The following is a 130,595-nucleotide window of genomic DNA, read 5'->3' as shown; positions in this document are numbered from 1 at the left end:
TTTGCATAGTACTGACGATGCCATGCATAAGTTCTTTATTCTTATGGGATAGCATTTTGTTGGCATAAAGAACCATTGGGGAAATCATCTTAAAACCAAAAGACCAAAATTTTATGTTGTTGTAAGGGTAGAATAATAAGATTCTTAATGATGTATGCTGCTTATGTTGTCTTTCAAGGTTTAATAATCTCTAAAGACTTCAAATGTGTTCATTATTTAAAAAATATTCTTTTTATATTGTTGAGTTCACCTTTATGGGAGGTTGGATTGATAATAGATTGAATACGGGTCAGTTACTGTCTGTGTTTCGATTACATGATCAATAAAGTCTTTGACATTGTTAATGATATTATTTATTTAATTTTTATGTTTGTCTCTATTTATTTTTTATTTTATAAATATTATTTACTTTTATAAGATTTATATAATTTTATTTGTAATTTATAAATCCTGTATAATTTTATCTTTTATCATTTTATTTATTTAATTGGCCTTTTAATTTTATGTGAATAAAATTCAATGGATCGTGGTGCACGGGGTTGATACTAGTGTTAAGTAAAAATCAAATTATGCTATTCTCATTTATGTGATATATTTCGAGAATACATGTAGCGCTCCATCCATCCAAATACGTGTGAATTTTTAATAGTGGGCACATACTAAGGATTTGTGCGTTATGTTTAAAACAAAATGATTTCACTATCTTTGCACCAATTTGTGATTAAATAAATGTTCCATTTTTATGAGCCATTTTAATTTTTTGAGACGCCCCGAAAAGAGTAACGGGCATTAAAGTCTTCCTAAAGTAACTGCCAAAATTTGTGGAAAATGTTTGTGGAAAAAATTACATAGCCCTCAATTGTAGAAAACTGTAAACATAATTTGATTTAGACGGCCTAATTTAGACTTTTTAAAACATACAGAAGACTTCGTCTTATCTTTTTAATTTATTTATGGAAAAAAGAGAAGGCAACTTTAATTAGTTGGTATTTAGCTGAGCTTTATAAAATATTTAAGAGTTCATAAACTAATTGAAAATTGTTTGATTAAATATATTTCAAATAATTTAAGTTATTATTGTCACTTTACAAATATTTCCATTATACTCCCTCCGTCTCATAAAAATATGGGCACCGGGTATGGCACGGGAATTAAGACAAAATTGATAAAGTAAGAGAGACGAGGAGAATAGTATGGTAAAGTAAGAGAGAGGAGTAGAATAGTATGGTAAAGTAAGAGAGTGGAGGAAAATGGTAGTTAAAGTTGAGTTAATGGTGAGACCTACATTATTTAATTGATATAATTTTCTAAAAATGAAATGCACATATTTTCGTTGGACGGATGAAAATGAAAAGTACACATATTTTTTTGGGACGGAAGGAGTATTTTGTTATTTCTAATAATCTCTCTCTATTCAGTAATTATGATCAATTCTCTTCATTTCATAATCAATTTAAAAAATAATTTCATTGTTTTTTTCAATAAATACTACTCCCTTCGTTTCTTACTAGAAACTAGAAATTAGAACTTTGGAGATGACACGAATATTAATGTAAAATTGGTAAAATAAGAGAGAAAGAAAAAAATAGTGAAATTAGTGGTAGTAGATTGTAGGGTCTATTTCTTAAAATGTAAATTACTTTTAAGAAACAGATAAGAAAGAATTTTTATTTTTACAAAACAGAGATAATATTATATACATGTCATATCTTCCTAATTTTCTCTACAATTCACAATTTTCTGTTTTAAAATTTTAAACTCGCATATGATTTTTTGGTAATTTATAACCTGGTTCATTTCTTTGTGGATATCTGCAGGAAAAAGAAATTGCCAGAGAAATTAATAGAGGTCCAAATAATCCATGGTGATTCTTTCATAACAGCTTGAAAGTATGCTTGGAACGCTTTACTCAACAATAAAGAAATTACGACATATTAATTCTAAGTAAACACTATGACTAGAGTCTCCACTCTCCACTCTCCATATATAGTGGTTTGGGGCAGTTATTTGAATTAAATTCGAAATACATTATTATTAATAATAATAATAATAATAATAATAACAATAATAATAATAATAATAATAATAATAATAATAATAATAATAATAATAATGATAATGATAATAATAATAATCGATAATTTTTTGTAAGATGTGCTTAATAAATTAATAATTGAAAATACAATATTAAATTAATAATATTCAATATTATTCCCATGCTTCTTTTACCGCTGAGATTTGAGAAGTCATCCATCAGCGACTGGATTTCTGTCTGGCCCGAAGATTGTGCTTGTGACTATTTAATGTTAACACAGGGAGCTTGTCAATGCATCCTTGAATGCCCAAACATTGCATGTCATTGCCCGGAGGGATCAACCGTGCATCGGCGTCGAGGAAAGTTGATCGATGATTAATACTTGTAACATCACCAACATGCCAAACCACATATACACAGGCAATTACCTTCTTCACTTCTCCAACGGAACCATCTCCATCCTCTTTCAACAAAAAAGAATCAATCTCGTTGCTCAACATTGTAATATCCACCCTATCATGCTCCACAGTTGACGTTTACTTTTAACCAAAATTGACCTTTACTCCTGATTGATTAAAATGACTTTACTCTTGATTGATTAAAATGAAGGTCTCCCACACATTTGGGATATAATAATATCTTATTTAAATATAGTAAATCAAATATAATAATATCCTAAGCAAAAGTATGGAAAAGATGTAGAATTTTATTTTGGGCCAAATATCTTACACTTTAATGGGCTTTCTTGAGATAAGAGATGTCAAAATAATAAGGGTTTTTTTTAATCTTTATTTGTTTCTTCAGTTACAGTGTTCTTTAGAGCATTTCATTGAATACATGTGGCACGAACTGTTCTATTGAGTTATTTTGTCGGAAATAATCAAGGAAATTGATAAAAAAAAAAAAAAAACATTGTTGGAACAATTTATAATGCAAAACCTAGTTTATAGTTTGAACCTAATCCTGGTTATTTTATAGTTTGAATTTTTAAAAATTACTACAAATGTAACTTCATGCTTGGAAAAAATTGACAATGGAAATTTTATTTATTTTAAAGAACATATTATAGCATAATACTCCTCCATGTCACAAAAGGCATCCTATTTAGTTTATGCACCAACTTTGAGAAATATAAAGAAAAATGGGTTAAATTTTTTTTTTATCATTTTTGTAAGACGAAATTGGGCACTGTATTTAAGAAAAAAAATTCCTTTTGGGCTTAAAAGATATGGTTAGGAAATTGGAATTTAATTTCCTTTTGGGCTTAGAAGATATGGTTAGGAAATTGGAATTTAATTTAGGCTGAATTCCTTACAGTGATGGGCTTTCGCGAAATTGGAAATATTAAAAATATAAACGAGCCCAATTTGTACTTTAATTATATGACCTTGAGAAAATATTTGGTAAAAGAAATACCGACATACTGAAGTCGAGAGACAATCTTTTGAAAGAGAGATTCAAGAAAATACATAATAATTAGTAATAAACTCAACGAAGAGAAAATAAAATAGGATTGATTATTTAAAAGTCATATGGCTGTTAAAAGTTTACATAGGAATAGAAAACACAACTCAAACAAAAGTTCTTATAACAACATATAAAACACAATGTTCTCTTTTTGGCTTAGCATCAAGTTCCCCTGCGTGTTGGTGCTGGTGAAGCTTTGTTGCGTGTCTTCTTTGTCTTATATTTATAACCAACTCCAAAAAAGAATTCCAATAACCATGTTGGCCTTCCACTCCTTATAATCATGTATCCAAATCCAATCCCAACTACTGAATCCACTTCCATATCCCATCACCACACTTAGCCAACCAAATCCATCTATGAACTCATATTCATCATCACCCTCTTCTGCTACAGACTGCATCAATTGCCCATCATCATCTTTGCATTTTCTTGTCAACGGAAGTTCACACAATCCCAAGTTTCCCGTATATGAATCATTCCCAAATGTGGAGAACTAATTGGATCGCGGTATTTGCCCAACAAGATTGTTTATTAAAAGGTTTAATTTCACAAGAAATGTTAACCTTGTCAATTCACTTGGAATTTCTCCATCCAGTTTGTTTATTGACAAGTCCAACGATTCGAGTTCACTCAACTTTCAAAGAGATGAAGGTATATGTCCTGTGAGGCTATTGTGTGACAAGTTCAAGTATTTGAGAATCTTAAGATTTCCTACGGAAGGTGGAATACTCCCAGAGAATCTACTGGAGGACAGATAAATTGTTGTAAAGGTTTCAATAGTCTCTTAATTAACTGATCCCGACCTTTCAAGTTGAGCCTCATCTCCACGTTACTTAGAAACACATCATATTCAATTTTTACTGGCTCAATCATAGCCATGAAATTCTTGATTATGTTTGAGGTAGAGAGCTTAGAAATTCATTAAGGGATACATCAAAAACTTCCAATCTAGGAAATGGAAACTTGGTTCGTGAAGGAAACGACATTCTACCACCAAACTTGTTAGACCTCAACATTAGCACTCGAAGCTCGCGTAGGCCTTCCATCCAAAAGGGAAATTCTTCTTGTATTCTATTATTTCCAATGTTGAGACCCATTAGACTTTGGTAATTGATTAAGGATTTAGGTAATCGTCTGTGTAATTTGTTATCACCCAAAGTGATGGAAATAAGATTGCACTTCTTACAAAAGGTAGATGGAATGAGGCCACTAAATTGATTTTGGTTTAGACGAAAGATGGTCAAAGATCCACTGAAGTTCTCAAAGCATTTTGGCAGTCTTCCTTCCATAGTATTATTCGAGAGAAGAAGATAAGCAAGGAATGACAAGTTGCAGATGGAGGATAGAATTGGACCTTCAAAGAATTTATTTGAAGATATTAACATTTTTTTGAAAGATAAAAGAAGGATATAAATCAAATTTATTTATATTGAAAAATACAATATGGCGGTTATATGCATTAGTATTACTCCCCCCGTCCACGATTAAGAGTCTCATTTTTAAATGGCGCGGATTTTAAGAAATGTTAAGAAAAGTAGGTGGAAGAAAGTTAGTGGAATAGGGGTCCCACTTGTATATATTAGTTTTAAATGATATGTGAGTGGAATGAGTTAGTAGAATGTGAGGTCTCTTTACCATTTATGGTAATTATGAACCGGGAATCTTATTTGTGGACGGACCAAAATGAAAAAACGGGACTCTTATTCGTGGACGGAGGGAGTAACATTTTACCGTAGAGGGACCACATAAAATCAAAATATCAGTTGTCAAGATGACCAATATTTCATGAAATAACTCCCATAAATCCTAATGTTTAAATAAAGTTAGCATAATTTTCAGATATAATAGTGTTGGTGAAAATATAACTATTCATCCTAATGTATGAACTTTTCAATGTCCGTGTTCAAACATATCTAGATTATTCATGTTAATATCCAGAGTAATGAAATTCAGGTCCAATCTGCCTAGCTTGCATATAGGTAAACATTATAACAAAAACAATTATAAAAATGATATAATATGCTATGTATTCTGAGAGTTATAAAAATGTCCAACAAGATTATTTAAATGTCAAGTTGCAAAGGAGAATGAGAGTTCACCATTTAATATGTTGGAAGAGAAATCTAAGGAGACTATATTTGAAAGATTTCCGATAGCAGATGGAATTGTACCTTCAAACAATTTATTTGAAATATAAGAAGGATATAAATCAAATTTCTTTACATCTAAAATTGTACGTACATTATCATGTAGTGAACTAAACTAGTACTCTATTTGTCGTATAAAATTGACTAGTTTTAACATTTTGGCTCGTCCCCCTAATTAGACTAAATCTAAATATGAAAAGTTTTAACCAATTTTACACACCACTTATCCACCACAATCCACTAATATTACTTCCACTACCTTTTCCCTCTCTCTTTCGTACTTTTTTTTATCTCTCTGTTACTTTACCAATTTCACATTAAAACCAATGTCATATAAGTTTATCTTTTTTTTTTGAGATGAATGGAGATAAAAGAACCATTTAATTTATTGGGACATATATAACCATAACTCAACGGGTTGCGTTAGTGTGCTAACTAATTTACACTAATAACTAATAACTTTCAATTTTGTGTATTAAAATTATCAACACAAAGACATAATTATATCAATACAACATGTAAATTTAAATATCAACACAAAGACATAAGTTGATCAATACAAGAATATTGATAAATTTATATTATTTTTAACATACAAAATTGATATTAGTTATTAGTTATTACTATAAATTAGTTAGTATTTGATCACATGCAATAACTCTTAAGCATATATTCTTGATTGTGGATGTTACAAGTTTTAGATATTTATATAAGAGCAAAGGTTAGTTTTGGTCCAAAACATATGGCCAAAATACGAATTTGGTCCAAAACCTTTACTTTTTGAAAAACAAGTCCATAACAAATGAAAATGTCGATGAAGTAGTCCTTTTTTTACAGTTCCATAAAAAAACTAAAGGTCAGCGCTAATTGCACAGTGGTATGATCATTAGATTTTTTACGGAACCGTAAAAAAAGACCACTCCGACAAGGATTTCATTTGTTATGGACATGTTTTTCAAAAAGTGAATATTTTGAATATAATTCATATTTTGGTCATATGTTCAATACCAAAATTAACCTTTACTTTTTATATAATGTCACATCACACTAGTATGACATCTTGCACGCGAGTAGCTATTGAATTTGGTATTTAGCCAACAAGATTACTCAAGAGCTCACCGTTTAATTTGTCGGAATATAGATTTAAGATCTTCAGATCTGTAAGATTCCAAATTGTGGGTGGTATTGGACCTTCAAATAAATTATTTAAAAGATAAATAAGAATATTATCAAAATTCTTTACTATTAAAGAAGTAGATGCATAGCATTTTAATAGCACATTTATGAGTAACGCATTGCATTGTTTTCAAAAAGTAGTATTTAATTCAAACTGATCGTTGCAAACTGTCAATGAAAAGAATAAGAAATTCACAAGGATATGCTAAGTTGCAAATTAATACTCCCTCTCCCATAATAGATGTCACACCCTCCTTTTTAGTTTATCTCACATTAATATAAATATACTATTTCCTCTCTCCATCTAAAACACAAAACATCTCTTAAAATCTTGTGCCATTTTTCAACTATGCCATCTATTATGGGACGGTTGAAGTATATTTCATGCGAAACCATTGTTACCAAGGAATATAAGCATTGTTTTCCAAGTTCCAATTCAATCGGTATTTGACTTGAGGTATTTCACCTGAAAAGTTATTGGTTGAAAGGTCCAACCCCAACAAATTTTGTAGGCTTCTCATGTCTGGTGGGATGCTGCCTGAAAATGAGATATTAGAGAGAAACAGATACTTGATGTTTGTGAGCAAGCCTATTTCAGATGGAAGTTCCCCACTGAATTCATTGTCTTGAATTTGAAGTGAGATTAGTTTTCTCCAATTCGTGATGAAATGGGTCAATATTTCACCAGTCAGGTTATTATCAGATAGTATCAAGTCAGATAAATTGCCCAGATTTGACAAGGATGGAGGCAATGGCCCCGAGAGTGAATTCTGGGATAAAGCTAAGAAGGTCAGCTTGTTACACAGGCCGAGCTCTCGGGGAATGGAGGAATTGAATCTGTTCATACGAAGTTCTAGAGTTAGGAGATTCGTGAGTAGGCCTATATAAGGAGGCATTTCTCCTATAAATGAATTATTGATCAATTCTATAATTTGCAGGCTTGGAATAAGGCTTACTGAATCAAGAATGTTGCCAGAGAAGAGGTTGTAGGCAAGGCGAAGTTCCTTCAACTCGGAGAGGTTAGTGATATTTGGTGACAGAGGGCCTTGAAAACTATTGCTGGTGAGGTTAAGATATTCAAGTTTGACCAAATTGGTGAACAATGATTCAGGAATTTGGCCTGTGAAGTTGTTTTCAGAAACATCAATAAAAGTAAGGTTGAGACAGGTGGTTATGAAGTGTGGTAATTCCGAGGTGAGTTCATTGAAACCAAGATTAAGGTGAGTGAGGAAAGGAAAAGTGGAAAATCGAGACCAGTCAGAAGTTTCAAAGTAATTAGCGCCCAAATCCTAGAAGCGCACCTTCCTCAGATTGCCAATCTGATATGGGATTTCTCCAACCATATAGTTGTAGGAGAAGCTCAGGTATCGAAGCTCTGTCAAGCGGCCGATCTCTGGTGGAATGGCGCCAGAAAGATTGGTGGAGAGGTCCTAGAAAGTGAGCCTTGTGAGGTTGCCAAGAGCAGCTGGTACGGAACCATTGAGAGCATTCCCACTGAGGTTGAAAGTGGTTAGATTCAGCAATGAAGTGAAATGGAACAGATCCAATGTCCCTGCAAGCTCTGCAATGGGGAGATCAATACCGGAGACAGATCCCTGTCGTTGCAGTGAATGCCAATCCATCTGCAGTGGTTGCTGATGTTGTTGTGGGACCAAGACTCGAGAGAAGCAGAAGATGATAGGCTGGATGTCCATCTCATCAAAGCCTCTGCTTCACTTGTGGCTGCTCTTGAAGAACACAGACATAGACACAGGGTTAGGAGAGAAAGATATGTAGTTTTCATGGCTGTGTTTTTGTCTATCTACTCTGCTTCATTCGCCTATTTATATGCAAACTAGGAGATGTCCTTTTACTCAAAATTAAAATAATATATTCCAACACTAAAAAACAACTTCAATGTGAAAAACATAATTGTGAAACACGGCAAAGTTTTGCATATGGGAAAACATCGAAATAGATTTAATAGGAAACATAATTGTGTACAAGACTATATTGTGCATAACATTTCTTTTGTTTTTTTTTTTTCTACGGAATAGTCAAGCTTGATTATTGGTGATGTGACTATAAGTTGTTTACACACAGAGTCATTTTTTGGATTTGTTCCTATATTACATTTATATTAAGACCACGTAAGGTCTAATATTACAAATACTTTATCAAAACCATTCCTATATTGCATTTACACGGTGGTCTCACAATTCATTCTACTTTCACTCTCATCACTTTCTTGAATTGCAAATACTCTCAAAAATCATCAAATTCCACAGTTCATACCAAATTCTCAAGCAAAAGAGATAGTGAATTTTTCGGCAGTTCATTTTCAATTTTTCATACAATCGGAATGGTTTTGGTGGTGAAGGAAGGGAGTACTTTTTTGTTGGACTTTTTTTTCTTGACTTTTTGAGTTAGGCCTCTTTTTTATATCAATTTGGGCCACTCTTTTTGGGCTCACTAATTAAATTGGAGGAATAAGGTGGGCTGGGATTTAATTAGTTGGGCTGGAAATAAAAATTCTTGGGCCAGTTTAATTAAATTTTTGGGCTGTTTTCAGTTAAGTAATTGTGGGGCCTATAATTAATTTAATCACTAGATTTGAAAGATTCCGGAATTGGATTTTCAAACAATTTATTTAAAAGATAAACAAGAATATAAATCAAATTTTTTTACATCTAAAAGTGCACATGCACAGCATTTTACCAAAATCCGTTTATGGCCATGCATTAATTAGGCTATAAGCTATATAATAAATTATACTCCCTCCGTCCCCGAATATTTGACACGGTTTGCCATTTCGGTCCGTCCCCGAATACTTGACACAGTTCATTTTTTTCATTTTTGGTAGTGGACCTCATATTCCACTAACTCATTCCTACTCACATTTATTATAAAACTAATACTTTAAAAGTAGGACCCACATCCCACCAACTTTTTCAACACACTTTCCATTACATTTCTTAAAACCCGTACCGGGTCAAACCGTTTCAAGTATTCGGGGACGGAGGGAGTACCACTTTAAAGAATTATTCCGTAGCCATAGTTGAATAAGACTTGTCATATTCCCGACTTCTTTTGGGATTAATCCGCTGAAATTGTTAGAGCTCAAATTGACCTCCAATTTATCAAAACTACAAATATTTTTGGGAATAGTACCTGTAGAATTAATTACAATTGGCAAGTGTAATGATCATAACATTATTAAGTAAACAATATGATTATATAGATTAAAATAATACACAATGCAAATGTATAATGCGTACATGGATTCCATAAGTGAAGGCAATGTACTTAATTACCTTTTTCGATAATGAAGGACATTAGTTGATAATCAAGAATAAGCTGAAAATTATACTATAAATTCTGAGATTATTGATATAAGATCCAACCTCTTAGATTGTTGTCATCAAGGTGTAATTCCTTAAGGCCTGTGATGTTCCTTTTTGACTTGTCGGTTCAAGTCATTAATTGTTTTGGGCATTTAAAAATATTTGGTTAAGAAAATACTCCCAGTGGGAAAACTATTTATTTTGGGCCAAATTACCTGCTAATATTTTGGGGATTTTGGAAAATTAGATTGTTCATGGAAAATATAAATGACCCCAAGTTTGTATTCTAAATATCAGGCCATAACATTTGCTCCACGACTCGATCTAACGGAATATCTTGATATTTGCATAAATTTAGAAATGTATAAGGAAATAGTAAACACAACTTTATTAAACACACAAATAGAAGAAAAAGTTAGAAAGAAAATCGACACAACTCAAGAAAGAGTTCCAAATTAAACACAAGAAAAGCACCCAAGTTTCTCTTTGATTTTCGCTCAAGTTCCCCTGCGAGTTTGCGTCTCTTCTTTGTCTTATATTTATATCCAACGCCCAAAAAGAATTCCACTAACGATGTTGGCCTTCCACTTCTTATAATCATGTAACCAATCCCAATCCCAACTACAAATCCACATCCATATCCCATTACAACACTTCGCCAACCTAATCCATCTATGAATTCATATTCATCATCTTCTTCCTCTGCAGGCTGCATTGATTTCCCATCATCATCTTTGCATTTTCTTGTCAACGGAAGTCCACACAATCCCAAGTTTCCCATATATGAATCATTCTCAAATGTGGAGAACTGATTAGATCGAGGTATTTTCCCAACAAGATTGTTCATTGAAACGTTCAATCTCGAAAGAAATGTCAACCCCGTCAATACACTTGGAATTTCCCCTTCCAATTTGTTTGTTGACAAGTCTAACGATTCGAGTTCACTCATGTTACCAAGAGATGAAGGTATATGTCCTTGTGGGACAAGTTCAAGTATTTGAGAATCTTAAGTTTCTCTGTGGAAGTTGGAATAATTCCAGAGAATCTATTGGATGACAGATCTATTGACGTAAAGGTTTTCAATAGTCTATTCAATAATTGATCCTGACCTTTCAAGGTAAGCTTCATCTCCAGATTTGCTAGAAAGCTGTCATAATCTATTCCTATTGCCTCTGTCATTGCTTTGAAATTCTTGAAATATGTTTGAGGCAGAGAGCCCACAAGTTCATTATTGGATACATCTAAAACTTGCAACATAGGAAATAGAATCTTGTTTGATGAAGGACGTGACATGTTACCACCAAACTTGTTAGACCTCAACACTAGAACTCGAAGCTCGGGAAGACCTTCCATCCAAAATGGAAATTCATCTTGTATTCTATTATTTCCAATGTCAAGCCCCTTTAGATATTGGCAGTTGTTTAAGGATCTAGGTAATCGTCCTTCCAATTTGTTGGTTCCCAAATTGATGGACACGAGCCGACAATCATTGCTAAATGTTGATGGAAGTAGACCGCTAAACTTATTCGCGTTTAAATGAAAGATCTTCATATGTTGGCTAAAGTTTCCAAAGCATTGAGGAATTGTTCCTTCCAAAGTATTGTTTGAGACAATAAGTATCTCAAACCATGAAGTCAAGTTGCAGATGGAGGATGGGAACTCACCCTCAAATTTGTTGGAAGAGAGCAATAATTCCACCAAACTTGATTGATTTCCAATGGTGGATGGTATTGGACCTTTAAACAATTTATTCGAATTATAAACATGGATATAATTTAAATTTCTTTCATCTAAAAATGCACATACATAACATATTAGCATCATGGAATAATTTACTGATTATAAGCATATGTCTGTATTTTGCATGGACAATTGTATATATTCATAGTAGTAAGATTTTAACTTATCCTCTATATTTTACTTATCAAGTTTCTAACCAGTCATTTATGAAAAACTTAGAAATCTTACCGCTTAAAACATTATTGTCACGGTATAAATCTAGCAGTATAAAAATTCCTAAAACACATTCTTCCACACATACAGCATTGAATTTTTTCATTGACGATTGAAGCAAAATGAGAAATTGAGATAGCAGGGAATAACCTCGAGGGATTTCGCACTTGCTCTAAGATCACGGATTCTGTAAACACCGGCGAGTAAAGCTGAATTAGACGACGGAAATATGGAATTCCGATGGCCGTAGGGTTGGAGATTAGGGGTTGTATGTAATTATTGTCGGTTGATTTAATACATAAATATTTTACAAGAAAGACCTTATAATATTCCTATAAAATATCCAATTAAATATACAAAAACGTATGTGTATACTATTTTTTAAAAACTAACTGAAGGAATGAATGCAAGCTGTTCGATCTATTGCTTCGGTGAATTCCTTGGATCTGAATAGCAGTAGCTTGTGTGTGGTTTAGTTACCGAACCGAAGCTAATCCTACGCAGCTATTGAACAAATCACATCAGCTGCCGTTTTGATCAAAATCTATCCCTCACTCTTCTTGCACATCACGTGTTTGATGGTTTGTTGAATCGAAGCCGTTTGATGCTAAATTCTGTTTCTGTTCGTTTGTGTGTGTTGTCAATGGATTGATACGACGAGCTTCTCGTCAAAACGCGCAAATCCCAACAGCTGCGCTTTTCTCAATTGTTTGTGTTGTTTCAAACTCACAAATCTCACACTCTTGAAGAAGCAGATGGCCGAATGAAAGAACTGTTGAGATAAATCCACCTCAATGTGGACGTTCCATAAGCCAACAATTGTTGACTAAGCTTGTGAAGATTTGCATTTATTGCAAATAGTGTTTGAAAATGGGTTTTCAACATTTGCAGTAAGATTGCTGCAAACCTCCCCTATTTCTTCTAATATTGCGGCCATAGAGGGTGGCTATAGGAGTGGAAAAACGCTGCTCAATTTCTCTATAAATAGAGCTCACTTCCATCGGTGAAGTAGAGTGCAAGAGTTGCAGATTATAGCAACTAGTGAGAGAGGGAGCAAGAGAGAGTTTCGGTGAGTGCATTTTGAGAGAAGAAAAAGTGAGGAAAAATTTCCTATCTCCCTTGAAATTGTAGCTCACTCCTCTTGTGTGTATTCCAAGTTATTCAACTTGAGATTTGTGTTTCCCCTATAGAGTGTAGGGAGAATTTTGTAAGCCCACTATATACATAGTGGAAGATTTAGACTTCGGTCTCGTGGTTTTTCCCGATTTGGGTTTTCCACGTAAAATTCTCGTCTCACGTTTTTATTCTGCACCAAATTTGTTTTCTTGGTTTGGTCCCATTATTTAATCCAGCAAGAGGGAAAAGAATTATCCTGTTTCCGCTGCGCAAGTATCAATTTATTTTTGATACTCTTTGATAATTATCACCACTTTTCCCAACAAGTGGTATCAGAGCCATCGTGGTTCTGAGGCGGATTAAAAATGGAGGAATCGTCTTCGCTTGGTGGCATGTTCAAATTGAGCGGATCGAATTACTCAATTTGGAAGCCAAGCATGTTGGATCTTCTCTACTGTAAGGATCTCTATTTGCCCTTACATGGAGATGATGCCAAACCAAAGGATATGAGTAATGATGAGTGGATCATCATGCACAGAAAAACTGTTGGTTACATCCGGTGCTTCATCGAACACAGTATCTTTCATCATTTCGCCAATGAGGAAAAGGCTGATGTTCTTTGGAAGATAATGGAAGCTATGTTCGAGAGGAAAAATGCCTTGAACAAAGCATCCATCATCAGAAAAATCGTTCGATTGCGATATGTGGAGAGTGCCAACATGACGGAGCATCTCAATGCATATCAGGGTCTTATCAACCAATCCATCAACATGAAGATTTCTCTTGATGATGAAGTGATAGCCTTATTGCTACTCAGTTCGTTGCCGGATAGTTGGGACACTCTTGTGGTGTCGATCAGCAACTCGGCTCCAGGGGGAGCGCTGACCTTGCAGATGGTCAAAGATTGTCTTCTTAATGAAGAATCCAGAAGAAGGGAGCAAGATCATTGTTCTGATACAAAGGCGATGGTTGCTGAACATAGTGATCGAGGGAGAAGTAAAAATAGAAACTCTCAAAGCACGAGAGACAAATCCAGGGGGAAGTCTAAACACAAAAAGGACTTCAAATGCCATTATTGCGGTGGTCCAAACCACTACGAGAGAGACTGCAGAAAGAAGAAAAGAGATCAAACACGGGGAAATAATGAAAATGCTGAGAAGGACACAGCGGCAGTTGCAACTGATGGCGATGTCGTCGTAGTTTGCGATGATGCCTGTGTGAGTTCGTCATGCCAACAAACGGACTGGATCGTTGTTTCGGGTGCATCATATCACATCACCCCATACCGTGATATGTATGCATCCAACACCGGTGGCAGCTTTGGCAAAGTCAGAATGGCCAACCACGGCGTGACAGAAGTTGCTGGTATAGGAGACATTCATCTGCTCACTGACACGGGATGTAAGCTCATTCTGAGAGATGTTCGACATGTTCCTGATATCAGACTCAACATTATTTCCACCGGCAAGCTCGACGACGATGGTTACATCAACCATTTCGGCGAAGGAAAATGGAAGCTGATAAAGGGCTCCCTCATTGCAGCAAAAGGTAGAAAGCAAAATTCGCTCTACTTGATGCATGCAACGTTGTCCAATGGAGAGGTGAATGCAGTCGTCAAAAATTCCTCCATTGAGATATGGCATAAGAGGCTTGGACATCTGAGCCAGAAAGGTCTGGAGATCTTGGCTAGAAGAAGCCTCATCCCTGAGGTAAAAGGAATGCATTTGAAAACCTGTGTTGATTGTTTGGCCGGAAAACAACACAGAGTCGCATTCAAGAGCTTCTCTCCCTCAAGAAGAGCTCAACCTCTTGATCTGGTGCACACAGATTTGTGCTACATGAAAGACAGAACTCTTGGTGGCGCATTGTATTTCGTCACTTTCATTGACGATTTTTCGAGAAAAGTCTGGTATTTTGCTTTGAAAACCAAAGACCAAACCTTGGAGGTATTTAAGCATTTTCAAGCAAAAGTCGAGCGGCAGACGGGAAGGAAACTGAAGTGTGTTCGTGCAGACAATGGCGGCGAGTACCAAGGCCCATTTGAGCTGCACTGCAAGAACCATGGTATCAAGCTTGAGAAAAGTGTCCCAAAGACTCCTCAACACAACGGAGTGGCAGAGAGGATGAACAGAACGATTTGTGAGAGAATCAAATGCATGCTGTCGCATTCCAAACTGCCCAAATCCTTTTGGGGTGAAGCTATGAGGACTCCAGTTGACTTGATCAACCTTTCTCCATCAACTCCTCTGGGCGGTGACGTACCAGACCGAGTTTGGTCCGGAAAAGACGTGTCTTACAAACACTTGAGAGTGTTTGGCTGCAGGGCGTTCGTGCACATTCCAAAAGATGAGAGATCCAAGCTTGATGACAAAACCAAACCATGTATCTTCTTGGGATACGCCCATGAAGAGTTTGGTTATAGATTATGGGACCCGGTTAGCAGGAAGGTCATCAGAAGCAGGGATGTCGTATTCCTTGAAGATCAAGTTCCTGATGATGCGAAAGAAAAGCCTGAATCTAATTCAGAAGTTCCTTTCAACTTAGATCCAGTTCCTTCGCTGGCGGTTCAAGATTACGGAGGAGATATCCAACCGGAGCAAGGCGATCCGGTTGATGATGGAGCAGGTGACGAGGAGATTCCACCTGCACAAAATGAAGTCCCTCCGGTCAGAAGGTCAGTCAGAGAGAGACAACCTTCTACCAGATATAGCCCACATGAGTATGTAATGGTCACTGATGGAGGAGAGCCACAGAGTTTTGCTGAAGCCATGGCGCATGACCAAAAGGAAAAGTGTTTAGAGGCCATGAAGGAGGAGATGAGCTCCTTACTCCAAAATCACACCTATGACTTGGTGAAGTTGCCAGCCAGCAAGAGACCACTGAAAAATAAGTGGGTCTACAGATTGAAGGCTGAGGAGCACAGCTCACAACCAAGGTACAAGGCCAGACTGGTTGTGAAAGGTTTCAGCCAACGAAAGGGTGTTGATTTTGATGATATTTTCTCACCAGTGGTGAAGATGTCTTCAATCAGAGTCGGGCTCGCGATTGCTGCCAGCTCAGACCTGGAGATCGAGCAACTTGATGTGAAGACGGCGTTTCTGCATGGAGATTTGGATAAAGAAATCTACATGGTCCAACCTGAAGGGTTCCAAGTCAAAGGGAAAGAGAACCTTGTATGCAGGTTGAGAAAGAGCTTGTACGGCCTAAAACAAGCTCCTAGACTATGGTACATGAAGTTTGAGTCCTTCATGACGACCCATGGCTACAGCAGGACCACCTCAGATCACTGTGTTTTCTTCAAGAAGTTCGCAGGAGGTGACTTTATCATACTGTTAGTCTACGTTGACGACATGATGATTGTAGGCCATGATGCCAGCAAAATTGTTGAGCTGAAGAAAGAGCTTAGCGAGTCTTTTGCGATGAAAGACTTGGGCGCGGCTAAGCAGATCCTTGGAATGAAGATCTCCAGGGATAGAAAGAGCAAGAAGCTCTGGTTATCTCAAGAACAATACATTGAGAAAGTTCTTGAAAGATTCAGTATGAGCAAGTCGAAGCCGGTCACCACTCCACTTGCGGGTCATATGAAGCTCAAATCTGCGCAATGCCCGACAAATGAGACAGAAAAGGAAGAGCTGCGGAAGGTGCCATATGCTTCTGCGGTGGGCAGCCTAAATATGCTATGATATGCACTAGACCAGACATAGCTCACGCAGTTGGTGTGGTTAGTAGATTTCTCTCTAACCCGGGAAAAGAGCATTGGACCGCAGTGAAATGGATATTTCGGTACCTACGAGGTACTTCTAGACTTTGTCTGAAGTTTGGCGACAACTATATCCTACTAGATGGATATACGGATGCAGACATGGCTGGTGACATAGATTCTAGGAAGTCCACGTCTGGATTCCTGATGAGACTTGCAAGGGGAGCTATCTCGTGGCAATCGAAACTTCAAAAATGCGTGGCATTATCCACAACGGAGGCAGAGTACATAGCTATGACGGAAGCTTGTAAAGACCTGTTGTGGTTAAAGGAGTTTCTGCAAGAGTTGGGCTTGAAGCAAGAGAAGTATGTGCTTTACTGCGACAGTCAAAGCGCAATTCACTTGAGTAAGAATTCGAGTTTTCACTCAAGAACGAAGCATATTGATGTGAGGTATCACTGGATACGAGAAGCACTTGACGGAAAGCTTTTGCAGCTGGCGAAGGTGCACACCGATGAGAACGGTGCCGATATGCTTACCAAGTCCTTACCCCGAGATAAGCTTGAGATCTGTAGGCAAGAAGCGGGTCTAGTTGAATCCCCACATGAGGTGGAGGGGAAGAATTGTTGAGATAAATCCACCTCAATGTGGACGTTCCATAAGCCAACAATTGTTGACTAAGCTTGTGAAGATTTGCATTTATTGCAAATAGTGTTTGAAAATGGGTTTTCAACATTTGCAGTAAGATTGCTGCAAACCTCCCCTATTTCTTCTAATATTGCGGCCATAGAGGGTGGCTATAGGAGTGGAAAAACGCTGCTCAATTGCTCTATAAATAGAGCTCACTTCCATCGGTGAAGTAGAGTGCAAGAGTTGCAGATTATAGCAACTAGTGAGAGAGGGAGCAAGAGAGAGTTTCGGTGTATGCATTTTGAGAGAAGAAAAAGTGAGGAAAAATTTCCTATCTCCCTTGAAATTGTAGCTCACTCCTCTTGTGTGTATTCCAAGTTATTCAACTTGAGATTTGTGTTTCCCCTATAGAGTGTAGGGAGAATTTTGTAAGCCTACTATATACATAGTGGAAGATTTAGACTTCGGTCTCGTGGTTTTTCCCGATTTGGGTTTTCCACGTAAAATTCTCGTCTCATGTTTTTATTCTGCACCAAATTTGTTTTCTTGGTTTGGTCCCATTATTTAATCCAGCAAGAGGGAAAAGAATTATCCTGGTTCCGCTGCGCAAGCATCAATTTATTTTTGATACTCTTTGATAATTATCACCTCTTTTCCCAACAAGAACTTGAATATCCAATCGATGACAATGACCCAATTTTTTATACAGATAAAAAATTAGTAGCTATCCACTAAACACGATCTGCATAAGCCGCTAAACTCCTACCACATTAACTACACCACTAATAACATTCCTAAAAAATAACAACTAATTTGACTTAAGAAAGATAATGGAAAATCTAGTTTGTTCTCTTCGATGAATTTAATCTATTTTTTCTCGGATATATTTCTGAAATATATTCCTCCGTCCCCAAAGAATATGCACTTTGGGTTCGCCACAGATTTTAATGTAAAATTGATAAAGTAAGAGAGAGAAAAAGTAATTAAAGTATTGTTAGTGGAGAATATGTCTCTCTCATTAGAGAGAAAAGACTTTCCAAATTTAGAAAGTGTATATTGTAGGGATCAGATTAGTCTAGATTCACTAATTACCGAGACCTCTTTGTTCTTGTACAAGAGAGCTCAGCCAAACTCTCACCCACGCGGCTGATTTACACAAGTAATACAAACTAAGATTACTATGAATCTAGTTCTAACTATTACAAGGTCTTGAAGCTATCAATCCAGCTCCACTCGTACTCACTTGCACCTGCACACTCAAGAACCAAGTTAGTAACACTAAGAAAGATCTTCTCGGATCTGAACACTAGTACACAACTAGGAACAGAGAAGAAAAAACAAGAGATCAAAGAAACTTGGCTCAGAACCCGCCACAACAACACTGATCTATTCTTCCAGAACTAGATCCAAGGGAGCACCAATGGATTGGATAGAGTTAACCCTCAGACCACCAAAACCTCCACTAATGAAACCCCTCACACCAGATCCAGATCCACCGAACAACCTCTACACACTCGGCCTTCAAGTTCTCACAAACCCTAATTCCACTCCAGTAACAAGCAATCGATGAGATTGCTTCACACCAGCACTCACAAAAGATCTATCACACAAAGAACCATGGAAGATCACCAAGAGATGGCCGGAAGAACATCGGAGAAGAAGGAAGAGAAGAGAGAGAAGCTCTGAGTTGAAAAGAGTAGAGAGAGAGAGATGATCAAAGAATGAGAACGGCTGACCACACCCATTCTCACTTAACACATACAACCTTTCATCCAACGGCTTGGAAGCCATCATCCAAGTAGAGGGGCACGTGGCAGCATCTGATGTGAGGAGCTAAGTTATTGGGCTCAGCCCAATTAATAACATCCGGGCTTAACAAATAACACAGCCCAAATAAAAGTCCATCCAAAATTTCCAACATACTCCACCTTGGACTTTTATTCTGGGAAACCAATCAAGTAATGTGGGCTAAGGCATAATCATCACAGCCTACAAGGCAGATCCCTCAGCACCAAAGGACAAGGTCCACTTGCATTTTGGGAACTACCGGCTGACACCCATTAGTCTAAAGGTCTTCATGCCTCCAGCCACCTACCACCCTTACCACAACAGATAAGGTGGCTGAGGTCTTTCCCATGGGACATGCAAGCTATCCTAGATCAAAGTGCAAAAACTTAATGTAGAAAAGAAGTTTCTCCAAGGGTAAGGGTTTAGTTCCCATGTCAGCGGGTTTTTATCAGTATGCACCATAATATAATGAAACCTTACATCTATATGCTTTGTTCTATCATGAAAAACAGGTTTTTTACATAACTGAATAGCAGATTGAGAACCAGAGAACAACACAGGAGAGGATTTCACAAACTTGAGTTCATAAAGTACTCCCTTTAACCATACAGCCTCTTTCATTACCTCAGTGATGGCAATATACTCTTACTCAGTGGTGGACAAGGCCACAATGTGCTGCAGTTGTGATTTCCAACTTATGCAAGACCTACACACTGAAAATACATAGGAGGTTGTTGACTTCCTCTTATCTCTGTCATTAGCATAATTGGAATCCACAAAACCAGTTAGTAAGACACCATCATCACATTTAGAATAACATAAACCATACTTAGCAGTTTGCGTCAAGTATCTAAGAAGCCATTTCAGAGCTTTCCAATTAACAGGACCTGGATTAGACATGTATCTACTAAGACATGACACATCATAGGCAATATCAGGCCCAGTGCTAACCATCAAGTACATAATAGATCCAATAACATTAGCATAGGGAATTCTCTTCATAGCATCAATTTCAGATTGAGACTTAGGGCACAAATCTTTACTCAACATAAAATGAGCAGCTAAAGGCACAGAAGCAAGAGAAGCAGGCTTAGCATTAAACATGTTAAACTTTTTCAGAATTTTGTACACATATGGTTCTTGATGCAACACAAGGGTGGATATACTTCTATCTCTACAGATATTAATCCCTAAGATTTTCTGAGCATCACCTAGATCTTTCATGTCAAAATTCTCACTCAAAGCAGCTTGCATACCCTTAATGGTTTTCAAACAAAGACCCATTATAAGCATATCATCAACATATAAAAGCAAAAACACAGGCACAGTATCAAGGTTCTTCACATACAAGCATGCATCAAAAGTACTTCTGACAAAACCTAACTTTTGCATACATGTATTAAACTTGATGTTCCACTGCCTAGGGGATTGTTTCAAACCATAAAGGGCCTTTTTCAACAAGCACACATGATTGGGAAACTTGGGATCAACAAAGCCCTCAGGTTGTTTCATGTAAATGGGCTTATCAAGATCACCATGTAAGAAAGCAGTTTTAACATCCATCTGCTTCAATTCCCAATTAAAATGAGCACACAAAGCCAACATCATTCTAACAGTTGTGAATTTAACAACAGGGGCAAAGATTTCTGTGTAGTCCACCCCCTCTTGTTGAGTAAAGCCTTTTGCCACTAATCTGGCCTTGTACCCAAGGCCCTCTATCTCATTTTTCAGTTTATAGAGCCACCTGCAATCAACCACAGATGCACCAAGAGGCAAAGGTACAAGAATCCAAGTAAAATTAATTTTTAGAGAGTGCATCTCCTCCATCATGGCTTTATGCCACTGACTCCAGAATTTAGACTTAGTAGCCTGCTTATAGGTTTGAGGCTCATCACCATCAGATTCATAAACATTGAAAGCCAAATTTATTAGAGCAACTAAACCAACAAAGCCATCATATGTAGAGGGTTTACTGTCATTGACCCTTCTAGTTCTATCTCTGGATAACACATAATCCTGCAAGTTAGTATTATCAATAGCATTTTGAATGCCACTAGGGCTATTTATCACATTCTGAACAGGAGTAGGAGGAGAGTTTCTAACAGGACTATCATGCAAATTGGGCACATTGTCAGCAACATTTTGGGCAGGATTATTATGCAACACATTTGGAGTTCCTTCATCAGGTGTCTCATTAGGAGTATATACTGGATAACTGTTCCAAAACTGCTGCTCCACCTCACTTGGAGCACCACTAGGATGCTCCACTCCAGTGAGTGTTTCTGTGGACTCCACCTCAGTGAGAGGTTCATTGTCCACATCTATAGGATCTGGGCTCAATGTCAGTCTTAAGCAGGGGAATTCATCTTCATTGAAGACAACATCCCTACTTATTATGACCTTGAACCCAGGTTCATCCCTTAGCCAGACTCTATACCCTTTGACACGCTGAGGATAACCTAGAAAAACACCTTTCCTAGATCTAGGCTCAAGTTTATCAGACTTATTATGCACAAAAACAGTACAGCCAAAAACCCTTAGGTGAGAAAAAACAAGAAGCTTGCCATAGAACACATACTCAGGACACTGACCAACCAGAGGCACAGAAGGAGACCTATTTACCAAATAAGTAGCAGTTAACAAAGCCTCACCCCAAAATTTTTTTGACAATCCAGACTTAGAAAGCATGCATCTCACTTTTTCAAGTAAAGTCCTGTTCATTCTTTCAGCAACCCCATTTTGCTGTGGGGTATAAGGCACAGTTCTATGTCTTTTGATTCCAAAGTTATCACATAAATCATCCATCTGATTATTACAAAACTCCAGGCCATTATCAGTTCTAATAGCCTTAATCTTCTTACCAGTTTGAGTTTCAATCAAGGTTTTCCAAGTTTTAAGTTTTTCAAAAACATCAGACTTGTGTCTCATCAAAAAACACCAAACTTTTCTTGAGAAATCATCAATCACAGACAAGAAGTAAACACATCCAGAGTGAGAGGACACAGAAGCTGGACCCCAAACATCCATATGCAAATATTCCAAGATACATTTACTCACATTAGCAGGAGCAGGGGTACTAGGAAAGGAAACTCTATGGCACACAAGAATCACAGAAAGGCAACTCACTTTGAACATCATTATCAGAAAGAATGGCATGCTTTTTCAGGATACTCAAACCTTTTGCACTCATATGACCTAGCCTATTATGCCATAACATGGTTCTGTCAGTTTTAACTACATTGGCATAAGCTTTTTCACATGCAAGAGGCACAACATTACAAACATACAAGCCACATTTTTTCTTAGCTTTGAAAAGACACATAGAACCTCTGCAAATTTTCATACAGCCTTCTCCCCACTTCCCCCTCATACCCTCATTTTCAAGAGCAGTATAGCACAGATCAGGAACATATCTGACATCCTTTAAGCTGAGCACATAACCATTTTCAAACTTCAAACACAGTGCCAATACCAAGAATTTCACATTTCTTGTCATCAGCCATTGACACAAAAGTCTTAGTTACAGGTTTCAGCTCAGAAAACACTTCCTTAAAAGGACTCACATGATAAGTACATCCAGAATCACATAGCCAATCATTTGAAGTGAATGGACATGCAGGAGAGGCATTCACAAATTGCAGGTCATGCACCATGAACACAGAATCATTGACATTGTCATAAGTAGCAACATTAACAAGGGCTTCAACCTGGGGATTGTTGTTAGGAAACTTATTCTTTTTAGGTTTAGTGCACTCTCTTATATAGTGCCCAACATCACCACAGTTGAAACACTTCCTATAGGTTTTAGGATCCTTGCTTCTAGACCTAGACCTAAACTTTTTCCTAGAGTTAGAGTAATTACCAGAACCACCACTGGGCTCATTGCCCCCTCTAGATTTAGATCTTCCTCTAACATTCAACACCTTATTATAAGTATTCTTATCAGCAGCCCTTTCCCTAAGCTCAAGTTCTTTGGATTTCAGGGAGCTAATGATTAGGTCTAGAGGAGTAGAGTCTCTACCATACTTAATGGCAGCCTTAACATCACTATAGGAATCAGGTATGACATTCATCAGGGCTATGCTTGTGTATTCATCTATTGTTTTATCACCTGACCTCTTAATGTCCTGAACTAACTTCTGAAACCTATCCACATTTGTCATCAATATCTTTAGCAAGATCAAGCTTAAATTTGAACAGTTTTTCAAGCAAATACATTCTGGAAGACATAGAGGTTTCAGTATACAGAGTATCAAGTAATTTCCACATTTCAACAGCAGATTCCTCATGATCAACTTTTCCTATCACAAAATCAGATAGATTTAACACAATGGTAGCCCTTGCCAGATCATTCATCTCATCAATTTTATCCTGAGCAATATCCTCAGGTAAAGTACCATCAACAACTTTAAACACTTTTTGTTGAATCAAAACACATTTCATTTTCTGTTTCCAAATAGCAAATTCATTTTTACCATTATAAGGAACCAAACCAACAGGTTGAGCCATTTTAGCAAGAAAAAAACAGCAAGAACACAAGAAGCAAGACAGAAACACACAGACATACACCAGCAACACAGGAACTGACCAAGAGCTTTCACACAACAGAAAGGGACTCAAATCCTTGACTGTCACGACCAAGACTGGCCAAGGCTATCCCAGCTCGCAATCACTCACTACTGGAGGGCGCAGGGGGTCACTTGGGCAGTACAAGATGCTTGGTGGTCAAGTGACTTGAGATCACAGATCACAGAGCACAAGAACCGGCGGAAGCAACACAGAGAAAAGAAAGCACAGAAGTCCTAAGTCCTTGCTAGAGACTGTGTCAACATGAATGCGTCACATTTTCCCATACCATGATATTCCCTCCGTTCCTTGTTAATAGAGACACTTTTTCGGCATAGAGTTTAAGAATAGTGTGTTAAGTGGATGGTGAATAAAGTAAGAGAGAATAAAGTTAAAGAGAATGCTACTTTTTTTCCAAAAATAGAAACTCAATTACCTTGGAACTTCGCAAGATAGAAAAATGATTCAATTAATTTGGAACGGAGGGAGTAACTATTATCATATGTCATCCATCAGATCAGTCGGGTATGTTGATGTTAACTCGGTATTAATGAAAATTAAAATTTATTAGTTATAACTAAATCATTATCTTGTCTCAAGTGGCCATATTCCTATGTTTATTAAGCTTGCACAATGTTTTTTGTATATTCTTGCAGGTCCTATACCAAAAGAGCTAGGTCGCCTTGTTAATTTATGGGAGCTGCAGTTGCAAGACAATATTCTAATAAATGGATACATACCAAAGGAAATTGGGAACATGACATCTCTTTCCTACTTAAGGCTTGCCAATAATACATTAACCGGTATGATATTTTCTCTTTCATTGTTATATGCTCCAAAAGAGTTATACAAAGTCCTCTCTCCGTTGCAATAGTAGTCCTCTTTAGTTATGACATGAGTTTTAAGAAATGAAAAGAAAAGTAGGTTGATTAAGTTTGTAGAATATGAGTCTCACTTATATATATATATATATTAGTTTTATAATAAAATGTGAGTGAAATAAGTTGGTGGAATGCGGAGCCTACTTACCATTTATGGTAAAAGTGAAATAAGACTCTTATTGTGGGATGAACTGAAATGACAAAATAAGACTCTTATTGTGGGCAGAAGAAGTAATACATTGTGTACATGTTTTACTGAACCCTAAACATACATATATTAGTGTCACAACTTCATATTTTAAGTAGCATGATTTCATGTCTCTTTATGTATTATTGGATACAAAGTTGTACTGTATTTATTAACTCATTGATGTTATGATTGCCTTTTTGAAAATTTGTACGAGTAGGTACTATTCCAAAAGAAATTGGAAACCTGAAACACCTCATTGAGTTATGGCTTCACGACAATAATTTAAATGGTATCAATACCCTCTCTCTCTCTCATATGTCAATATGTCATTCTTGATCCTTGTTCCAAATCAATTTTCAGGTCCAATACCTTCCGCCATTGGGAATATGTCAGAGCTAGATTATTTAGTACTCCCTCATAACAAACTAAGAGAGATTCCATCATCCATCTGCGACTTGAGGTTACTGACACTCCTCCATTTAGCAGACAATCATTTGGAAGGACAGATTCCAAAGTGCTTGGGAAACTTCAATAGTTCATTGTTGGCTCTTAATTTGGGTGGAAACGAAATCACAGCCCTTCAATCAACATTTGTAAAAGGTTGCAGTCTTCAGGCCCTTATTCTGTATGGCAATAAGTTGGAAGGAATAACACAGTCCCTAATCAACTGCCAACGCTTGGAGAGCATTGATTTTGGTGATAATGAAATACGAGGTGCATTTCCCTTCTGGATGGAAGCATTCCCTCAACTTCGCGTCCTCATCTTGAGGTCTAACAAGTTGAATGGTACTATGTTGGAGGATTCAAAAACCGAGCATCCGTTTCCAAAGTTGCAAGTCTTGGATATATCAAGAAATGCATTTGTTGGCTCTTTACCTGATAGATATTTCAAGAATTTTGATGGTATGATAGATGCCAAGGATAATCTCACACACGTTGAGAAGGATAGGGTCCAAACATATTTAGACTTAGGTGTCACTTTGAAGGGTTTGGGTCAGGAAATGAAAAGATTGTTAGATACGTTTACAATGATTGACTTATCTTCCAATAGATTTTCCGTGAATATTCCCGTTTCCATCGGCAATCTTAATTCTCTTAGATACTTAAATTTGTCTAGTAATACTCTCACGGGAGAGATTCCCGTGTCTCTTGGGAATTTAAGTATACTTGAGTCATTGGATTTGTCAAGGAACAGATTGAGTGGAAAAATTCCAAGTGATCTGACACGGTTGACATTTCTTGCGAAATTAAACCTATCAATGAATAATCTAGTGGGGCTGATACCACAATCTAAGCAGTTTTCTACGTTTCAGAATGATTCATACATAGGAAACTCGGGATTGTGTGGAGATCCGTTGGCAAAGCAGTGTGAAACAATTGATGTAACACCAGTGTTTCCTCCAGAAGACGATGATGATGAGTCAGGATTTATTGATGGATTTGGTTGGCGAAGTGTGGTTATGGGATATGGATGTGGATTTGCAGTTGGAATTGGAATTGGTTACATGATTATAAGAAGCGGAAGGCCAAGATGGTTAGTGGAATTCTTTTTTGGCGTTGGATATAATAATAGTAAGATGAAGAGAAGAAATAGAGCAAAAGCAACACCAAGGAGAAGGTGATTCAAGACAAATATTTTGCTTTTCTTGAGTTTCATTTGTAACACTAGCATGTTGTGTGTATGATATTTTGAATATAATGCATCTTAAACTATGCAATGTTGTCTTTCTAAGTTAGGCTACTTTTGTTTCTATTGTGTGATTAAGCAACCCTCTCATGCAATTTGCACAGATGCTAAAAAATCAAATATTTAAATGTTCAGAATGGTTAAATTCTAATTTTCTGTCTTAGACTTTGGACCAGAATATACCTCTGATATTTTGTTTCTCTTAAACAGAAGTATTTGTTCAGAACTTATGATGATTCAAATGTGTTGTGTGTTTCTATCAATACTAGCAACTTCTTTTAAACATTAATGAGGACTAATATTATTGCATCACAAACCCTGAATCTCATTCAATGCCTGTTTTCTTGCCCGTTTCACCTGTATTCCTAGAGCATTCTAAACAAACTCATTAAACTCACAAAAGTCATATAATTGGTCACAAACTATAGATTTGAATGAGTAAACTTCACATGACCGATTGAACCTATCAAAACATGAGTTTATTAGGGGTCCTCTCCTTGTCCCCTAGGATGAATACCACGATCACCATGTCTTCATCTCCGATACCAAATTGTTGGGTCTCAATGGCACACACCTGAACTCCACATTAGTATGATATTGTCCGCTTTGGGCAAATGCAAGCGCAACCACCGAACCCCAAGCCACACAGGCCAGCCCTGAACCAGGACTCTGATACCACTGTTGGGTCTCGGTAGCGCACACCCGAACTCCATATTAGTATGATATTGTCCGCTTTGGGCAAAGCCCTTACGGTTTTGCTCTTGGGTACTCCCCAAAAGGCCTCTTGCCACTCTTGTTCATTCTCCGATGTGGGATATGGTTTGCTCTACCACACAAATAATGCCTAGTGGCTCTCAATAATGACCGAACATGTGAAGAAAACGAAACCTAGATAAAGTTTCCAAATCTTCTTAAATAAAATATCAAAAAATTCATCATTCAAACGAACAATAAAGAACAACAAAAATCATACAAAGTAGAACAAATAGATAAATTCAATCTCATAAGAATTATATCCAAATTAAACTTCTAATTCTGATTGGAAGCAACTGCAAATAAATTCAATCCACATAAAACTCCACTCAAAACAAAATAACTAAAATAAAACCTAAAACTATAAAACAAGCAAAACGCACCTCTCTTACTTGAAGTCTTCATCGTACATCTTCTCGAACTCGCGTGGAAGCGCAAACACATCACACAAGGACGATGGCCTTCGCAAGTGAACTTCCCATCGAATAGGACGAGGTGATTCTCTGATAGCGATACACCCTTAATCTTGACCAAAAGCCTATCGAACTCGTTCTGATATTCCATCACCGTGTTGCGTTGTTGCAGCTTACAGAGTATCCCAAAGTTGGATCAAACCTCTCTTTCACCGCTTCCATGCAATCAGGGCACGATTTCAGCAAATTTTGCTTTTTTCAGATCCAGTGCAGGCTGCTCGAAGAGTAGTCCGACGAAGTGTAGACGATGCTCTTCCGACATTCCGTAATAGTCGAAATACATGTCAACCTTGAAAGTCAATCCCCCTGGGTCGTCTCCGTTGAATTTCGGGGGATCGTTTGCTTCTTTGGTGTCACACGCATCACTATTTGCGCTTTATGAACTTATCAAGGTGGATCCCACCGCAGATGAGGAGCCGGCAGAATCTTCCCCTGAGGTTCCCCCTGGACTTCCGCCGTGCATTCTTGCCATTCTCACCAAATTTGTCCCAGTTTTTCAGCTCCCCAGTGAGTTACCTCCAGCACAACAGTTTGATCTCAAGATCCACCTTCTTCCCAACGTCAAACTAGTGAATGTGCGACCGTACAAGTACCCTTATTTTCAGAAGAACGAGATTGAGAAACAGGTTAAGGAAATGTTGGATCAGGGTGACCGTACAGGTACCCTTATTGGTTTGCAAAAAAGACGGCACCTTCCGTTTTTGCATTGACTACAGAGCACTGAATAAGGCAACGGTTCCGGACCACTTCCCCATCCCGACAACATACGAGCTTTTTGATGAATTGGGACAGGCTCGCTTCTTCACTAAATTGGATCTCCGATCTTGCTGGGTACCATCAAATTAGGATGCATGGGTCAGACACTTATAAGACGGCTTTTTGCACGCATGATGGGCACTTTGAGTTTTTAGTGATGTCGTTTGGGCTAACGCGCCATAAAATTTTCAGTCGGCGATGAACTATATTTTCCAGCCGCTTTTGTGGAAGTCGGTGATCGTTTTCTTTGACGCTATTTTGGTGTATAGTCCGACGCTCGAATCGCACTGCGACCACCTCGGTCAGGTTTTCAAAATTTTTTAGTTACATCGATTCTTCGTCAAATTGTCAAAATTTTGGGACACTTGATCACCAAAGTCCAGTTGAAGGCCAATCCTGCGAAGATTGAGGCCATGGTCGCCTGGCCCACTCCGACTACAGTGAAGACAACTCTGTGGTTTCTTAGGGCTCACCGGATATTACCGCCGCTTTATTGCCCATTACGTGGTAATTGTAGCCCCTCTCACTGACTTGGTTAAGAAGGATTCTTTTGTTTGGACTGCTGCAACATCGGAGAGCTTCGAGGATCTGAAGCGCGCCATGACCAGAGCGGCGGTTCTTTACCTACCAGATTTCTTGCAGACATTCTACCTAGAAACGGATGCTTCCGATTTTGGAGTTGGCGCCGTCCTAATGAAGAATGGACATCCTCTTGCATTTTTCAGAAAGAAATTAGGCCCAAGGCGTCGGAGCGCCTCTGCTTATCACAAGGAATTGTATGCTATCGTTGAAGAAGTTCAGAAATGGCGACAGTATTTCTTAGCCGTGAGTTTGTAATTCGAAGCGACCAGAAAAGTTTGCGATAGCTTCTCCAACAGGTCTTTCAGACGCCCGAAGCAACATCTCTATGTCAGGAAGCTAATGGGGTACAAATTTACTATGGAATATAAATCTGGAGCAACGAATCGGGTGGCTGATGCGTTGTCCCGACGGGACGAGGAGGTAACTGATGAGGCAGTCTTATTTACGGCTTTTGCTCAGCCTATACTCGACATTTTAAGGCTTTTGAGGGAGGAAACAACGGTGGACCCATCTCTTTGCGACATGCGCTGTTAGATTGAAGCAGGTACAATCGATTCGAAATTTTTTGTGGCGGACGGTTTAATCTATTGGGGACGTCGCATTGTGGTGGGCAAGGATTCACCTCTGCGTGAAGCATTGCTATATGAGCACCATAGTACGCCGCATGCTAGCCACCCAGGGTTCGAGCGTACACTCCGCCGGTTGAATGTCTATTTTCATTGGCCAAACATGAGGCGTGATGTGAAGGCCTTTGTGGCTTCGTGTATTACTTTCAAGACGATGAAATACTCTACTCAGAAGCCTGCAGGGCTTTTGCAGCCATTACCTATACCGGCGCAAGTGTGGGAAGATGTTTCGATGGATTTCATTGTGGGATTGCCGCTGTCAAAAGGGTACACGACTATAATGGTGGTGGTAGATCGCTTGTCCAAGTATGCTCACTTCGCCCCATTACCGGCTCGAATTGATGCTTTGAGAGTTGCCCGGTTATTCATCGAGGTAGTGGTTAAACATCATGGTTTTCCCAAAACCTTGGTGTCGGATCGTGACCCCATTTTTCTAGGCGGGGTTTGGCAGGATATGTTACGTTTGAGTGGTACAAAGCTTCAGTTCTCAACGGCATATCACCCTCAATCCGATGGTCGAACTGAGGTGCGCAAGCTTGGAACAATATCTGCGCCCCTTCGCTGCAGATCGCCCGACCAAATGAGCTAATTTTCTTCCTTGGGAAGAATTGGCGTTGAATTGTTTCCACAATGAGAGCATTGGCATTTTGCCTTTTCAAGCTCTGTATGGCCGTGAACCTCCAGCCCTCGTCGCGGTGCAGCCTTCGGCAGGGGGGATTCGCGAGGAACCGGCGGTGGTGGAACTGATTGCCCAGCGGTCGGCGTTAATGGTGGAATTGAGGAAGAGCTTGGAACGTGCGTAACAAAGAATGAGGGCTACTGCCAACAAGCACAGACGCGACGTGCAGTTCCAGGTTGGTGATAAAGTCCTTCTCAAATTGCAACAATATAGTCAACATTCGGTGGTGAAGCCTCTTTCCGCCAAGCTAGCTCGTCGATATTATGGGACGTTCGAGGCTTTGGAGAAGATTGCGCAGGTGGCATATCGTCCGCCGCTACCGCAGGGATCACGAATTCATGATGTGTTCCATGTTAGCTTGCTTCGCCCTTTTGTTGAAGGAAAATCGGTCGGGGCTATTGTCTCTCTTCCGCAAGAGTTTGTAGCGGGGCGGTCCGTTGTTTGTCCGGTGCGTGTTCTGGAGTCTCGCGTGGCGTTAAAGGATGGACAGCCGGTTGAACAAGTGCTAGTTCGGTGGTCTGACGAGGAGGACTCGGCGGCAACATGGGAGCCACGGGAGGTTATGGCTCGCCATTTTCCATCACTCCTTGAGGTCAAGGAGCTTCTTATCGGGGAGGGGGTTGATACGGGTACTACATCACGGCAGACCAGGGATGAACCGGAGGTAAGTGAGGAGCATCTGGAGGATAGCAGCGATGAAGAAAGCATCACGCCAGAAAGCCCGAGAAGGACTGCGAGGTAGTCAAAGAAGCCAGATTGGTTCAAAGATTATGTTTCCCGTTAATTATAGCTACTTTCGGTTTTATTGTTTTTATTATTATTGTTGGATTATTTATTTTGGAACTTTTGAGTCGAGCATTTTATAACCTCCGTTTCGGGTTTTCTTGTTGGTCATTGAAACCTGAAGAAATCAATACACAAAACTTTACGTAATTTCGATCCTTATTTTTTGCACTCTATTTTTCGTCCAAAACCCTAGTTAGGGTTAATCTAAGGCTGTTCGACGGGAAGTTTCCCGCGAACGAACCTTCCCTACGCCGGCGATCTCTCATCGCCGAACTCGATACGGTATCTCACAGTATCAGATTGAGTTATTTTGTAGGGGATAATTGAACAAAAACAATTGTTTGTACAATTTAATAATTTATGATGCATAACCTTTTATAGTTTGAATTTTTAAAATTACCACTACAAATGTAACTTCGAGCTTGAAAAATGTTACAGTGGAAAGTTTATTATGTATATGGGGGGTGTATTTTGAAATTTGAAAATGGAATGTTTATTTATTTTTAAAATTTCCAAAGTTATACTGTTAGGTATGAAGTTCCTTAACTTGGATAATTCGCGTCGAACATCGCGGGAGCTTTTGCCCGACGATCAATCCAGCGTCAAATTTAGGGATAAACGGTAGTCGCGGGAGCTTTGCCGGTCGATCAAACCAAGAATGATACGATAAACACGTGAAAATAAAATAAAAAGATAATTGATATTTGTTGATTGATCGAATGAAGAACAATGTCCACTATTTATAATACTGGATACCCTAACTTAAAGAACAAGAAAATAATCCTAATAAATATGAAAAGATATGGTAGATCAATAACTAACTAAATAATAATATATGGAGAATATTTTAGGAGATATGCTCGTATCAACTTCCCCACGGTTGAAATCCACCTTGTCCTCAAGGTGGAAACCATGAAGCCACAGAGAGTTTTGATGAGGATTGTTTTGCGAGGGGTCCCCTCGATCCTGGATCAAAAATCATGTGCTTAAGATCCGAATGCTCTGCCTCATCTATGACATCCTTGTATGCTTCACCAACCTTATGATTCCTGAGTCCTCCTGCAGCAAATTTAGCAATCCATTTAATTTCAGACCTAGCCACAACCTTCGCAATCTTAGCATTTATTGCCAAATTTGCAATAGCGTTCTGATCATCTAAACTCGATGGATTAAGCATCCTTTGGTCTTGTTCCCTCAAATCATGCCCATCTCCACCGTAAAAGCTATCTGGACTGTCGTCAAGTGTTGGCAACTGTCTGTGGGTAAGATAATCTTCCTCATCAAGACTTGCGACGCAATTAAACAACTCCACAGCAGCATCGTTCTGCTTGATATGCAGTGCTGAGTTTTGTTGGCTGTGAGGAGTACCGGACACTCTGCCATCGTTGACACCTGCATCTCCATTTTTCAATTCATTGAGCAGCTCTCTCATAGTAAATGCCTGATTCCCTTCCACCTTGGAATCGGTCTCCACGTCCTGGTTTAAGTGCACCACGCGGGAATCCGCATCACTTAATTCGCTGGAGATTTCTCCTTTCGACGCAGAATTCGACAACTCGGGGTTCCCCGACCGCAATTCCCTTGATCTCTCAGCAGCATCAGGTGGCTGTCCATCAGTGTCGCTGGGGTTAGGCTTCTGGAGATCTGTCGAAGGTTGCTGATAGTGACCCATGTACGACGGCCAGTTGTGCGACATCGGGTAACACACCAGGGTGGGCGGTTCGTAGGTCGCAAATCCCGTGTTGATGAACGACGGGTGGCTGTATGTTGATGCCGGTTCCGAATCAGGCTGATATAACAAAGGCGGCTGGTACTTGAAGTAGGGTTCTGGCTGGTTGTCAAAGTGGGGATCAACCGTCGTTTGCCACGGCGTGACATAGGCCAGCGCCGGATATTGCAGTGGCACAGGGGCAGTTGGTGGTGGTGGCTAGCCGGTGTTGTTAACCCCAGAATTGAAGCTCGCATATGGCGGTTGTTCATATGCTGCTGCCAGTAGCTGATGGTGGCTGTATGGCTGCTCACGTTCGTCCATCGTGTCAAATCTCTTGTTTAATCTGTCGCAGATAGCCATTATCCGGTCACATAGGGAAGACAAAACGATTTCCTCGTTGTGTGAGCCATGAGTTGTCTCAATGAAAGCACCAAATTGTTAGGTATGAAGTTCCTTAACTTGGATAATTCGCTTCGAACGTCGCGGGAGCTGTTGCCCGACGATCAATCCGGCGTCAAATTTAGGGATAAACGGTAGTCGCGGGAGCTTTGCCGGTTGATCAAACCAAGAATGATACTATAAACACGTGAAAATAAAATAAAGATAATTGATATTTGTTGATTGATCGAATGAAGAACAATGTCCACTATTTATAATACTGGATACCCTAACTTAAAGAACAAGAAAATAATCCTAATAAATATGAAAAGATATGGTAGATCAATAACTAACTAAATAATAATATATGGAGAATATTTTAGGAGATATGCTCGTATCATATACTCATCAATTTTCTTGCACTACAGATTTTGCTTTTCAAAATAAAGAACATTATAGCATAATATACTTCCCAGGGAGTATTAAAGATATTAAACACAACCACAGTAGTAGCAACTGAAAAAGGTAAAAAGAATAAGAAAACACACAACAAAAATAGCAATTGAAAAGGTAAAAGGAAATAGGAAACACAACTAAAACACAATCAATAGTTCCAAATTTAACACACGAAAAGCACACAATTGTCTCTTTGGCTTTGAATCAAGTTCCCCTGCGTGTTGGTGCAGCTCTTTTGCGTCTCTTCTTCGTCTTATATATATATCCAACTCCAAAAAAGAATTCTACTAACCATATTGGCCTTCCACTTCTTATAATCATGTATCCAATTCCAATTCCAACTACGAATCCACTTCTATATCCCATTACAACACATCGCCAACCAAATCCATCAATGAATTCATATTCATCACCTTCTTCTTCTTCTTCTTCTTCTTCTTCTTCTTCTTCTTCTTCTTGCGGTTGCATCGATTTCCCATCACCGTCTTTGCATTTTCTCGTCAACGGAAGTCCACACAATCCTAAGTTTCCCATGTATGTATCATTCTCAAATGTGGAGAACTGATTGGATTGCGGTATTTGCCCAATAAGATTGTTCATTGAAAGGTTTAATTTCGCAAGAAATGTCAACCTTGTCAATTCACTTGGAATTTCTCCATCCAATTTGTTCGTTGACAAGTCCAACGATTCGAGTTCACTCATGATTCCAAGAGATGAAGGAATATATCCAGTGAGGGTATTGTGGGACAAGTTCAAGTATTTGAGAATCTTAAGATTTCCTATGGAAGGTGGAATACCCCCAGAGAATCTATTGGAGGACAGATCAATTGTTGTGAAGGTTTCCAGTAGTCTCTTAATTAACTGATCCTGACCTTTCAAGTTGAGCCTCATCTCCATGTAACTTAGAAACTCATCAGCATCGGTGTCTACTGGCTCAATCATTGCTCTAAAATTGTTGAAATATCTTCGAGGTAGAGAGCCCACAAATTCATTATGGGATACATCAAAAACTTGCAACCTTGGAAATGAAAACTTGGTCCGTAAAGGAAGCGACATGTTACCACCAAACTTGTTGGACCTCAACACTAGCACCCGAAGCTTATCTAGGCGTTCCATCCAAAAGGGAAATTCATCTTGTATTCTATTATTCCCAATGTCGAGGCCTTCTAGACTTTGGCAATTGATTAAGGATCTAGGTAATCGTCCGTTGAATTTGTTATTACCCAAATTGATGGACAAAAGACGACAATCCTTTGAAAAGGTAGATGGTATGAGGCCACTAAATTGATTTTGGTTTAGGTGAAAGATGGTCAATGATCTGCTGAAGTTTCCGAAACAATGCGGCAATCTTCCTTCCAAAGTATTATTTGAGAGCAGAAGATAAAAAAGCTGTGACAACTTGCAGATGGAGGATGGGAGTTCACCATTTAATTTGTTGGAAGAGAGATCTAAGACCCACAGATTTGTAAGATTTCCAATGGTAGATGGTATTGGACCTATAAACAATTTAATATAAAGTTAAATATGGATATAAATCAAAATTCTTATACTTTACAAAACGTAGATGCATAGCATTTTAATAGCACATTTATGAGTAATGCATTGCATCCTTTTTTAAAAGTATTAGTAGTATTTAATTCGAACTGATGTTCGTTGCAAACCGTCAATTAAAAGAATAAGAAATTCACTAAGGATATGCCAGGTTGCAAATTAATAAGCATATTGCATGTGAAACCATTATTTCCAAGGAATATAAAGCATTGTTTTCCAAGTTCCCACTTAGTTGGTTTATGACTTTGATGTATTTCACCTGAAAAGTTATTGGTTGAAAGGTCCAGCCTCCACAAATTCTGTAGGTTTCCTATCTCTGGTGGGATGCTGCCTGAAAAACGAGTTATTATGGAGTTAGCATACTTTTTAGATATAAAAGTGCAGGCAACAATATCACTATTAACCCAAATGTATGAACTTTTCAATGGCCCGTGTTTTAACATATCTAGAGTAGATAAAGAGAAAGAAGAATATAAATAAAATATTTTTAATTCGAAAAAATGTACTCCCTCCGTTCCATAAATTTTGTCACACTTTGACCGAACACGAGTTTAAAGATATGTAAATGAAAGTGATTTGAAAAAGTTAGTGGAGAGTGAATCCTACTTTTATATATTAGTTTTATAATTAGATGTGAGTGGAAATAAGTTAGAGGAATATTAGGTAAAAATGGTAAAAATGAAATGTGACAAATTTTGTGGAACGGACAGAAATGGAAAAATGTCATTTTAGCATTGTAGGCAGAGAGCTCAAAATGCAATGTGATAAACCATTGTTAGTTGTTACCAAAGCATATAAAGCATTGTTTTTCCAACTCACCTGAAAACTTATTGGTGAAAAGGTACATCGTCGACAAATTTTGTAGGTTTCCTATCTCCGGTGGGATGCTGCCTGAAAACGAGTTATTATAAAGAAACAGATACTTAAGGTTTGTGAGCAAGCCTATTTCTGATGGAAGTTCCCCACTGAATTCATTGTCTTCAATTTGTATTAAGATTAGTTGTCTCCAACTCGCGATGAAAGAGGTCAATATTTCACCAGTCAAGCTATTGTCAGATAGATCCAACAAAGATAAATTGCTCAGATTTGATAAGGATGACGGCAATGGCCCCGAGAGTGAATTCTGGGATAAATCTAAGTAGGTCAGCTTGTTACACAGGCTGAGCTCTCAGGGAATGGAGGAATTGAATCTGTTCCACCCAAGGTCTAGAGTTCGGAGATTTGTGAGTAGGCCTATAGAAGGAGGGATTTCTCCTATTAACGAATTATTGTACAGCTCTAGATCTTGCAGGCTTGGAATAAGGCTTATTGAATCAAGAATGTTGCCAAAGAAGAAGTTGTCGCCAAGGCAAAGATCCTTCAACTTGGAGAGGTTAGTGATATTTGTTGACAGGGGGCCTTGAAAACCATTGGTGTTGAGGTTAAGATATTCAAGTTTGAGCAAATTGGTGAACAATGATTCAGGAATCTGTCCTGTGAAGGCGTTTCCAGACAAATCAAGAAAAGTAAGGTTGAGACATGTGGTTATGAAGTGTGGGAATTCCGAGGTGAGTTTATTGTACTGAAGATTCAGGTGAGTTAGGAAAGGGAAAGTGGGAAATCGAGACCAGTCAGGAGTTTCAAAGAGATTGGAGCCCAAATCCAAGAAGCGCACCTTCCTCAGATTGCCAATCTGATATGGGATTTCTCCAACCATAGAGTTATCGGAGAAGCTCAGGTATCGAAGCTCTGTCAAGCGGCCGATCTCTGGTTGAATGGCGCTGGAAAACAGATTGTAGGATAGGTCCAAGAGAGTGAGGCTGGTGAGGTTGCCAAGAGCAGCTGGTATGGCGCCATTGAGATAATTCCCACTGAGGTTGAAAGTGGTGAGATTCAGCAATGCAGTGAAATGGAACAGGTCCAATGTCCCTGCAAGTTCTGCATCGGGGAGATCAATCCCAGAGACATATCCCCCGTCATTGCAGCGAATGCCAATCCATCTGCAATGGTTGCTGATGTTGTTGAGGGACCAAGACTCGAGAGAAGCAGAAGATGATAGGCTGGATTTCCATCTTATCAAACCCTCTGCTTCACATGTGGCTGCTCTCGAAGGACACATACACAGTGTTAGGAGAGAAAGATATGTAAGAAAAAGGTATGCAGTTTTCATGACTGATGCTTTTGTCTATCTACTCTGCTTCATTTGCCTATTTATATGCATACTAGGAGATGCCCTTTTACTCAAAATTAAAATAATATGTTCCAACACTAAAACAACAACTTCAATGTGAAAAATATAATTGTGAAAACACGGCAAAGTTTGGCGTGTGAAAACATCTTTAATGTGAATCACATTTTTATTTTATTTTATGGAATAGTCAAGCTGTATTATTTGTTACTCCTTCCGTCCCACTTTAGAAGTCTCGGTTTACTACTTTTGGGTGTCCCACTTTAGGAGTCCCGGTTGAAATATTTCATTATTGGTAATAGGCCCCACATTCCACTCACCTTTTCTCACTCACATTTTATTATAAAACTAATATATAAAAGTAGGACCCACATTCCACTATCTTTTTTCACCAACTTTCTTTTATATTTCTTAATACCCGTGCCAAACTCAACCGGGACTCTTAAAGTGAGACGGAGGGAGCATATGACTGTAAGTTGTTTACATACAAGGAGTCAATTTTTGGATTTATTCCAATATTACATTTATATTTTCATGGCTGATGTTTTTGTGCAAACTAGGAGATGCCCTTTTATTCAAAATTAAAATAATATATTCCAACAAATATGTCTGAAACCTTCTCCAATAACATATTTTTCAAAGTCAAGTCAACTGCAAAGTGTGAAATTTCCAACCTTGTGTTGCCCCACTTGAAAATGAGGGAATCTTGGTGTTTGATGGGGTAGAGAGGTAGTAGAAAGAAAATTGGCCAGCTTTCGCACTTGCAAATGAAATATTACACATAATTTTTCAACTTTTATGAAGGATTTTTTTTTTGTGGTTTTAATTGGCGAAATAATTTTTCAACTTTTATACCAATACAAATCAATTAAATTGATTATTGCACTTATAATCCATGAGAATTGAACTTATAATTCTCCATATTATTATACATAATTATGTATAATAATATTATTATACATAATTATTGTAAGCTCAAACAAGAAGCCCAGAAGATGCCCTTTTGTACAAGGAATGTCGATTGCATACTAAAGCTAAATCAAATAAAGCCAAATATTTTCTCGTCCCATTAATGGAAAATGCATAATGAAGCTAAATCTATTTAGACCCAAACTATATGTTATGTATGAGAAATGACATGTTACTCGTTTTACTTGCAGTCAGTGGATAGAGGTTTTTGGTTCCGAGTCACGTTAACATGTGAATTATATTTTTATTTTATTTGGAAGACCAATATCTCTGGGGATAGTAATATCTCTCCAAAGTGTAACACCCGCGATTTTCGGATAATAAAATTTTTTCTAGATGGTGTTTTAAGACGGAATTTCTGAAGAAAACAAACAAATATAATATTTCATTTCTTGCGTGGTTAAAATCAAGGATCGATTTTGGAAGAATTAATATTTAGAGCAATACTAAATATTAATTGTTATGTTAGCCGATTTTAATCTTGTTGGAAACAGGACGACAAAATTAATTAAAGTTTTCCGTGCTTTAGGTGATAAAAGAGATGTGAAAACTAAAGTAAATAATTGGGCTTTGTAATAGAGTCCAATGTTATATTACAAAATTGGCTTTGGGCCTATGAATTAAATCAAATAAATAAAATGTACAAGTTGGGCTCCCAACTAAATGAGCCTAATCAAATTAAATATAAGTGGGAGATCTTTGAAGCCCAATCTTTATTTTTTCTTCCCTTCATGGCCGATTTCCCCAGCGGGAATCTGCTTCAGAAATCAGTGTAGCTCCACTCCATTCCCAGCCGTTACTCTGCAGAGCCGTTACCTGCAATTAAAACACCAAATAAATCCTAATCATGAGGATTAATCATAGAATTTAAGTGCAGCCACTAATTACCCTTAAATCACCAATTAATTGAGAATTAATCTCAATTAACTCACACGATCCTACACCCTCAAATATCACGGTAGTCACTTCACATTTGCAAATTCCAAGCAAATTCAGAGAGAGAGCCGAGAGAGAAAAGGGAGTAGAAGAGCTGTTGGTTTCCATTCTTTTTCCTATCACTGCAAGTCACGAAATAGAGAGATTCAAGGGGTTGCCTAATCCTCAATTCAACTCCAAAGTAGGTCATTCATTTCAAGATTTATGTTTCAATCTCCACAATCCTTTCCAATGTTACAACATACACGAATGTCTCTCGACAGAAACAATCTGCCAAACCAAGGAGTTCATCCACAACAATGACGGATCCAGATAATATTTAATATGGGGTCGGACAAATGAGCAATAAACACTATATTAATTTTATGTGTTGAGCGATGACCCTTCCACTTGGCACATGGGATCACTAAAATCAACTTTCTTTCCTACTTGATGTTGTCGATGTAAAATCGTCAAAGAAAAAAGATTATTTTAATAATTTTTCATACAAGAATTAATACTCTAAGTTGTTTAGTGCATAAATGAGATAATTTGTGACAACTTTTTGTAATATTAATTGGTGAATGTATAGTTTGACCATTTGTGAAATTTTATGATCTCCACTTGTACATACAGAGTATACTTCATTAGCTAATGTTCCTTGAAAAAATATTCACAATAAAATTATTTAAAAACAAAACATATAATGCTATATTACTGCTAGCCATTCAATGATTCACAAAGTAAAATTAAAAAGAAATACAAATCAAATACATAAAAGATGACATGCACGATAGTTCTAAAATTAAGAGCATTTGATGGATATGGAGAAGAAAGGAGATCAAGCCACCAATACTCTCTCAATCTTTCTCACGCTATAACATACAAATCTATTCGTGAATAACCAACACAGACACCATAGATGATTCTTGAGAGACATGTGAATATATATTACTATTCTCATTTACAAAAATCACAAACCAACGATCAAATGTACAATTTGTATGAAATATTTCAAAGAGAAAGAGTGTCGTTTTTGGGGCAGAAGATTGTACGATGGGGTCGACGGTTGATTGAAAACCCGAATATAATAGAGAATTGCAGTAGTGGGGTCGGGCGACCCCGCGCGCGACCCCACCTCCATCCGTCATTGATCCACAACCAAGTTTACATTCTTTCCCATCTCCGAATCAAGAACTTTTAGCATCGTATACAGCATATTATCATACACAACTCCCACAAGTAACTCAGTCAACAACACACATAAACATCAATTGAACATCACTGATCAATCAACAATGAATCGAACAACCCAATTGAAAACTGAAAACGAAAGAACACAGCTTTGTAATTTCGGGGTGTTTGGGGCTGTTCGGAGTTGTTTCGGAGGCTGCCGGACAGTGAGTGGCAGAGCAACAACAGCGAGGCGCCTACTCGGCGTTGCTGTTCGGCTGCGGTGACTCCACGATGGACAGCGACGGAGGCTGATCGGTACAGCAGCAGCGGCTGACTTCGGACAGCCGAGACGGGGCTGTTTTGGTGATGGAGAATGGCGGTGGTGTGTGGGTGAGATTCGGAGAAGGCGACGATTTGTGGAGAGAGTAAGTGAATCGGAGATGGCGACGGGAAATTGTGGGCTTGACTTTTAAGTTGGGCCTCTTTCTTTCTTTTTTTTTTTTTACTTTGGGCTCAAATGTTAAGATGGGAGAAATAAGGTGGGCTGGGATTTTAATTAAGTGTTGGGCCAAATAAATTAAATCCTTGGACTGCAGGTAAATTAAAAATGTGGGCTGTCAGAATTTAATTTGTTGGGCTAAAATATGTGTTGAAGGTGTTACGTACGGAAGGAGGGCGCCAAAATTTGAAAAGGAGCTTAAGACGACGTTCTAGAACCACAACAACCTAATTTTCCTTTCCGAATAATTGATTAAGGAGCGAAAGATAAAATAAACACCCACGTAGAATGCATGCATTCTTTTCAGTTACTTGATTTTACAGGCTAACTTAGCATATTATATTGTTTGCAAAAAGGCTATCTCTGCGAGCAAGTTGAGGTTGGAGTAAGAAATCTCAAGTTAGGGAACTTAAGCGAACGAGGTAGGCTTTCTTTTAAATAAAGAAAATATCTTTGAAGTATTTAAGTTCGCGGTATATTTTGTCTTGTCATGTTTTGTTTTGAGCATTGCCTATCTGTTTGTCTAGAGAGGGGATTAACCCTACTAGACCAGTTTTAATCAAATTCGGGTTTGAGTCTGGGGTGAGCCCATACTCAGGCTAGTATACACCAGGGATCGTTCGTCATCTTTCGAGTTGGCCGGTCATTGTGACCGTGGAATGTGGCCACATTCCCGGCACCAGGAAAAGATTCAGATATGATAATTGTTCCAGGAAAATAGATCGCGCGCGATCACAGTTTTTACAGAGAAAGGATTTTAGTGTTCTCGGGCATTTTAAATAAAACCCTGAGCTCACTCAGTGATGGCTTGACAAAACTAGTTTTATGGATATCGAACACGGGGAAGGCACTCAATAAACCCCGAGCTCACTCAGCACTAAATAAACCTGCAAGTATACAGAGTATATATAGTATAGTCAAAGGTCACTACCAAATATCGAACACGGGGAAGGCAAACACAAAGTGTCTATCCTCTACTAAGACTCAATTACTATCTGGAAAATAAGTAGGTTTTGAAAAACTTTTGAAAACTAGAAACAATAAAAAGCATATAACAACTAAATGCAAATAAAACACGGAGATAAGCGATAGAGATAAGGGAATCCCAGGGATGTGCGTTCACAGTTATGGTTATACAAATTCCAACTACAATACCCTAGCACAGTTTATACTTTGATAGGACGAGTCACCTAGCTCATGCTCATGCGATACAAACGTTGATTACAAAATTAGGGTTGTCAATCCTAACACGTAACACCAAAAAGCTCCTAAGACCCTTGAAAAGTCCTCACTCTCAATTAACAGTGCCGTTTTAAGGGAAGCTAACTGTAGCGTCTACTGAGTGAATCTAACTCGCTAGAACTTTGTCACAGTTATGAAGCAAGCTATATTAAATCATACATGATTGTGTCACTCAATCATGCAGCATCAGAACTACTTAGGTAAGAAACAAAGTATAAACAAAACGAATAATAAATAGAAAAAGGAATTGTTTAACCAAAGTCGTTACTAACATATCCCTAGAATCCTATGAGTTTAGTTACACATGACGAAATAAGCTAAACACGTAGATTGAAGGGAAGAAAATTTGAACATAAAATAGAGCAAATAAAACCCGTAGGTTGAATCCTTGTCGTTCTTGATGTTCTTGAAATCCTTCTCCAACTCCTTGCACAAGTGAAGTACTCTTGCTCTTGATCTCTATGAATTATTTTGCAAGTAGAAGCTCTCTCTTTTGATGAAGCTTGAGGTCTTATTTATAGAGAAAAACCAATCCTTGTTGTAGAAGGAAAGATCTCCAAAATATGGTAAATCTTGGAGCAAATCTAGGGCATCTCGGATTCGCCGTCTTTCTCCGGCGGGCCGCCGCACCTTGGCCGGCGGTCGCCGCGTCGGACTCCAGAGAGTCTGTTCCCTCGGCGGCGGACCGCCGCACGACTTCCGGCTGTCGCCGGACGAGACTTTCTCTTCCAAGCGTATTTTTCCGAGGCGGACCGCTGCATTGATCTGCCCGCCGGGTGCCGGCGGTCGCCGCACACATCCGCGGCGGTCGCCGGTCACCGTCTGACTCTAGATTTCCAGAATTTGCGTTTTGGCTCCCTTTTTCGGCTCCATTATGCACGTTTCTCACAAAACACGTCAAAATACCAAAATATACAAAATATGCAAATAATGGACGTGTAGAGTGACTTTGACATAAAAAACGGACCAAATAATGGCCTTAAAATAGTGCAAAATCCAAGCGTATCAACTCTCCCAAACTTACATTTTTGTTTGTCCTCGAACAAAACAATAAAGACACACGAATAGGTGCACGGATTGCACATGGACTAGATGACATAATTGCCTCAAAAGATGAAAGAACAGATTAAGCATGTATTAGCGTAATCAATTCAAGCAAGGCTTATTAGTGCACTTTCATTACTAACTTGTGGAACACCTTGAATTCAAACCCTTGCATGTGGCAAACTTCCAAAGATGGGAAGTGTTCTCTCACTTTCGAAGTGTATGAAGGTAATGTGTATATAAGCACTCAAATCATGCATCATGCAAAGTTTACCATAGGCTTGCTCAAAGTCTAATCGCTCCTCTACTAGATGTGATTAAGCATCAAAAGTCCGAAAGGTCTTTATCTTTGGTTGTAATGTAGGCTCTTTTGGTAGGTGAGAAATATTTGGCTAAAAAGTGACTAAAAATAAAATATCCCAAGTACAGTTAGAGTAACTCCACTTTTCTAAAATCCAAGACACTTCTAACACTTTATTTTCTCCTTTAACTCACTTTCCAATCCTTTGATTATATATTTTTTTCCTTTCACAACCTTTCACACCTTTTTTTCCGTTTTCTTTTTCTTTCTTACACATCCTTTCCTTTCTTTTCTAAGATCAAGCACATACTTGGAATTTTTCTATTTCACAACTTGTACTTTTCTTTACAATTAAGCATACTACTTTTTATACTTTCGCCTTATCTCTCCAATTCCTTTACAAAATAAGATAGTAAAAACTAACTAACCCAAGGAATTGTCCCCATTATTTTGGTTTCCAAAGAAAAGGCTTAAAGGCTCAAAATTGGCTCCAAGGGAAAAATATTCAAAATTTGAGAGGGTCAAAACTTTTGGATAAAAGTAGGCTAAGAAAAGATGGTCAATCATCCTCCTAAATCAACTTAAACACTATGTAAACTTAGGCAAGACTAGGAGCAAGTTATAGAAACAAATACATGAATGCAGATAAATGACACAAGAATGAAATAAAGGCTCAAATTCTCACAAGGTATAAAGCATGATTCAAGGCGAACAAGCAATTCACTAATTATGCACCTTTTAACCAAACCATCAAATCAAAATGTTAATCCACACTTAAACATAGATGGAATGTATTATCATTGGCAACTCAGTCTAAAGTGTGTCCCTAAGCATGCGTGTTTCTAAGTTCTTCATGTTAAGTTCATGACATGGATTCAAGAAAACATTTTAGAAAACAAAATTCACCTATGGGATTTTTGAAAAACAACATAAAAAACAAACTAAAAACCTAAACTCACGGTCCACCACTTCATCCCCCAAAACTTATTTACAACAAAGTGTAAAATAAGTTTGTAGAGTCGGTCGGGACGTGAGTGAATTACCAAAAAGAAAACATACCTTGAAAAATTTCGCGTAGAGGTTGGACGGGGCGAAAATTCGAAAAATCACACTGGAGACTGTGCTCAGGTGGCGGACCGCCGCGGCCTGTTCGGCGGTCGCCGCACATAGTCAAATTGTTCCAGCGAGCAGGTGGCGGGCCGCCGCAGCACATGCAGCGGTCGCCACGAAGAGGTCAGAATCTGCAAAAAAATTTCAACGCACAAAAATGAAATCAAAACTAAAAATACTTAAACTTAAAGCAAAAACTGTCAAGAACATAAAAAGAAATTGTCTTAAAGTATCCAAAAACATGGTACAAATGCTCATTTAAAGTCATTGAGCTTGACTTCTTCAATCTTGAGGAGGAGGAGGGAAACGGGCGTTGAGGTCGTCGAATGCACCAATAAGATAGGCGATATCGCCATTCATCGTTTGGCGCTCCTGTCGAGCCTCGGTGGCCATCCTATGGAGCTCTTCAATCTCACGACGGCGATGCACGTCTTCTAGCCTTTGTTGCTTCCAAAATTGTTGCTCCGTTGTGCGCCAATCGCCTTGAGTCGTCCATCCTTGGCGGTTGTAGGCGTTTTCCCTTTGTTGCTCCGCCCAACGGGTGTCCCAAGTGTTGGACACATTTTGCATGTAGGAGTAGCTATCTCCTAATTGGGCGGAGGTGTTTGCTTGAAACTCCTCATCGGGGTTCGGCCTTCCGCGGCGGCGGTTTGCTTTAGTCCGGCGGCGATGTCCCTCTACTTCCTCCTCTTCTTCTTCTTCTTTTCGACGTTGGGGCGGCGGTGGCGGTGGCACTTGAATTTCTTGGGCGTGCGAGTGCTCCCCTTCTTCAGTGTAGTGGTCGATAGCATCAAAGGCAAAGTCATCATCGGCCTCAAAGATGGGGATGCGAGGCGGGATATTCCTCTTCCTAAACTCCCCGTTGATGGGGTTAGCCTCAATGACTCTTCGGTGCGCCGGGGTGTTGAGCTTCCAATTGACTTGGTTGGCCCAAACATTGACCTTAGTTAACTGCGGGATGGGAACGGGGAAGTGATCCCCCACTACTTGTAGGAAAAATCCTTGACCCCAATAGTCGGTCTTCAATAGCCCCACCGAAAAGAGCATCTCATAGGTGATAAAGCGCTCCCCTCCATCTTCCGTCAAACCGACAAAAGAATCCTCCAAGTGCTCGGCGATCGCCATGATCAAACCCCCACAACATATAATGCCGCCATCCTTCTTCGTGATCCGGTCCACATAGATAGTAAAAAGGGTTCCATAGTCGAATCCCTTTTTGTTGAGGAGGCACCATATACATTCAACTCCGTTTGGGAGACACTTCCCCCATCGACCCTAGCAAACATAAGTTGGGTCATAGCTCGCTGGAGGTACCTCAAAACCCGCGGCGTGCTCGTGCTCATTCGTCATCGCACCCCAAACCTCGTCAAAGTCATAATCATTATCGGTCTTGGGGTTGGAGTCGAAGCAAGGGAAGATTCTCAAAAATCCTCCATGGTGAGCGAGTGCCATCGGTTTCCTAGGCGGAAATCGATGCTAAGAGGGATGTTTTGTCGGCGGTCCTTGGTGACCTTCAACGAGCTTAGGAACTCAAGAGTATACTTCCTAAAAGACGACCACTTCCTTTCGAACATGTATCGAAGGCCGTTCCCGTCACCTACGTAACACAACGCCCAGAAGTCCTCCGCGATCCCAAAGTTTGAAGAGGGAAATCGTGAGGGTACCTCGAGGGCGCCGTCTTTCGCGCCGACAACTTCTTCCACATGGCCTTTTGCTCGTCCGAGGCAAGGCTAATGCCATAGTTCTTCGCATTTTTGGGCTTTCCGTTTGATCCCATTTTCCTACAAAAGAATAGCACAATACTTAAAAAGTATACCAACAATAGGAAATCAAAGGTTTCCCCAAACTTGCACTCTTATAAGCAATACCAAAGAATCAACATATAAGTGCAAGCTAGGTGTTCAAAACATACTAGATGGTAGCATGGAAACATGTAGAACATAAACATCCAAACTAGGAAACAAAAATCCATCCCCCAACGTGAATTCATCCCCCATGCAGAGACGTATCAATAATAAATCAATACATTTCAACAATCTCTATAGGATACTCAAGTATTGCAATTCATGGAAATAATAATAGCTTCACAATGCTATGAACATGATTGCAACATATGAACAAGTATAAACAAGAAGGAATCACTATTCACAAAACTTCAAACTAACACCAAAACACAATATCACCATGGAAATCCAAAATAAGTATACACAATCATCCCCCATCGTAAAATAAGAGTTTTCACCGAACAATTCATCCAAAACATGCCCAAATCCATGAAAGAAGTGAAACAAAACTCAGAGATTTAGTTAGGATTCATACCTGGTGTTGATTGAGAATTGTAGAAGAAGAACTCTAAACTTGGAGAGAATTGAGAGAATAATAGTGTGGGTGTGTGAAATTGGTGATTTATAAAGGTGGGGGTAGTGTGCAAGGAAGGAATTTGAGAAGGAATGGGAAAAGGAATGGAAAACATACCATTTATAATAGCTTTCCCGTCTCTGGAATGCGCGTGGCGGGCCGCCGCACGGGACGTTTAAAACTGCGCTTCCTAGCGGACCGCCGCAGCCCGTTCAGCGGTTCCTCCGGCCCGCCCTAAGCCTGCCCTAAGCCCGACCTATCCTGCACATGTGAATACACGTGTGGCGACCGCCATGTTAAGTGCGGCGACCGCCACGCGTTAAATATATTTATTTATTTATTTTTAAATAAAAAGAACGAAAATAAAGAAAAGAACAAAATTCAGGAAATTGGGTTGCCTCCCAACAAGCGCTTTTGTTTTTAGTTGTTAGCTCGACTTGAAGTGGCCCACTAATTGGGCGGATCAGCGACCCGAGTGTTGAAAATTGGTATAGGGAGCAACTTGATCCCTAGCTTTTTCCACCACTTGTACTTCCCCTTATTGGTCTTGATAACATAAATCTCGGGGTCCTCCTTGGGTGCTTTCTTCCTCTTTTGCTTCTTTTTCTGCGGGATAGAGGTAGAGGGATTAGTATCGTCCTTTTTGGGAGAACGTCTTACCTCGTTTACAATGTAGATAGTGGAGGTAGTGGGATCCTCCACTTCAAAGGGGTCTTGGGGTTTAGTCAAATCCGTGACCATGATTGCCCTACATTGCCATTCCATCTTCGCCCGCTTTGCTTCCTCAAACTTGAGCATCTCGCTCTTGATCTTATAGGTGGATTGGCTATAGTTATCGCTAATTGTGATCTCACCACGACCTACATCAATCAAATCTTTTCAAGTAGCAAGAAAATCTCTCCCTAAGATTAGAGGAACGTTGTTGTCTACTTTCATGTCAAACACAATAAAATCGGCGGGAAATATAAAATCATCGACTTTAACTAAGACATCCTCAATCATACCTACAGTTTTTATGGATGAGTTATCGGCCAACCTGAGTGTTACGTCTGAAGTTTTGAGTGGCCCAATGTTGAGCTTTTCGTAGTACTTCAGTGGCATGAGATTGATGGAAGATCCTAGATTGCATAGGGCCTTGTTAACCTTTCCCTCTCCAATCCGGCATCGGATAATGAATTGGCCCGGATCTCTCTGTTTCACTACCTTTTCCTTTTGGATGATCTCGCTGCAATGATGCGGTAGCTTAAGGTCGGCTTTTGTTGGCTTTCTCTTCCTCATCACCGCCTCCCTAAGTAGCTTCGCATATTTAGGTATTTCCTGCAACGATTCAACTAGAGGAATGTTAGTATGAACCTTACAAAACATGTTCAAAAAATGTTTGAACTGCTCTTCGAGCTTAAACTTCCTCTTTGGTTGGAAAGGTAGCACAATCCCATTGTGCCGCACGAGTCCTTGTTGAGTGGGTGCTTTTGCCTTATTTGTGGCGGCCCGCCGCGGGGTGTGCGGCAATCCGCCGGCGGCTAGGCAGACTCCATTTGGTGCTTCAATGGCGGCCCGCTGCAGTGGTTGCGGTGGTCCGCCGACGGCTGGGCAGTCCCCATTTTTCTGCTTTGCCACCTACTTCTTGTTGATGTTATCCACTCGTGCGGCTACCTTTGCCCTGTCCTCATCCAACTTCTTTTGGATTTGTTCCATTTGAGTGTTGATGTTGGCTATGGCCGTTGAGATCGTGTTCATTCCCTGCTCGAGGTTGTTTATTCTAGCTTCAACCACTCCGATCTTGGTGTCATTAACCTTCCTGTCTTGCGTGATTACTTCCAAGATCCTTGTGATCCCTTGGTCATACTTTTCCTCCTTCTTGGTTGTCTCAACTACTCCTCCCTTGCTAACATTAAATCCTGCGGAGGGTTGCAAGTAATTATTGTTAGAATAAGAGAGATTAGGATGAGTTCGGTTTCCATTATAATTATTGAAATTACCGCCCCCCTGATTAGGGCGATAATTGTTGTTATAATTTCTGTTGGAACCGCCTTCTTGCATGTAGTTGATTTCCTCCACTATTGGGGCATGAGTTTCGGGTTTAGAGACCGCTATGATGGAGGTCGGTGGAATCGGATCCTCCTTCCTTGATGTATCCATTTGTTCCACCCTAACTCTGAGCTCGGCCATTTCCTTCGCAAAAGAATTTTCCTCTGCCTCTTCAATTGCAGCTATCCTCTTCATGTTATGCCTTTCTTTCGACCACCCCCTGCTGTTGGTGGCGAATTCCTCTATTACTGTCATGGCTTCTTCACCTGACTTCCTTAAGAATCCTCCATTCGCACCTGAATCAAGCATAGCACAAATCTTCTCGTTAAACCCATTATAGAGGATTCCTACCTGATGATCCACGGTGAAACCATGGTTAGGGCACTTTCGGAGAAGAGCTTTGAAACGAGCAAACGCCTCATAGAGGGGCTCGTCATGGCCTTGGAAGAACTGGAAGATCTCGCTCTTGAGCTTCAAGATTGTGCCTAGCAGATAGTACTTGTCGAGGAAGGCAGCTACAATGTCCTTCCTTGTGAAGACCTTTTCTCTGGGCATGCATTCAAACCACTCTTTAGCAGAATCAGTTAATGAAAAGGGGAAGAGTCTTACCCTTATGGCATCGTCATCGACACCGTTTAACTTGAGAGTGTTTGAGATCTCCACAAATTTAGAGATATGGCGATTGGCATCCTCTGTAGTCCTACCTGCAAAAGGTGTTTGCTCGACCCTTCGAATAAGGGGCATACAAAACCTACAAGAATAAAAAACGAAAACAAATTAAAAACCAAAAATAAAAACTAAAAGCAATTAAATTCCAAAGTAGTAAAATTATCCGTTTGAAGATATCACTCCAAAGTGAATTGTCTTCCCCGGCAACGGCGCCAAAAACTTGATGCACTATTTTTCAGCACTAAATTAAACCTGTAAGTATACAGAGTATATATAGTATAGCCAAAGGTCAGTACCGGATATTGAACACGAGGAAGGCAAACACAAAGTGTCTATCCTCTACTAAGACTCAATTACTATCTGGAAAAACAAGTAGTTTTTGAAAAACTTTTGAAAACTAGAAACAATAAAAAACATATAACAACTAAATGCAAATAAAACAAGGAGATAAGCGATAAAGATAAGGGAATCCCAGGGATGTGCGTTCACAGTTATGGTTATACAAATTCCAACTACAATACCCTAGCACAGTTTATACTTTGATAGGACGAGTCACCTAGCTTATGCTCATGCGATACAAACGTTGATTACAAAATTAGGGTTGTCAATCCTAACACGTAACTCCAAAAAGTTCCTAAGACTCTTGAAAAGTCCTCACTCTCAATTAACAGTGCCGTTTTAAGGGAAGCTAACTGTAACGTCTACTAAGTGAATCTAACTCGCTAGAATTCTGTCACAGTTATGAAGCAAGCTATATTAAATCATACACGATTATGTCACTCAATCATGCACCATCAGAACTACTTAGGGAAGAAACAAAGTATAAACAAAACGGATATTAAATAGAAAAAGGAATTGTATAACCAAAGTCGTTACTAACACATCCCTAGAATCTTATGAGTTTAGTTACACATGACGAAATTGTTGGGGTTTGTATACTAAAAGATGCTTCGAGCGTACATGCCTTTGTACAGTCAGGTTGTGCATGTATACGAGAAACACCACGTCCACTTGTTTACCTAATCATGAGAATAAATAATATAATATAATGGTTTATTATTGAAATATAATAAACAAGTCTAAGGCTTTTTACTAAGAAGGTCAAGTAGGGAAATTCGATGAATCTCCTCATGAGTTTTCCAGTAGGGGACTTGGCCAGATCTAGTAAGAAGAAAAACGTATTCACAACCTAGATAGGATTTGGCTACCTATTGGTACGGTTGCGGTGTTTGTGATAATTCTCTCTTACCTAAGACGAGATTAGTAACACCGGTATGGTAAAGCACTGAAAGGATCTAATATGAAATGTATTCTTTATTGCTATCTACTGTAAGAATATATTTCAGAAAGTTTAGTATTTTCTAGTCTATGATATTAATATCAATATTGTTTATTCAATCAAACGCCACTTTGACTTATCAATGTGAGAGTTTGTACGTAACTCAAGTTCATGATATCTTGGGTGGTAGTAATTGAATAACATGAAGGTATTGGAATATTATTTCATAGAATTCGCGTGCCCAGTGTGGTATGATTAAATCCCTAAGGGGTGATCCCCAAGAGGTGTTTGAAAAAGGAATTTATTATTCAGAAAACTGCGTAGTTGGAATTTATTCCACGAATAATAAATACAGTTTCAAACTAGAAAAACTCTTTGGAGAATTAATTTAATTCTAGTCACATAGCAGACAAAAGAATTAAATTGACGGATCAAGATAATCTTAAACGCGGGAAATATTATAAAATAAAATGAACCCAATTTATTTGTAATTTGGTGATTTAAGTGGGAGTGCAATATTATTTTTTAGTGGAACAAAATAATATTCCATTGATAATATATTAAATCATGGGTCATTTAATTTAATTAGTTAATTATCTAATGGGTGAGCCCAACACTTAAGTCATTCCATAGATCCTCTTACTAGCCCATTAAGTCCACTATAAATATTGAAGAGATGTGGAAACCCTAGCACACAATTCAAGACAACACTAAACCCTAACCCTAGCCGCCAAAATCGGCGCCTCTCTCTCTCCCTCTTGGTCTCGAATTTCGTGTCTAGCACGTGGGAGAATTAGGGTTTTGATTATTGTTCTTGATTTATCCTAATTCATAGGATTAGATCTAGACAATTTCGTGTTTGTATTGGGTTTTCCTAGATCTATTCAAAAGTTATTTATTGGTTATCTAAGATCTGCCCACACGGACGGATGATCAAGGACAAGGGAATAGTACGGAAGATTCGTGGTCGATAAACCAAGGATCTCCGGGTGGTGCAGCTAGCAACGTCAATCCAATGATGGATCAAGAGGTAACAATCGAATCTACATCGAATATGCATGATTATGTGTTTATTTGATGTTATATCTATAGATATATGTTTATTGCTTAAAATTGGAGTCAAATACATAATCACCTAAATAGATCCGTTAAGGACCTGTTTGTTTTCCGTGTCTTCCGCTGCGGTAGTCCCATCAGAAATAAGCTTAACACATAGATTGAAGGGAAGACAATTTGAACATAAAACTAAAGCAAATAAAACCCGTAGGTTGAATCCTTGTCGTTCTTGATGTTCTTGAAATCCATCTCCAACTCCTTGCACAAGTGAAGTACTCTAGCTCTTGATCTCTGTGAATTATTTTGCAAGTAGAAGCTCTCTTTTTTTATGAAGCTTGAGGTCTTATTTATAGGGAAAAACCAATCCTTGTTGTAGAAGGTAAAGATCTCCAAAATATGGTAAATCTTGGAGCAAATCTAGAGCATCTCGGATTCGCCGCTTTTCTCTGGCGGGCTGCCGCACCTTGGCCGGCGGTCGCCGCGTTGGACTCCAGAGAGTCTGTTCCCTCGGCGACGGACCGCCGCACGACTTTCGGCGGTCGCCGGACGAGACTTCTCTTCCAAGCGTATCATTGATATGCCCGCCGAGCGCCGGCGGTCGCCGCACACATTCGCAGCGGTCGCCGGTCGCCGTCTGACTCCAGATTTCCAGACTTTGCGTTTTGGCTCCCTTTTTCGGCTCAATTATGCACGTTTCTCACAAAATACGTCAAAATACCAAAATAGACAAAATATGCAAATAATGGACGTGTAGAGTGACTTTGACGTCAAAAACGGACCAAATAATGGTCTTAAAATAGTCCAAAATCCGAGCGTATCACTCGCACACTAACTCTGCTCTGGGAGAAAAAATATCGTTTGATTATGCCAAGAAAGAAATTCTCAATAAAGAGATCCGAAGGAAGACTCAAGGCACATCGTCGCAGAATGAAGTGTTATTCACATAGCAGAGGAGGAGAAATCCAAATAGAGGTCAAGGTAACAAAGGAAAGTGTAGAAGCAAGTCCAGATCGTCCAAATACAAGGATGTTGAGTGTCATTATTGCCACAAGCCAGGTCATATCAAGAAAAATTGTTGGTCTTTGAAGAACAAGAAGAATGGAAATAATAAGGATGAAGAGAAGTTTGAAGAAGATAGTACTGACTGTGCTGCTGCTGCTACAAGTGGTGATCTTATCATTGTTTCTGATGACCATGATATCAATTTGGTCTCTTCCGATATATGCTGGGTTGGTGACTCCGGTGCCACAGTCCATGTTACTCCCAGAAGAGAGTTTTTCAGCACTTACACTGTGGGTGATTTTAGTCCTTTGAGGATGGGCAACAATGGTCTTGCTAAAGTTGCTGGCATTGGAAATATTAATATAAAAGTGAAGAATGGTTCTACAGTGCTACTTCGAGATGTCAGAAATGCTCCAGATGTTCGACTGAACTTGATTTTCGTTGGGAGACTTGATAGTGATGGCTATGGAAATGATGGAAAATGGAAGATCAGCAAAGGGTCCCTGATATTGCTAAAGGTTCGAAGTTGAAGGAAAATTTGTATATGTTGGAAGCTTCAGTTTCAGATAACTCGGTGAATGTTGTTGGAAAACACTGTTCCAGAATTGTGGCATAAGAGGTTGAGTCATATTACTGCCAAGGGACTTGAAACTTTGGTGAAGAAGAATGTTCTTCTACGTGTTCAAAGTTCTAGTTTTGAAAAGTGCTCTCATTGCCTTGAAGGGAAGCAGAATCGACTATCTTTCAAAACTAATCCTCCTCATCGGCAACCAAATTTGTTGGATTTGGTTCACTCATATGTTTGTGGTCATTTGAAGGTAAAGACTAATGGTGGTGCATCTTATTTTGTGACATTTATTGATGATCATTCCGGGAAGCTATGGGTGTATGCCTTGAAGAGTAAAGATCAAGTGTTTGGCAAGTTCAAGGAGTTTCAGGCCTTAGCAGAATGACAAACTGGAAAGAAATTGAAGGGCATCAGGACAGACAATAGTGGTGAGTACCGTGGACCATTTGAGGAGTATTGTAGGCAACAAGGGATCAGACACCAGAAGACGCCACCAAAGACGCCTCAGTTGAATGGGTTGGCTGAAAGGATGAACATAACATTGATGGATAGGGTCAGATGCATGTTACTGGAGTCGAAACTTCCGCAGTCATTTTTGGGAGAAGCTTTATGTGTTCCTTCTTATGTTATTAATCTGACTCCTACGATTGCTTTGCAGGGTGATGTTCCAGAAAATGTTTGGACATGGAAGAACACCTCTTATGATCATTTGAGGGTGTTTGGTTGCAAAGCTTATGTTCATGTTCCTAGAGATGAGAGGTCAAAGTTAGATGCTAAAGCAAGGCAGTGCATCTTTATTGGATATGGTCAAGATGAGTTTGGTTACAGATTGTATGATCTTATTGAGAAAAGGTATTACGAAGCCGTGATGTGGTGTTTTGTGAAGACCAGACTATTGATGACATTGATAAGGCAGAGAGTTCAGATTCTCACTCTCATGATGACCTCGTTCATATTGATCCAAGTTCTATACCATACTTGCCTACTATAGATGGTGGTAATGCAGTTGAAGCTGAGATGCAGCTTGATGATTCTGCTGATGCCCAACAAGTTGAAAATTTGGAAAATCCTCCAGGTAGATTCTCACTCTCATGATGACCTCGTTCATATTGATCCAAGTTCTATACCATACTTGCCTACTATAGATGGTGGTAATGCAGTTGAAGCTGAGATGCAGCTTGATGATTCTGCTGATGCCCAACAAGTTGAAAATTTGGAAAATCCTCCAGGTATTGATAATAATGATCCACAAGATGTTGAACCCAGAAGGTCTACCAAAGATAGACAACAGTCTACTAGATATTCTTCAAGTGAGTATGTCCTGTTGATTGACGGGGGAGAGTCCGAGTACTTTGAAGAAGCTACGGAAGGTGTAGACAGGAAAAACTAGTTTCTTGCAATGGAAGATGAGATGAAGTCTTTTCATGATAATGAAACTTTTGATTTGATGCTGTTATCGAAGGGTAAGAGAGCTTTGAAGAATAGGTGGATCTACAGACTGAAACAGGAAGAGAAGTCTTCGAAACCAAGATACAAGGCAAGATTGGTTGTTAAGGGTTTCAGTCAGATAGAGGGAGTTGATTTTGATGAGCTTTTTTCACCCGTGTTAAAGATGTCTTCAATCCGAGATGTGTTGGGGTTAGCTGCAAGCCTTGATTTGGAGATTGAGCAGATGGATGTGAAGACTGCATTTCTTCATGGTGATTTGATTGAAGAAATTTACATGGAGCAACCGGAAGGGTTTAAGGTGAAAGGTAAAGAGGTTTATGTGTGCAAGTTGAAAATGAGCTTGTACGGTTTGAAGCAAGCTTCGAGACAATGGTACAAGAAATTTGAGTGTGTGATGAAGCAATAAGGCTACACGAAGACTAGTTATGACCATTGTGTGTTTGTCCAAAAATTCGCCCCTGATGATTTTATTATCCTATTGATTTATGTTGATGATATGCTTATTGTTGGTCAAAATGTTTCCAAAATTCGCCAATTGAAGCAGGAGTTGAGCAAGTTCTTCGAAATGAAAGATTTCGGACCAGCGAAGAAAATGCTTGGGATAAGCATATCTAGAGACAGAAAGGAAAGGAAATTGTGGCTGTCACAAGAAAGGTACATTGACAAAGTTCTTGAGAGATTTCGAATGGAGAAGGCTAAGCCAATTAGCACTCCATTGGCGACGCATATGAAGTTGAGTAGCAGAGTCGCTCCACTAATGAAGAAAAGGAAGAAATGAGTAATGTTCCTTATTCTTCAGCTACTGGTAGTTTGATGTATGCTATGGTTTGTTCAAGACCCGATTTAGCTCATGCAGTTGGTGTAGTGAGCAGATTTCTCTCCAATCCAGGGAGAGAGCATTGGAATGCAATAAAGTGGATTTTGATATATCTTCATGATACTTCAGATTTAAAGCTTTGCTTTGGAGGTGGAAACTTGTTCTCACTGGTTATACAGATTCTGATTGGCTGGAGATGTTGATACCTTGAGGTCTGCTTCAGGGCTCTTGAATACTTTTGCAGGAGGAGTTGTCTCTTGGCAATCTAAATTGCAAAAAATGTGTTGCTTTGTCGACAACAAAAGCTGAGTTTGTTGCAGCTACGGAAGCGTGCAAAGAGTTGTTATTTTTGAAGAGGTTCTTGAAAGAACTTGGTTACTCTCAAGAAAGGTATGTCATACTTTGTGATAGTCAAAGTGCAATACATATTGCAAAGCATCCTAATTTTCATTCCAAGTCTAAACATATTGATGTGAAGTATCATTGGATACGTGATGTGCTTGATGAAAAGTTGATCGAACTTGAGAAGGTTCATACGGATGATAATGGCGATGATATGATGACACAGATTTTGCCGAGATGCAAGTTTGAAGTTTGTTGTTCTCTTGCCGGAATGGCAAGATACTCCACAAAGTTGTGAGAGGGGAGATTTGTTGGGTTAGGGCTCCCAACTTGTGGAAAAAAGACCCATATATTATTGGCTCATTTATTTACTTAAATAGGTCAATGGAGAACTTATAAATACCTATCAAGTGTGTAGGAGCCGCCACAATTGAGAGAAGAGAGAGAAAGAGAGAAAAACGTGTAGAAGGAAAGAAGGGGGAAAAGAGTGTTTTCCAAGTTTTTGCACTGTGCAGTCTCGGGTTTTGTCTTGATCGGAGGTTCAAACGTTGTCCGATCGACTTGATATTTGAACTGGATGTAGAAGACTCATGGTTATTCATTCTGACCGAAGGAAATTGAATTTTAACGGTTAGATCTTCAGTTATATATTTCTGAACGTGACTGCTGTTTCTTGAGATGTTTATTTCATCTATTTTGAAGTCGTATTGATTATCTAGTGCCTTCGTTGTGTTGTTAAGGATTAGATATCATTGTAAACTTCTTGGTTGTATTCTCTCCTTGGTGATATTGGATTTGGTAAACCGGTGGGTCTCGTGGTTTTTATCTCTTCACATTGAAGAGAGTTTTCCACGTAAAATTTTGGTATTGATATTTTCATTATCGTTTCTCATTATCATATTATTGATTCGTCCACATTAGGTGCTATTATATTGTGCTCCTATCATATTCTTGCAATAGGGGAGGTTTGTTGGGTGCAAACCTATCCCACATCGGATGAGTGAGGGAAGTTGGATTAGTATATAAGTGTTATCCATCCCTAATTAGTTTGAGGCCTTTTGGAGGTGACTCAAAAATAAATTCGTGTGGCTTGGCTCCACCCAAAGCGGACAATATCAAACTAATGTGTAGTCGATGATCCCAACAACTGGTATTAGAGCCAAGGTGGCTTTGGATCCCATCATCCACTTTGCATTTGCATTAACTGATCATGACCTTTCAAGCTGAGCGTCATCTCCACGTAATTTCGAAACTCATCATGTTCAATTTCTGCAGGCTCAATCATTGCTATGAAATTGTTGATATATGTTTGAGATAAAGAGCCTAGAAATTCATTATGGGATACATCAAAAACTTGCAACCTAGGAAATGTAAACTTGGTTCGTGAAGGAAAAGACATTTTTCCACCAAACTTGTTAGACCTCAACACTAGCACCCGAAGCTTGCCTAGGCGTTCCATCCAAAAGGGAAATTCATCTTGTATTCTATTATCTCCAATGTCGAGGCCTTCTAGAATTTGGCAATTGATTAAGGATTTAGGTAATCGTCCGTTGAATTTGTTATTACCCAAATTGATGGACTTAAGACGACAATCCATAGAAAAGGTAGATGGTATGAGGCCACTAAATTGATTTTGGTTTAGGTGAAAGATGGTCAATGATTTGCTGAAGTTTCTGAAACAATGCGGCAATCTTCCTTCCAAAGTATTATTCGAGAGAAGAAGATAAGCAAGGGATGACAACTTGCAGATGGAGGATGGGAGCTCAACATTAATTTGTTGGAAAAGAGATACAAGCCCAGCAGATTTGAAAGATTTCCGATTGTAGATGTAATTGGACCTTCAAACAATTTATTTGGAAGATAAAAGAAGGATCTAAATCAAACTTATTCAAATCGAAAATACACATGCATGGCATTTTACTAATCGTGTATTTGCTTTAGACCCCACCTACCTTTAGGAGGCCCATTTGTAAAATAGGTTCGTATTTACTATAAATAATAATAGACCCCACGTACCACCAACTCATTTCACTCACATTTGATTTAAAATTAATATGTAAAACTAAGATCCATATTCCATTAACTTGTTTCCACTCAGTTTTCTTATTTGAAACATAAAAGAAAGAAATAAATAAAATTTATTTATATTGAAAAATACACCTAACTGACATTTTAGTCATTGTAACAATATGGCGGTTATCTGCATTAGATATTAACATTTTACAGATATAACTCCCATAAATCAGAATGTTGGTTGTCAAGATGACCAATCTTTCATGAAATAACTCCCATAAGTGGGAATGTTTAAATAAAGTTAGCATAATTTTCAAATATAAAAGTGTTGGAGAAAATATCACTATTCACCCTAATGTATGAACTTTTCAATGTCCGTGTTCTAACACATCCAGATAGTTCATGTATGAACTTTTCAATCTGCCTAGCTTGCATAAAGGAAATCATAATAACAAAAAGTATTATAAAAATGAAATTATATGCTATGTATTCTGAGAGTTATAAAAATGCCAACAAGATTATTCTGAGAGCTCACCATTTAATTTGTTGGAAGAGAGATCTAAGGAATCCATATTTGAAAGATTTCCGATAGTGGATTGAATTATACCTTCAAACCATTTATTTGAAATATAAGAAGATATAAATCACATTTCTTTACATCTAAAATTGTACTCCACATGCATATCATGTTGTGAACTAAAGTAATACTCCATATTGTAGATAATAGCACCATTTAATTTGTTGGGATACTTGATGATAAAGCATTGTTTTCCATGTTCCCACTCAATCGGTTTATGACTTTCCATGTTACCTGAAAAGTTATCGGTTGAAAGCTTCAGCCACATCAATTTTTGTAGGTTTCCTATCTCTGGTGGGATGCTGCCTGAAAACGAATTATTATAGAGTTCCAGATACTTAGGTTTGTGAGCAATCCTATTTCTGATGGAAGTTCCCCACTGAATTCATTGTCTTCAATTTCTAGTGAGATTAGTTTTCTCCAACTCTTGAAGAAACGGGGCAATATTTCACCAGTCAGGCTATTCTCAGATAGAACCAAATAAGATAAATTGACCAGATTTGACAAGTATGGCGGCAATGGCCCCGAGAGGGAATTCTGGGATAAATCTAAGTAGGTCAGCTTGTTACACAGGCCGAGCTCTCGGGGAATGGAGGAATTAAAGCTGTTCCTTCGAAGATGTAGACTTCGGAGATTTGTGAGTAGGCCTATAGAATTGAAGGAGGGATTTCTCCTATTAACGAATTATTGTACAGCTCTAGATTTTGCAGGCTTGAAATAAGGTTTATTGAATCAAGAATGTTGCCAAAGAAGAAGTTGTCGCCAAGGCGAAGATCCTTCAACTTGGAGAGGTTAGTGATATTTGGTGACAGGGGGCCTTGAAAAGCATTTCTGGAGAGGTTAAGATATTCAAGTTTAACCAAATTGGTGAACAATGATTCAGGAATTTGGCCTGTGAAGGTGTTTTGAGACAAATCAAGAAAAGTAAGGTTGCGACAGGTGGTTATGAAGTGTGGTAATTCCAAGTTGAGTTCATTCCAACCAAGATCAAGGTGAGTTAGGAAAGGGAAAGTGGGAAATCGAGACCAGTCAGGAGTTTCAAAGTAATTAGCGCCCAAATCCAAGAGGCGCACCTTCTTCAGATTGCCAATCTGATATGGGATTTCTCCAACCATATAGTTGTCGGAGAAGCTCAGGTATTGAAGCTCTGTCAAGTGGCCGATCTCTGGTGGAATTGCACCGGCAAACAGATTGTGGGAGAGGTCCAAGAGAGTGAGGCTAGTGAGGTTGGCAAGAGCAACCGGTACGGAGCCGTTGAGAACATTCACACTAAGGTTGAAAGTGGTGAGATTCAGCAATGCAGTGAAATGAAACAGGTCCAATGTCCCTGCAATGGGTAGATTAATCCCAGAGACAGATCCCTCGTCGTTGCAGCGAATGCTGATCCATCTGCAGTGGTTGCTGATGTTGTTGACTGACCAAGACTCGAGAGAAGCAGAAGATGATAGGCTGGATTTCCATCTCATCAAAGCCTATGCTTCAGTTGTGGCTGCTCTTGAAAGACACAAACACAGTGTTAGGAGAGAAAGATATGTAAGAAAAAGGTATGCAGTTTTCATGGCTGATGTTTTTGTCTATCTACTCTGCCTCATTCATCTATTTATGTGCAAACAAGAAGAGCCTAGGAGATGCCCTTTTACTCAAAATTAAAATAATATATTCCAACAAATATGTCTGAAACTTTCTCCAATAACTTTTTTTCAAAGTCAAGTCAACTGCAAAGTGTGAAATTTCCATAATTGTGTTGCCCCACTGAAAATGAGGGAAGCATGGTGTTTGATGGGGTAGAGAAGTAGAAAACTTTTCAGCTTTTGCACTTGCAAATGAAATATTACACAAACAATAAAGTAAAAACAGAAACTGAAAAATAGGCACAGCCCTTGACACAAATGAATCAAGCCCGACACCGGGTAAGACAAAAATCCATATAATTGTATTATATAAATTAACTCTAACAATAAAGATTTAAACGTGTTTGAAGTTTGAGCACACATGGCTCAGCAAGTCAGCTTTAATAATTTATTTACATACACAAAAAAAAAGAAAAAGAAATTTGGGTACTTTACTCAGCTTTCTATTGCAAAGGACAGATTACACTCACATAATGAAGTAAACACAAAAACAAGAATTTTAGATATAATAAACATGTTATTTGGGCAGCCTAAATAAATGGAAACACATAGTAAGTTTCTTGGAGTGGTGGTCCAATTATTTTTCAAAATAATGTGAAATGACTAAATTTTGGAAAAATAGACAAAGACTATTCACAATGCATATAATATCTTTTGAGTTGGTCATATAAGTTATATGCAATGGGACCAAGAGCAGTGACACTAAGAGAATGGACTTTGAACTAAGCAGAAATCCAACTTGCAAGTTTGAAAGACAAATGAAGAAAGTGAAGTGCGACTAAGTTATGATCACAAATAATGTACAAATTGTTTGAAATAGTTCATCTCAAGATAATGTCGCAATGGAGGTTTTAATCTTGGGCTTTTATTTTTGGGCCTTGTAAAATGGAAGTGCAATGAGAATTATGTTGGAGAAAGTTCTTTCATTTGGGCTTATACAAATATGGTTTAATCAGACGAGTTCATCAATTTTATAAAAATATTTCATCTCAAATTTAGATCAGGTGACGGCTAAATATTCTAAACTTTAATAAATTAGACTCATCAACTTTTCTGCGGGACGGATTTAAAACTAGTTCTTTGAAATACTACAAAACAAATTTTAGCTTAAGAACATATTACAAATTCTAAATTTAAAATCGAGTACGACCACATATTAAAGTTAACTAATTACACAAAACCGAACAGTTCCTACACACCAATGCAAAATTCAATCTTCTTCTTCATTGATAAGCAAAAAAAAGCGTTATTTTAAGTAATTAAAAGCCATATAACAAGGAAAAGGGAGCAATCAAGCACATCGCTATCACCTAACACCTACCAACTCAAACAACATAAACTATCAAAATTAGCTCATAAATATCACACTAATTAGTGAATTAACACATAAACCACTCATCAAAACACTTCAATTTCCCATTCCCATGCTAAAAAACAATAATTGAGCTAAGTGAGAAATTAGGGTAAATTCACAATTCTCAAAATTCACAAAAACTACGAAGCTTCTAGAACAATTCAAGCAGAGAGGTGCGAGATAAGCGAAGAATCTAACCTTTATAGAAAAAGTGAGAGAGCGAAGCTCGTAGAGAGACTCAACTGAGACAGTATTGACGCTTTTTTGTTTCTTTATCGATTTTCCTTTTGCAGATTATTTATTTACTGTCGTTCCTAAACAAATCACCCAACGACTGTTTAAAATGTAACAAATATTTTTCAATTTTTTAAAAGATTTAATAATAGCACTATCATTTTAACGTAAGGTCTTAATTTTGTAATTTGAGTCTCATAATAGCACTATCATTTGCATTTGCACTAGAGTAAAACTTATTTGTTGATAGTGTAGAATAATGTATTGGTCAATCTACCTTTGATTCAATTATATTATGTCAAACTAATTGAATGAAGCGGAAATGCTAATTTTTAAGATACTAGTAAATCAAAAAAATAGATAAAATTAAAACTCTAATTTTAATATATTAGGATTAAATTAAATCGATAAAATGAAAAAAAAAATCTCATAGCAACATTGACTAGACGAGAACGATGTTTATGAATAGTATTTGTATATGGCATGTAATTTCTTTTTTTTCATTATATACATTTGAAGGTAAAATTAAACAGTAAATTCGGTGTTCTCCTGAGCCTTTGATCGAACATATGTGGTGCAAACTGTTCACTTGTGTTATTTTATAGAGCACATTGTGTATTGCTCTACTGCTTGATTGAGTTCTAATCTCAGCCTCGACACTATTTTATTAGTTATGATATACAATTAATAACAGATAGGCTAGATTATTTTTTTCAAAATACAGAACACAATTTAGCAATACTTCACAAAATTTATTAAAGATAGTAAACAAACCGAGAAGTAGCAATTTAAAAGGTAAAAAGAAATAGAAAACACAACTCAAACACAAGCAGTAGTTCTAAATCAAACACAAGAAAATCACACAATTCTCCTTTGGCTTTGAATCAAGTTCCCCAGCGGGTTCGTGTAGCTCGGTTGCGTCTCTTCTTCGTCTTATATTGATATCCAACCCTGAAAAAGAATTCCACCAACCATCTTGGCCTTCCACTTCTTATAATCATGTAACCAATTCCAATCCCAACTACAAATCCACTTCCATATCCCATCACAACACATCGCCACCCAAATCCGTCTATAAATCCATTTTCATCTATCTTCTTCTTCAGCAGGCTGTAGCTGTATTGATTTCCCATCATCCTCTTTGCATTTTCTCGTCAACGGAACTCCACACAATCCCAAGTTTCCCATATATGAATCATTCTCAAATGTGGAAAACTGATTAGACTGCGGTATTTGCCCAACAAGATTGTTCGTTGAAAGGTTTAATTTCGCAAGAAACGTCAACCTTGTCAATTCATTCGGAATTTCTCCATCCAATTTGTTTGTAGACAAGTCCAACGATTCGTGTTCACTCATATTTCTAAGAGATGAAGGAATATGTCCTGTAAGGGTATTGTGGGACAAATTCAAGTATCTAAGAATCTTGAGATTTCCTATGGAAGGTGGAATAGTTCCAGTAAATCTATTGGAGGATAAGTCAAGTGTTGTGAAGGTGTCCAATAGTCTATCAATTAACCGATCTTGTCCTTTCAAGATGAGCCTCATCTCCAAGTCACTTTGAAACTCATCATATTCAATTTCTACTGGCTCAATCATTGCTCTGAAATTGTTGAAATAGCTTTGAGGTAGAGAGCCCATAAATTCATTATGGGATACATCTAATACTTGCAACTTAGGAAATGGAAACTTGGTTCGAGAAAGAAGCGACATGTTACCACCAAACTTGTTAGACCTCAAAACTAGCACTCGAAGCTCACGTAAGCGTTCCATCCAGAATGGAAATTCGTCCTTTATTATATTATTTCCAATGTCGAGACCCTTTAGACTTTGACAGTTGGTTAAGGATTTAGGTAATCGTCTGTGGAATTTGTGATCACCTAAATTAATGGACATAAGATTAAAATCCTTAAAAAATGTAGATGGAATGAGGCCGCTAAATTGATTTTTGTTGAGATGAAAGACAGTCAAAGATCCGATGCAGTGTGGCAGTCTTCCTTCCAAAGTATTATTTGAGAGAAGAAGAATACGAATGGCTGACATGCAGATGGAGGATGAGAGTTCACCATTTAAATTGTTGGAAGAGAGATATAAGAACTCCAGATTTGAAAGATTTCCGATTGTGGATGGTATTGGACCTTAAAACAAGTATATTTGAAAGATAAACGAAGGATAAGAATCAAATCGAAAAATACGCATGCATGCCATTTTACTCATCCTAACAATGTTTGTTATCCGCTTTAGATATAAAAGTGTTGGCAAAAATATCACTATTCTGCCTAGCTTGCATATTATGATATTTATAAAATGCCCAACAAAATTATTCAATGGATGTCAAGTTACAGATGGAGAATGGGAGCTCACCATTCAAGTTGTTGGAAGAGAGCGATAAGTGATGCAGATTTGAAAGATTTCCAATGGCGGATGGTATTGGACCTTCAAACAATTTATTTGCAATATAAATCAAATATCTTTATATCAAAAAAATGCACATGCATGGAATTTCATATTGTTGGAAATAAATCAAGGAAGATTGGAAGAAATCTCGGGATTGATTGAAGATTGATTCTTGTGAATATTTTTCCTGATTTATAGCTAGGGTAAATCTTTCCTTGTGTAGACAATTTTTAGCCTATTTAGGCGTGTAAAGGCCTCATAAACGATAACCCAGTTGAATATATACAAAACGGCATTATTCAGCATGGCATCAGAGTTAAGGCTCAGAAAATATTCATCATAGCCATACACCTTATCTCGGCTAGAAGGCGACAACCACCAAACCTGCAAGATGGCAGGAGATGAAGATGTTAAATCCGAAGGCGACAACCACAAAACCGACGATAACAGAATCAAAACGATCAAGAATGTTACAATTGCATTCAAGCTCAATGGAAAGAACTACCCCTGTGGGCTCGGCTAATGAAAGTAGCCATTGGAAGCAGAAGGGCGCTGAGACACATTACTGGAGTGCCAGCGCCCCCAGAACCGACGGACAAGGAGTACATCGAATGGGAGGAGACTGATCTGGTCGTGTTCTCCTGGATTGTGGACAATATCGAGATCGATATTGTTGGAGATTTTGCGCATCACCAAAGCGCAAAAGGCATTTGGGAAAGCTTGGCCGTGACTTATGAAAGCACATCCGATCCATATCTCATATATGAATTAGATGACAAAATCAGTCAGACCGTCCAAGGAGACATGGATCTGGAGACCTACTGGAGGACCCTGCATGATGTGTGGGTCACGATCGATCGGTGCCAAGAGAAGCCAATCGATTGTTGCGATAAAGGAGTATGCCAATATCGGAGACACACCAACACACTAAGGCTTCACAAGTTCTTGAGGGGACTGAATCCCCAATTTGAAGGAATCAGACGGGATATTCTGAAAGAAAGTCCGGTGCCCTCAGTCGACGTCGCATACGGGTGGGTGAAGCGGGAAGCCACACGGCTCAAGATTATGCCGCCGGCGAACTCCAACCCAACCGGCGCAACAAACGGGGATCCATCATCGGGCGGAGTAGGTTTCGGATTCGGAGCCCGAAACACACGATTCCCACCTCAATCGGCACCACCACGATTTGGACAGCAGCCACCACGCCCCGCCGCCGCCAACAACCGCCGCGGAAATAAACCGGACAAATCCAAGTTGTGGTGCTCTCACTGTGGGATGAACAAACACACTCACGAGAATTGTTTCCAGTTGGTCGGTTTTCCGGAGTGGTGGTATGAGAATCAGAAGGCGAAGGCCAAATTGGCCATCGGAGTTGAAGAAGGCAGCGGTGGAAATCACCACACACCGACTGGAGCTGGCAACCGCAAGGGAGCCAACGCTAGGGGAAGGAACGGAGATGCCGACGTCTCACACGGCGGCGGTGGCAGACGGGGTGAGGAGATCGGAGAAGCTGCTTTCGCAAGGATGGGGGGAGGAGGCGGCGTGAGATCCGTCGAGAATGGAGGTAATGGGCTAGGAATTAAAAAACCTTGCCCATCTTATGATTCAACCCCTTTTAGTTTATGTGAATTGCAAAATATACCCCATCCTGATAATATGTTTCTATCTGCCCCCATGTGTATTAACAATTCTGAATTTCAACCCCAGACTTTAGGAGATTCGATTATTACGCCCAATAGGTTTGAAATGTTGAGTGAATTACATATTGCTTGTAATGTACAATATGAACCTAGTGGGAAGGAGACAGGGTGGATTTTTGATTGTAGGGCAACTGATACCATGACCCACGAAAAAAATGATTTTGTGAATTTTAGTGGGTCTAAGAAAAAGTCAAATTCAGACTGCAGATGGAGAGTTAACCTCAGTGGAAGGAAGTGGAACAATTGAAATTTCACCAACTTTAAAGTTGTCAAATTGCCTATATGTTCCGAAATTATCACATAAGTTGATGTCCATTAGTCATGTGACGAAGGAATTAAATTGTACATTACTGATGCATCCAAATTTTTGTGTATTACAGGATATCAGGACGAGGAGGATAATTGGGCGTGGCATTGAGCGTCAAGGCCTCTACTATGTTGACGAGATGGCTCACCAAGGCAGTACCGCGATGCTAGCTCACGGATCTGCATCTCGAGAAGCTTGGTTGTGGCATCGACGATATGGTCACCCGTCACCTGGTTATTTTAAATTGCTTTTTCCCAAGTTTTCTCATCTTAAGAACATTGATTGTGAGTCTTGTGTTTTGGCGAAAAGCCACAGACAGTCATTTAAATCTACTGAAACCCGAGTTAAAACTCTTTTTTCCTTGATTCATGCTGATGTGTGGGGCCCTGCGCCTGTTATTGGTGATCACGATTTTAAGTATTTTTTAATTTTTGTGGATGATTGCTCTAGAATGACATGGATATATTTCTTGAAAAATAAATCTGAAGTTTATGAAAATTTTGTCATCTTTTTTAATTTGATTCAAACGCAGTTTCAAACCACTATTCGAACACTTAGATCGGATAATGGAAGAGAATTTGTTAATAAGGAGATGCCAGATTTTTTCAAAAAAAGGGGTTTAATACACCAAACATCTTGTGCTTATAACCCCCAACAAAATGGAGTGGCAGAGAGGAAAAACAGAATTATTTTGGAGGTTACCCGAGCTTTGTTTTTTTGACTCCAAAGTCCCCAAATTTTTGTGGCCTGAGGCAATTACCTCTGTGTATTTAATCAATCGTCTTCCTACAAAAATCCTGAACATGAAAACACCTCTTCAGACTCTATCTATGAAAGCCAAGGTACCCGAACCACTTACCTTACCCCTAAAAATCTTTGGGTGTTCCGTATATGTCCATGTACCTAAACATGAAAGAAACAAATTTTCCGCATGCTCTTTAAAATGTGTCTTTTTGGGATATGGGATACATCAGAAAGGTTATAGGTGCTTTGATCCCTCTTCTAGGAAAATTATAACCACGATGAATTGTAATTTCTTAGAGTGTGAATACTGCCGCCGAGCCCGTCTTGTCTCATGCAGAGCCTCCTCAACCGCCTCCGTCTGACAATCCTCCTCCAGTGATATTTAAGGTAATACCTGGCACTGGATCAGATTGTACAATTATTCCTAATGACTCTTCGACAGACATTATGGAGAATGCAGCTGTAGATGGAGACACAGGGCAATACATACTTCCCTTACGAACTACAAGAGGGATCCCACCCAAGAGGTACAGTCCAGAACGGGTCTCTAAGAGAAGCAGATACTCAGTGGCGAACCTTGCTAAGGCTAACCTGACCGAGATGGCAAGGGCATTTACTGCTGCCCTATATGAAGAAGAAGAAATTCCCGGAACTGCTGAAGAAGCTATGAAAATTAAGCATTGAAGGGATGCAATGGTAGTTGAAATGAAGGCACTGTTGAAAAATAAGACTTGGGAGAAATGCACGAGACCTGAGGGATCCAGACTAGTTGGATGTCGCTGGGTATTCACAATCAAAAGAAGACCAGATGGGTCCATTGAACGCTACAAGGCGAGGTTAGTGGCAAAGGGGTACACTCAGACGTATGGAGTTGATTATGCAGAAACCTTCTCACCAGTGGCCAAGATGAGCACCATTCGAGTCCTTTTTTCGATTGCTGCAAACAAGGAGTGGCCACTACATCAATTTGATGTGACGAACGCCTTCCTGCATGGGGAACTAACAAAGCCAATCTACATGGAGGCCCCTCCTGGCTTTGGTGGAGATTTTAAAGGGCATGAAGTGTGTAAGCTCAAGAAGACTCTCTATGGCTTAAAGCAATCTCCTAGAGCATGGTTCGGGAGATTTACTGAGGTAATGAAGAAGTATGGGTACATGCAAAACAACTCAGATCATACCCTATTCCTCAAGAAGAGGGATGGAAAGATTACTTGTTTGATCATTTACGTAGATGATATGATTTTGACTGGAGATGATGAGGAGGAGATAATTCTGTTGAATAAGAACTTATTCACTGAGTTCGAAATGAAAGACTTGGGACTTCTCAGGTATTTTCTGGGAATTGAAGTATTGCGATCCAAGAAGGGAATATTCATAAACCAGAGGAAGTATGTCTTGGATCTTCTAGCTGAAACAGGAATGTTGGATTGCAAGCCTGCTGAGACGCCGATGATGCAGAATCATGGCCTGCAACTGATCGAGGGATCAAAGCTCACGAACCAGACTAGATACCAGCGTCTCGTGGGTAAGCTGATATACCTCTCCCACACTAGGCCTGATATTGCCTATGGAGTTGGAATAGTCAGTCAGTTTATGCACAAGCCTCAGACTGATCACTGGGAAGCAGTATTGAGAATTGTGCGATACTTGAAGGGAACCCCAGGATATGGGATTCTGTTTGAAAAACATGGTCATATGGAAATATTGGGGTTTACAGATGCTGACTGGGCTGGGAATCCAAATGATCGAAAATCTACAGCGGGGTATCTTACATTTGTTGGAGGGAATCTGGTGACTTGGCGGAGCAAGAAGCAGAAAGTGGTGGCACTATCTAGTGCCGAGGCAGAATTTCGGGGAATTAAGAGTGGTTTGATTGAGATCTTGTGGTTGAGAAAGCTTATGACAGAAATGGGACTGATGTCCCAACACTCGTGCAAACTTTTTTGTGACAACAAGGCAGCTATCAGCATATCTGAGAACCCAGTACAACATGATCGGACGAAGCATGTCGAGGTGGATCGACACTTTATTAAGGAGAACATAGAGGCGAAGATTGTGGATCTTCCTTTTGTTAGATCAGTTGATTCGAGGAGCTTCCACAACGTATTGGACAAGTTAAAAATGGGTGATCGCATTGTTTAACTTGAGGGGGAGTGTTGGAAATAAATCAAGGAAGATTGGAAGAAATCTCGGGATTGATTGAAGATTGATTCTAGTGAATATTTTTCCTGATTTATAGCTAGGGTAAATCTTTCCTTGTGTAGATAATTTGTAGCCTATTTAGGCGTGTAAAGGCCTCATAAACGATAACCCAGTTGAATATATACAAAACGGCATTATTCAACACATATGTCTGTTATTTGTTTTAGATATTCACATTTGACAGTAGAGAGCCCACAAATGCAATACGAGAAAGCATTTTTGTCACTATCGTATCCCGATGAATGGATATTCGGGTCCAATCTGCCTAGCTCGCATGTAGGAAATCACTATATCAATATGTTCTACAAAAGACATAAAATTTTAGGTGTTGTGAGATTTAATTAAAATGTCACTACTTATTATTATGACATCTTGCATATGAGTAACTCAAAGAATAGAATAAGATTATTTAAGATATGTCATGTTGCAGATGGGGGATGAGAGCTCACCATTTAATTTGTTGGAAGAGAGACCTAAGTACTCCAGATTTATAAGATTCCCAATGATGGATGGTATTTGACCTTCAAACAATTTATTTGATAGATAAATAAGGATATAAATCAAATTTCTCTACATCTAAAAGTGCATGCGTAGCATTTTACCAACATTGACTATTTTACTCATATATGCATGTCTACTATTTGCATTATTGGTATTGAAATGTATACATAATGTTTAACATTTAGGAGAGAATAAGAGATCATTTAATGATATGTGCAAGTTGCAAATTAATGCTATAATGCAGAGAACGACCGCTAAGTATAGATTATTCTCAATGGTTGATGGAAAAAGTTATTCTAATGACAATTTTAGATGCAGAAAGATACGAATTAATCAATCATATTTATTTCTAAAAATTCACATAGAACTTATCCAATAAAGAGCATATATTTTACTTTATATGAATCTATTGATTATTTGCATTATGGAATAACTCATATTGAACTTTTTAATGTTTGTGCTCTAACATAAACTATTTAGACAGAAAAGAGATTGCAAGAATATGCTTAAATTAAGATTATACAAGAGTTAGAAATCATGCCTATTAAAGCATTGTTCCCAAGCCTTAAGTGTGTCAGTGCTTTCATGTTCTGAATTTCCGAATAAAATGCACCACAAAGTGTGTTACTTGATAGGTCAATGGTATGCAAAGAAGATATGTTGAAAACGGCTGACGGCAAAGACCCTGACAATTCGTTCGCGCTCGTGTCCAACCGTTGTAAATTAGCAAGATGACCAATCTCTTGTTGAATAACTCCTACAAATCAAAATGTTTACCTAAAGTTAGTATTTTATAGGAAAATATACTTAAAATTAGTTAGTAGTCCAAATAATAATTTTATTAATAACATTACTATCTAATCATTTGTGTGTATGAGCAAGAGAGTGCTAGACAAAATATTTATTGTGATACATATGAGTTACAAACAAACATATTTATTAGATGTATTAGGTTATGAGGCGATGATGTTACTAAACTGGTGGCTATAGCTGAATAATAAATCATACCACTTAGAAAATTATCTGAAAGCCATAATTGAATGAGCTTTGTCATATTCCACACTTCTCTTGGGATTGATTCGCTAAGTTTGTTATAAGACAAATCCATCTCCTTCAACTTCTTAAGAAAGCCAATTTCTATGGGAATAGTACCTAAAATGAATAAAATTATCAGTCAAGTAAACAACATGATTATATAGAAAACACCATGCATTTGGAAATGGATAATGTGCATATGGATTTGATAAGTGAAGCAATTTACTTATTACTTTTTCAACAACGAGGACATGGTCTATTAGAATTGATAATCAAGATTAAGCTGAAAATTAGTTATATTTTCAATATAGATATAAGATCATACCTCTTAGATTGCTATCAGCAAGGTCTAGTGTCTTAAGGTGTGTGATGTTCCCAATTTGTGTAGGCATGTCCACTAAAGTTGTTGGTTGACAAGTCAAAAATCTCAAGTTGTGGACATTCAACCAAACTCACCGGTATTTCTCCTTCCAAGTTGTTTCGGGACAGCTGAAGTTCTTCGAGTCTTGGAAGGTTGTTATATCTGCAAATATCCTTTGGTACGGTACCATGGAAATAGTTCTCGCTCAAATCTAGCGAAACGAGAAAAGAAAGATTTCCAATTTCTGGTGTGATGCAACCTTTGAGTCTCTTATAGTTGAGATGTAAATGAGTCACTCTACTATTAGATGAATCACAAGTAACTCCTTTCCATGTACAAATAGAGGTTCCGGTGGTCCAATTGTTTTTCAAAATCTTGTGAGGATCAGAAGTGATGAGGGATTTAAAGGCAAGAAGTGCAGACTCATCATCGGTATTGATTTGATGAGTAGTAGCAAACTAAGACAAGAACACAATAGGAGTAGGGAAAGTATGAAAAATGGGGAATTAACTCTCTCCGTATTGAAATTGTAGTGATGTGTGCGATCAAGAAGCAGCCAATAAATATGAATGAAAGCTTCTCCAGTTACATTTTTTCAAGTCTAAGTCAATTTCAAAGTGTAAAATTTTCGCAGTGCTAATTGTAATAATGTGCTAAGAAGAAAAATACTGGCAATTTTAATGTTGCAATTTCAAATCCAAGAAGAAGTGATTTATATTTAAATTTAAAATAATCTTTTCCAAGTCAAGCCAACTGCAAGTTTAAAATCACCAAACTTTTGTTGCCCCACTAGAAAATGAGGAAGCTTGGTCTTTGATGGGGTAGGGAAGTGGAAAATTGGTCAGCTTGCACTTGCAAAGGAAATACTCCTTCTGGCCCAAGATAGTTTAGTCGTATTCTTCAGGGCTATCCAAAGATAGTGAAGTCATTTTTATTTTTCTGACATCACTTAAATTTATTCTCCGTCATATTTTACCATCCTTTTCTCTCTTACTTCATTCTCCCTCGTGAAAAAGAGAAGACGCACAAGCTCCCATAGCCTTATGATAACAAATATATGGAAAAACTAAGAGAAAGAGAACAAAATTAACCAATTCAAATTCTAATTGCAAATGCCGACTGCTAAATGCTAATTGAAGTGATGTGTTCAAACAAGAAGCCTAGGAGATTCCCTTTTATTCAAAATCAAAATAATATATTCCAATAAATATGACTGAAAGCTTCTCCAATTACATTTTTTCAAAGTCAAGACAATTTCAAAGTGTAAATTTTTCATAGTGCTAATTGTAATAATGTGCTAAGAAGAAAAATACTGGCAATTTTAAGGTTGCAATTTCAATTCCAAGAAGAAGTGATTTATATTTAAATCTAAAATAATACTTCCTCCATCCAAAAAAAATAGATCACTTTGTGTATGACGCGGGTTTTAGTGTAGAATTGGTAAAGTAAGAGAAAGGAGGAGAAAAAGTAGGTAAAGTAAGAGAGATAGGGAGAAAAAGTGAGTAAAGTATGAGAGAGGGAAGAAAAAGTGGGAAAAGTATGAGAGATAAAATTTCTATTTTTAGAAATGAGACTATTTTTTGTGGACGTCCCAAAATGGCAAAATGAGTCTATTTTTTTTAGACGGAAGGAGTAAGTATTTTCTATGTCAAGTCAACTGGGAAGTAATCAAACACATCACTAGCCACTAACACCCACGAACTCCAAGAGCATAAATTATCAAAATTAGCACACAAATATCACACATATTAGTAAATTAACACATAAAACACTAATCGAAACACTTCAAGGTCCCATTCTGATACGAGCGTACCTTTATTAATTAGTTAGTTTTGATTTACCTTATATTTCTCATATTTGATTAGATATTATTAGATTTGTTTTAGGATATTCTTGTATCCCCACATATTATAAATATGTGTGGAGTATTCCATAACATTAATCAATAAGAATATCAATATTCTTTCATTCTTTTCTCCAAAGAGAGAAACCGTCGTGCTCGACGGGCACTCGCCCGCGACAGACATTAATCGATCGCCGATCTACGGACGCCGATTAACCCAATTGGAGGTTTATCCTATCACATTCCCATGCTCAAAAGCCATAATTGAGCTAAGTGAGAAATTAGGGTTTATTCGCAATTCAGCGCTTCCTCAAAATTAACTGAAATCACAAAGCTTCTAGAACAATTGAAGCAGAGAGGTAGGAGCTGATCGAAGAATCTAATGATACAGAAAAAAATAGTAGAAAATGAAATCCATCTCGTTAAAGAAACAAACTACAAAAGAAAGGCTGACTAATTTTTGTTAATGAATCAAAATGGAGCGCATTGTAGCTTGATACTTCACAAACTTTATTATAGATACCAAGCAAAACGACAGAAGTAGCAAACTTTATTATATATACCAATTCCAATCCCAATTGTGAATCCACTTCCATATCCTATCACAACACATCTCCAATCAAATCCATCTATGAATTCATATTCATCACCCTCTTCTTCTCCAGGCTGCATCGATATCCCTTCATCCTCTTTGCATTTTCTCGTCAACGGAAGTCCACATAATCCCAAGTTTCCCATATATGAATCATTCTCAAATGTGGAGAACTGATCGGATCGTGATATTTGCCCCAACAAGATTGTTCATTGAAAGGTTTAATTTCACCAGAAATGTCAAACTTGTCAATTCACTTGGAATTTCTCCATCCAGTTTATTTGTTGACAAGTCGAACGATTCGAGTTGGCTTGGCTTAATTAATACATTTTTTGCCAATAAATTCAATTGAAGCCTTTGCCATGCATCAGTAAACCAACTGAAAATGAAAGTTAATGGGCCAGCTTGCCATTGACTTGACTTGGAATTCTTCAACAAGAGTCAGTGATGAGTTATGTGTCACAGATATGTGGAGCTCAGCTATCATTAATTAATATGATGTGAAACACAGTCATTAAATACACGATTAAAATGTGAATAATTCATCTTGTGAATATTTCGAAAAATTTATAGCTTTTCAATTTGGGTTGTTTATAATTCAAAAATAACTGATTTTACTTCACTTTACAAGTTATTTTTCATTGAGTTTTACATACCTACTCCAAAACACATGTACATTAGGTGAGATTTTATAGGCCGCATCACGGTGAATTTAAACTCTTAGACATTTGGAATCTGAAAATAATAGTTGAGGTATACTTACTCGTTAAATATGAATTGACATATCACTGATACACGAAACATTAATATATTGGATAACTAAAACAATATAGCCTTGTCCTCACTGCTGTCTTCTAGCCTGATTCCTCACAACTCTTCTGCCTCTATCTCTTTTTTTAGGGCGCTGGAAACACTCAAATATCTTCTCAAAAACATCATCAACTTTCTCAAAGTATTTATACCTGAAACTTGGGCATAATAAAAGCAACCACGAAAAGATTCCTATGCCAAAAACATATCCAGCAGCAACAAACACATAACCCCACTCGATCTCCCTATCCGATTCCACTTCCACGTGAGGCGGTGATGGTTTTCCATCACTCCCCTCACATTTTCTCGTCAATGGTAATCCACACAAGCCTGCATTTCCCACATATGACTCATTATCAAATGTGGAAAGTTGGCCAACTTGTGGTATTTGGCCCTCAAGGCTATTTATTGAAAGGTTTAACTTTGCAAGAAATGTCAACTTTGCCAATTCACCTGGAATTTTTCCATCCATTTTGTTTGAAGACAAGTCCAAAGACTCGAGCAAACTCATACTTCCTAGAGATGGCGGTATATGTCCATTGAGGGTATTGTGAGACAAATTCAAGTATCTAAGGGAGTTAAGATTCCCTAGAGAAGATGGAATGCCCCCTGAGAATCTGTTGGAAGATACGTCGAGGGTTGTAAAGGTATCTAGCAGTCGCTTCATTAACTGATCCAATCCTTTCAATGTGAGTTTCAACTCTAAATAAGATAGATATCTTTTTGTTTCATCATCAGTCTGGTTTTCTTTTGCATCTATCATACCTTGAAATTTGTTGATATATCTATCAGGTAAAATGCCAACAAATGCATTATGTGATATATCCAATACTTGCAACTTTGGAAATGGCCGCTCTGTGTTTGAGTTTGAAGCCACCAACGACATTGCACCATTGAACTTATTTGACCTCAGGACGAGGACGCGAAGTTGAGGGAGTGTTTCCATCCAAAAGGGAAACACATCTCGTATTTTATTATCACCAATGTCAATCCCCAGAACGTCTTTGCAGTTGACTAGGGTGTGGGGTAGTATTCCTTCCAATTTGTTTCCATTTAGATTGATTGACTGAAGACTGCAACCTTTTGTGAATGTAGATGGAATGGGGCCACTAAGTTTATTTGCATTCAAATGGAGAATTACTAGTGAAGCGCTTAAGTTTCCAAGACAATATGGAAATGATCCTTCCAAATTATTGTATGATAAAAAGAGGACCATTAGGAATCTCAAGTTGCAAATGGATGGAGGAATCTCTCCACTTAAGTTGTTGGCGTTGAGTTCTAACTGCAACAGCTTTGATTGATTCACAAAGGTGGATGGTATCGAACCTTCAAGATTATTTTGTGCACGTTAAGTTTCAATATTGATATATATAGAATTAAATTAAAACAACATATCATCTATCGTTGTCATAAAATAATGCATTGCAGTAACATATAAATAGTGAAAATTGATAATATAACATCTCGAATTTCCGAACCCTAATTCTAGAGTCCTAAAAACTTATTATTGATGACGTGGGGACGCGAATTAGTTTATGAATGCATTTATTGCATGAGATGCTATGGCTGAGTCGAGTCTAGGGTTTGCGTTGGAAGTTTGAAAAGTCAAACTTGTTTATTATATGATGTGGCATGTGATTTATTAATTTATGAGATGAAATATTTGTTTATGGGTGAGTGTGAATAATAGAGAAAATTTCCATAAATACTAGCCATTTTCGACCCCTTGATTTTTTAAGAAGAAATTCTATTTTTCCGGATTTAATTTAATTCTTGGGATATTTATCCAAATTAAATCCAAGACCCAATTATTCCTTATTTTAAAGAGAGAAAAATCGCCCCCCCCCCCTTTGTTTCTTGGTGATTTTCGAAAAATCACCTATTGTGGGAAGGAAAAAAATTATTTTATTTTAGTTAGCCCCTTATTTGATTTCCTTCCATACCTAGAATTTAAATATTCTACTAAATCTTTCCATACCTCAAGAGATCTTGCCATATCTTATTTTAGTTAATATTCAAAATCCATGCCTTATTTAAAAAGGCATAGGGGACGCCTATTTCAATCCCAAGTTGGGAGAATTCTTATTTTTATTTTGCTTCGCGATATTTTATTCTGCTCCGTAAAATATTCAAAACGAAATCTTGGCTAATTAAGAGCCTAATTTTCGAAACCTAGAGGATTTTGCCCTAGGATCTATTTTTGTTAATTCTTCTTCCCTACTTCACAATATTTATTTATTTAATTGTGGAGAATAAAATCTTACCAAATATTCTAAAGATCTTTTTGAGCTCTATAAATAAGAGAAACCCCTAAACCTAGCCCCCATAATTTCGCCCCTCACCATACTACACGCCCCCTCCCTCTTTTCCTTCTCTCTCAATTTTCTTCTACTTTACTCCATTAATCCTCCATCCTTTGAGAAGAATTTGAGTTTGAGCCTCAAGATTTTTGAAGAACCAAGTCTTTACTTCGTTTCTACCGTTCGTTTTTCTCAAAAAGGTATTCTTATAATTATCTTCTTCTTTCTACTCGATTCCTCTTCTTTCTAACCGATTAATCGGTATTTTTGAACCCCCATGCATCTTGTTTGAGTGAAAGTGGGATAAAAAGGGATTTGGAAATATGTATGCATGTGTGCGTGTGTGTGTGCGTGGTGTGTGTGTGTGTGTGTGCGCGCGCGCGTGTGTGTGTTGTGTTTGTGTGGAGTGTGTTTGATGGCTAAATACTCTTGTATGACACATGTTGATATTAGATTTAGAGTTGAGATGCGAATGAAAGTCGCATCATGAACATAATCCTTGTTTGGTAATCATAAGATAAATCGATGGGAAAAGGTAAAATGTAGAGGCATGCATGAGTTAGGAGTATGTATTGAATCTGATTTGTGATATGTGCCTATGTGATTAAAAAGGTGAAACCTCGGTTGCGAAGCAGGATAACAAAGGAAAGAATATACTTGAAACCTAAGTAGTCGAGGTGGGCTTTACTCTTAAACTCTTTTATGTGCAAATTTATGAATGTGGAGAAATAAGGGTGGTTTAACTGTTATGCCATGCCTATGTCTGTTTTATTTTATTGTGATACTGTGCGCCTGATGCCTAGCTTGTGAGTTCGCTCCATTGGGCTATCGGGCTATGGATATGTTTATACGAATTCGGGTCTGAGTACGGGCCGCAAACCCTACCAGGCTGTGTACACGAGGGGATCGGGAGCCGTCCTTGCTAGTCGGCCGGTCTCGTGGGCGAAAAGTATGGCCACACTTTCGTCGCACAATGGAATGATTGTGACTTTTGAATTGTTGAGGGAAAATGGGGAGTTATTTTGACTGGCCAGTCTATGGAAAATATATTTTGTGATACTCGTGATATTTCTCTTTTCATTGCTTAAAACTCGAGTTCACTTGGTAAGAGTGGCATAACTTATAAAATGCTTTGGCAATGAGCTCACTGAGTATTAAATACTCAGCCCTGCATGTGTTTTCCTTATGTGCAGGTTGAACGATGACGAGCGGTGGCGGGTGTTGAGCATGATAATTAATTAAGATGGTTGTTTTGAACTTCGAGCGTAGTTGTGTCTTCATACACAACTACTCTTTCTCTTGGTCGTTTTCCGCTGAGTTTTTGATACACTTATGTTTATTTCGAATATTTTGCACTCTCCTTTCGGTTTAGAGGCCTCAGACTATCTTGTGGTTTTTACCTTGGAAACTATGTCGTACTCTTGAGATTCTCGATCGTAATTTATGATACCTTTCTTTTTCTTATTGAAGCTTCTAGGTTAAGTTGTTGTTTTAAATGCTCTGATAGTTCCATTAAATTCTTGGCCAAAACTCTTTAAATAAAAACCCTAGCCTATATCGAATTCTTTGAGTCTGTTTTGGTAGCAGTCGCCGCATTTATTGTACCCTAGGAGGGCGGGTTGTTATAGATAATTTTCTATTTTACTTTTACTATGTTAGACTAGTAAAGCTCTTATTCAATTAACTCACTTCACTCACATTTTATTATAAAACCTATATAGTACTTCATCCGTCCTACAATAGGAGTCACATTTGGTGTGTGCACGAGTTTTAAGAATTGTAAAGAATAGTGGATTAGAAAAAGTTAGTGGAATATGAGGTCCACTTTTTTTACATTGATTTTATAATAGAATGTGAGTGAAGTGAGTTAGTGAAATTTGGGTCCTACTTACCATTTATTGTAAATATGAAATGCGACTCTTATTGTAGGACAGACCAAAATGGTAAAATGTAACTCTTATTGTGGGACGAAGGGAGTATAAAAGTAAGACCCATATTCCACTAACTTTTTCTACCAATTTTATTTTCGAAGTCAAACAATTTCTTAAAACTCGAGCTAGTAAAAATGAAATATTTATCTACTGACAGATGGAGTATAACAAACTGTTCTAGCAGTGACATGCTCCCTCCTAAATAAATAGTCTCCTTTTTGTCATTTGGTTCGTTTTCACAAAATCAATTCACTTTCTATTTTTTGGAATATTTTTACCACACATGATGTTATTAATGATGTGTTTCCACTATCCACTGACATGACTTTTGAAAGAATTTCTCTTAATAGCTTATACTAATTTTACATTAATACTCGTTTCATCCCGAAAATCAAATTTTGGGGATAAGGGGGAGTAATATTTTAGATATTGTGAAAGCTCACCATTTAACTTGTTGGAGCCGAGCCATATGTAACGGAGATTTGATAGATTTCCGATGGTAGATGGTATGGGACCTTCAAATATTTTATTTGAAAGATAAGAAGGATATAAAATCAAATTTGTTAACATCTAAAATTGCAAATGCATATCATCTTGTCAACTAATTTATTGTAGATAAAAGCTCACCGTTTCATTTGATGGGAAAAAGCCCTAACTCATAAGTATAGATTCTCAATTGTGGATGGTATAAGTCGGTACAAGATGTTGGGAAAAGTTTTTCTAAAGACAATTTTAGATAGAGAATGATATAAATCAGTTATACTTATTAATTATTTTAATTATACTTGAAGGGAAGGGGAGTGTTGAAAGATCCCAATCCCAAAGCAACACAAATGTCAAGTTAGCAGAAGATTTCAGATTTAGTAAACTTTTACCAAGTCATGAGGGAATATTTTTTCATAACAAAAAAGATAGGGGATTTAGTCTATACCTAAGATGCTTGAAACTAAGAAACCAAATAAATGAAAACATCTTATGTGCTCATTCAATATCTTGAAACTTAACAAAATGCACATTCATTTAATTTTACTTATGGTAAAAAAATGTCTGTTATTGGAATTAGATGTTAATTGCCCAATTATAAAGATCTCATGTTGCATATACATGGAGGATAAGATCTTACCATTTAATACGTTGAAAGAGAGATCTAGGGACTCCATATTTGATAGATTTCCAATGGTGGATGGTATTGGACCTTGAAACAATTTAGTTAAAAATAAAGATATAATCAAATTTCTTTGCTTCTAAAAATGCATAGCATATGACCAGCACATAGGCCTGCAAATTTAATCCGCGGGTTTCAGGTATACCCGATCCCGACCCAATACCCGACAGGTTTTGGGTACCCGAAACACGAAATTATGGGTTCGGGTAGTTAAAGTTAGGGTTTTTCGGGTTTAGGGTACCCGACTAATACCCAATTAAACCCGATTAATTATGTATTTGTGATAAATATTTAGGTTCTTACTTGTTATCTTTTGAAAATAGTATATAATTATGCTTTCTCCATTTCATTTACATGTTCATTTAATGTCTTAAAATTATTTTAATCTCTTTTATGTTTCAATTTATGCTAAAAAAATTATTTTAAAATTAAATAGTGTGATTAATGTCTATTTTATAGTAGTATGGTGTTATTTTTAATAATTTCTATTCTCATCACAATATAATTTATATAAAGAAATAAATTTGAAATATAATAACTTCGGGTTTATGGGTACCCAATTCCGCATCGGGTATTAGGGTACCCGAATTTACATTCGGCTAGGGTATTGGGTATGATATTTTTAAGATTTCGAGTTCGGATACCCGAATTTTCGGGTTTGAGTACCCGCGGATACCCGAATTTATAGGCCTACTAGCTCATCTATATGGAATGCATTGCATTCTTTATTAAAAGTGGAGTATTATTTAATTCAAACTGTGGTTACGATCATTGCTAACATCCATTAGATCGAATAATAAAATCATCAAAGGATAGTTGATTATGCTAATTAATACGACTCTCCGTTCTAAAAAATATATGCATTTGAAATAACATGAAATTAATACACAATTAGTAAAATAAGAGAGAGAATGAGAATGGTACTTAAAATAGTGGATAGTGAAACCCTCATTATTATTAGTGTGTAATGATGGGCATAGTGGTATAAATTGTAAATAAATTGATGTATATGGGTAATGAGTTAGCGACAACATTCTATAAATAGAAATGCCATATTTTTATGGGACGACGGAAATTAGAAATTACACATATTTTTATGGGACGAATGGAGTACACCCTTCATCCTAGTCTAAGTGATACTCCCTATGTTCCACGTTGCTTGAGTCACTTTTTTTTCATACTAGTTTTAGAAAAATTATAATGAATAGTTAAAGTGGCAAGAGTGTAAAGTAAGAGAGAAAAAATGAACGGGAAGATTCTCTTCTACATTATTCTATTTCTTATTTTACTCTCTTCCCACTTTAACTATTTTTTTTATCATTGTTCTACAATGAGAGCAAAAAAGAAATGACTCAAGTAACATGGGATGGAGGGGGTATATTTATATTTTGGCACACAAGAATTTTGATAGTAGTGTTTAGTGAATCAAATTGTAATGGTGAAATAAGAAAGCGAATAAGTAAAAAATAGCAAGAGAGAATAAAGTAAACAGAAAGAGAGAAAAAAAGTAAAAAAAATGAATAAAGTAGGAGAGGTAAGAGCATAAAGTAAGAGAGAGAGAGGAGTTAACTAATGCCCAGAAGAAAACGTCTCACTTAAGTTGCAATATCTCAAAAAGGAATACGTGTCACTTAGGCTAGCTAGGCGGAGGTAGTATATTGCATGAGAATGCTTACCATTTAATTTGTTGGAATTAAGCCATAAGTAACGCAGATTTGATAGATTTCCAACGGTAAATGGTATGAAACCTTCAAAAAATTTATTTGAAAGATAAGAAGGATATATAACAAATTACTTTATATCTAAAATTGCGCATGCATATCATCTTGTAATATAATACTCCCTCCGTTTCATAGTAGTTGAGTCATTTTACCATTTCGGTACGTTCCATAGTAGTAGAGTCATTTCCATTTTTAGTAAAAAGTCAAAACATTTTTACTCACTTACTTTATTCTATTTTACTTTATCCTTTCTTTGTCTCTTTACCTTTTTCATTTTCTACATTATTCTTCTTTTATTTACCCTACCACTTAACACGATTTTTCTTAAATTCCGTACGGAAAATAAATGCCTCCACTATTATGGAACAAAGGGAGTAGTATATTTTACGGTCATTCAATAACTTGAAACTTAACAAAATGCAATGCAAGTAATTTTACTTATGGTAAGAAAATGTTTGTTATCGGAATTAGATGTAATGCACTTCCAGCAGTAAACGTAGTCGACGCCAAAAATGGGTTGAAAACTTCCTTTGTCAGAATAACTTGAAATTCACACAATGTTTGCGAATCGAGCTAAGAAATCAAAGTCATCGCGACAACGTTTAGGGGGCGAAAAAGACCATTTAATTTGGAGGATGGGATCTTACCATTTAATTTGTTGAAAGAGAGATCTAAGTTCTGTATATTTGATAGATATCCAATGGTGGATGGTATTAGACCTTCAAACAATTCATTGAAAGATAAATAAGGATATAGACATAATTTCTATACTCCTAAAAATGAACCAGCATACATCTACGAGGAATTCATTGCATATTCTCCAAAAGTATAATTTAATTTTAACTATGGTTATGAACATTGCTAATTGCCATTAGAAAGAATAAGAAATTTAAAAAGAGATATGTCAAGTTGCGAATTACTAGCGAAAGCTCACCATTTAACTTGTTGGACTTGAGCCATATGTAACGCAGATTTGATAGATTTCCAATGGTGGATGGTATGCGACCTTAAAACAATTTATTTGAAAGATGAGAAGATTATAAACCACATTTATCTACATCTTAAATTGCACATGCATATCATGTTGTGAACTAATATATTGTGGATATAAGCTCACCGTTTAATTTGATGGGACAAAGCCATAACTCGTAAATATAGATTCTCAATTGTGGATTGCATAAGTTGGTAAAAGATGTTCGTAAAAAGTTTTTCTAAATATAATTTTAGATAGAGAATGATATAAATCAATTATAATTTGCAAGAAATGTTTGCTTTAGCATTAGATGTTTATATCCCGAGTAGCTAAATATGGGTCCAGCTTGCTTAAATCAAGTACAGCCACATAATTAAATATCTTTAGGGCTTGTGATTTCTATATTTCTAAATAAATAAATAAATCAAGTGCAGACACATAGAGATCTCATGGTGCATATATATGTAGGATGGGATCTTACCATTTAATGCGTTGAAAGAGAGATCTAGGGACTCCATATTTGATAGATTTCCAATGGTGGATGGTATTGGACCTTCAAACAATTTATTGAAAATATTAAATAAAAATATAAATCATATTTCTTTTTTTCTAAAAACTGCACATGCATAGCATATGACCATCACATATATGAAGAATGTCCATTGCTTTCCTTTATAAAAGTATTATCTAATTCAAACTGTGGTTATGATCAATGCTAACAGCCATTAGAAAGATAAACAAATTCAATATTTATGTTTGTTAGTTATGTCTTTCAACAACATCTTTTAACATGTGATTTTCGTTAGGTCATGAGCTTGAGTACAACATGATGTTACTAAAGTTGTGGCTATAGAGAATAATAAATCATACCACTTAAAGAATTATTCTTGATTCGTAACTCAAGCAGAGCGGTCAAGTTCCATACTTCTCTTGGAATTGATCCACTAAGTTTGTTATCATCCAACCACATCATCTCTAATTTATTAAGAGCACCAAACTCTTTAGGAATAGTACCTGAAGAATTATAAAGTCACCATAGTCAAGTTCCCTCTAACCAATAGGTCTGAGATTCGAGTCAACAAGGGGAAGATGGGGAACCATCACTGATTCTCTTTGGAATAAAAATAATAAGTTGATAATCAAGAATATGCTGAAAATTTGTTAAATTTCAGTGTAGATATAAGACCATACCTCTTAGATTGTTCCAATTAAGCCATAATTCCTTAAGGTGTGTGATATTTCCAATTTGTGTAGGTACATGTCCACCAAAGTTGTTGTATGACAAGTCAAGAATCTCAAGTTGTGGACATTCACCCAAACTCACCGGTATCTCTCCCTCCAATTTGTTGATGGATAGCTGAAGTTCTTTAAGACTTGGAAGGTTGCTATATCTGCAGATGTCCTTTGGCAAGTGACCATGAAGAGAGTTTCCACTTAAATTTAGAGAAACAAGAAAAGAAAGATTTCCGATTTCTGGTGGAATGCTCCCATTGAGTCCCATACGCGAGAGATTTAAATGAGTCACCCTATTATAACACGAATCACAAGTAACTCCTAACCATGTACAAACAGAGGTCCCCAAAGTCCAATTTCTTTTCAAAATATTGTTAGGATCTGAAGAGACGAGGGGTTTGAAAGCAAGAAGTGCAGACTCATCAGTATTGATTTGATGAGAAGTAGCATGGCTAAGACAAGGAAACAATATGAGTATGAAAAGTAGGAAAAATGGGGAAACTCTCTCCATGTTGTCGATGCAGATTGCTAATTACAATTATGTGCTAAGAAGAAAACTCTTTATATTCAAAGTTAAAAAAATCTTTTCCAAGTCAAGTTAACTACATAGTGTGAAATCAGATAATTATCCAGCAAATCAAATTGTTAAAGAAGCTAAAGGTGAAAAAGTTGTGGAAAATGTGTCTGCACCATTATCTAGTCATATCAAAAGTGGAAAAAAATAAAAAAGCTAAAGGTGGAAAAATAAAGGAAAATGAGTAAAGGGAAAATATGTGTACACTATTAAGACAGCCAAATCAAAATGGATAGAAAGGAGATAGGTGGTAAAGAAAAGTGATAAGATGCAGCAAAAGGAAGAAGATAATGTGTGCAATTTTTCTTTATCAGAATCAATTATTTTGAAGAAAAGAGAAAGACAGAAGAATCATACTAGTGGGCTGAGATTTGTCACCTAATTTATCTTTTATATTCCTATATACTAGTACTTCCCCGTCCCATCTGCCATTTGGTGTAACACCCCGACTTTTTGACATCTTAGCTATTCTCAAAAGGGCGTTGAATGGCTAGAAAAAAAAAGTATATCGAACAAACGTTAAAACAATTAAAGAGACATTGAACGCATACGTTCGATCAAGAAGATTTTCAAATTTCGTTTAGTACAAAAGAATTGAAGTCCAAATAAGCAATCAAGTCCATAATGGTAAAGTATAAGTGTTGGGCTATGTTTAATTTCTCTTGAGCCCAAAGTCTTTTATGCTCAGCCCAATAACTAGAAGATCAGCCACTTCGAAGCCCAAACCACGGCCCGTGTCCAACCAGCCCGTCGAGCCCAGGGCAGCGATCCCATGTCTCGGACAGCAACGTGGCAGCCAAGCCATTCCCTCACCTACAAGAGAAATTAAAGAACTACTATTAGAAGGAAGAAACAACCCTTCTTTAACAATAGGAGACCAAGGACTCACCAAAGAAGCAAGTCAAATCCTGCAAGTCTTCACCTCATAGGGCAGCACCTGCATTCTTGTTTGTACCAGCCACAATCAACAATGGAGATTATTAGCTAAGTACTAGGTAGCCATATGGGAACAAAATGAAGTTAATAGTAAAGTACCTAGTACAACATAATAACATAAATGCATTAGTCCTCATCTCCTAGTATACCACCAGATTGCAGTTAAAGTTGCTGCAAAATCAAAGAAAAGGGAGATTTGCTGCAGGAAAATAACAAAGAAATACAGAAGCTCCAATTAAGGCTTCACGAGTACACACTCTACCTATAAATTCCCCTCCACACCACCTATGAACACTCTCCTACACACCATAAGAATTTTTCCAGCAATAGTGAGAGTGAGCTTTGTGAAAGGGGCAGTGAGTGGACTAAGCTAGCAAGAGCACATCAGTTTCTCTTCCAGTTTCATCATCACAGCAGGTAGTTCCACAACACCCTCATTTCATGCTCATGTAGAAACCAAGCACAAGCATGTTTAGAGCACCACCATTTCAGATCTTAACAGCATGATAGGAATAAATGGAAGACAACAATAAAGCACTTATGCTTAGGATAAGAAAATCTAAAGCTTTATTTCACTTCTAATGCACACCACAGTAAGCACAAGAACAACAAGCTTGCTTAGGCCTTTTCTCGCCCAACAGATTTTCACAATTTACCTCAGCTATGAAACTCAGGTTTAAGAACAGAAACTAATTCACACTTAATAAGAATCTAAGTAAATAAAATGGAAATAGGCTAAGACAGAAGACTTAGCTTTAGGCCGACAACCGAAGGGCTGTCCGGAGACGACAGAGGCTGTGGCCGACTGCGAGCAAAGGAGCTCCGGAAATCCGTCAGGACGACGTGAATTTGACGGAGATGGAGGAGCAGCCAAGTGGCTGGAGACGTGAAATTTTACCAAGTTTTGGATCATTATTAATTAACTTGGGCTACTGCTATTTGGGCTAAAGTGTGAATATGTGTTGGGCCAAAATAGATGAAGGAAGGATGGGCCAAGGATTTTAAAATGAGGTGCTATTTTATTTTGGAGTGCCCACGAAAGATCGAACCAAGGGGACGATGTCCACAGAAATTAAAATAGTCCTTCTCAAAATAATTAACTTAAAGGAAGATTTTGTTTTAGTAAAGCAATGCAATTAATTAAATTCCTCAATCGAATTAATATGCGAGTTTCAAGAATTTTTCCCTAACGAAAGAATACAAGGAATTTAATAGGAGGCATGCATCCTGATGAGATATTTTCTTGAGTCCAATTAGTATGTTGTTATGTTTATGTTTTTCACGAAGGACTATCTCTGCGAGTTAAGTTTAGAGCAAGAAAATTCAAGTTAAGGAAATTAAGCTAACGAGGTGGGCTTTCTTGTTAAAGGTTCAACTTTTACGAAAAGTATTTACGAGATTTCTATTTAAGATATGATTGTGGGCTTTCAAACTAAAGTATTTTTAGTGAGCTTTCAGATTATAAGTATGTTTACAGTCTTCATGAAAAGTATTTGGTGCTCTTTCTATTAAAGATATGATGTTAAGTGCGAGCTTGCTATTTAATGTGCAGTTTTATGAAAAGTGATATTTTCATAAAGTGAAAGTGATGTGATTTATAGTATGATGTTATGTGTTGCTTTACGAATGCTTGTGAACTATTAGCCTTTGTCGATTTTTATGTTTGATTTTGACCGATAGAAAAATGAGTTTATGTTTCAAGAATGTTTTTATGAGAAAAATAAAGTTGCAAAGGCTATGTTAAGCCAGGTTTTGTTTTGAACAAATGCCTATCTGTACTAGACCAAGAGTTTCAGTTTCAGTTGAATTCGGGTTTGTAAGTGGGATGAGCCCATACTGTCACGCCCCAACTCTTATGACATATGCACTTACTATAAATAAATTCAAAATTTAAAATAAATAATCCACAAGCCAAGTAAATGAAACGGTCATTTTATAAATTCAAAAAACCAACATTTATCAAGTACATATTCCAGAACATTCTAAACCATAGTGGGACCGTCTCACCACTCTATATACTACACATTTATCTACATGCAAAAATGATGAGGAAGAGAAGGTTGCCAAAATGTGTCAGCCGCCGACCCTGATAACATGTGGAGTTCCTACGACCCACGTCAACGAATAATTTCACTGATATCTTATTCCTGAAAAATATTAGTGGTTTATATGAGCCACAACTCAGTGTATATAAACCTTACCTTTAATTCCACATCTCAAAATCAAACATATTCTTTAATCAATATATATATAACAATAACCAACAGAAACAATTTCATATACATATACATATGCCACTCTATTCAGTTTATTATTCTGTGACAAATTAAGCCTGGTATCTACCCGGGATTTCCATTGTATACGACCCGAAGGTCCCTTTTTATTATTTGACCTTTCCACGAAGGCCCCTCTTTGATTTGACCTTTCCACGAAGGCCGCTCTTTGCATTTTGACCTTTCCACAAAGGCCCCTCTTTGCATATTGACCTTTCCACGAAGGCCCCTCTTTGATTTGACCTTTCCACGAAGGTCCCCCTTTGCATATATTTCATTGACCCGTAGGTCCATTATCATTGTATATGACCCGTAGGTCTATTGTCATTGATATCAGACCCAGGGCAAGACAGTCACATATCCTCTTTAATCCAATGATTCAAGTAATTCGAATGTCATGTATAAACATATCAATTGCACCACTCACATATCCATATCATATTCCACCATCAATATCAAATAACACATAACCAATTTAGTCTCACATAATATACTTCAAATATTTACTCCAATTTAACACATAGCTATCAATCACATAAAATATGTAAAATTAAAATTGTAATTTATACACACCTAATTAAGACAAGAATCTAACCGAACTTCTATTTCCGTCTCCTGATTCACAACCATCCGTCCAAGCTCAAACCATGAATTTATTCTCTATAAATTTGAGATTCCCTGCTGTCCGTCGGCTTTCTTTTTCTTTTCTCATTCCTCTTTCTTCAGCTAAAATCGCCCAAACTCTCCACTCTTTCTCTTCGTATAATCACTTAAGTTTATCTCTACCCTTCTGTAATATTACAATGCATCTCCTCTACTTTTATAAACTAAGACGTCGGTCTAACCCACTTAAATATATCATGCTAAAGTAATAAACGTGTGGCTAAGCTCCACTTACAAAATACATATATATAGCAAACATTTAGATATATTCATAAATTGGGTGTTCCGATCAATACAAGATATTTAAACAATTAAAATTATGACAAGTGTTATAACATGCATGCAACACATATGTAGGGATTTAATTTGTACACGTATAGAATAGATATTAAGGCATGTCATCCTTCCTTTTCTTTAGTAAAAGTTACGTGTGTACACATGCACATTTTATAAACTAAGCACTAAACTTATATTTTCATGCGCAATACAATAACATATACATATTAATCAAATAAACTAATTTAACTAGTTAACTATGTACATATATGTTTCGTCCATAAATATATAATAAAATAATATACACACGTCCATTTTAACAATTTCGGTAAAATCAAAGCTATCTATATATTCAACTATATTGAGTCGTCGTAACAATAAATATATTCTCTATGATATTTAATAAAAATGACAACTTAATATGCAATGACAATATTATATGATGATATACAAAATAATGCATGTTTCGGGTTAGGGATGTCACACATACATTCCGGTTCACCAGGAGTTAGGTGAATTCGGGTTTGTAAGTGGGACGAATCCATACATTCCGATTCACCAGGAGTTAGTTCAGATACGGCATATGTTCCAGGAAAATAGATCGACAGATCGCTTTTGGCAAAGGAAAAGAAAAACGTTTTAGTGTTCTCAGATGTTTTAAGTAAAACCCCGAGTTCACTCAGGAGTGGCTTGACATAACTAGTTTTTCAGTAAAATATATTTCGGCATGTGTCCACTGAGTACACCAAGTACTCAACCCTGCATATGTTTTAAAAATGTGCAGGTTGAACAGTGATGACGGCGGAGGTGTTGAGCACAGACAAATGAAGATCCTTCGATAGAATAGTACTTAATGCGTCGTGTCTCCATACACGATGTCATCTGCTCTAGACTCTTCCGCTGCAATGTAAAAGTCGAGCTTACATTCTTTGTGTCATGCACTCTGATTTATACATCTTCCAAGTAATTTCAGTTCATGTTCAGTTGTGCCACAGTTTCCCCCTTTCTTCCCCGCTTCTTTCATCCTCCCCTAGTCGCGATCAACCAGACTCTATCCTTAGAAAGTGCGGTCGTGACAAAAGTCCATCACCATGGGTCGTCTCCGTTGAATTTTGGGGGATCTAGCTGAAGATAGGGTTTAGAAAAATATGGAGTAATCATTGTCATTGATGATATGAATATCCGTGTGTTTATAGGGGAAGATATCTTAACCTAATAGGAAAAGTAAATATTATTGAAAAATTTGGTTACTGAGAAAATATTTTTAGTAGATTACTTATTTCATAGTATATTTGAAGATATCAACAAAAATTGATTCATTTTTACTCTATATATTGTGAAAGTAAGCTATTTAACTATATTTTATGATTATTTGTTAGGATTTGATTTGTGTTCAATATTCAAAAGTTTGATTCATTTTACTCTATATATTGTGAAAGTAAGCTAATTAACTGTATTTTATGATTTTTTGTTGGGATTTGATTTGTGTTCAGTATTCATTAGGATTTGATTTATTTTCCTCAATTTGTTAAGATTTGTTTTAATTTTTCTAGATATTTTTGCATTACCATATGTGGATAATATTTGATTAAAATCAGAATGAAGAATTAATCTAATTTATTTATAGGACTAGAGAAGTAAATGCACATGCACACTTAATACTCCATAATAATACGTATAATTATATGATCCATAAGTAGATAATACATCAAGATTAATCCAAACTTCAATAACTCTAAAACAAATACTAAAAACGAAATCCTAACTTACTTGGAATAAAATAACAAACCAATGATTAGTTACTGAAAAGACAATCTCAAATAAAGATAACAAATGGAAGAATAAATCAACTATGACAGATACTAATGTCTTCTTCCATAGTTGATTTAGAAACATTCCTACTCCTTCATTGCATTGCAGAAAATTTTCCGTCCGTCCTCCCAAACTCCGTGTAATGTAACCAGCTTATCTTTATGCTTAAATTCCATCGCCTGGTCGTCGTAGCTTCGGTAAATCTCACCCAAACTCTTCAGCCACGGAGCTCCTAAGACCACTTCAGGACCAGTAATGGGGAGCACAAATAAATCAACAACAAACTCATCCCCTCCGAGTGATAACTTGGCATAGTAACACTTTTCTTTACATAGAAATGTCGACTCATTGCCCACAGAAACACGGAAAGGATTGGTTGGCATAACCAACATCCTAAATTTCTTGACAGTATCGGGCTGGATGAAGTTATGTGTACTGCTGCCACTTATTAAGGTTTGGACATACACCCCCGAAATCGTACCTGTCACTTTCAACGCTCGGGGAGGGTCGAATCTCTGTGTCACGGCCTCCAAGAATTCAGGCCATGTTGTCAGCAAATTGTTATCGTGTTGGTGAAGGAGCCAATTGGACGCCCGGTGTTCAAACAGTAGTCCAACTAAGCATAGACGATCCTCTTCCGACGTTTTGAAATAGTCAAAATAGGACTGCACCTTGTAAATCCAGCCTGATGGGTCGTTTCCATTGAATTTTGGAGGATCGATCCGAAGTTTGGCCTTCTTCTCTGTTGTTGGCCTCTGAAGTTTGGCAAAAATTGCGTCTCCGTCTACCTTGGCCTCCAATGCCGAAAACAGCCGATCCGCCCGGTCTGATAAGGCAAGATACTCTTCTCTGTTGTTGTGAAGTTCCAACCTTAAACTTTTTATGGCTGACAGAATCTCTTCTTGAGAATTATCAGCATGAGTTTCTGTTGCCATGATTGAATGTGAGGGTGAATTTGACAGAGCTGAAAGAAGATGAAATCACAATTTTGAAAAAGTAAATTTTATTGGAAAATACGGTTATTCGACTACACCAGACTTTGTCGGGCATTTCGGCAAACGGTTGGAGTGCCTCTTATGATGTCATGTGAAATATGATAAATAATGAGATGGTGACATGTTATGATCAAATAAAAAACTATAAAGATGTATTAATGCACAAATGTTAAAAGGCAGTTGGGCCTATTTTGTTGAGAAGAAGAGAGAAGTTATGTGCCTTTTTATTTAATTTGAGATTCCTTTTGAGAGTGAGTATGGCCCTTTTTAAAAAAAAATTGATTGAGCCTCTTTGTACAAAGAGGTCTCCAAGATTAATTCTTCGGATTTAGTTAATAATTTATCTAAGTATAAGGCTTCTGGATTTAATTAATTAAACCTCAAAGTAATTAATTCGAAGTAACTGAATCTTTGAACGTAATTGAGAATCCAAGCCTTAAGTTGAGATCTTAAATTCTCTGATTTAATTATCATGGAGAATTGAGGTCCTCTGAGCGAAATAAGAACATAGGATGCATTACCTCATTAGGATTATTGTATATCATTGTTCTTTAGTTAATTAGCTTTTAATATTCCTTTAGAAAATGAATTTTGTGAGGAGTTTAATCTTTAAAGTGGATCTTTTGCTTAGAGATTTTTGTTGATGTGAATTGAGATTTCAAGATGAAATAAACTAGAAAAATTGAAATTTCTTAATTTAATTAGCTGATTTCAAACTTTGTGGGATAGATCAAATTCTGACTAAACTTTGTAAATTAAATGGCTATTTAGCTTTAAAAAATGGAGTCCCCTGTATAAGTCAAATTGTATATATTGATAGTGCCCCATTTGTAAACCTTGCCCATTTAATATCAAGAAAACTTTACCTTCAAACATTTACTTTCCACAATATATATAGGTGTCATGCCCCAAGTGTTAGTTAATCGTCATGACTAACGACTATGGAACGTATTCAATCACCATTCTTCCATTAAATTGAAGTTATATTTTTCTCATGATTAGACCTCCAACCAATAAATTTATAGTTAATTGACTTGAATTGTGATATATCTGTGGATGATGGTAGGGATCGATCCACCTCTCTTGCTGAATATTCTAGTACTTCTAAGAGTTTGTATCGCCACATGATTAAACATTTTCCACAATAATTAATGCAATTATTTCCCATATTGGCTACTTGACTTACAAAGTCTTCATTTAAGATATGATATCATGTATCACAGATATACGTAGCTATCGATCATTACTATGATATTGTATAATATTTTATCAATCATTACCAATTTTTAGAGTCCAGAGTACTCTACAACTACCATTCAAATGAAAAAGCACTAGACTATTCTGTTTATGATATTAAAGATTTTTTCCGAAGACTTTTTCTTTGTGCTCATTAATTGATTATTATATAAAATTTAAATTGTACATGTATCACTTATTTCACTTTCAAACAAGTGTCACTCCCTATGTGCTCAAACCCTCTTCCCTCCACATAAAAAGAAACACAACACAACTTTGAGTTATATATACAGAGAGAGAGAGCTGAAATGTTGTAACCCTATTATAGAGATCTAGACTTTTACTTTATTCTGAAAGGGAGTTGATAATCTCTTTGTATAATTATTTTACTAATTTTATGTTTTATTATTTAGTTGTTGTGATCTGATTTACTTTTTCGTAGTGGTTAAAATTTGAATTTCTTTCCTAATTTATAGAATATCTTTTTGTATATGTGGAGTCTTTTTTTTTTAATGAAGAATTATGTTATTAATTTCATTCTCTCTATTGGAGAAAAATTCATGATTAAATAAATTAAAATAAAATAGAGACAAAGTGACTTTTTTTTTTATCAAAATTTCGCTAATCATCCGTTGACCGTTAGTTTTTGACGGAACTGTCATAGAAGGACCGATCTGACAACGAATTTATGTTGTTTAGGATTCGATTTTGAAAATGTGATTGTTTTGAACCAACTTTATATTCGGCCATATATTTAAGATTGTCCACATTCATTATCGTTGATTTATTCAGCATAGAATGTAGAAGTCCAACTTTTTGACATGGGATAATTTGTATCCCAACGAAAAATCATCACTATTTTGTTTATTATAATGCACATGCATACACCCCTTATCCCTATGTAGTAGAGACGTTTCTTTTTGCATGTATAATATTTAAGAAAAATATTTTTAAGTGAGTTAAGTAAAAGAAAATAAAGTAGAAAAAAAAAGTAGAATAATAAAGAAATAATAAAGCAAGAGAGAAGAAAAGTATTGTTTTTTTGCTAAAAAAAAGAAAAAGAAATGACTCAGCTAGCTACATTGAGACAATTCAAAAAAAAATACGACTCAGCTATCGAGACGGAGGGAGTAGCATTTAATTTGTTTGACTTTAAAAATAAATGTCACCCACCCACATTGCACTGACTTGACGTACGTGGTCCTCGTCAAGAGTCAGTCACTACTCCCTAATTAGTAATATAGTAGAAAGGTAGATACATTAATCATAAAAAATAAACACACTTACAATTGTAAGTTATATATATAGACACTTTTAATATCTCGGTATAACCACCCACACGTTACTTCTTTTGAAATCAAGCCTAATGGAAGGGCCAATCCAAAGTGCCTAGGAAACTTTAATAGTTCACTGTTGCTTCTTAATTTGGGAGGAAACAAAATCACAGCCCTTCAATCAACATTTGCAAAAGTATGCAGTCTTCAGTCCCTCAATCTGAATGGCAATAAATTGGAAGAAATACCTCACTCCATGATCAACTGCCAACATCTGCAGAGCGTTGATGTTGGTGATAATGAAATACGAGGTGCATTTCCCTTCTGGATGGAAACACTCCCTCAACTTCGCGTCCTCGTCTTGAGGTCTAACAAGTTGAGTGGTACTATGTTGGTGGCTTCGAAGATTGAGCATCCGTTTCCAAAGTTGCAAGTCTTGGATATAGCAAGAAATGCATTTGATGGCTCTTTACGTATAGATATTTCAAGAATTTTGGAGGTATGATAGATGCTAAGGTTAATATGACACGCGTTGAGAAGGATAAGCTCCAAACATATTTTGACTTAAGTTCACTTTGAAAGGTTTGGATCAAACATTCAATAAATTGTTGGATACGCTTACAACGATAGACTTATCTTCCAATAAATTCTCTGGGAATATACCAGTTTCCATTGGAAATCTTAATTCTCTGAGATACTTGAATTTGTCCCGCAATAACCTCACAGGACAGATTCCTGTGTCTCTTGGGAATATAAGTATTCTTGAGTCATTGGATTTGTCGTGGAACAATTGAGTGGAAAAATTCCAAGAGATCTGACAGGGTTGACATTTCTTTCAAAATTGAACCTGTCAATGAATAATCTTGTGGGGTCGATACCACAATCCACGCAGTTTTCTACGTTTCATGATTCATATGTAGGAAACATGGGATTGTGTGGAGTCCCGTTGACAAAGCAGTGTGAACGAACTAATGGAAAACCAATTTTTCCTCCACCAGGTGATGATGATGAATATGAATTTATAGATGGATTTGGTTGGCGAAGTGTGGTGATAGGCTGTGGATGTGGATTTGTAGTTGGAATTGGAATTGGTTACATAATTATAAGAAGCGGAAGGCCAAGATGGTTAGTGGAATTCTTTTTTGGCGTCGGATATAATAATAGTAAGATGAAGAGAAGGAATAGAGCAAAGGCAACACCAAGGAGACGGTGATTCAAGACAATATTGTGCTTTTCTTGAGTTTCATTTGGAACATTAGCATGTTGTGTGTACGATGTTTTGCAAATAATGCATCTTAAACTATGCAACGTTGTATTTCTAAGTTAGGCAACTTTGTTCATAAAGTTATACATATTGTTTCTATTGTGTGATTAAGCTACCTTTACAGATGCTAAAAAAATCAAATATTTCAATGTTAAATTCTAATCTTATGTCATAAACTTTGGACCGAAAATTACTCTGATATTTTGTTTCTCTTACACAGAAGTATTTGTTCAGAACTTGTTGATGATGCACGTGTGTTGTGGGTTTCTAACAATACAGTCAATACTAGCAACTTCTTTTAAACTTTAATGTGGTCTATTATAACTGTAAGTTAGTAGTATTTGATTAAAACATGATGAATGCTATTATCCTTTATGAATAAACAGATTAGTTGCATGATTTGCATCACAAACTGGTAATGCTAGACCACGCTCACTCGGTTCGAGTGAGATTCCTTGAATCTTATCTTAAGGTCCGATTTTTGAATCTTGTGTTTCATATGGAACTGTAGCATGTTGGGTGTCTATGATGTTTTGCAAATATTGTGACATTTTATCGAACACTTAGACTACACCAGACTTTCTCGGGCATTTCGGCAAACGGTTGGTGTGCCTCTTATGATGTCATGTGAAATATGGTTAATAATGAAACGGTGACATGATGATCAAATAAAAAATTATAAAGATGTATTAAAGCACAAATGTTAAAAGGGAACAACCGTACATGGAGTTGGTGGCAGGCGACGGCGGTTTGGTGGCGCAGAGGAGATCGCACGCCGGCGGCCGAGAGCAGGGAGATAGATCAGATTTGTGTGTGTTAAAGGCACAATCTTATTCTCTGGAATTGGGCTCTCTTTTGTGCCAGTTTGTTTTGTTTAAATAATTCAGTTGGGCCTATTTTGTTAAAAAGAAGAAAGAAGCTTTGGGCCTTTTTATTGGATTTGAGATTCCTTTTTACTCTAGTATGACGCTTTTCTTATTATTTTAAATGAGTTAAGTAAACGGAATATAAATTAGAAAGAGAAAAGGTAGAAAGATGAATATAGAGTAAAGTAAGAGAGAGTAAGTACTTTTTGCTGAAAAAAAGAAATGACTCAGCTGCAGCAGTGGGACAACCAAAAAAGAAATACGACTCAGCTATATAGGGATGGAGAAGTACTACTTTAATTAGACTTTTAAATGTCGAATAAACATAAACATGAATGCATCTTAAGTGCGTGCTCATTTTATTCTTTTTCTTATTTCCTAGAAGAAAATCTAGGATCCTCGAATCATTAATTAAATCGGGAGGTTTAATTTATTGTGGAGGTTCAAGAATTTATTCATTTAACTTTGGGAGTATTATTTTTCCATGTATCTTGTTCGGGCACCAAGAAAAATCCGAAATTTAATTCATCATCTCGGGATTTAATTAGCGACTTAGAAGGGCCCAAGATTTAATTAGGCACTACAGGCCCAACTTAGAAGGGCCCAAGATTTAATTAGGCACTACAGGCCCAACTTAGAAGGGCCCAAGATTTAATTAGGCACTTAACATCAAATATTTGATTGAGCAACTTAGAAGGGACCAAGATTTAATTAGGCACTACAGGCCCAACTTGGTCCACACTTTTATTTTTAAGAGGCCCAAAATTAATTAATAATTTGCCCTAAGTATAAAAATAGGAGAATGGCCCAAAACACCTCCTTCCCATCTCCATCGGTCACTACTCTCTCCCTCATTTCTCAAAATCTCACTCTTTTTCCCTCAAATCTCAAAATCCACCGCCCCTCTTCTCTCTCGCACTCTCGCTGATTTGATTACATTCTTATCTACTAGAGTAATAATTATGATTGCGATTTTGATTTTGTCACAGATGTAACCAGATTATATGTATTTGATTTACATGTATAGGAAGCTATTCAATTGTCACGTTTATTTATAAAATCTTGTGTCTAATTTTTTGTATTAAGTTGCACTTTTTTAAAGTTAGTTCCGCAATAATGTATTTTGATTTTTTTCTACAATCCAAAATTACATTGTACTCATTTCATAATTATTTAACCTATCTTCACTCATATGACTAAATTTATCCCAAACAGATATTATTTCAAATTATCTCATATTCTATCTTCTACTTATTATTTTGTATACTCCATCCACCTATTCATATTATCTCTGAGTACATATTTATTGGGGTTCGAGTTCTGATTGTTTGTATTTCGTTTTTTGTCTGAATCTACGACTTCAACTCGGCGTGGATACGGTGTATTCGTGTGATTGGTGTACACACCTGTTAAAGACCTTCTCCTTAACGGCGATCGGCGGCTGTCGCTCGGCGATCGAAATTGCTCTGGCGCCCTAGCACAGGGTCGGCGGAAATAATAGTTTCGAGTTGTGCGCGGGTTCTTCCCGTCAGGCAATGCGATAACTAGGCGGCTGATAGAATACTCCGGCGTCCAATCAGGATCGGCGGAGGGAATCCAAATTAGGATTGGAAAACATACCTTATCTTTAGGGAGAAATAATAATTCATTAATTGGTTGAATGAATGAATACAATATCTCCTATTTATAAGACTAGAATACTAAGAAACAAATATCTAAACAAATATAGAAAAGATACGGTAAATCAAAATATAACTAAATAATTGGGATTTCTAAAGAGATGATATGAGATCGTATCAACTCCCCCACGGTTAAAATCTACCTTGTCCTCAAGGTGGAAACCACGAAGCAACGAAGAGTTGAAAGAAGAAGCTTTGGCGAATAATCTCCTCTTGGATCAAACACACACTGAGCAGCTGAGCGTTTCCCTTCATCATCCCTATTAAATTTCCGAGCATTAGTGAAGACAACATGTTTGGCAAGCACGTGTAGCTCGATGCGAAAGGTTTCTGCGGCGGCAAACAAGCACTTGATAACTTCTTCTAGTGGCAGCCCTTTCTCGCTCTCATGTAAATCCGATTTTTCCATCTGCATAGCAAGAAATCCATACTTTCGTTTGCTAAAACTGACATATATACCAGGATCGAATGCGCGCAAAATGATCACTTTGATCATCCTAAATATATCATTGTCTTCCTCATCTTTACTCCCCACTAAACCCTTCGGTCCCATCTCATTTTCTTTCCATTTATCTTCAACAATGTTCTTCTCTCCCACAACATAATGAGAACAAGGCACAACCTTCTTTATCAAACCATACTCATCAACATTTTGCAGATTCGTATGCCGCTCCTTTGACCTTGAGCTCGTGACAGCAGCTTGCGGAAGACGATTAGAAGCCAACAATGGAGCTTTCTCCAGCAGCGATTGCAAGGGCTGAGAAGGTCCTGGAGCGGAGTAGGGCGGCAGCTCCAAGGGCGGTGGAGGACTCGGTTGCTGTGGCTGGCGATCTGTTCTGGGCAGCGTTGGCAGCGGTTGGTAGTCTTGGTGGGGCTGCTTTGCGACATTGGTTGCTGGTTAGGGCAGATTCGAATATCGGACAGCAGCTGCAACGGGTGGCGGCGCTACTGAATTGGAGTGGCTCGTTATGCTCGAGCGTTGTAGTGATTGGAGATCCGACCTGCAATTGGTATACTCGATGGTGCGGTGTCGCGGTGGAGTCGACGAGACATTAGGGGGTAAATCCGACGTCACAAAAGAAGCCATGGTACTTCTCGATGGAGGATATTCTATCTTCCGAAGCGACGGAGAAATATATGGTCGATCAAGATCGGGCTGTTGCGACGATCGAGACTTGCTCACCCGGTGATCAGCGGCATCGACACGAGCGTCCATCCTGTCAATCGTCTCCAGTTTTGTGTGAATTGGGTCCTTCGCTGTGGTGGCTGGACCATAATCTAATTATCCTCGAGATGCACGGCGAGGCGGTGGTTCCCAACAAGAGGGCTGTCGCGACTGTGGTGGGTCGTAACGCGTGGCTGGCCAATTAAACTGTTGATCATACCCGCCTATTAGGTGACAATGTTGTTGAAATCCTGGTGGGTCCCAACATGCACCCCTGCGATTTCTCCCCTCGCGACGATATCGATATCTGGGGCGAGACCCCCTCTCCCAATTACATCTCCATTGTGCCTCGTCACCATCAGAATCGTCGTCGTCGTCATACCCTGTAATGCCTGCGGTTGGGGTTTGGTTCAAGATTATCGAACCAGCGATTCGTTTCATCCCTCCAATAATCAAATCTATCTAGTCTCTCCAACAATTGATCCAGTTTTCTGCTAATGGCGTCGTCGTTGTTGCCGTCATCCAAAGGCCGAGTAGATGGCACCTCGTCCAAGGGTGGTCGCTGAAGTCCCAGGTAATCACGACGGACACCGACGTTGTTGCGGCGGGAAGAACCGTTCGGAAAAGTGTCCGGGCGGTGGCTCCCCCAAGTTCCTTTCCCGTTATTATGAAAGTGGGACATGAGTAAACCGATGAAAGCACCAGTTGTTAAGGACCTTCTCCTTAACGGTGATCGGCGGCTGTCGCTCAGCAATCGAAATTGCTCCGGCGCCCTGGCACAGGGTCGGCGGAAATAATAGTTTCGAGTTGTGTGCGGGTTCTTCCCGTCGGGCAACGCGATAACTAGGCGGCTAATAGAATACTCCGGCGTCCAATCAGGATCGGCGGAGGGAATCCAAATTAGGATTGAAAAACATACCTTATCTTTGAGGAGAAATAATAATTCATTAATTGGTTGAATGAATGAATACAATATCTCCTATTTATAAGACTAGAATACTAAGAAACAAATATTTAAACAAATATAGAAAAGATATGGTAAATCAAAATATAACTAAATAATTGGGATTTCTAAAGATATGATATGAGATTGTATCAACACCCCGGTTCGCTGGAGGTAGTGTTTCTGACAGCGTTACTCTTTTGCAGAGGCGAAAGTTTCCTTCTTCATTCGAAATTTTGGGGTCTGTTACTCTGAAAAGTAAGTTGCTGGTATTTCCAAAGCGATTAATCTTACTGCATGAGGCTTGACATCTGAGGTTCCAAGTATAGATGGTAAAATGGGGATTCGGATTTAAATCCCTCCAAGAATCAATTATTACAGTCTGGTCCCTCCTCCTTTTGTGATTTTCAGTCAAACCTATGGAATATGAAAAAATACAAAAAGGATTCTATTTAAGGCAGAACATGCATGACACTTAGGGATGTCAATTCAACCCGAAATTCGTGGGCCGGCCCAAACAACCCGATAATATGAGCTGGTTAGGGCTGTAATTTTATTGCTCGAATACAAAACGGGCTAAACAGGTTGGCCCGAATGGGTTGGCGGATTAAACGGGTTGGCCCGAACGGATTGCGGGTCGGCTCGATAGGTTGTGAGTTTTAATTATAAAATATTAAGTTTTAGGGGTTTTTTATATTTTTTTAGTCATCAATCTTCATTCTACATAATCATTAGTCTTATTCAATCTTCCTTCTACACTTTTCCACTCGATCTCACAATATAACTATCAAGTTCCATCTCAACTCATTATTGCACCGTCCCATCATTTGCCACTAGTGTCTTACTACCACCAAAGCCAATAAAGACAAAATTAAGAACTAACCTATCAAAATCTTAATATATTATCATTTTAATAATGATTCATGTAAGATATGGGTTTTAATTTTCATAAAGAATTAGTTACGAACAATGCAATAATAATGACACGAACACAAGCTTTAATTTATATTGTAGTTGATCGAGATGAAAGACTTCTTTTTAAGTATTATTGAAGAAAACTATGAAAATTTGAAGATTTTATATGATTAAACTAAAAAGAAAAAAGTATCTAAAATTTAAAATCATTTTATAGAAGAAAATTTTGATACAAGAAGCTTTTAGGCCCGAATAGCCCGATGGGTTAGCCCAAAACCCGACGGGCTAGGATTAGGGTTGAAAATTTATGACTCGAAAAATCCATAACTCGAATGGCCCGCACCCAAATAGCCCGACGACCCGAGTGGGCTGGCCCAAACCCGAACGGGTTAGCCCGATTGACATCCCTAATGACACTCCCCAAACTTTTACCAAATTCGATTCTCACCGCGTAAAATTTGAAAATTGCTACAAAAGATCTCTACTTGTTTATTCATGGTAACAGAGAATGTAGGAATGGAAATTGTGTCAGGGTGATTAATTTGCTTTTGGATTTGTGAAACGGAGAACAATGAGATTTGACGTCTAGACTTTCGTTAGTTATAATGTACAATTAGTATAATAAGAGAGAGAAAAATGATTGAAATAATATTCATAGAAAATTGATGCAAAATGAACGAAGAGACGTCCGAGAATGATTAACTGATGGATAAAAAGAACTCAACTAAATTGAGAACTTCGGAATATAAAAACTCAATGCATAATTATATATTCAAAAGTCTATCTTTTAAGATCAACAATGAAGCCTTTATATAGGCAAAGAAATTCTAACCTTATAGAAAGAAAATAAGTAAGAAATCCTAAACTTATGGAAAGAAATAACTAAAAAGATAATAAGCAAAAATAAATATAAGGAAAATATGCAAAAAGGAAAACCTAATTTGTTGAAGGAAAACAATTAATATTTTTCATTTACTAATTCTACTAACTAGGAAATAAATAAATCCAAAATACAACTTTCTTAGCCACCAAATCATATATTCTACTGCATCAAAAATGAAATCCAGCTCGTTAGAAAAAGAAACATACTACTCCCTCCGTCCCATAAAAGTTGAGCCGTATTACTTTTTAGTCCGTCCCAACAAAGTTGAGTCATTTCCTGTTAAATTCTCTAAATTCTATCCCACATCGACTTGGTGATGATTCAATCTAATCTATATAAGTGTGGATAACCCTCCCCCTTATGAGGCCTTCTAAGGGGGTGAGTGGCCCATTTTTAATATTTTTTAACAAAAGACAAAACATCTAATCACTCTTACTTTATTCCATCATTTATTTTACCCTCTCTTATCTTACCTACTTTTTTCATCTCTCCTATTTATTTAATATAAATTCTCAATCTCCGTACTCAAAAGTTTTGTCTCAACTTTTATGGGACGGAGGGAGTACTAGTTTTTTATGAAGGGGGTAACATTTTAAACTTTTTATTATTTTACTCATCAATTTTTTGTAGGATAGATAATTTTTTGAAGTCTAGACTTTCGTTAGTTATAATGTACGATTAGTATAATAAGAGAGAAAAAAATGGTTGATATAATATTATAGAAAATAGAAATCACAACTCAAACACAAGCAGTAGTTCCAAATCAAACACAAGAAAAATCACAGAAATTTCATTTTGGCTTTGAATCAAGTTCCCCTGCGTGTTAGTGCAGCTCGGTTACGTCTCTTCTTCGTCTTATATTGATATCCAACCCCGAAAAAGAATTCCACCAACCATCTTGGCCTTCCACTTTTTATAATCATGTAACCAATTCCAATCCCAACTACGAATCCACTTCCATATCCCATCACAACACTTCGCCAACCAAATCCATCTACGAATTCATATTCATCATCATCTTCTCCTGCAGACTGCATCGATTTCCCATCATCATCTTTGCATTTTCTCATCAGCGGAAGTCCACACAATCCTAAGTTTCCTATATATGAATTATTCTCAAATGTGGAGAATTGGTTAGATTGCGGTATTTGCCCAACAAGATTGTTTATTGAAAGGTTTAATTTCGCAAGAAATTTCAACCTTGTCAATTAACTTGGAATTTCTCCATCCAGTTTGTTTGTTGACAAGTCCAACAATTCGAGTTCACTCATGTTTCCAAGAGATGAAGGAATATTTCCAGTGAGGGTATTGTGGGACATGTTCAAATATTTGAGAATCTTAAGATTTCCCATGGAAGATGGAATATTACCAAGAATCTATTAGATTACATATCAATTATTGTGAAGGTTTCCAATAGTCTCTTAATTAATTGATCCTGACCTTTCAAGTTGAGCCTCGTCTCCATGTAACTTAGAAACTCATCAAATTCAGTTTCTTCTTCCACATGATGAATCATTTCTCTTAAATTGTTGAAATATTTTTGAGGTAGAGAGCCCACAAATTCATTATGGGATACATTGAAAACTTGCAACCTTGGAAATGGAAACTTGGTTTGTAAAGGAAGCGACATGTTACCACCAAACTTGTTAGACCTCAACACTAGCATCCGAAGCTTGCGTAGGCGTTCCATCCAGAAGGGAAATTCATCTTGTATTCTATTATTTCCAATGTCGAGGCTTTCTAGACTTTGGCAATTGATTAAGGATGTAGGTAATCGTCCGTTGAATTTGTTTTACCCAAATTGATGGACACAAGATTACAATTCTTAGAAAAGGTATATGGTATGAGGCCACTAAATTGATTTTAATTTAGGTGAAAGATGGTCAATGATGTGAAGTTTCCAAAGCACTGCGGCAGTCTTCCTTCCAAAGTATTATTTGAGAGAAGAATATAAGAAAGATATGACAAGTTGCAGATGGAGGATGGGAGCTCACCATTTAATTTGTTGGAAGAGAATAATAAGGAATCCATATTTGAAAGATTTCTGATTGTGGATGGAATTGGACCTTCAAACAATTTATTTGAAACATAAAAGAAGGATATAAATCAAATTTATTTATATTAAAAAAGGGTTTTGATCTATGTAAACCCATTCTTAATACAAAAATGCATAACCAGGCATACGGAGGTCATTTTTAGGTCATCGTAAGCTTATTTTTAAGTCATTATAGTAAGGATGACATAAAATGTTCTAAACATTACCTCAAATCCGAATTTTGTAATATGACCTAATATTGCTTTACAATGACCCTCCATGTTTTTGTTTAATTATTGACCATTAGATTGTCAAATCTCATGGTCAGGATTTGGTCTAGATTGAGATCAACTTTTGTATTGATATTTTCCCATTGAAAAATACACATACATGACATTTTTTAGTCATTGTAACAATATTGGCGGTTAACCGCATTAGATATTAACATATTACAGTGGAGGGACCACATAAAATCAAAATGTCAGTTGTCAAGATGACCAATCTTTCATGAAATAACTCCCATAAATCAGAATGTTTAAATAAAGTTAGCATAATTTTCAAATATAAAAGCGTTGGTGAAAATATAACTATTCACCCTAATGTATGAACTTTTCAATGTCCGTGTTCAAACATATCTAGATTATTCATGTTAATATCCAGAGTAATGAAATTCAGGTCCATTCTGCCTAGCTTGCATATAGGAAATCATGATAACAAAAACTATTATAAAAATAACATAATATGCTATGTATTTTGAGGGTTATAAAATGCCAACAAGATTCTTTAATGAATGTCAAGTTGCAGAGGAAAATGGGAGCTCACCATTTACTTTGTTGGAAGAGAGATCTAAGGAATCCAGATTTGAAAGATTTTCGGTAGTAGATGGAATTGTACATTCAAACCATTTATTTGAAATATAAGAAGGATATAAATCAAATTTCTTTACATCTAAAATTGTACATGCATATCGTAGATAAAAAGCGCACAATTTAATTTGTTGGGAAATATATACTATTGCCATAACTCATAAGTATAGAATCTCAATTGTGGATGGTACAAGTTTGGGACATAGCCATAACTCATATGGTAATATCCCGAGGAACAAAATACGTGTTCTAGCAGGCATGTAGGGAATCACAATAACACAATATTCTTGCAATGACATAATATTTTAGGTTATATTGAGATATTTATATAATGTCACTTCATACTAGTATGACATCTTGCACGCGAGAGATGTTGGGACATATATAGCCATAAGTCATATGATAATATCCCGAGGATCAAATTACAACTAATATATTGCATGTGAAACGAATATAAAGCATTGTTTTCCATGTTCCAACTCAATCGGTGTATGATTTGAGGTATTTCACCTGTAAAGTTATTCGTTGAAAGGTACAGCCACAACAAATTTTGTAGGTTTCCTATCTCTGGTGGGATGGTGCCTGAAAACGAGTTATTAGAGAGAAACAGATACTCGAGGTTTGTGAGCACGCCTATTTCTGATGGAAGTTCCCCACCGAATTCATTGTCTTGAATATCTAGCCAGATTAGTTTTCTCCAACCCGTGATGAAACATGTCAATATTTCACCAGTCAGGCTATTGTAAGATAGGTCCAACACAGATAAATTGCCCAGATTTGATAAGGAAGGGGGCAATGGCCCCGAAAATGAATTCTGGGAAAAATCTAAGAAGGTCAGCTTGTTACACAGGCTCAGCTCTCGGGGAATGGAGGAATTGAAGCTGTTTATTCCAAGGTCTAGACTTTGGAGATCCCTGAGTAGGCCTATAGAAGGAGGGATTTTTCCTATAAACGAATTATTGTACAGCTCAAGATTTTGCAGGCTTGGAATAAGGCTTACTGTATCAAAAATGTTGTCAGAGAAGTTGTTGCCGAAGATCCTTTAGCTTGGTGAGGTTAGTGATATTTGGTGACAGGGGACTCTGGAAACTATTGCTGGAGAGGTTAAGATATTCAAGTTTGACCAAATTGGTAAACAATGATTCAGGAATTTGGCCTTTGAAGGTGTTTCGAGACAAATCAAGAAAAGTAAGGTTAGACAGGTGGTTATGAAGTGTGGGAATTCCGAGTTGAGTTCATTCACACCAAGATTAAGGTGAGTTAGGAAAGGGAAAGTGGGAAATCGAGACTAGTCGGAAGTTTCAAAGTAATTGAAGCCCAAATCCAAGAAACGCACCTTCCTCATATTGCCAATCTGATATGGGATTTCTCGAACCATATAGTTGTCGGAGAAGCTCAGGTATCGGAGCTCTGTCAAGTGGCCGATCTCTGGTGGAATGGCGCCGTCAAACTGATTTTCTGAGAGGCCCAAGAGAGTGAGGCTTGTGAGGTTGCAAAGAGTAGCTGGTATGGAGCCGTTGAGAGCATTCCCGTTGAGGTTGAAAGTGGTGATATTCAGCAATGCAGTGAAATGGAAAAGGTCTAATGTCCCTGCAAGGTTTGCACCGGGGAGATCAATCCCAGAGATAGATCCCTCGGCATTGCAGCAAATGGCAATTCATCTGCAGTGGTTGCTGATGTTGTTGATGGACCAAGACTCGAGAGAAGCAGAAGATGATAGGCTGGTTTTCCATCTCATCAAAGCCTCTGCTTCAATTGTGTCTGCTCTTGAAGGACACACACATAGACAGTGTTAGGAGAGAAAGATATATAAAAAAAAGGTATGCTGTTTTCATGGCTGATGATTTTGTGTATCTACTCTGCTTATTTGCCTATTTACAAATTAAAATAATATATTCCAACACTAAAAAACAACTTCAATGTGGAAAACATAATTGTGAAACACGGCAAAGTTTGACGATATAATGGGAAACCATGACGATATAATAGGAAACCATCTTTATGAAGAGAAATGATTGAGTCGGAAACATAATTGTGTACAAGACTTTACTGTGAATCACATTTCATTTATTTTTTTATGGATAAATGTACATTAATTGTACTGTACATGTACGTATTATCCTTAAAATTTTAAATTTAATTGATTTTAATTAAAAGTTAGTTTTGTTATTTAGTGATATAGAAAATTTATGTCAAATCGCAACATGATTTTAAGCTTAATTCAAAATGATTAGTATGAAATTTATTTTAATTCAAGACCATCAGTTTCTCTCCCTCTCCTTCCTGCTCACTTCCGCCTCTGCCTGAGAATCAGCCGCTGCGTCGCCTTTTCTTGACATATTAATTGCCTCTACTTCCTGCTCACCTCCAATTCTCGACATATTGCCTCTACGAGAAGTCCAGTCCTCTCCCCTTTTCTTATAGTGAAGTTCTTTACTTTTCTTTCTTTTCTTAAGTTTTAGTTAAGCGGATTCTTGTTTTTGAAAAAAAGGAAATTAAAGCTTGAAGTCAGGCTGTGGTTTGGGCTCTGCACAGAATAGGCCCAAAAGCATTTTCTTTTTGACAAACATATATTTTTAATCATGTATACACTTAGTTTTTCCTTTATGTCGTGTGCTTCGTTTACTAAAAGGAATAAATACAAATTCGTTTTAATTTGTTCTTTGTTCCCATTTCATTTGTAATTCGCATTTTTATGATACAATTCCCTTCGTTCCCTCATAGTTGAGTCATTTTTCAATTTCGGGAAGTTCCCTCATAGTTGAGTCATTTCTATATACGGTAATTTTTTTCTCTTTTTTACTTTACTCTCTCTTATTTTTTTTTCTCTACCTTTTTTACTTTTTACTTTACTCTTTCTACCTTTTTCTTTTTCTTACTTTTTTATCTATTTATTTAACACACTCAACATTCATTTCTTAAACTCCATGCTGAAAAGTTTCGCCTCAACTATTAGGGAACAGAGGGAGTATTACTTAAGCAAGTCGACGATAACAAAGCAACGTTTTCTTGAAGTAAAGGTAACTAGAAACAACATGAGTTCCTTAGTTTAATGAAAACGTAAAAATTAGATAATTAAAAGAGCGGGTATTGCAATAATATTTCATGCGCATTTATAACTCATTACATACATAAAAAAAAAAAAAAAAAAAAAAAATAATCCCATACAAAACACAAGTGATGAGGGATTTAATGTTAAGAAGTGCAGATTATTGGTATTAATTTCATGATTAATAAGGCTATGAGAAGAAAGTAATATAAGTAGAGAGAGTATCAATTGAAAAAACTGATCCTAACCTTTCAAGCTGAGCCTCATCTCCATGTTACTTTGGAACTCATCATGTTCTATTTTTACTAGCTCAATCATTGCTCTGAAATTGTTTATTTTAGTTAAACTCGTGCCCAAAATAAATCAATCATTTGTAACGAGACGAAGGGAGTATTGTTATTTTAGGTACAAAATATATCATGTTTTGCACTGCACATATTACAGAATGTATTAAATTGAAACGTGAATGAAACTTCTTGAATAACTTAAGGTAAACTACAACCATTTTGTACTAATATGAAATAAATTAAAAGTTAACCATTTCTCAAGCACAAGTGTGAGGCCTTAGGAGATGGGCTTCTGGCAGCAAGTGGGTTAAGGCCACCCCGTAACGGGCTATTGCGTACCCTGATTGAACCTCCTCACGTGATGTCAGGCCGGAGTGCGGGGGCCGCCAAGGTGACAACATCGCCTAAAGTTAAAACATTTTGAAGGAATTATGTAATTACCATAATAGTTAGCCTAATCAAGTCATCAAAAGCCATATAACAAGGAAAAGAACCAATCAAACACATTACTCGCCACTAACACCTTCGAACTCCAAGAACAAACTCAATGTAATTGAAAAAATTGAAGTAATTAGGATTAGATAAGTAGTTTCAGTGGATACGATACTATTGTGTGTCATTGCTATACCGTACACTTACGGCAACATTATAGATTAATAATATGTATCAATTGTCCTTTAAATACTCTTCTCAAACTCAAATTAGATGAAGTCTAGATCTAACTCCGAACCATATCAATTGCAATTGATCAGAAAATGCCTAATCCTATGAAATTGTTCTGAAGATATCGAGGCACATAATTTAATTAGACAGAGTCAGTTATTCTATCAATTTCTTACTGCAATAGGATATAGATTCAAACATATCATACTTGAATGCGAGGTACGGATGCGAGGTCTTCTTTGCTGGAGGAGGCGGCGGCACGAGGCTTGACAGCTAGCTCTTAGAGCATCCGCAGCAGTCGTCCTTGCCGCTGGCAAGGACGCCGGTGCACGTTGTCCGTCCGTGCCAGCGGCAGGGCGGTGCTCATAAATAAGAGCACGTCCGTGCCGCTGAGCAGGCTTACGTGGCGGGCTGCGATTGGCTAACGACTCGTTAGCAATTTTGTTTTTTTATTTTTTATAAAAATTCAAAATTAATTAAAATAATCATTTTTAAATAAAAAAAATATTTTTCCACTTCCCAATAAATTATATCCGTTTTCTACACACTTTTAATTATGTAATTTTTTTAGTCTTTAATTATGTAATTTTTAATTTGTAGGATTTTAATTATGCATTTTTTTATTTTCTAGGATTTTAATTATGTATTTTTATTTTTTAGGATTTAAATTATGTAATTTTTATTTTTTAAGATTTGATTATGTATTTTTTATATTTTAATGTATTTTTATATTGTAAAAATGTTTTTAGTAATTGAAATATTTAAATTGAATAATAGAATGGTGGGACTCTTGAGCTTGTCCTTGCGAAAGAACATGAATGTGGGTGTTGTGCTCTTGCCTAAAGACATGGAGTAAAAATGGGTCCGGACCCCCCTCCGTGCTCTTATTCAAGAGCACGGATGGGATGCTCTAAGGTTCCAAGTATAGAGGGTAAAATGGGTATTTGGTGTTAAATCCAACCAAGAATCAGTTATCACAGTCTGGTCCCTCCTTTTGTAATTTTTAGTCAAACCTCTGTAATATGGAAAATATAAAAAGGATCCTATTTAAGGCAGAAAATGCTTGGCACTCCCCAAACTTTTACAAAATTCGATTCTCTCCACATAAAATGTGAAAATTGATAGAAAAGATCTCTAATTGTTGTTTAGTCCTCCAAGTAAGTAATGACAAAAATAGTACTCACTCCGTTTCACAATAAGAATCACATTTGGTATGGACACGGTTAAAAAATATAAAGAAAAGATAGAATGAATAAGTTATTGGATTATGGATCCCGCTTATATATTTTAATTTTATAATAAAATATAGTTGAATAAGTTAGTGAAATGTAGGGCTATTAACCATTTATGGTAAAAATAAAATGTGACTCTTATTGTGGGATGGACCTAAATGGCAAAATATGACTTTTATTTTAGGACGAGAGAATAAGTAGATATTTGAAAGTAGTGCAAAAATTACCATGATCTTAGATGCTGCAAATATTATTGAACCAACAAGGTCTCGAGACATTTCGGTTAAATATATCGATTTGTCATTTTATTAAATTCTTTTGAAGTCATTGAAATAATGAACAAATTGTGACAACTCGAGCATTAATTTTTAATAACATTATCAATCATTTCTCCAAATTAAAAACATTCTCCATCATACATATTGCAGCACTGCACTTCAACCATAAAACAGTTGCACCAACCATCTTGGCCTTCCAAATCTAATAATGAAATAACTGTTGGAATCTATGCCCGGTCAATGGACTTTGACCAATTATAATTTCAACGAGACATTTAATTTTGTAAAATTAAATGATATAGCGTCGATCTACGTTCGGAGTAGATGACCGTGGTATATTTATTTTCTCAAATCCGATTCCCGGTGAGTGAGAAATAATTGTTTAAAGTTGTGCAAAAATTGCAAACTTAATGAGCTGAGAGGAGATTAGGGAATAATTAAGAGAGTTAATTATCCCACATTGAAAGTTTCAACCTTATTAAACTAGTATTTAATAAGAAGGATTATTACATGTAATAATTATAGTGGACTAAGATGGGCTGTAAGAGCCCACACGCGCGCACACGCGCGCGCCGCCCGCCCCGCCGCGAGCCGCGTGCCGCGAGCCTCGAGCCCGAGCCCGTGCCCGTGCCCGTGCCCTTGGGCTTGGTGCTTGGGCCTAGTTGCGGGCTTGGCCCAAGTCTAGTGGGTCTAGTTCTTTTTAGACTACCACCGTTTCCACGGCAGCGAGCCAAGCGGGATGCCACCTCGTCAGTATGACGCGGTAAGCCAACGTGGCTGACACGTGATAGTCCACGTCGTGAACGAATCTAGAAGCTTCTAGACTCAGCCTCTCTAGCTCTGAGCGCGTAACGGCTTGTAACGCCCGAACGTTACAGCTCGTAACCGACGACCGTTACGGTCTAGCTTTAATGACGGCCATTATGGCCGTTGACCCCTTGCAGTGGACCGAGCCTATAAATAGGCTAGCCATTCCATGCATTCTATACACATCAAACACTGGAAAGCATTCTGCATCATAAGCTCTCTCTCTCTCTGCATTGTTCTTCTGTCGAAGCTCTGCCCTCTCCTCCATCCAGTTCGCCGGAGCTCTGCTAATAGCGGTGCTGCTTCATCAGAGACGTAGCCATTTTATCTTTGGGGACGAAACGCCAATCCGAAGAGCACTACCGGGGCGTATCTCGTCTTGCAGAAAGAGGCCTCCTCGACTCGGCTAATTTCCTTTTCAGTTTATTAGTTTCGAATCCTCTTTTGTAATTTCGATTCAGTTAGCTCTTGTATTCCTTCTTGTAAGTCCTAAAACCAAACAATCGCAAGACGAGATATAACTTGCTTTTGAAGGGATCTTGGCTATCACAGTGAATCAACACTGGAGGCACTGACTTACACCAACCAGGAATATCCTCAAGGAAGTTCTTAAGCCATTCGGCTTCTTCCCCAGCTTTATCTAAAGCTATGAATTCTGATTCCATAGTTGAACGGGCTATACATGTCTGTTTCGTGGATTTCCACGAGACAGCACCACCCCCAATAGTAAAGACGTATCCACTTGTTGAAAGTGAGTCCTTATTGTCGGATATCCAATTCGCATCACAGTACCCTTCAAGTACCGGGGGGTATCTCGAAAAGTGTAGCCCATGATTTTGAGTATGTTTTAGATATCTCAAAACCCTTACAAGAGCTCTCCAATGCTCTTTGCTTGGATTACTCGTGTAGCGACTCAACTTGTTCACGGCACAAGCAATGTCCGGCCGAGTGCAATTAGTTAAGTACATAATGCACCCAATGACCCGTGCATATTCTTCTTGTGCAACAGGTTCGCCCTTGTTTTTGCTCAAGTGAACATTGAGTTCAATTGGAGTCTTAACCGGCACGCCATCATAGGCATTGAATTTCTTCAATATCTTCTCAACATAATGAGATTGGGTTAAGATGATTCCATCGGATGTTATTAGAATTTTCATTCCAAGAATTACATCGGCTAGACCCATGTCTTTCATGTCAAAGTTTCTCTTTAACATGGCTTTTGTCTCGTTAATCACTTGAGTGGTGGCGTATCTCGTCTTGCGGAAAGAGGCCTCCTCGACTCGGCTAATTTCCTTTTCAGTTTATTAGTTTCGAATCCTCTTTTGTAATTTCGATTCAGTTAGCTCTTGTATTCCTTCTTGTAAGTCCTAAAACCAAACAATCGCAAGACGAGATATAACTTGCTTTGAAGGGATCTGGACCTAAAACTGAAACTAATACTTTCGAAACCTTAACACCTTTGCTGGAGATGTCGACTGAATCCAACACCGCCGCTGCCACCAATCCGGCCACCACCACCGCCATCATCTCCTCCACCATGGCGAACACCGGACCAATCCCCACAATGGTCCCTACCCCTGGGTTCACCTCTTCGTCTACATTGTCATGGGGGTTTACGAACCCCTTTGGGCCCACTATAGGATCATCCTCCAGTGGGTCGGTTGGTTCCACTTTTAGTGGTTCCTTCGGATCCTTCAATGGATCGAGTGTTGGGGCCTTCGGGTCCAACACGGGTACCGGTTCCTTCGGATCTGGTACGACCATGGCGGACTCTACGCCCAACATGAATGGTGGGGGTCCTATGCCCAACCATGTTGTTGGCTCCTTCGGGGGCAACATGAATGGTTCATTTCAAGGACCAAGTGCGGCACCGTTGGCACCTAGAATGATGCCACCAGCCGAGAAGCCACCTAAATTTGTAGGAGCTGACTTCAAGAGGTGGTACCAAAAGATGTTGTTCTACTTGACAACATTGGGCATCGCCAACTTCCTCACGGAGAACGAGCCGCCCGCGCCAAGTGATCAAGAGACAAGTGTTGAGGTCATGGCGGACTATGAAGCATGGCGCAAAGGAGATTTTTTTAAAAAAAATTTTATTCTAAGTGCATTAGATGATAGTTTGTACAATGTATACTCCCTTGTAACCACATCAAAAGAGATGTGGGAAAGCCTAGAGAAAAAATATAGTATCGACAATGCCGCCGGTACGGAACATGTTGTAGTATCCAAATTCATGGACTACAAAATGGTCGACTCTAGACCGGTCATGGAACAAGTTCAAGAGTTCCAAATGATCATCCACGGACTCGCGGCTGAAGGCATGAATTTGCCCGACAACTTTGTGCGGTGCATACTCATTGAGAAGCTTCCTCCTAGTTGGAAGGACTTCAAGCACTACCTCAAGCACTACCTCAAGCACAAGAAGATGAGTCTTGAAGACTTGATCGTGAAGCTGCGCATTGAAGCGGATGTGCGCAAGATCGATCAAAAGGCTAAGGGCTTTAGCCCACTTGACGCCAAAGCCAACTTGTTGGAGCGGGGCGGACCCTCCAATAAACGCCCCCGCCCAAATCAGAAAGACAAAGGGAAGGGCAAGCAGCTTGCAAAGAAATTTGAAGGCGAGTGCTACAAGTGTGGCAAAATTGGCCACTTTGCCAAAGACTGCGGCAGCTAGAAGAAGAAGCCGGCAGCCCACGTTGTTGAGAAAGAGTTCAAGGACTGGAATGAAGATGACCTCGTTGCCGTGGTCACTGAAGAAGTCAACATTGTTGACAACAAGGGCGGCTGGTACATCGACATCAGCGCTACTGCTCATGTTTGCTTCGATAGGAGCAAGTTTGCCTCCTACACCGCTGTTGAAGGGAGGAAGATCAACATGGGGAATCAAGCATCGTCCGAGGTCCTCGGCATTGGCAATGTGATACTCATGATGACATCTGGAGTCACGATCACTTTGAAGGATGTGCTACATGTCCCGGACATCCGCAAGAACCTAGTGTCAAGATCAATACTAGTTAATAAGGGGTTTAAACTTGTATTCGAGTCTGATAGGTTTGTTTTGTACAAGTTTGGGAAGTCCCTCTGAAAAGGTTATGTAACCGACGGACTTTTCAAGCTTAGTGTGGCTACGCGCCTTGTTCCAAAGCCTTTGGCTAACAATAATAATAAAGCATCTACTTCCTCTTATTTGACCGAGTCTTCAAATTTGTGGCATTGTAGATTGGGACATGTAAATTCAAAAGCCGTAAAAAGATTAGTAAATATAGATTTACTAAAGGCAATTGAAGTAGATACCCAAGACAAATGTGAAATATGTCTTGAGGCAAAAATGACTAAGTTACCGTTTCACTCAGTTGAACGAAAAACAAAACCCCTTGAATTAATTTACACGGATGTATGTGATTTAAAGATGGTGCAAACTAGAGGTGGTAAAAAGTACTTTATCACTTTTATAGATGATTGCACAAGATATTGCTATATTTATCTTTTAAGAAGTAAAGATGAAGCAATCGAAGCGTTCAAAAATTATAAGAACGAAGTTGAGAATCAACTTGGTTGTAAAATCAAAGCGATTCGAAGTGATAGAGGAGGCGAGTATGTAGCCCCGTTTGAGGAGTTATGCAACGCAAGTGGTATAATTCATCAAACAACTGCTCCATACTCACCACAATCTAATGGTGTAGCGGAACGCAAAAATCGAACTCTAAAAGAGATGATGAATGCGTTACTACTAAGTTCAGGATTACCCCAGAACATGTGGGGGGAGGCTATTTTGACAGCCAACTATATCCTAAACAAAATTCCACTCAAAGGAAAAGACATCACTCATTATGAATTGTGGAAAGGTAGGAAACCATCCTACAAATACCTCAAAGTGTGGGGGTGTTTGGCCAAGGTGATGGTTCCCCCGCCCAAAGAAGTTACAATTGGCCCTAAAACAGTCGATTGTATCTTCATTGGATATGCACTTAATAGTAGTGCATATAGATTTGTTGTTCACAAGTCTGAAATATCGACTATTACAGTAGGAACAACAATCGAGTCAAGGAATGCCGTATTTCTCGAAAATACATTTCCTAGCAAGGACAAAGAAGAAGTCTCAATCAATTCCGAGACAAGAATTGAAGATGAGGCCACTAGTTCTAAAACAGTGGATGAAGCCACTAGTTCTAAATCCGCGGATGAAGAGCCTAAATCGCGCAAGCGAGTGAGGCATGATCCAAGTGATGCAGTACTAAGACGTGGTAGTAGGGCCAGAACACCAAAAACATTTGGTCCTGACTACATTGCTTTTATGTTGGATGAAGAGCCAACGTCAATAAAAGTAGCATTCGATGGCCCAGACGGGTTACATTGGAGAGAAGCTGTTCAAAGCGAAATTGACTCAATTTTGCTAAACCACACTTGGGTGTTGGTTGATTTGCCCGAAGGTGCCAAACCTTTAGGGTGCAAATGGGTGCTTAAAAGAAAATTTAAGGCCGATGGAACAGTGGATAAGTATAAAGCCCGATTGGTAGTAAAGGGTTTTAAACAAAAGGAAGGACATGACTTCTTCGATACCTATTCACCTGTAACGAGGATTACATCTATCCGAGTGCTTCTCGCGATTGCTGCATTGCACAACCTTGAGATTCATCAAATGAATGTTAAGACTGTGTTTCTAAATGGTGAACTAGAGGATGAAATCTATATGGAACAACCCGAAGGGTTTGTAGTGCCCAGACAAGAAAAGAAGGTATGCAAACTGGTTAAGTCCCTCTATGGATTAAAACAAGCGCCGTCAAGAGTTTGATAATGTGATGTTATCAAATGGGTTTAAAATCAACGAGTGTGACAAATGTGTCTATATTAAGAGCACTAATAATGGGTACGTTATAGTGTGTCTCTACGTTGATGACATGTTAATCATGGGGAGTACCACACATCCGCTTGTGCTTGAGGTAGTGCTTGAAGTCCTTCCAACTAGGAGGAAGCTTCTCAATGAGTATGCACCGCACAAAGTTGTCGGGCAAATTCATGCCTTCAGCCGCGAGTCCGTGGATGATCATTTGGAACTCTTGAACTTGTTCCATGACCGGTCTAGAGTCGACCATTTTGTAGTCCATGAATTTGGATACTACAACATGTTCCGTACCGGCGGCATTGTCGATACTATATTTTTTCTCTAGGCTTTCCCACATCTCTTTTGATGTGGTTACAAGGGAGTATACATTGTACAAACTATCATCTAATGCACTTAGAATAAAAATTTTTTAAAAAAAATCTCCTTTGCGCCATGCTTCATAGTCCGCCATGACCTCAACACTTGTCTCTTGATCACTTGGCGCGGGCGGCTCGTTCTCCGTGAGGAAGTTGGCGATGCCCAATGTTGTCAAGTAGAACAACATCTTTTGGTACCACCTCTTGAAGTCAGCTCCTACAAATTTAGGTGGCTTCTCGGCTGGTGGCATCATTCTAGGTGCCAACGGTGCCGCACTTGGTCCTTGGAATGAACCATTCATGTTGCCCCCGAAGGAGCCAACAACATGGTTGGGCATAGGACCCCCACCATTCATGTTGGGCGTAGAGTCCGCCATGGTCGTACCAGATCCGAAGGAACCGGTACCCGTGTTGGACCCGAAGGCCCCAACACTCGATCCATTGAAGGATCCGAAGGAACCACTAAAAGTGGAACCAACCGACCCACTGGAGGATGATCCTACAGTGGGCCCAAAGGGGTTCGTAAACCCCCATGACAATGTAGACGAAGAGGTGAACCCAGGGGTAGGGACCATTGTGGGGATTGGTCCGGTGTTCGCCATGGTGGAGGAGATGATGGCGGTGGTGGTGGCCGGATTGGTGGCAGCGGCGGTGTTGGATTCAGTCGACATCTCCAGCAAAGGTGTTAAGGTTTCGAAAGTATTAGTTTCAGTTTTAGGTCCAGATCCCTTCAAAAGCAAGTTATATCTCGTCTTGCGATTGTTTGGTTTTAGGACTTACAAGAAGGAATACAAGAGCTAACTGAATCGAAATTACAAAAGAGGATTCGAAACTAATAAACTGAAAAGGAAATTAGCCGAGTCGAGGAGGCCTCTTTCCGCAAGACGAGATACGCCACCACTCAAGTGATTAACGAGACAAAAGCCATGCTAAAGAGAAACTTTGACATGAAAGACATGGGTCTAGCCGATGTAATTCTTGGAATGAAAATTCTAATAACATCCGATGGAATCATCTTAACCCAATCTCATTATGTTGAGAAGATATTGAAGAAATTCAATGCCTATGATGGCGTGCCGGTTAAGACTCCAATTGAACTCAATGTTCACTTGAGCAAAAACAAGGGCGAACCTGTTGCACAAGAAGAATATGCACGGGTCATTGGGTGCATTATGTACTTAACTAATTGCACTCGGCCGGACATTGCTTGTGCCGTGAACAAGTTGAGTCGCTACACGAGTAATCCAAGCAAAGAGCATTGGAGAGCTCTTGTAAGGGTTTTGAGATATCTAAAACATACTCAAAATCATGGGCTACACTTTTCGAGATACCCCCCGGTACTTGAAGGGTACTGTGATGCGAATTGGATATCCGACAATAAGGACTCACTTTCAACAAGTGGATACGTCTTTACTATTGGGGGTGGTGCTGTCTCGTGGAAATCCACGAAACAGACATGTATAGCCCGTTCAACTATGGAATCAGAATTCATAGCTTTAGATAAAGCTGGGGAAGAAGCCGAATGGCTTAAGAACTTCCTTGAGGATATTCCTGGTTGGTGTAAGTCAGTGCCTCCAGTGTTGATTCACTGTGATAGCCAAGATCCCTTCAAAAGCAAGTTATATCTCGTCTTGCGATTGTTTGGTTTTAGGACTTACAAGAAGGAATACAAGAGCTAACTGAATCGAAATTACAAAAGAGGATTCGAAACTAATAAACTGAAAAGGAAATTAGCCGAGTCGAGGAGGCCTCTTTCCGCAAGACGAGATACGCCCCGGTAGTGCTCTTCGGATTGGCGTTTTGTCCCCAAAGATAAAACGGCTACGTCTCTGATGAAGCAGCACCGCTATCAGCAGAGCTCCGGCGAACTGGATGGAGGAGAGGGCAGAGCTTCGACAGAAGAACAATGCAGAGAGAGAGAGAGCTTATGATGCAGAATGCTTTCCAGTGTTTGATGTGTATAGAATGCATGGAATGGCTAGCCTATTTATAGGCTCGGTCCACTGCAAGGGGTCAACGGCCATAATGGCCGTCATTAAAGCTAGACCGTAACGGTCGTCGGTTACGAGCTGTAACGTTCGGGCGTTACAAGCCGTTACGCGCTCAGAGCTAGAGAGGCTGAGTCTAGAAGCTTCTAGATTCGTTCACGACGTGGACTATCACGTGTCAGCCACGTTGGCTTACCGCGTCATACTGACGAGGTGGCATCCCGCTTGGCTCGCTGACGTGGAAACGGTGGTAGTCTAAAAAGAACTAGACCCACTAGACTTGGGCCAAGCCCGCAACTAGGCCCAAGCACTAAGCCCACGACCAGGCCCAAAGATATAGTTTCAACGAGACATTTAATTTTGTAAAATTAAATGATATAGCGTCGATCTACGTTCGGAGTAGATGACCGTGGTATATTTATTTTCTCAAATCCGATTCCCGGTGAGTGAGAAATAATTGTTTAAAGTTGTGCAAAAATTGCAAACTTAATGAGCTATGAGAGGAGATTAGGGAATAATTAAGAGAGTTAATTATCCCACACTGAAAGTTTCAACCTTATTAAACTAGTATTTAATAAGAAGGATTATTACATGTAATAATTATAGTGGACTAAGATGGGCTGTAAGAGCCCACACGCGTGCGCCGCCCGCCCCGCTGCGAGCCGCGAGCCTCGAGCCCGAGCCCACGCCTGCGCCCGTGCTCGTGCTCGTGCTCGTGCCCGTGCCCGTGCCCGTGCCCTTGTCCTTGGACTTGGATCTTGGCAATTGGTCTTTGGGTGGTCTTTGGGCCTGGTCGTGGGCTTGGTGCTTGGGCCTAGTTGCGGGCTTGGCCCAAGTCTAGTGGGTCTAGTTCTTTTTAGACTACCACCGTTTCCACGTAGCGAGCCAAGCGGGATGCCACCTCGTCAGTATGACGCGGTAAGCCAACGTGGCTGACACGTGATAGTCCACGTCGTGAACGAATCTAGAAGCTTCTAGACTCAGCCTCTCTAGCTCTGAGCGCGTAATGGCTTGTAACGCCCGAACGTTACAGCTCGTAACCGACGACCGTTACGGTCTAGCTTTAATGACGGCCATTATGGCCGTTGACCCCGTTGACCTCCTCGGCTCGGCTAATTTCCTCCTCAGTTTATTAGTTTCGAATCCTCTTTTGTAATTTCGATTCAGTTAGCTCTTGTATTCCTTCTTGTAAGTCCTAAAACCAAACAATAACCAATACCAATTCCAACAACAAATCCACATCCATATCCCAACGCAACTGCTTGCCACCCAAATCCATTTACAAATCCCAAATCATCACCTTCTTTTATCTGCATCAAAGGTACATCTTCATTCCTTTCACATTCTCCGTTAAAGGAAATCCAAACAATCCCATATTCCCCACATACGGGTCATTTTCAAATGTGGAATACTGCGTAGACTGTGGCACTGGCCCCACTAGATTATTTATCAAAAGGTTCAATTTCGAAAGAAAGGTCAACTGTGTCAGCTCACTAGGAATTTCCCCCTCCAGTTTGTTTGAAGACAAGTCCAACAATTCAACGTGAAAGTCGACCCCATGAATCTTTGAAACAGTGTCGTCTCATCATCCGTCTGATTGGCCTTCAGATCAATCGTTCCTTGAAAATTCTCGAAATATGCTTCTTTAGGTAACGACCCTACAAATGCATTTTTGGATACATCCAAGACTTGCAACTTGGGAAATGGATGCTTGTTCCTCGAAGCCACTGACATTGTGCCATAAAACGTGTTAGACCTCAGGACGACAACGCAAAGCTGAGGCAGTGCTTCCATCCAGAAAGGGAACGCGTCTCGCATTTCATTATCACCAATGTCCATGCCCTGCAAGCCCCGGCAGTTGAATAGGGTTTTCGGCACTCCTCCTTCTAATTTATTGTCGTTGAGATTGATAGATTGAAGTCTGCAGCCCTTTGTGAATGATGATTTGTACACATGTGAAAGATCAATAGTGATATGCTCAAGTTCCCCACACACTTTGGAATTGGCCCTTCCAAAATATTGTATGATAATTGGAGAACAAAAAGGGATCTCAAGTAGCACATGGATGATGGAATCTCTCCAGTTAAGTTGTTGTGAGTGAGTTCTTGTTGGATATTAATGGACTTTCTAATTGGGCTGGTTATTTATTTAGCCCATGTGTTATTGATTTGGGCTGAGCCCAAATTACTTACCTCTTGCTCCAGATGCTGCCACGTGGACTCTCACCTGGATCACGGCCTGAGCCGTTGGATAGTGGAGTGTGTTAGTTATGTGTGTAGAGAGACTCTTGAGTCTCTCATTCGATCGAACTCTCTCTCTCTCTCTTCAGAATCTAGAACGCTCTCTCTGTTTCCCTTTCTTCTCCGATGAGTCTCTGGTCATTCTTGAGTGATCTTTCACGGTTTCTTCAGTGATTGGCTAAGTGTGAGTGGTGGAGAAGGCAACTACTTTGGTTGCTGTGTGTGGTGAAGATCTAGGGTTTAGTGTGTGAGACCTTTTTGTGTGAGTTTGTGTTCGAGGTGTCCAGTTCCTGTGTGGTGGAGTTCTGTGGTGTGGGTATCTGCAGTGAGAGGTTGATCTCTGGTCAGATTTCAACAGTGCTCCCTTGGATTGGTTTCTGGTAGAATAGATCTGGTTATTGGCAGGTTTCTGAGCCATCGTTTGATGTATTCGATTTCTCTCTTGTTTCTTGTATTAATCGGATTGTGCATGTATCTTTTGATCCGAAAGGATCTTGTTTGTTGTTGCTAATCCGTTTATTCAGTGTGCAGGCTTCTTAGGAGAACTTTGTTGTTACTTCAAGAACCATAGTTTAGCCTATTGACTATATTTGTATTAGTTGATAGTTTAGGGTTTAGGGTTTAGGGTTGTAATCTTGATAACTCAACAAAATCAATCGCGTGGTTAGAGTTTGACTGAGCTCTCCTAATGAAGAACAAAGAGGTCTTGGTAAATAGTGAATCCGCACCTAATCTGATCCCTACAGTGGTATCAGAGCCACGGGGGGATTAGGTCGGCACGCCAAGTCGCAAAAGGAGGTGGGCAGGTGGAATCCTCCTTCGAGAGGGGATTCGCTCTAGTAAATTGGCTGCATCTTCTGGTTTTATTTTCTTTGTTTAGTGCCAAATATAGGCTTGGACTCTTGTTTTCTGGTAGACAGTCTCTGGCAAAGACTTAGGACTCTCTGTGCTTTCTTTTCTGTGTTGCTTCCGCTGGTTCTTGTTCTCTGTGATTTTTTGATCTCATTTTACTTGACCACCAAGCATCTTGCACTGCCCAAGTGACCCCCTGCGCCCTCCAGTAGTGAGTGATTGCGAGCTGGGATAGCCTTGGTCAGTCTTGCTCGTGACAGTCAAGGATTTGAGGTCCTCTCTGTTGTGTGAAAGCTATGTGTCTGTTCCTTGTGTTGCTTGTGTATGTGTCTATGCTTCCAAGTGTGTTAGGCTCTGTGTTTCTGTCTTGCTTATTGTGTTTTTGCAAAATTTCTTGCTAAAATGTCTCAGCCTGTTGGTTTGGTTCCCTATAATGGTAAAAATGATTTTGCTATTTGGAATACAGAAAATGAAATGTGTTTTGATTCAACAAAAGGTTTTCAAAGTTGTTGATGGTACTTTACCTGAGGATACCACTCAGGATAAGATTGATGAAATGAATGATCTGGCTAGGGCTACTATTGTGTTAAATCTGTCTGATTCTGTGATTGAGAAAGTTGATCATGAGGAATCTGCTGCTGAAATGTGGAAATTGCTTGATACTCTGTATACTGAAACTTCTATGTCTTCTAGGATGTATTTGCTTGAAAAATTGTTCAAGTTTAAGCTTGACCTTGATAAGGATATTGATGACAATGTGGATAGGTTTCAGAAGCTAGTACAGGATATTAAGAGATCAGATGATAAAACCATAGATGAATACACTAGTATAGCCCTTATGAATGCCATAATTGACTCCTGTAGTGATGTAAAGGCTGTCATTAAGTATGGTAGAGATTCTGCTCCTCTAGACCTTATTATTAGCTCCCTAAAGTCTAAAGAACTTGAACATAGCGAGAGAGCTGCTGATAAGAATGCTTATAACAAAGTTTTAAATGTCAGAGGTAGATCTAAATCTAGAGGGGGCTATGAGCCCAATGGAGGTTCTGGAAATGGCTCTAATTCTAGGAAAAAGTTTTGGTCTAGGTCTAGAAGCAAGGATCCTAAAACCTATAGGAAGTGTTTCAACTGTGGTGAGGTTGGGCACTATAAGAAAGAGTGCACCAAGCCTAAGAAGAATAAGTTTCCCAACAACAATACCCAGGTTGAAACCCTTGTCAATGTTGCTACATATGATAATGTTAATGATTCTGTGTTCATGGTGCATGATCTGCAATTTGTGAATGCCTCCCCTGCTTGTCCCTTTACCTCAAATGACTGGCTATGTGATTCTGGATGTACTTATCATGTGAGTCCTTTCAAGGAAGTGTTTTCTGAGCTGAAACCTGTAACTAAAACTTTTGTGTCTATGGCTGATGACAAGAAATGTGAAATTCTTGGTATTGGCACTGTGTGTTTGAAGTTTGAAAATGGTTATGTGCTCAACTTAAAGGATGTTAGATATGTTCCAGATCTGTGCTATAACTTGATGTCTTGTACTGCTCTTGAAAATGAGGGTATGGGGGTAAATGGGGTAAGGCTGTATGAAAATTTGCACGAGGATCTATGTGCCTTTTCAAAGCTAAGAAAAAATGTGGTTTGTATGTCTGTACTGATGTGCCTCTTGCATGTGAAAAAGCCTATGCCAATGTTGTTAAATATGATAAGACCATGTTGTGGCATAATAGGCTAGGTCACATGAGTGCCAAAGGCCTGAGTATTATGAAAAAACATACTATCCTGTCTGATAATGATGTTCATAGTGAGTTGTCTTTCTGTGATTCTTGTGTGCTGGGTAAACAACATAGGGTCTCTTTTCCTACTACTCCTGCACTGCAAATGTTAGTACATGCATTCTGGAGTATTTGCATATGGATGTTTGGGGCCCTGCTTCTGTGTCTCCTCACTCTGGATGTGTCTATTTCTTATCTGTAATTGATGATTTTTCCAGAAAAGTGTGGTGTTTTTTGAAGAGACATAAGTCTGAGGTGTTTGAAAAACTAAAAACCTGGAAAATTTTAATTGAAACTCAGACTGGCAAGAAAATTAAGATTGACAAGTAGCCAAGTAGATGTGGACAATGAACCCCTCAATGAGGTGGAGTCCACAGATACACTCACTGGAGTGGAGCATCTCAGTGATGCTCCAAGTGAGGTGGAGCAGTCATTTTGGAACACTTATCCAGTCTATACACCTAATGAGACTCCTGATGAAGGAAATCCAAATATTGTTCATGATGTGCCTGCCCAAAATGTGAATGACAATGTGCTTGATAGTCCTGCTAGAAATCCCTCCCCTGTTGCTGCCCAGAATGTGATACATAGCCCTAGTGGCATCCAAAATGCTATTGATAATACTAACTTGCAGGATTATGTGTTATCCAGAGATAGAACTAGAAGGATCAATGTCAATAGACCTTCTAGATTTGATGGTTTTGTTGGTTTAGTTGCCCTTATAAATTTGGCTAATATATTGCATTTGAAACTATTATTGCCAAGGAATATAAAGCATTGTTTTCCAAGTATTTCACTTGAAAAGTTATTGGTTTCCTATCTCTGGTGGTCCGGCACAACCAAATTTGAAGGAATATAATGCTATTGATGGTCCGGCACAACCAAATTTTGTAGGTTTCCTATCTTTGGTGGGATGCTTCCTGAAAATGAGTTATTATAGAGAAATAGATACTTGAGGTTTGTGAGCAAGCCTATTTCTGATGGAAGTTACCCACTGAATTCATTGTGTTGAATTTGTAGTGAGATTAGTTTTCTCCAACTCGTGAAGAAACGGGGCAATATTTCCCAGTCAGGCTATTATGAGATAGTACCAAATCAGATAAATTGCCCAGATTTGACAAGGATGGCGGCAATGGCCCCGAGAGTGAATTCTGGGATAAATCTAAGAAGGTCAGCTTGTTACACAGGCCGAGCTCTCGGGGAATGGAAGAATTGAATCTGTTCATTGCAAGATCTAGTCTTCGGAGATTCGTGAGTAGGCCTATAGAAGGAGGGATTTCTCCTATAAATGAATTACCGTACAACTCTAGATTTGGTGAAACAAAAATGTTGCCAGAGAAGAAGTTGTTGCCGAGGCAAAGATCCTTCAACTTGGAGAGGTTATATTTGGTGAGAGGGGCCCTTGGAAACCATTGTCTGTGAGTTTAATTTATTCAAGTTTGACCAAATTGGTGAACAATGATTCAGGAATTTGGCCTGTGACGTTGTTTAGAGACAAATCAAGAAAAGTAAGGTTGAGACATGTGGTTATTGTAACGACCCGCCCATCTAGGGTATAATAAATGAGGCGATCGTTAACTAGGCGGACTTAAATGCACCAAAGATCATAGGCTAGGGTTCCATTTAAAAAGGGATTAAACCAAAGCATTTAATGAACCATTAAATAGGAAAAGAATAACGCCTTAGCCAAGAAATCCAAAAAAAAGCTATCACAATAAATGCTTATCAAAGTTTCCAAAATAATTCCAACTGTTCCATATCCAAAAATATTTCCCGAAATAAAAGAGTTTATACCCAACCAATAGACCACAAGTTTTCATAATATAGCGGAAGCGACCAAGAAAGAAGTGTGGCTATGTATGGAGACACAACGACACTTTGAGTACCAACAGATCATCTTATTATTTCCTACTCAACACCGCCGCCCGCTCGCCACCGCTCAACCTGCACATAGGGAAAACACATGCAGGGCTGAGTACTTATAATCATACTCAGTGGACTCATTGCCGAAAACAGTTTTTTTATCAACAGTAGTAATTATCATGCCATTTTCAAGTGTCCATCGAGGTTTTAACTTTAGAAAGACCCGAGGCACCAAAATATATTCTTATCAATATCACGGTCGCGCAACCATTTTTCTCATCGACGTTTACCATATCCTCATTCTACATGACAATGACTGCGGCCGCAATCCAGGTCACTAGACCGGCCGACCCGTACGCCAGCACTCAGTCTAACATTGGTGTACACTAACCCAAGTAGAGTTTGCGGCTCTACAAGGATTCGAATTCGATTAAATCAATAGTGGCATAGCCACAAGAGATAGGCACGACAAAACAAATCAAGGCATGATAACACTTATCTCATTCTCATCAATATCAGTTTAGGACAATGTCCTTATTTTAAAAGAAAGCCCACCTCGTCGGCTTATCTCGAAAGTATTCTCTTCTCCTCGTTTATCACGCTGAAAGTGCGAAGTATCACCTTTAAATTAGGCGTATCACAAATCAGTTTCAATCATTGATCTCAAATCATGCATGTCTCTCATATTTCCCTTTTCCCCATCGATAAATCTTTAATATCATCATCCAAAATCAAGGTATGATTAGCATATCATTTTTATTCAAATAACAACTCCAAATTCACCATTAAATCGTGTCACGCATGAGTGTTCTACACACACAACACACGCACACGCACACCACACATGTGCATGCCTCCCGAGGTGTGCACGCACACACACTCTCGGTCACACACACACTTATCACATGCATCCCAAAATTCATCAATTATTTCCCCTTCACTCAATCTAAATGCATGTGGACTCAAGAATACCGATTGATCGGTAGAAGAAGAGGAGCAAAAATTAAAGTACCTTTTTCCAAAAGAACAATCGGTAGAAACAAATTATAGTCTTGATTCTTCAATAAAATCTTGAACTCCAACTTGAATTCTTCTCAATTGATGAAGAAATCTTGAAGAAAAGTAGAAGAAAATTTGGAGAGAGTGGGGAGAAGTGGGGAACGGTTTTCAAGAGTGGGGGGCGATTTTTTGTAGCTAGGGTTTTGATTTTCTCTCCTCTTATTTATAGAGGTTAAGATATACTCCAATAATTAAATAAATCAAGATTTGGAGAAGATTTGGGAGGAATAATGGCGTTGAAACCGTTGAGAAAATATGGGATTTCGAAAATTATAGGCTATTTAATTAGCCTATAATTAAATTCAAATATTTCACAGAGTAGAATAATATATCACGGAGTAAGAAAAATAATAATATTCTTCCCCAAATTAAATGGAAAGTGGCGTGAAAATCAATTCCTCAAAAGGGATTTATTATAAATCCTAATTAAATTAGGATATGACAATATCTTCTTAGATATGACAAGATATGGTAGGATATTCTAGCATATTTATATTTATTCATGGAATAGAATAAATAAGAGATCAAATAATATAATAAAAATAATCCCTTCTCCCATAGTATAAGGGATTTTCGAAAATCCCATTATATGACAAGGTTTCGAACATTTCATCACAAATAAGGAATAATCGGACTTTGGATTTAATTTGGATAATTATCCCAAACAAATAATTAAATCCAAGAAAAATAGGATTCCTTCTCCAATAATAAAGATGGCCGAAAATTTCCACACATTTAAATAATGCTCCTATTTAATTCTCACTCATCCCTTAGGAAAATAATTCACCCACAATTATATTTCTCCGCATCAAACATTCACACCTAATCAAACATTTCTTCACTTTCACTTCTTTTTCTCAACGCATTGACCTTTCAACGGCCACGTCATATTTTTCCCATCTTTGACTATTCATTAGCCACGTCAACATTTCAACAAGTTGACTATTCAACTCAATCTCAATTCTCATACGCAATTAGGTCACAAAGACACTATGCAAAATTACACATCAAATAATTCTCATATCATAGCATTTAAGGCATTTAATGCAAAAAATTTATAACCGAAAATTAGGGTTTGAAAAAGTGGGGCGTTACAGTTATGAAGTGTGGAAATTCCAAGTTGAGTTCATTCGAACCAAGATTAAGGTGAGTTAGGAAAGGGAAAGTGGGAAATCGAGACCAGTCAGAAGTTTCAAAGTGATTGAAGCCCAAATCCAAGAAGCGCACCTTCCTCAGATTTCCAATCTGATATGGGATTTCTCCAACCATTTGGTTGTAGGAGAAGCTCAGGTATCGAAGCTCTGTCAAGCGGCCGATCTCTGGTTGAATGGAGCCAGAAAACAGATTATTGGAGGGGTCCAAGAGAGTGAGGCTTGTGAGGTTGCCAAGAGCAGCTGGTACGGAGCCGTTGAGATCATTCCAACTGAGGTTGAAAGGGGTGAGATTCAGCAATGCAGTGAAATGGAACAGGTCCAATGTCCCTACAAGCTCTGCACCGGGGAGACTAATCCCAGAGACAGATCCCTCGTCGTTGCAGCGAATGCCAATCCATCTGCAGTGGTTGCTGATGTTGTTGAGGGACCAAGACTCGAGAGAAGCAGAAGATGATAGGCTGGATTTCCATCTCATCAAAGCCTCTGCTTCACTTGTGGCTGCTCTTGAAGGACACACGCATAGACACAGTGTTAGGAGAGAAAGATATGTAAGAAAACGGTATGCTGTTTTCATGGCTGATGTTTTTGCCTATCTACTCTGCTTCATTTTCCTATTTATGTGCAAACTAGGAGATGCCATTTTACTTAAATTTAAAATAATATATTCCATAAATATGTCTGAAAGCTTCCCCAATAACATTTTCAAAGTCCACTGAACTTCAAAGTGCAAAATGTGCAGAGTGCTAATTGTAATGATGTGCTAAGATGAAAAAACTGGAAACTTTTGATGTTGCAATTGCAATGCTACAAAGAAATCTTTTACATTTAAATCTAAATTAATATTTTCCAAACTTTTGTTGCACCACTATAAATGAGGACAGGCTTAGTCTTTGACAGGGTAAAGAAATGGAAAATTGGTCAGCTTGAACTTGCGGAGGGAGTATATTCCTACAAATAGGTCTGAATGCTTCAATAACATTTTTTCAAAGTGTAATATTTCCGGAGTGCTAATTTTAATGAAGTACTTAGAAGATAAAACCTGGCAACTTTTAGTACTAAGTGGAAAATTGGTCACATATTGCACTTGCAAAGGACAGGGAAAAAATAGGCCAGCTTTGATACAGGCTCAGCCCTTGACACTAATGATTCAAGCCCGACTCCGCGGTGGGCCGCTCATCTGTTGAAAAGTAAAATGCGGAAAATAAAAGACACTAAAAGTTTTATCGACTAGATTGTATTAGACTTGAATTGTTTTTTGTTATAGGACTCTTGAGTCTAGATATAAATAGTACATAGGTACATTAAAAATGAAACATTTTCCTTTCTGGATTGCCCCATTAAAATTAAAATATTTCTAAAATGGAAACAACATCATCTCTACTTTTTCATCTCTCTTACCTTATTATCTCCTCGTTAACTTGTAAAACAACACTGCCTAAAACCCCTTTCCGAAAAACAAATATTTCATTTCTAATGGGACGGAGGGAGTATATTCCCACAAATATGACTGAGTGCTTCAATAACATTTTTTCAAAGTAATGTTGAGACATGTGGTTATGGTGTGGGAATTCCAAGGTGAGTTTATTCCAACCAAGATTAAGGTGAGTTAGGAAAGGGAATGTGGGAAAGCGAGACCTGTCAGGAGTTTCAAAGTAATTAGTGCCCAAATCCAAGAAACGCACCTTCCTCAGATTGCCAATCTGATATGGGATTTCTCCAACTATAGAGTTGTAGGAGAAGCTCAGGTATCGAAGCTCTGTCAAGCGGCCAATCTCTGGTGGAATGGTGCCCGAAAACAGATTGCAGGAGAGGTCCAAGAGAGTGAGGCTTGTGAGGTTGCCCAGAGCAGCTGGTATGGAACCGTTGAGAGCATTCCAATTGAGGTTGAAAGTGGTGAGATTCAGCAATGCAGTGAAATGGAACAGATCCAATGTCCCTGCAAGGTCTGCACCGGGGAGATCAATCCCAGAGACAGATCCCCCGTTGTTGCAGCGAATGCTAATCCATCTGCAGTGGTTGCTGATATTGTTGAGGGACCAAGACTCGAGAGAAGCAGAAGATGATAGGCTGGATTTCCATCTCACCAAACTCTCTGCTTCATCTGTGGCTGCTCTTGACGGACACATACACAGTGTTAAGAGAGTAAAATATGTAAGAAAAAGGTATGTTGTTTTCATGGTTATTTGCCTATTTATGTGCAAACTAGGAGATGCCCTTTTACTCAAAATTAAAATAATAGGCCAGCTTTGATACAGGCTGCAAAGTCAAATAACATTTTTTCAAAGTCAAGTTAAATGCAAAGTGTGAAATTTCCAAACTTGTGTTGCCCTACTGGAAAATGAGAAAAGTAGAAAACTGGTCAGGTTTTGCACTTGCAAAGGAAATATTGCACAAATAATAAAGTAAAAGCAGATACAATAAAGAAATTAGATTATAAAAACAGAAAAAATAAATTAAGAGTAAAAACCGAAACGAAAAAATAGGCCAGCTTTCATACAGGCTCAGCCCTTGACACAAATGATTCAAGCCCGACACCGGTAAGACAAAGTTCCATATAATTAGATTATATAAATTAACTCTAACAATAAAGATTCAAACGTGTTTGAAGTTTATTTACATACACAAAAAAAAGAAACTTTAGATATAATAAACATATTATTTGGGAAGCCTAAATAAATGGAACACATAGTAAGTTTCTTGGAGAGGTGGTTCAATTATTTTTCCAAATAATGTGAAATGAGTAAATTTTGGAGGAAAAATAGAAAAAAACTATTCACAATGCATAATATCTTTTGAGTAGGTCATATAAGTTATATGCAATGGGACCAAGAGCAGTGACACTAAGAGAATGGACTTTGAATCAAGCATAAATCCAACTTGCAAATTTGAAAGACAAATGAAGAAAGTGAAGCGTGACTAAGTTTTGATCACAAATAATGTAGAAATTGTTTGAAAAAGTTCATCTCAAGATAATGTCGCAATTGTGGTTTTATTATGGTTTCATTGCTTCTCATTTCATTTTGACCGTTATTTGAAAACTATGGTTTCTCTATTTCTCAACTGTTCAGTCTTTCCTTGTCCTACGTTTGCATTTAATTGTAAGTTCATACAAGAAGACTAGAAGATGGCCCTTTGTTCAAAACTAAAAGTTCCTTCACAAGCTACTCAAGTCCAATGAGTGAATTTTGGAGGCAAAAGCGACAAAGACTATTCAAAGGTGTCAATTGCATAATTAAGCTATATGACTAAATCAAATAAACCCACATAATTTTTTTGGTCCCATTAATGGAAAATGCATGATGAAGCAAAATCTAATAAGCCCACATATTTTCTTGTCCTATTAATAGAAAATCAAAGAAGCTTCTAATCAATTCCAAGTAAGTCATTGTTTATGTCAGTGTAAGTTTCAAATGAATTTCTGTAAAACTTTAATGTGGACTTATATGACTGTAAGTTAGTACTCCCTCCATTC

At 38.1% G+C, this 130,595-nt stretch overlaps 6 protein-coding genes, 1 long non-coding RNA gene, 1 other non-coding gene and 8 pseudogenes across 12 annotated transcripts; 4 read left to right on the top strand and 12 right to left on the bottom strand.

Annotated features, from left to right (window-relative positions):
* Positions 1-3,533: 3,533 nt before the first annotated feature.
* Positions 3,534-8,611, bottom strand: LOC148932042 (uncharacterized; annotated as a pseudogene).
* Positions 8,612-10,566: 1,955 nt separating this feature from the next.
* Positions 10,567-13,105, bottom strand: LOC148932041 (receptor like protein 22-like; annotated as a pseudogene).
* A 12,601-nt stretch (positions 13,106-25,706) lies between these two features.
* Positions 25,707-26,597, top strand: LOC148932040 (receptor-like protein Cf-9 homolog). The gene has a single exon (XM_089064983.1). The coding sequence runs from the start codon at positions 25,707-25,709 to the stop codon at positions 26,595-26,597; it is 891 nt and encodes a 296-aa protein (XP_088921109.1).
* Positions 26,598-30,661: 4,064 nt separating this feature from the next.
* LOC148932039 (uncharacterized) lies at positions 30,662-31,273 on the top strand. Its single transcript, XM_089064982.1, has one exon. It carries the CDS (start codon positions 30,662-30,664, stop codon positions 31,271-31,273), a length of 612 nt encoding a protein of 203 aa, XP_088921108.1.
* Positions 31,274-33,859: 2,586 nt separating this feature from the next.
* LOC148932038 (receptor like protein 23-like) lies at positions 33,860-36,569 on the bottom strand (the record flags this gene model as incomplete). Its single annotated transcript, XM_089064981.1, has 3 exons — positions 33,860-35,358; positions 36,233-36,304; positions 36,452-36,569. Coding segments are annotated over 3 exons (1,482 nt in total), but the record flags the coding sequence as incomplete, so codon positions are not given.
* On the bottom strand, positions 36,563-37,559 carry LOC125200856 (uncharacterized). Its single transcript, XM_048098660.2, has one exon. The coding sequence runs from the start codon at positions 37,509-37,511 to the stop codon at positions 36,582-36,584; it is 930 nt and encodes a 309-aa protein (XP_047954617.2). The 5' UTR covers positions 37,512-37,559; the 3' UTR covers positions 36,563-36,581.
* A 12,030-nt stretch (positions 37,560-49,589) lies between these two features.
* On the top strand, positions 49,590-49,696 carry LOC148932037 (small nucleolar RNA R71). The gene has a single exon (XR_016136100.1). It is a non-coding gene; the product is annotated as a small nucleolar RNA R71 (small nucleolar RNA).
* A 7,888-nt stretch (positions 49,697-57,584) lies between these two features.
* Positions 57,585-58,584, bottom strand: LOC148932036 (receptor-like protein 7; annotated as a pseudogene).
* Positions 58,585-59,009: 425 nt separating this feature from the next.
* LOC148932035 (uncharacterized) lies at positions 59,010-60,570 on the bottom strand (annotated as a pseudogene).
* A 2,504-nt stretch (positions 60,571-63,074) lies between these two features.
* Positions 63,075-74,038, bottom strand: LOC148932034 (uncharacterized; annotated as a pseudogene).
* A 590-nt stretch (positions 74,039-74,628) lies between these two features.
* Positions 74,629-84,724, bottom strand: LOC125200857 (uncharacterized). Of its 5 annotated transcripts, XM_048098661.2 has the most exons (9): positions 83,984-84,673; positions 83,663-83,806; positions 83,274-83,345; positions 82,754-82,825; positions 82,467-82,538; positions 81,775-81,846; positions 80,057-80,128; positions 79,377-79,448; positions 74,629-76,028 (listed from the first exon to the last, which is right to left on the bottom strand). In XM_048098661.2, exons 1-9 carry the CDS (start codon positions 84,534-84,536, stop codon positions 74,734-74,736), a joined length of 2,424 nt encoding a protein of 807 aa, XP_047954618.1. In that variant the 5' UTR covers positions 84,537-84,673; the 3' UTR covers positions 74,629-74,733. The 5 variants fall into 5 exon arrangements, with proteins under 5 accessions (XP_047954618.1, XP_047954622.1, XP_047954619.1 ...); XM_048098665.2 differs by lacking the exon at positions 80,057-80,128 and having other exon boundaries at positions 83,984-84,676; XM_048098662.2 differs by lacking the exon at positions 82,467-82,538 and having other exon boundaries at positions 83,984-84,676.
* Positions 84,725-85,090: 366 nt separating this feature from the next.
* On the bottom strand, positions 85,091-85,771 carry LOC148932033 (uncharacterized). Its single transcript, XR_016135488.1, has 3 exons — positions 85,635-85,771; positions 85,489-85,543; positions 85,091-85,412 (listed from the first exon to the last, which is right to left on the bottom strand). It is a non-coding gene; the product is annotated as an uncharacterized LOC148932033 (long non-coding RNA).
* Positions 85,772-93,992: 8,221 nt separating this feature from the next.
* LOC125210558 (receptor-like protein 20) lies at positions 93,993-95,385 on the top strand (annotated as a pseudogene).
* Positions 95,386-102,475: 7,090 nt separating this feature from the next.
* LOC148932032 (receptor like protein 22-like) lies at positions 102,476-103,825 on the bottom strand (annotated as a pseudogene).
* Positions 103,826-104,973: 1,148 nt separating this feature from the next.
* Positions 104,974-129,309, bottom strand: LOC148932030 (uncharacterized; annotated as a pseudogene).
* Positions 124,784-128,785, bottom strand: LOC148932031 (putative leucine-rich repeat receptor-like protein kinase At1g35710). The gene is made up of 2 exons (XM_089065784.1): positions 127,197-128,785; positions 124,784-124,991 (listed from the first exon to the last, which is right to left on the bottom strand). The coding sequence occupies exons 1-2, from the start codon at positions 127,695-127,697 to the stop codon at positions 124,956-124,958; spliced, it is 537 nt and encodes a 178-aa protein (XP_088921910.1). The 5' UTR covers positions 127,698-128,785; the 3' UTR covers positions 124,784-124,955.
* Positions 129,310-130,595: the final 1,286 nt, after the last annotated feature.

Source organism: Salvia hispanica, chromosome 2 (assembly GCF_029641045.1).
Source record: "Salvia hispanica isolate PSC_SH4W2 chromosome 2, Shi_PSC_v1, whole genome shotgun sequence".
Taxonomy (NCBI): domain Eukaryota; kingdom Viridiplantae; phylum Streptophyta; class Magnoliopsida; order Lamiales; family Lamiaceae; genus Salvia; species Salvia hispanica.
This window is presented reverse-complemented; position numbering and strand designations above follow the sequence as displayed.

Coding starts and splice junctions, on each gene's coding strand:
- LOC125200856 (XM_048098660.2), bottom strand. CDS start 37,511: ATGTGTCCTTCGAGAGCAGCCACATGTGAAGCAGAGGGTTTGATAAGA.
- LOC148932031 (XM_089065784.1), bottom strand. CDS start 127,697: ATGAAAACAGCATACCGTTTTCTTACATATCTTTCTCTCCTAACACTG. Junction 124,992..127,196: donor AGATTGGAAATCTGAGGAAG/GTGCGCTTCTTG, acceptor CCCTATGTGCAG/GTTGAGCGGTGGCGAGCGGG.
- LOC125200857 (XM_048098661.2), bottom strand. CDS start 84,536: ATGGAGAGAGTTTCCCCATTTTTCCTACTTTTCATACTCATATTGTTT. Junction 83,346..83,662: donor CAAGAATAATTCTTTAAGTG/GTATGATTTATT, acceptor AATTGTTTGAAG/GTCCAATACCATCCACCATT. Junction 82,539..82,753: donor CAAGTCCAACAAGTTAAATG/GTGAGCTTTCGC, acceptor AATTGTTTGAAG/GTCTAATACCATCCACCATT.
- LOC148932039 (XM_089064982.1), top strand. CDS start 30,662: ATGAGGGCTACTGCCAACAAGCACAGACGCGACGTGCAGTTCCAGGTT.
- LOC148932040 (XM_089064983.1), top strand. CDS start 25,707: ATGGAAGCATTCCCTCAACTTCGCGTCCTCATCTTGAGGTCTAACAAG.